At 32.9% G+C, this 144179-nt stretch overlaps 12 protein-coding genes, 3 long non-coding RNA genes and 2 other non-coding genes across 46 annotated transcripts; 7 read left to right on the top strand and 10 right to left on the bottom strand.

The window, feature by feature from the left end:
* Positions 1-40228: 40228 nt before the first annotated feature.
* LOC112283807 (rRNA 2'-O-methyltransferase fibrillarin 2) lies at positions 40229-42249 on the bottom strand. 2 transcript variants are annotated; one of them, XM_073534939.2, is made up of 2 exons: positions 41141-42249; positions 40229-40515 (listed from the first exon to the last, which is right to left on the bottom strand). In XM_073534939.2, exon 1 carries the CDS (start codon positions 42090-42092, stop codon positions 41148-41150), a length of 945 nt encoding a protein of 314 aa, XP_073391040.1. In that variant the 5' UTR covers positions 42093-42249; the 3' UTR covers positions 40229-40515; positions 41141-41147. The 2 variants fall into 2 exon arrangements, with proteins under 2 accessions (XP_073391040.1, XP_024378775.1); XM_024523007.3 differs by having other exon boundaries at positions 40229-40605.
* A 1822-nt stretch (positions 42250-44071) lies between these two features.
* On the bottom strand, positions 44072-44154 carry LOC112284145 (small nucleolar RNA U31b). Its single transcript, XR_002970317.1, has one exon. It is a non-coding gene; the product is annotated as a small nucleolar RNA U31b (small nucleolar RNA).
* Positions 44155-44508: 354 nt separating this feature from the next.
* Positions 44509-44586, bottom strand: LOC112284147 (small nucleolar RNA SNORD36). The gene has a single exon (XR_002970321.1). It is a non-coding gene; the product is annotated as a small nucleolar RNA SNORD36 (small nucleolar RNA).
* A 1186-nt stretch (positions 44587-45772) lies between these two features.
* On the bottom strand, positions 45773-46288 carry LOC149989145 (uncharacterized). Its single transcript, XR_016503310.1, has 2 exons — positions 46138-46288; positions 45773-45844 (listed from the first exon to the last, which is right to left on the bottom strand). It is a non-coding gene; the product is annotated as an uncharacterized LOC149989145 (long non-coding RNA).
* Positions 46289-46292: 4 nt separating this feature from the next.
* LOC112283305 (cilia- and flagella-associated protein 20) lies at positions 46293-49788 on the top strand. 6 transcript variants are annotated; one of them, XR_002970068.2, is made up of 6 exons: positions 46293-46768; positions 47048-47079; positions 47396-47691; positions 47905-48144; positions 48282-48492; positions 48625-49788. XR_002970068.2 is itself a non-coding variant. In XM_073534985.1 (6 exons), the coding sequence occupies exons 1-5, from the start codon at positions 46713-46715 to the stop codon at positions 48482-48484; spliced, it is 810 nt and encodes a 269-aa protein (XP_073391086.1). In that variant the 5' UTR covers positions 46293-46712; the 3' UTR covers positions 48485-48492; positions 48625-49788. The 6 variants fall into 6 exon arrangements, 5 of the variants coding, with proteins under 5 accessions (XP_073391086.1, XP_073391087.1, XP_090107309.1 ...); XM_073534985.1 differs by having other exon boundaries at positions 48299-48492; XM_073534986.1 differs by having other exon boundaries at positions 48282-49788.
* A 7857-nt stretch (positions 49789-57645) lies between these two features.
* Positions 57646-64261, bottom strand: LOC112283689 (V-type proton ATPase subunit B 2-like). The gene is given in 7 exon segments (XM_073534821.2): positions 57646-62912; positions 63029-63082; positions 63341-63388; positions 63534-63616; positions 63826-63904; positions 63906-63977; positions 64136-64261. Coding segments are annotated over 7 exon segments (543 nt in total). The 3' UTR covers positions 57646-62831.
* Positions 64262-64425: 164 nt separating this feature from the next.
* Positions 64426-68375, top strand: LOC112283092 (casein kinase II subunit beta-1). 5 transcript variants are annotated; one of them, XM_024521398.3, is made up of 6 exons: positions 64426-64815; positions 65605-65931; positions 66476-66703; positions 67054-67163; positions 67303-67468; positions 67730-68375. In XM_024521398.3, the coding sequence occupies exons 2-6, from the start codon at positions 65670-65672 to the stop codon at positions 67864-67866; spliced, it is 903 nt and encodes a 300-aa protein (XP_024377166.1). In that variant the 5' UTR covers positions 64426-64815; positions 65605-65669; the 3' UTR covers positions 67867-68375. The 5 variants fall into 5 exon arrangements, with proteins under 5 accessions (XP_024377166.1, XP_024377165.1, XP_024377167.1 ...); XM_024521397.3 differs by having other exon boundaries at positions 64428-64815; positions 65613-65931; XM_024521399.3 differs by having other exon boundaries at positions 64429-64815; positions 65616-65931.
* Positions 68376-69411: 1036 nt separating this feature from the next.
* On the top strand, positions 69412-70598 carry LOC112283093 (chlorophyll a-b binding protein, chloroplastic). The gene is made up of 2 exons (XM_024521402.3): positions 69412-69622; positions 69845-70598. The coding sequence occupies exons 1-2, from the start codon at positions 69468-69470 to the stop codon at positions 70494-70496; spliced, it is 807 nt and encodes a 268-aa protein (XP_024377170.1). The 5' UTR covers positions 69412-69467; the 3' UTR covers positions 70497-70598.
* Positions 70599-71556: 958 nt separating this feature from the next.
* LOC112283094 (uncharacterized) lies at positions 71557-73595 on the bottom strand. The gene is made up of 6 exons (XM_024521403.3): positions 73149-73595; positions 72735-72762; positions 72275-72502; positions 72105-72168; positions 71942-72001; positions 71557-71803 (listed from the first exon to the last, which is right to left on the bottom strand). The coding sequence occupies exons 1-6, from the start codon at positions 73265-73267 to the stop codon at positions 71748-71750; spliced, it is 555 nt and encodes a 184-aa protein (XP_024377171.1). The 5' UTR covers positions 73268-73595; the 3' UTR covers positions 71557-71747.
* A 14956-nt stretch (positions 73596-88551) lies between these two features.
* LOC112284105 (uncharacterized) lies at positions 88552-92626 on the top strand. 6 transcript variants are annotated; one of them, XM_024523667.3, is made up of 9 exons: positions 88644-88812; positions 89036-89081; positions 89836-89970; positions 90125-90372; positions 90488-90610; positions 90769-90922; positions 91224-91360; positions 91637-91672; positions 91804-92626. In XM_024523667.3, exons 3-9 carry the CDS (start codon positions 89880-89882, stop codon positions 92527-92529), a joined length of 1515 nt encoding a protein of 504 aa, XP_024379435.1. In that variant the 5' UTR covers positions 88644-88812; positions 89036-89081; positions 89836-89879; the 3' UTR covers positions 92530-92626. The 6 variants fall into 6 exon arrangements, with proteins under 6 accessions (XP_024379439.1, XP_024379437.1, XP_024379436.1 ...); XM_024523671.3 differs by lacking the exon at positions 89036-89081 and having other exon boundaries at positions 88552-88647; XM_024523669.3 differs by lacking the exon at positions 89036-89081 and having other exon boundaries at positions 88557-88651.
* A 2815-nt stretch (positions 92627-95441) lies between these two features.
* Positions 95442-97526, bottom strand: LOC112283616 (peroxynitrite isomerase Rv2717c). Its single transcript, XM_024522550.3, has 4 exons — positions 97332-97526; positions 96495-96635; positions 96154-96222; positions 95442-95912 (listed from the first exon to the last, which is right to left on the bottom strand). The coding sequence occupies exons 1-4, from the start codon at positions 97479-97481 to the stop codon at positions 95784-95786; spliced, it is 489 nt and encodes a 162-aa protein (XP_024378318.1). The 5' UTR covers positions 97482-97526; the 3' UTR covers positions 95442-95783.
* Positions 97527-97972: 446 nt separating this feature from the next.
* LOC112283614 (phosphatidylinositol transfer protein PDR16) lies at positions 97973-101296 on the top strand. 11 transcript variants are annotated; one of them, XM_090251188.1, is made up of 7 exons: positions 97973-98097; positions 98320-98753; positions 98881-99292; positions 99471-99647; positions 99823-99921; positions 100098-100343; positions 100865-101296. In XM_090251188.1, exons 4-7 carry the CDS (start codon positions 99591-99593, stop codon positions 101093-101095), a joined length of 633 nt encoding a protein of 210 aa, XP_090107314.1. In that variant the 5' UTR covers positions 97973-98097; positions 98320-98753; positions 98881-99292; positions 99471-99590; the 3' UTR covers positions 101096-101296. The 11 variants fall into 11 exon arrangements, with proteins under 11 accessions (XP_090107314.1, XP_024378311.1, XP_024378317.1 ...); XM_024522543.3 differs by having other exon boundaries at positions 98091-98753; positions 98881-99058; XM_024522549.3 differs by lacking the exon at positions 97973-98097 and having other exon boundaries at positions 98111-98654.
* Positions 101297-117535: 16239 nt separating this feature from the next.
* LOC112283601 (acid beta-fructofuranosidase) lies at positions 117536-120421 on the bottom strand. Of its 3 annotated transcripts, none has more exons than XM_024522519.3 (3): positions 120290-120421; positions 119797-119924; positions 117536-119539 (listed from the first exon to the last, which is right to left on the bottom strand). In XM_024522519.3, the coding sequence occupies exon 3, from the start codon at positions 119535-119537 to the stop codon at positions 117711-117713; it is 1827 nt and encodes a 608-aa protein (XP_024378287.1). In that variant the 5' UTR covers positions 119538-119539; positions 119797-119924; positions 120290-120421; the 3' UTR covers positions 117536-117710. The 3 variants fall into 3 exon arrangements, with proteins under 3 accessions (XP_024378287.1, XP_024378286.1, XP_024378285.1); XM_024522518.3 differs by having other exon boundaries at positions 120243-120369; XM_024522517.2 differs by lacking the exon at positions 120290-120421 and adding an exon at positions 120082-120240.
* Positions 120422-121694: 1273 nt separating this feature from the next.
* On the bottom strand, positions 121695-131493 carry LOC112283600 (phospholipid-transporting ATPase 2). Of its 3 annotated transcripts, none has more exons than XM_024522513.3 (24): positions 130687-131493; positions 130188-130401; positions 129766-129882; positions 129320-129412; positions 129033-129207; positions 128664-128830; positions 128320-128424; positions 128073-128170; positions 127503-127645; positions 127184-127283; positions 126915-127024; positions 126479-126643; positions 126186-126340; positions 125825-125905; positions 125465-125585; positions 125240-125346; positions 124953-125084; positions 124537-124690; positions 124067-124184; positions 123631-123807; positions 123340-123391; positions 122815-122942; positions 122452-122602; positions 121695-122280 (listed from the first exon to the last, which is right to left on the bottom strand). In XM_024522513.3, exons 1-24 carry the CDS (start codon positions 130815-130817, stop codon positions 121960-121962), a joined length of 3315 nt encoding a protein of 1104 aa, XP_024378281.1. In that variant the 5' UTR covers positions 130818-131493; the 3' UTR covers positions 121695-121959. The 3 variants fall into 3 exon arrangements, with proteins under 3 accessions (XP_024378281.1, XP_024378282.1, XP_024378284.1); XM_024522514.3 differs by having other exon boundaries at positions 130065-130401; positions 130687-131437; XM_024522516.3 differs by lacking the exon at positions 122815-122942 and having other exon boundaries at positions 130687-131370.
* A 278-nt stretch (positions 131494-131771) lies between these two features.
* LOC149989146 (uncharacterized) lies at positions 131772-132127 on the top strand. The gene is made up of 2 exons (XR_016503312.1): positions 131772-131930; positions 132042-132127. It is a non-coding gene; the product is annotated as an uncharacterized LOC149989146 (long non-coding RNA).
* Positions 132128-132304: 177 nt separating this feature from the next.
* On the top strand, positions 132305-133262 carry LOC112283604 (uncharacterized). Its single transcript, XR_016503311.1, has 2 exons — positions 132305-132444; positions 132679-133262. It is a non-coding gene; the product is annotated as an uncharacterized LOC112283604 (long non-coding RNA).
* Positions 132565-135734, bottom strand: LOC112283603 (diphosphomevalonate decarboxylase MVD2, peroxisomal). Its single transcript, XM_024522521.2, has 10 exons — positions 135193-135734; positions 134842-135040; positions 134619-134685; positions 134424-134487; positions 134242-134322; positions 133961-134047; positions 133583-133740; positions 133396-133444; positions 133086-133210; positions 132565-132972 (listed from the first exon to the last, which is right to left on the bottom strand). Exons 1-10 carry the CDS (start codon positions 135409-135411, stop codon positions 132741-132743), a joined length of 1281 nt encoding a protein of 426 aa, XP_024378289.1. The 5' UTR covers positions 135412-135734; the 3' UTR covers positions 132565-132740.
* Positions 135735-144179: the final 8445 nt, after the last annotated feature.

The following is a 144179-nucleotide window of genomic DNA, read 5'->3' on the forward strand; positions in this document are numbered from 1 at the left end:
AGATAATAATCATAATTATTATAAAAATTAATTATTAAATTAATAAATATACTCTATTATTATAAGAAAAAAAAATTAATGGCAAAAAAAATTATTAAAATATCTTAATTATAATTAATGATATATCTTAGATATAATTTAAATATTTTATTTAATAATTTTATTTATCCATTAATTTAATGATGGAAAGCCAAAGATAGTTTTATATCCATCTTTAATATCTTAAAACGTATTTTCTTAAACCTTGCTATAATTTTAATTTTTCTAATATAATATTCTTTCATAATATATGATAGCAATAAATATTTTTAAAATAAAGTTTGATAATTTCTTCACTTATAATAGTTTTTTTATATGATGTAAAATATGCCATCTCAATAAAAAAAATATTATTAAAAATATTAAGTCATAAGTACTTGAAATTAAAAAATTGTAATAAAAACCATAGAAACAAAAGATCATAGTTGTTTTAATATATGTAGTGGTTGGAGAAGTATATAAAGTTGATGATAAGATGTTTTTTGTTTTTGAAAATATATTATATGACTTTGTACAAAGTCTTTAATTTCTTTCTATATTTGAAATCATTAAAAATATTTTAAGTTTAATTTTAAGATCTTTTTGAATTCAAAATATCTTGCAGTTAAAAAATTATGATGAGCTTATGGAATATGCAATCATACTTTACCTTTTAAAATTTATTAATACCCCTTGAAATAGAATAGATTGTTCTTCAATTCAAACTTAAAAGTATCATAAGATTTAAAAGAATTATTCTTAATATCGTAAACAAAAGGATTTGAGGATATACTTGATTGGACTTGATTAAAAAAGGTTGAATCAATAATCAACATTGATTTCATTGCTTGAAGATGAAATTTTTTTGGCTTTAAAAGAATTTTTTTTTTTTAAGAAAAAAATTATATGTACTTATTTTTATATAAAATGAAAAAAATTTAGAAAGGACATATAAAAAACCTTGTTGTTTTTTTATTCAATATATGATATTAAATTCAGATTTTAACAAAAAAAATGGTTTAACTAGCTTATCAATGATTTTAAATGTATGCTAATATAAATTATGTAAGATTCTTATAATCTATATAAAAAATTACCAGACTATAAGTGTCTTTTATATAATAACTTTATTCTTAAAAGAAATTCATAATTGTAAGAAGCTATATGTTATAGATCTTTTGATTGATCTTGGCTATTGAATATATTTTTGAATGAAAATCTATGATATAAAATTTGTCATTTGCTTCTATTTGTAAAAATACTACACTAAAGATATAATTAGATGTATTTATTTCTATAAAAAATATCTTTAAAAAATAGACACTATATAAGTTTGGTACAAAAGTAAAAGCTCTTTATAAAGCTTCAAAAGCTTCTTTAGCTTGTATATTTCAGTCAAGTTTTAATTTATTAGTTAAATGTATCAATAGAGCTTTAATTTGAGAGAAGTTCGTGACAAAAACCTAATAGTAATTAGCAAATTTGAAAAAAAATTAGATATTTTTTTTATTGTTCTTAGAATTATTTAATCTATGATAGTTTGAATTTTTTAGGATCTATTATAAAGCCACCATTTGAAATGAAATATGTTAAAAAATCAACTTAAATTGTATGAAATATATACTTTTTTCATCTTGGCATATAATCTTATATCTCTAATTTTTTATAACAAATAATAATCATGAAGTTTATGCTCTTATGTATTTATTCAAGTTGTGTTTTTGAAAGAAAATGTAACGTACAAATTCACCAACAAGAAATGGATGTATCAAAGTATTTTTGTGACCATTGCTAAGGTTGCTGGCAAAAATGCTTTAGACAAGTTTCTATATGACTAAAAAATTAGACCGTTATGGTAGAAAGAAGTTGTAGGAGTTTAAAAGACATAGCAGATATTAGTTGTTGGGGACAAATTCATACCAAGGCCAAGTGTATAGATGCTAAAAGATTCATATTGTAATTGAATATTGTCATATTTAGAGGCGCTAAGTGCCCAATGGAGAAATATATGTATGTATTGGTGGGTGGGATATTTGAAGGTCTAGCATTTAAGCTTGCACTAAGAACTCATAGAATGAAATAGAGCTTTCTCTTCACAATGCAATATAATTTGTATGTAGTTGAAGTTGGAGCGCAAAGTCTGGTTGTATGAAAGTAGTTGAAAAAAATAAATTTGGCAGTTAATAAGAACGTAGTGTAATGCCTTAAGAACACTTACATATGATATGTAGAAGCAAGACTAACTACTTCCTTTAGTGTGTGGTAATTCTCAAGTATATGATAGAGTTAAATAATTGCAGACTATAGTACCAAACTAGGAAATTATGGTAGCATAAGTCAAGACTGATGGTCCTTAAATAAGCTATATTAGGAGATGATGCAGCACAATTTTTCATAATTTTTTTTTGGAGTATTGTAGAGTTGGCAATGTACCCAATTCAATGTTTGCGATAGAAAAGCTTTGATCAATTGTTGGATGTCACTATAAAAAAAATTGACAATCTATTACAAATTCAACAAAGAAAGGTAGTTCAAGGCACAATGCATGATCCTATAACTTGTTTATAAAGTTTTGTTTAGCATTTGTTTATTGGAATAACACCTTTCAAAGATTGAATATTCTGAAAATTAAAATTGATTGTTATTTTTTAAGAATTGATGGTTTATAATTTTGTATGTTTGTAAAAAAAACAACAATGCTTTTTGTTAGGTTATTACTATAGTTTTGAGAATTATAAATCAATAAGATATGTCATTTGATATAAAGTTATAACAACTTAAAATAAAATAAAGAGCTTTTCTACATGTCTTAGTATTAGAAAGTATAGATATGGTAATAGATCAATAGTGTTAGCCCTATATTTGTTAACAATCCTTAAAAGAAGATTAACTATTTATGTTAGCACATTTCTTTTCTTAACAACCTAATCACATATATTGACAAATAAAACAAGATTTGTCATTGTTATAGAAAGACTTGTAGCTACTTTACAACTTTTATCACAAGTTATTTTCTTAAAATTTGGTTCATAATTCACTGGTTCAATTGTTATTTAAACTTATATTCATTTTTTTATAGTTGTAAGACTTATCTTTTAATTAGTTTTTAACTATAAAATTTGACATCAAAAATTATTAAAGGTAATTATAAAAAGGATGTAAATTGTATCTAATTTATGATTTTTTTAGTTACTTCTATAGTAAATTATCTTGACTTGTTTAAAGCCATAATTTTAACTTAGATGTATATAATTATTGGAATAGCTACAATTGCATTTGGATTCAATTATCAATATTTTTGTAGTACTAATTTCTAATAGAAACACCATTAATAATTAGAAAAGATATTTGATAATGTATTTGTAGTACATTTTTGTGTTGTCTTAGTTTTACACTTAATTGGTGGAGATTTATGATTCATTATACATGATGGTTTTTTATACAATAGCTACCACATAACATAGCAGTAAGTTTTCTAATATTTAGATAAATATAGCTTTAAATTTAATAAAGAAGTTGTAACTATTTTTTTATTTATATGTATATTTTTTTAAAATTTCATTTATATATATATATATATATATAAGAATTTTCTTATTTAGAAATTTTTCCTTGCTTTCTTTGAATCTTTTTTCTGAGAATGTTATTAAAAATATTGTAAATAAATAATCTTGTATTTTTAATTTTAAAAAAAATAAAATAAAATAAATAAAACTTCTTTAAAACTTCTTTATTTATTGGTGATTTCTTTAGATGTTGGAATCTTTTCAACTTTCACCTTATGGTTTTATCTCTTCATTTCTCAAGTTGCATAAGAAGGTGCAATATTCTTTTGTCGATTGCTTTAATAACTTACACATTTATAGCAACTTTCTAGTAATACAATGCATTATTGTTGTTTGAATTTGGTCAAAACATTATTATATTTGACTTTTTGTTTTTTTTGTATGGCCAAATATTCTTGCTTTTAAAACGTTTTTATTTACTTCATTACCTGTTAATATTATTTTTTTGAAAGTTCAATTCTTTTTGAAAATATTAAATACATAAATAGTAGAGTGTCGTGTATTGATTAAAAAGAAAACAAGTATTATTTATTTTATCACTGATTAGAATCATTACAAAAATTTGTTTGGCCATACATTTGCTTGAAGTACACAAGCATCAACATATATGAGCATGTAAATGTTTTCCAACAAAACTTACACACATTTATTCAATATAATGTTTTCTTTCAATGTAAAAATAAGAAGTCAAGATTCCAGTACAACTTAATTAAATTGTATTTTTGGCATTTTTCTTCATCAAAACCTTGCATTGTATGTTTGTCTGCACTGTAAACTTGAGTTTGTATTCTGCATCCACACAAGCAAATTGAACCTTGTTGCTGATTTTGGGTTAGCATCTTACAACTAATAATTTAACGACCAATGTAATTTATTCTAAATACTAATGATCCAAAAAGACATATGATACTAAATATCTTTTACAGTGGTAATTAATTTCAATGAAGTAAGGCTCTCTGTTACTTATTTCTTTGTTTTTCTGTCTTTCTAAAGACATTGATTACAAACATAAACTATTATTACAATATTGAAAATAATAAATTCAGTAAGTTTCGTGGGTAGAACAGGAGAGACTTCTCCAACGCGCCCCTGCAGTCAAATGCTGGTCGTTGTGCTTGCATTAGAAGCACAGCACCAGGAAAAAGTAACTGTAAGATTACGTTGAAGATGGAATGAGACCTATTGACGTTGTAGCATCCATAATTGCTTCTCCATACTTTGAGATCCACTAATTGCATGCTACTCAGGAGTTCACTTTCAACTGCATTAGTTGTGTGAAGGCATTGCTGCCCACATTGAACGATAATGAAGAACCTACAGAAGACTGAGAAGTGGGACACTGCATGTTATTGCAAACACTTGACTCAATGGGTTGTCATGTTAGTTGCTGGACGACTCTCGATGTGCACCTCTGTGACCTATGGCCTTCTCCAGGGAATTCACCCTTTCATAGCAAGTGTGTGAAATCCAGCAGTAGTTATGGATGGAATTTGTGTGGAAGTGATCTGCTGTCCTGACGACACATGGAGTGCTGATCCTGAAGAAATTGTGTACTTGGCCAAATGGCTGAATCCCAAGTCAGCATCTTATGATGAAATATCTGTGGGCACTCGGCTGTGATTTCGAACAAGCATCCCTGCAATGTTTTGTTATCCCATGATCTTTGATCCCGCTTATAGAACTGTATGAATTCCTCCTCATAAGAAGCGTTCCATACAGGTAATAGTTTATCGAAGTATCTTTTATCATGCCACTTATCACAATTCCGATGATAATTTTTTATTATCACAATTATTGTGATAATTGTGATAATTTTCAATTTATCACAATTTGACATAATTTAAACTTCGTGACACCACGTCATCGGGTTTCAAGCATCACCGTTGTATTCCTCCTCAAAGCGCTAACAAGTTCTGACTGCGTCTAGTGGCACAATTGCAAAGCGGGGGAAACAGTCCGAGTTGTCTGAGTGGATCAGAAGATCCGGTTGTCTGAGTGGCTCGGGTCGGAGAGAACTGTGCCGCGGATGTCGTGGAGCGAAGGAGTTGAAGCGGGAGTGCGAGTGTAGGAGGATAGCATCGTGCAGACCGAGGTAGCTCGTCGTGAAAGCTGATACCAGTTGTGCCTAGATGACACGGATCCACAATAGCTCTGCTCAAGTGTTTCTATCGGTAAGGGTTTGCGTCCTCTGGTAGAATTCATTTGTAGATGGACATCGTCGGGTGAGTTTTAGGGCAGTTTCTGTCCTTGGCTTTACAGTTATTGCTGCTCTGGTTTTTCTGGTGTTGCTTGCAACGTGGTTAAAGATGGCCTTCTGTGTCGGGTTGGTTGATCCGTTTTTGGTTGCTGTCTAGTTGAGATCGCATGCGGTAGGGAATTTGGAGTTTTACTTGATTTTATATTCGTGTGGTGGTCGCGAAGAGCTTCGGGTCGGCATTATTTGATGATGCGGTTGTTAACATACCATCGTTCAATTTCTCGCAAGGAAAACCTGGCATGTATTTGGATAATACCTGAAATATCGTTACGGGGTTGAGAGTTGGAAGAACGTGACCTGAGGCGGCCATTGCCAGAGCAGCAGTGAGACTGAAAGTTAAACTCATGGAATGCAATTCATGCATGTGATTAATTGACCTAGGACGTTGTGATGCTGAGAATAGCAATTTAAGCAGCGTGACCTCATACTTCAGTATGACTTCATCATCTCATTGAATTCCATGTTCGTGGAGCATTACCCTGGCAATCACATTCCGCTTGATAACAGGATGTGCCTGAATGGTTCATGGCTGTTTGTAAAGTGGGTGAAGTGAGATCAACTTTGCTGGTGCATGGTCGACAACCAGACATCCGGAAGAAACTCAACATCTGGGAATCAGGTGAACATCTCATGACGTCATGATGACCTCAACATTTATAGAGGGTGGGGATGTCCATGTGCAGTCTAATTTTTGTATGGTGCAAGCTTATCTTTTATACGTGTAGTTAGTGGTTTTGTGAAATGAGGGAAGTAGGTAGAAATATTGAATGTTGTGTTTGCATGTGTTTCAAAGCATTCACATGATTGAATAGTAGATAGGGAGAAAATACATGTCATGGAAATATTTTTACATAGGAAAATTTGTAGGACAATGTTTCTTGAAGAGGTTGTGGAGTTTGATTGTTGTGTAATAAATTATGTCATAGTACATAAGTTATGAATTATGTAATAAATTATGTCATAGTGTTGAGAAAAATGTAGAATTTGGACATAGTCATGCTGAATGTATGAAATATAGAATAGATTAAGTACAATGTTGTAGTTGTGATTGATTGTGCAAATTGAAGAATGTTTTGAAATACATAAGCTTATTGGCATTAAGAAAAAAGTTTTGGTGTAATAATGTAGAAGCATTGTGAGAAGTTGTAAAAAATAATAGTGTATTAGATGGATTGCAATGTGAGGACAAGTATTTGAGAATAACATTATCAAGGTTGAGTTGGCTTGATGGTTGAAATCACTACAAGATTTTGTGGATATTGTAGAATAATAAGAAGTTGGTTTGTAGACATTTGTTGGTAAGGCTTTGCACCTTCGCTTAGGTTGTAGAATCATATAGTTTGTTGAGTTGTTGGATAGTTGTGGAATCAGATTATTTGTATTGTTGTTAGAAGAAATGGCATTGTTAAAGTAGTTGATGAAGATTACCTTGCTTTGTTTGTTTTCTTTAAAAAATTAAGTAATTGCATGAAATTTCTTAGATGAGGGATTGGTCCAATGAAGTTGTGGTTAATTAGATAGATTGTAGCACGAGTGCAAGTACATAAAAAAAAAAATTGTCAAGAAAAGTAATTTTTTGAAGACATTTATTTGTTAGTAGAAGTAAAAAAATGGTATTTGATTGTATTGATTATTTAATCAAAGCATATTCTTTTAGAAGATAAAAAATTTATTTTTTAATTATAATTTGGTAGAGATTAGAATAAATTTAAGATTTTTTTTAATTATTTTGAAATTTTTTAATTAAAAAATTAATTATTTATATCTTTTAGTTTTTCTTGAATTATACTATATTTTACTATATTTAATAAGTTCTAAACTTATTGACTATTATTTAATAATTAATAAGTAGAGTATGTTATTAGATTACATGAAGTCTTGCTTAAGAATGCATCAAATATCTGGTTGTGGAAGGTAGAATGGAAATTGCAACAAAAAAAATTAATGTTAATAAAATGTTAAATAATACTAATTAAATCTCAATAATACTAGGTGAGCTTTAATCAAATTTAAAAGAAACCTTAAAGAAATTACAAAAGAAACAATAAGAAATCTTAAACAAATTCAAAAAAAATCTAAAATAAACATCAAAAGAATCTTTAAGAAATCTTTAAAAAATATTAGAATAATTACAAATAATTTTAAATAAATCTCAATCAAGTTTTAATTTAATCATAGTTAAAATCTTAATATATTTTAATCAAATCCTAAGCCAAATCCTAAATCCTAAATAAAGCCTAAATCCTAAATCTTAAACCAAATCCTAAATCCTAAACAAATCCTAAATCTTAAGTAAATTCTAAATTCTAAACCTTAAACAAATCCTAAAAAAATTATGAATCTTAAATACTAAATCAAACTCTAAATTCTAAATCTTAAACCAAATTCTAAATCCTAGTCCAATTCTAAATCCTAACCAAATTCTAAATTCTAATCCAATCTTAATCCTAAACAAAATCCTAACCAAACCTAACCAATTCAACCTAACCCTAGTATAATTTCGAACCTCAATATCTATTGTTTAAACTATTGATCTTAGTTAAAATTTTACAAACTTCTCAACAACTAAGTTGGCAATAAGCATACAAAATTTGAAGATAATAACACTTACTAAATAGAAGAAAAATATCAAAATCTACTTAGGTTTCAGCCAACCTCTTTCTTCAACCTTGATGTTAGTCTTCAAGTGCCAATATCTCATTTTTATACTATTCAATTGTTCTAAAAATTCACATATGCGTAGCAAATCCAATCTATTATCTTCATATATAAATTTTACTTCAATTTAACTAGTAGATTATTGAAGATCTTACAAACCGTGACTACTCCTCAAAGTCTTATTTTTGAGACTTCAACCTACTTGAAATTCAATAACCTCTATTTCAACCATTTAATCAAGCTCAAACTTACAACATATACTTTAGAAAATCATTCTCATAAGTCCTAAAAATTTGAATTATACATCTACTACCAAATTCATGAAATTTTTCAAAACATAATATCTTTTTAATATCACAAATTTCAGAGTCATCCAAAACAATTGATACTTTGCAAAACTCTTAAAAAGTTATTATGCACTCAAATCACTCAAAATTAACATTAAAAAAAATTCTATCAAGTCTCCCTTCAAATTCCACTCTTCAATTTACAAAAGAATCGTGGAGTTACTATAGGTGCCCAATTTTGTCTCTTAGAGTCTGATTTTGATTGAGGTTGATAATTGGTTCTCTTAGAGTATCAAATTTTGCCTTTTTGAATTAATTTTTGTTGAAATCAATTCCTAAATTCTTCTTACATATGCTCATATTTTTTATTTTTCTAATCTATCTTATTTTATTTTATTTATAGTCTTACAAAATAAATAGAAGCCTACTTTGTAAAAAGGTAGCATTTACACTTTTAGTTTTACTTTCTTTTGGACTATTGTCTATTTTCTAAGATAATTTTTACAATATTTGAAGTAAGATCTTTTATAATATAATAATATCTTCATTTTTTCTACTTATTAGTCATGTTACATTACAACAACATTAAATTTTTTAGTTAAATTTGAGATAAAAGAATTTTTTAGGATTATATTTGATAATAAATAAAATTGGAAAAAAATCTAATCTATGATATAGATGGTAGAATAGAAGAGGTAGAAAGAAAATATAATGGTTGAAAGTTATTCTTTTCATTGTAAGGACTTTTAAAGATCAATATATTTAAGGAATCTCATATTTTGATGTTATATTGTCATTGTAACTTTTATTGAATCATATTTTCATCTTATTGAATGATTATTTGTATTAAGCATCTAGGTTCTTAAGATAGATCTTCATATGTTAAAGTTATGTCAAGATTAGGATTTTGATTTAGAATAATAAATTTTTACATTTAAATTTTAGATTAAAATTAAAATAATAAAATATGTAAAGAAATTAAGTATTGATTATAGAATTATTCAATATTGGTAATATATTTAAAGAATTATAGATTTCTTATGTAGGATAATGTGGATAAAATAGTATATAAAAAATATTCTTATTTTACAAGTAGTGAGAAATAAATAATATAAAATATTAGACTTATTTTACAAGTAGTGAAAAAGAATTATTGAAATATTATTTTTATTAATTCATTATGAAATAGATTTTAAAATTATTTAAAATATATATATATATATATATACATAGTTAGAAGTTATTTATATATTTTTTTTAAGTCTAGATCTTCAAGCACCATGGAACAATATGACATTATATCAAATATTCAAGGTATTTATGGAGATACTTAGGAAGGATTTGAAGTCTATATTGGAGCATTTGAGATTTTATTGAAGAAAAAGACTTATTGAATAGAAACCATTGTTCCAATTTATGTAAGAATATTGAATATATTATAAAGGTTTTTGACAACCTAATAACTTATACTAATGGTGGATTGGAGCTTGGCTTTTTATTAAGTGAGTCATTTTTATAATAAATAAATCTTATTTTCTAATAGAAAATTATGGAAAAACAAATTGGAGTGAAGAAGCTATCTTTAAATTGATTAACAAAGAGACTTTTAGAGAAATACTTTTTAATTTGAAATCTTATTGTAATATAGCAAATAATATATTTTTAAAGTATTATTCCAATAAAATTGAAGACAATACCTTTGTCACTTTTAATGTTGCAATATATGATAAATTGAAGAGAATGTTCAATTTCTATGGAAGAAGTTGATTCATGTAAATGAAAAAAAAAGACTTTGAATATTTTAGAATAGCAAAGCATCTACGACAAAAGTTGGAAGACTTGCTTCATATAGAAGATGGAAAGTTAGATGATTTGAAATTATCTTCAAATTTGAAGAGTCTTAAAATCACAAAATGTATAAGTGAAGGAAGTTATGGTGAAGTTTATAAATCAAATTGATTGGGATTTATGTATGCAACTAAAAAGATGGATGTTGAATTTGATATAATATTCATCAAAGAAGTGAACATTCAAGTAAGTTTGAATTATTGCAACTTAGTTTTGCAATAAAAAGTAGTGCCAATAGAAGTATTAAATCTTTTGTAATAAAAGACCAAATAGAATATTTATATATTGGAATAGAATTGATGCAAAAAAATTTGAGCATTATGTTGGAAGAATAGAGGTATTTTTTATTTTATTTATTGACATTATGTATCAAATTGCAAAAAAGATGTGTTACTTGCATAACATGCACATTGAGATCTAAAGTCCAAGGATGTTTTGGTTAATATTGTAGAGTCAAAGATTATGAATAAGATTATTTAACATGCTATTGTGAAAGTGGTTGACTTTGGAATGTCCAAGTTTGATGTTGGAAGAAATCCAAAAGCTACAAAGAATAATTATGTTTATAGTAGTCTTGAATATATTGCTCCAATGGCATTGAAAAATAAATTTCAAATAATAGCAATGTATTCTTTTGAGGTTGATGTTTATTCATTTGCAAAGAGTGCCATTGATAAGTCTTGCATTATAAACTAAAGAGAATATGTATTGAACTAATTTTATTGATTGTATTCTGAACTTATATACTCTTCTATGCTAAAAATGATGTTTTGATGTCTTACTATGAATTCAAGTTAGTCAAATTAGGTTAAAATATAGTATATGCATTATTTTGATTTTTTTGTTAATTTATGGATGAATTTTCTAATTGCAGGTTGATTTACTTCAGGAAGAAGTATTTGATAGAGTAAAAAATTTATTACATATAAGACAACAACGTGCAAATAAAAAGAAGGTATTGTATCTTGCTAGTATAGATAGAATAGATAAGACCACAATAACAAAAGTTTTATTAATTGGTACAAAAAATATATACAATATTTCATGCTTTATTAAATACATAGAAAGTGGTGGTGATTGCTACATAACTTCTTGGAATATTTTAGAGCAATTAAAAGTGAAATCAAAACCAAAAGACATAAAAGAAGCTAAAGAATTGTTAAAATTATTTTTGATGGATAACAAAACCATCTTGGTCTTTGATAATGTGAAGAATCAAAGTCAAATTAAAGATGTTGTATCCATGGATGGCATATTTGCTAGTAATAGTAGTACATTGATTGCAGTAATTTGATATTCAAAAATAATAGAGCATTATAGTGAAAGAGTTTGTATAATAAATATTAAAGAACTTGATAAAGAAAAAAGTATGAAGTTATTTATTACTCATTCTTGTAGCCAAGAAAATATGCCTAATAAACTTGCTGATATTGGCAAAACATTGTAAGAGCTTGTAATGGCCTACCATTGAATCTAGAAGTCATGGGAGCATTTTTTAGAGAAAATAAGAGATTGAGATGTTAGGAGTAAGCTTTATAATAGTTGAAAGAGAAGAGAGATTTGGATAATGATGAAAACATTAATAACTACAAGATTTAGAATATATTAAGATGAACCTTTAATAATTTAAAAGTTGAAGAAAATAGTATGTTTTTGGATATATGTTGTTTCTTTTGTAGTGATATATATCCATAAGGCTTATAAAAAAAAATGCAAATATGGACCAATTGCCAAAAAATATATTTAAACAAGATGTAGAATTTATATTAGATACATTAATTTATCAATTATTGGTAAAAGTAGACAAAGATGGAATTATAAGAGTAAATGATCAATTATAAGACATGGATAGAAACATTATTGAAAAATAAATGGAATATAAATATATCAAAATATAGAATCTAAATGTAGATCTATTTCATGAATTATACTTGGCTATTATCTAAATGGCATGTGAAAAACTAATAATAATAATAAAAAACTAAAATTTAAAGTTTGAGTGTTTTATTTGATTAGATATATATATATATATAATTTATTATATTTTTGAGATGTATGTTAATATAAAGTTATTATATAAGATAAATTGATCTTATATTCTATTTAGATTTGTATGTATATTATGAGCATCATTAATGTAAAAAATTTAACATAATTATATATTTATTTATATTGATTTAAAATTAGAGGAATTTTTTGCAATAACATATACAACAAAAATATTAGTAAAATAAATACTCCTTTTTCATTACTTCAATTTTTGAGTTTTAATGTTCATATTTTTTAATTATTCATATCAAAGGTAGCAAAATTGTAGTAAAGATACTAAACATATTTTTTGTCTTGATAAAGCATTCTTTTAGCTTGAAATGTTTTCTACTAAATATGTCACAAGGATATGAATTAAAAGAAGAATTAGCAGGAAAAACATTGCAGATATTATATGCCAAAGATATTTGAGTTTAAATGTCTTGAAATTTTTTTTTAAAAAAAATCTTTTATAGAGAAATTTCTAAGTTAATTCTTTAAAATTCCTACATAATTGAAACTTAACTTAAAAAGATGCTCAAACTTAACTATGCTACCAAATGAAATGAAGTATATAAATTCTTTAAAGATATTTAATTCAAAACATTACAAAAATTTAAAATCATTATCAACATCAATGAGAAGTCTTTTTTCTTTGAAAAACCTTAATATAAGTTAATGCATAAGATTGACATTATTGCCAAATGGATTGGACATCCTCACATCTTTGACTACCTTTGATATAAATTGGTACTTAAGCTTGATATTATTGCGAAAGAAATTAGACAACTTCATATCTTAAATTACATTTAATATAAGAAGGTGCTTAAACTTGACATCATTGTTAAATAAATTGGGCAACTTTACATCTTTGATTATGTTTGATATAGGTTGGTACAAAAGCCTAGCATCATTGCCAAATGAATTAGGCAACCTTACATCTTTAACTATCTTAAATATAAGAGGCTGCACAAACTTGACATAATTGCCAAATGAATTCAACAACCTCACATCTTTAACTACTATTGATATAAATTGGTGCAAAAGTTTGACTTCATTGCCAAATGAATTAAAAAACTTTAAAAATTTTACTACCTTTAATATGAAGGGGTGTTCAAGATTGACATCACTACCAAATAAATTAGGTAACTTTACATCTTTAACTACCTTAAGAATATATGATTACTCAAGCTTGATATCATTGCCAAATGGATTGAGCAACCTTACATCTTTGACTACCTTTGGTATTGAAAGGTCTTTAAATCTAACACCATTGTTAAAAGATGTTATCAATTGTTTCTTAAAAAATACTATTATATGTGTAAAATTAACAAGCTAATGTGTATAGGTGGTATAGCTTGTATAATACTTTGATGTATTATGTACTTCTATCTTAGGATTTTTTGTAATTCTAATTTCAAGTTTTCCTTCAAGATGGAAGGTCAATCTACTTGATCAACATTCAAAGTCCTTTGCATTTATTTAATTAATAATCTAAGAGTATCTATAGTCCTTCTTTAGAAATATATAGTAAGATATAAAAAAAGAAGTATATTCATAGCATGTGGAATTTTTATGTTTGTTTAATTTAGTTGTTGTTTGTTGATATACATCATACTACCCAAAATGATCATATTCATCCTTCTTCATCATTGGCCACCACAAAAAAGTTGTTAAAATCGTGTGTAGAGTTATTATAGCTGAAAAATCCCACATGCCTTTTATGAGCTTCAACTATAATTATTTTTGTAATACGACCTATAAAATAAATATGTTCTATTCCATTGAAGTAAGTCTTTATTAATATATTTGTTTTATCTTAGTAATAAGATTATCTTCAAATAGTAATTTATATTATAATATAAATCTTTAATAAGTCTACTATTTTTAGAAAGTTAATAAAGAATGCTTATAAGACTAAAGGTGGCATTGGTTCTTTAACAAATTTTAAATTAACTTGTACCATAAATAAATTTGTATTTGAAAAATGATCCATTATTCTAATTGGATCTTCTCTTGTACTTATCTTTTAGAAGTAATTTATTATTATATGATATTTTTCTAATTTTTATATAATTTAATGATTATATTATTAAAAAAATAACATCTATTATATAATCCTTCAAAAAATAATTGGCTTGTTGATTAAATATAATAATTCTTAGTGATTCACATAAAAAATGAAATGATTTTCTAGAAAATAATAATAAAAATTTTGTATTAAGTAAATTATTTCTAATATTTTTTTTTGTGGTAATGTAATTGTTCTCAACTTGAATAAAAAACCAACTTGCATAGTAGATTGGTGAATTTAAATTGCTTGTAATATATTCGACTAATATACTTCATATTGCTTCATTTGAAGCATCACAATGCATATAAAAAGACTTATCTCTATAAAGTGTAATAAATATTGATGTAGTCATTAAATTTTTCTATAAAAACTTGAATCTTTGTTGGTAATTATTAATCCAAGTATATTTTACATTGAATTTTTTTAAATTTCTTAATTTTTGTAAAATATTTGTAAAGTTATATATAAATCTTCTATGATAATTAATAGACTTCATAATTTTATACATTTGTTTGAAGTTCTTTGGAGGTGGTAAGGCAACTATAGCTTAAATTTTTGTTGAATTGATCAATAATCCTTCTTTGCAAGCAATATGTCATAATAATGTTCTTGAGGTAATTACAAAGGTATATTTTTTTTAAATTAAGACTAATTCTATATTTTCTATACCTTAAAAGATATTTTCTTAAGTATTCCAAATATTAAACTTTAGTACCATGCACAATAAAATTATTAAAGAAAACATGTATGAAATCATTTAGATACCAAAATAAAAATATGTATCTTTTGTGTTTTGTGTATATATAAATATATAGATGGATATATATAGAAGATAATTCAAAAGAAAAAAAATATGAGGGTTAAATAAGAAGAGATAAAAACCTTCTTCCATTAGCTGAATGCTTTATTCTTTACGTTAAAAAACTAAACCAAAACTAAACCAAAATTGAGATTAAGTAAGATGTTAACTAACACAATAATTACAATGTTAATTAAAATTAACATGAAATAAATTTGATGTTTTCAATAAAAAAAAGAATGCAAAGAAAATAGATGTAGAAAGCATAAGAAGAAAGTATGTATAATTCCTATCTTTGACTAAGCTAATGATTACATAGTATGTAATGAAACAAGCTACTAGTGCAAAAACCCAAGTGCATATTTATTTCTCTTCACAGCCCATATTTGTGCTTATTTTCCTTGCATATTTACATATATATTTTTCTTCACATTTCATATTTTTGTTGTACATATGATATTCAAGTGCAAATTTATTTTTCTATGCAATTAGATGATTGAGGGTTCAATATGAATCCTTACTTTTCAATTGATCATAGTATTGATTACAACAATAATATATATGAATATATATATCTTAATTATAATCAAGAAATATGAGCATGTTCACTGGTTTAAATCTAGAAGTTAATAATAGAAAGAAAGAATTATAAATATACATATTTATTTTAATAATTATATACATGATTAATTAGAAATAAATAAAAGTAGATTAATTTCATAATATCTTCTAGAAAAGCTTTCTAAAAACTTCACAGATGCTATTTTAACTTTACAAGAGTTTGTAATTAATTGGTAGGCTAAAAATTTAATCAACAAGTTAACCACATGATACATGTGTTAGTAACTTGTGGAACAAGTTAGCTATATGGTCCACATATAGATAACTTGCTTTGGAAGTTAAATCATGTACCTAACAAAGTCAACATCTATTGGAGATCCTATAGAATATCATTATGTAGCTTCTAGTAAGAGAATATATATATGGAAGCAAGAGCAAAGCATTCTTCACTCTTGTCAATGCCTTTCTAATTTTTAGTCTTGTTTCAAGACTTTTTATTCTTATTTTCTTTGGCAATAGCCATTCTATTTTAATATATTACCATCTTTGAATGATTTTTTAATCTTTTTAAGTAATACAAGAATATATTGAGATTTTTTTTCTTTGAGATTCATTCTGATGACAAAAAAACCATGAATGTGGTAGTGGTAGTAGTAGTGGTGAATATGGTGGTAGTAAAAAAAAAGAAGTTGTGACTAAGATTGCTATGTGGGAGTGGATACAATTTAAGATACAACTCAACATACAATTTAAAAGATCATATAATTACTTAGTTTAAGGGATAAAGCACAAAGAAAAAATCAGCTATAAGTTCCACCATTTAATGCATAATATAATTAACTGTCAAGGACAAGAATTAAATAAAAGCAAATAAATAAGTAAAACTCTCTCAAAAAAATATGAAAAAATAAAAATAAAAAACTATATATATATATTAGTAAAAAATTAAAATGACTATTGCCAAAAGATAAAGAAACTAAAGACTCTTGAAACTAGATTAGAAGCAAGAAAAGAATTGAAAATAGTCAAGAAGACTTCATCCTTGCCTTTATATATACTATCTACCTAGGACCTATGTGGTGACGCTCTATAGGACCTCTAAAAATGTGTTGACTTTGTATGACATATAACTTAACTTGCAAGGTAAGTTTTCTATATAGATACTATATAGTTAGCTTATTTTACAAGCTACCAATACTCATTGCACGTGATTAGCTTATTGACCAAGTTTTTAACTTATCAATCAACTACAAACATATGTAAAATCAAAATAGTGTCTAAGAAACTTCTAAGAAGTTTTTTTAGAAGGTATTATGAAATTTAACTTTTACTTACTTCTATCTATACATATTAATTAAATAATAATTACAATAGCTATATATCTATGACATTATTTCCCATTCTAGGGATAAGTTCCATGAAAAGTGGTAATTATATATTGAAGAAGTCTAAGATGTAGCAAATTATATTAGCCACGTACTCTGATATTTGTTTTCTTTAAATGTAGTTGATAGATCCTCTTAGCTATCGATAATGTCTGATTCTAGGATAGAAAGACCATCCTATTATTTAATCATTATTGAATCTTTTATAACTTCCTTCAAACAAAATATTTGTAATACCATCAAGAATTGTTCCTACTTCTAATAAAATCACCAAACATCAAGAATCTTCTCCCAAGTTGTGATATAAAACAAGTTATATCTCGCCATCTATTCAAAAAAAAATAAGTTATTTTTGAAGATCTTAATCTCTATTATCTTATCTTGAAGGCTATGATAATTACAATATTTTGTCTAATAAGTCAAAAAATTATGGTTCTTAAGTTGAATCCATTGGCTGTCAATTTTCTATCTTTTTAATGCCACAATTATACAAAAACTACAAAAAAGGATAGAAGATAGAATGTAATCTTTCTTTAATTGTATTTCTTTTATAGCAAAGATTTTTTATCCTTTATCTTAATTTTAATAGATATTATTAATAAAAAGCTTTGACTTTCTTCACTACATTTGTAAGATTTTTTATTGGCTCCCATGTATGTTTGCTAATATCATATTTATGCCAATAAATAAGATATTCCAACCTATATTGGCATTGCCTTGAGTTTAAAACTTCTTCAATCTTGAATTCTTTATTTTTATCTACTTCTATAAGAGGTAGTGGTATTAGTCATCTTCACATGATATTCACTATCTTATATGGCTCTAAAAGAGATACATGAAATACAGAATGGATTTTCATAGACTCTAATAGATGTAATAAATAAGCAACTAAATTAACTTGTTCACAAATAAGAAATAGTTCAAATCTATGATAATCTAATTTGTCATAAAAGCAAATAGTTTTAATATTATGACAAAGTAATCATATCTTATCACTAACTTTGAAATGAGGTTATTCTTTGTAATAAGCATATGTATTACTTTTTTGTTATTCTTGAGCCTCTTTTAGTCATACCTTTATTATTATATGTAACTTAGATAAATGATTTGTCAAATCTTCTACCATATAATTTTTAACTTTTAAAAAATCAAAGGTATTAAATTATAGATGATAACCATAATTAATAAAGAAAGATATTTATTACATAGAAGAATATACTATATTATTTTAAAGAAATTCTGCCAATGGTAAAAGAATTGCTCAATCATCTTATTAGTAATTGATGGAACACCTCATATACTACTTCAAAACTTGATATACATGCTTTATTTGTCCATCAATTTGAGAGCAAAAAATAAAAGATAATTTTATATCTATTTTTAGAATATTAAAAAAGTATTTTTTAAAATTTTGATACAAATTGAGTTTTTTTCACAATAAAATCTATAGAAATAGAAGACCATGGTTGTTTTAGAATAGATAATGGTTGAAAAAGTCTATAGAATCAATAACAAGGAGTTTTTGACCTTGAACAAACATCACATGATTGGACAAAGTCTTTCACTTCTTTCCACAATTGTGACTACTAAAAATCTTTGTATACAAGTTCTAAAATATTGTTGTATCCAAAATGTCTAGCAGCTAGAAAATCATGACATATTTAAAGAACATGTAAATGTACTTCTCCTTTTGGAATGTATAGACGTCCTTCAAAATAGTGTAGGTTGTTTTTGAAATTGAACTTGGAAGCATCATGAGACTTAAAAGAAAAGTTCTTGATATCATGAACAAAGGATTAGAAGACATACTTGATTAAATTTATTTGACAAGAATTAAATCAATAGTAAATATTGATTTTATTGCTCAAAGATGAAAATGCTCCAGCTTCAAGAAAATCATTCTTTGTTAATCATAAGATGTATCTTCTTTTTTTGGTATAAGTTAAGAATATCTAGAAAGAGCATCTGACAAACCTTGTTGATTTTTGAATTGATAGGTGATCTTAAAAACAAATCTTGATAAAGACATGGTCTAGCGGCCTTGGCAAAAATTTAAAATACATGTTGACATAAAGTATTTAGGATTCTTGTAGTTAATATAAATAGTGACTAGATTAGAAGTACCTTCTAGATAATGGTACCATTCTTAAAATAAATCTACAATTACTAGAAGTTATTTTTCATGAATCTCATAGTTGATCTTAGCTATTGAAAATTTTCTTGACTGAAAAGCTTTAGAATGAAGTTTATCAAATATTCTTATTTATAATAATATGGCACCTAAAGCAAAGTTCAATGTATCTATTTTCATAAAAAATGGCTTAGAAAAGTCGATTCAATATAAAGTTGTTGTAAAAATATAAGTTCTCTTTAAAGCTTCAAATATTGCTTTCGCTTCTTGATTCCATTGAATTTTGTCTTTACAAGTCAAATGAATAAGTAGAACTGCAACTTCAAAGAAGTTCTTGATAAAGATCTGGAAGTAGTTGATAAATTTCAAAAAATATTAGACATCTCCTACCATTTTTGAAATCTCCTAATCTATAATAGTTTCAACTTTTTTAGAATCCATCATAAGTCTATATTTTGAAATAATGAATCCTAAGAAGTTGACCTGAATAGTGTAGAATATACACTTTTCTATCTTGACATAGAGTCTTGCATCTTCTAATTTTTGTAATCTACAACTAACATAAAGTTCATAATTTTTATATTCTTAAAATAGATTAAGATGTTGTCGAGGTAATAGACCACCAAATCATTTAAAAACTTTGAAAAATATCATTTATTAGATGTTAGAAAGTTATTGGTGAATATATAAGTCCAAAAGACATGACATTGTATTCAAAATATCCATACCTTATTTAAAACGTATTCTTCCATTGATCTCATTTTTTGATGCATACTAGAATGTATCCTCTTCATAGATCTATTTTTACATAGATTTTAACTTGATTCAATTGATCAAAAAGTTCAAATATCAAATTTAGCCAGTACCAATTTTTAATGGTGATTTTATTGAGTCTTTGATAATTGATACAAATCTACAATGATCCATTCTTTTTCTTTACAAATAAAATTGGAGCTCCTATTGGAAATTTGGAATAGCATATAAAGTTTTTGGTCAGATTTTTTTTTAAATAGTCTTTGAGTTTAGCCAACTCATTTTATAATAAATTATAAATTGATCCAAACAATGATTGAGCTCCTTCTTAAAGATTAATTGAACAATCATAGAGACAATATTTTGATAGAAAATCTATATTTTTCTTCTCAAATACATCTTATAAATCTTAATATTGGCTTGGAATACCACTTGAAGTCTTTCCACTATTATAAACATGTGTAGCATAAATGACATAATGTAATCATTCTTTTGCAGCATGCAAGAAAGATCTTGTACCTACAAATATAAGTTTAATTGTACTAAACTTATGACTTTTTGCTTCATCAACTATACTCTTAGTTTTATTTTTAAAATATTAAAGACTACAAGAAATCTAATCTATTTTGAATTATATTTTTTTAACAATGATCAATATAAAATAATTAGATTAAAAAAAGATCTAATGATATTAAATATTACAAAGCTACTATGATCATTAGTTGTTACTTCTATAGAAAGGGTTTCATAACATCTCCTAAAGACAATGGACAACCATCTATGACTTCTATGTGAACAGCTTAGTTTTCTTCACTAAAAGTATGCTATGTCTTTTAGTAAATCCTTCATTTAAGAAGCACATTGAGGCTCTTGAATCTAACAACACAAAGATTTTGAAATGTTTAGATCATAAAATAACATCTATTGTAAAATAAGAAAATAATTCTAAAGAGAGAATATGACCTTCACCAAATGTTGTATAAGATTAGAGTCACATAGTCCCTATTATAGCTGGATAAATTCAATTTCCAACATATTATCTTCTTTAATAGCCGTATTCCTCATTTTATAATTGCGCTATTTCTTTGAATAATGTTGAGCAATGTATATAAGTTCTCCACAATACAAGCATAATCCTTTTTGATGACTATAAGTCTTATTTTTAATCAATAAGAGATTTGAAATGTTTCATATCAATTTGCATATCCTCTACTTTTAAATATTTACATTGAAAAGATATTGGTATTGTCATTGAATTAGAATAATATTCAAGTGCACTTGTGGAATTTTTAGATCAAAATTTAAAAAGTCAATTATTACACCACACAATAAAGTCAATTGTTTGACTCAATGTTTGAGGATCACATAAGTTGAGCATCAAGTTTTTTTATCTCATATTGTAATCCATAGAAAAATTGGCTTATAAGTGCAATATCATCTCACTTAATATCAATAACAAGTTATCAAAACTATAAAGCAAATAACGTTATTAATGGATTATCTTATTGCAAAATAAAGATCTTATTAATTGCAATACAAATTACATCATGTTTTCCATACAAAGATCAACAAAAAAAACCTCTAGATTATCCAATATTGGATCTTATTATTTAAAAAAAGATAAAAAATTATGATAATATTGAACTGAAAAGAAATATATCAATAAATCTAATTTAAAATCATTGAATTGGATAGCTTTAGAATTGAAGTTTAATCACAAGTTATACTTGATTGATAAATCCTTGAAACTAAGATCTTATGCCATTAAACTTCTTAGGCAAAGCAATTCTTGGTTTTCTAATATCAAAAGAATATTCTAACATAGAAATGTCACAGATGTACATAAGTACTCTAATTAATATCTATATGATTAATTAGAAGTAAGTAAAAATAGATAAAAATAAGTTAATTTCATAATATCTTGTAGAAAAGCTTTTTAGAAGCTTCATAGATGCTACTTTGACTTTACATATATTTATAGTTGATTGGTGGATTAGAAACTAGGTCAAAAAATCAACCATGTATTGGTAGCTCGCAGGACAAGTTAATTATGTAGTACACATATAAAAAACTTGCCTTTTAAGTTAAGATACGTATCTTGTAAAGTCAACATATTTTGGAGGTCCTATAGGATATCGTCACATAATTCTTAATTAAGAGTATATATAGAGGTAAGAGTGAAGCCTTCTTCACTCTTCTTAATACTTTTTTATTCTTTAGTCTTATTTCTAGATTTTTTAGTCTTCTTGTTTTTTGCAATAGCCATTTTAGTTTAATAATATATCATCTTTGAATAACTTTTTGATTCTTTTCAATTTCATAAGAGTGTATTGAAGATTTCTTTTTTCAAAATTTATGTCCTTGATAGTTTGAAAAGAGTTCTAATTTATTGTTTCTATCTTGTTTTACAAGTAAGTGGATTATTCCACTGCTATTGTTGTATTTTGAAGGCTACGGACTATCCACTTTTAAACAAAAAAATCTTATTTTTTAATGCCATTTTTTTTCTTAAAAAGAGTGGATTATCTTTCTTTGTGGGAATTTTTATTTGATATTAGAGGTTGCACATTACCCTCTTCTAATTTAATTTTTTAAACTTGTTTGAGTTATTTATGGAAGAAAGATAGTGGATGTTATTTTCAACAAAAGTGATAATAGATTAGCAACTGTTTTAGATCTTCATGAATTTTTCAGTACTTGAAGAGTAGAAATCTCACATATTTTCAATATGAATCATAGAAGTACTATTTATATATCTATGGAAGAAGTTCAAAGTCTACAATAAGAAGTTGTATAATTAAAAGAAGTACGTAGATTGACCTCATAACCAGATCCAAGAATTTTTACTTCTATAAATATGATAAAGACAAGGATTAATATGCTTGAAAAGTTTAATGGAACAAGATCAAAATTTTTAAAATTTTTGTAATCTTCCAATCAGAATGTTCAAAAATACTCAAATTTTATATAAATTACTGATATAATTTTAACAACTACCACAACAAATTTCAATTACAAATTTGTTGCGGATCTTAAGATATCACCAAAATCCTAACAGTAGCTTCAAATCCTAGTTTTTATACACCCACATGTAATTTTCTTCATATCTCACAAATTAAACACTCAAATACCACAAATTTTTTATATTTAGCTTTTTAACACAATAATCTATCTTTTTTAAAAGGTTTAAGCTAGAAATTCGTCTAGAAACTTAAGATATGTCTCCAACCATTACTATGAACAAAATCACTTACTTTTTGCCTTTGATTTGGATGAATTGACTTCAACTCTCTATAATTTCTTCATTTGACCTCCAAAGTCATTAAACAATATATGAAAAGTGTAATCAAAAAAATACTCTTTCCAATTCTAGTTTTCGATCCTTTATTGCTCTTTGTAAATATATGTTATGCCCTAAAGAGTGACAGTAGATATGAAATTTATACATTAACTTTGAGCGCCAATAACTCCTTCATAAAAACTCCAAATCATACAAAATTTATATCCAATCTGTATCTAAAAACCTAAACTTGCTGATCTTAGCTTCCAAAGGTCAAATGACCTCTAAAAAGAAATCCTAATTCCTAATAAGGCCTTGGGCAGCCTCCTTGAAGCCCATTGGGCATGGCCTTTGACCAATAGGAATGAAGATCTCCATTCCGTGCCTTCATCCAACCATGCCTTGCTTTCATTCCTCCCATTAAGCCTCCTACTAGTTTAGATTTTTATTTTTAGGCTCTAACCTCCTCTCAAGGCTTCATATTAAATATTTAGGTCCTATAATTTTTTAAATGCCATAATCAAAATAGATAAAACTCAAAATAAAGTTTCTTAAATCCACTCTCTTTAATTTAATCTATTAATCATTCTAACACACACTAAGACTTATGAACATGTTATATGTTCTAATTAATTTTTACATACTATAAGAAATTACAATACAACATTGTGTATTGTAAAAACTTAAAAATGTATAATTATATGCCAAGTAAAAAAAATATATATTCCATACTATTCAAGTTGACTTTTTAGGATATACCATTTCCAACAAAGGCTTAATGATGGATTTGAAGAAGGACCAAATTATCATGGATTAGAAGATTTCAAGAACAATCAAAAAAGTCCAATGCTTTTTAGGCTTTGTCAACCACTATTGAATCTTCATGAAGAATGTTTCTCAAGTTGCAGCTCCACTTGCACATTTGACTTGTAAAGACAAATTTGAGTGGAATAAAGAAACTAAAGCATTATTTGATGCTTTAAAAAGGAATTTACTTCTACACCAATGTTATATTGTGTTGACTTCTCTAAGATATTTTTCATGGAAACAGATGCATTAGACATTGCCTTGGATGTAATATTATCAGAAATGGGAGCAAATGATAAATTCCATCTAATAGCTTTTCATTCTAGAAAATTATCAGCAATCAAGATTAATTATGAGATCCACAACAAAGAGCTTCTTGCAATTATAGATTCATTTTAAGAATGTCATCATTATTTAGAAGGCACCTCAAGTCCAATCACAAAATAAATAAATCATAAGAATCTCAAGTATTTCATGTCAACATATGTTTTAAATCGTCGCCAAGCTTGTTGGAAAATTTTTTTATTAAGATTTGATTTCAAGATTACTTATCGACTCAAAAAACAATAAAGTTTATTTGATGGTCTTTCTAGGCATTCTTATTTTGCATCAAAAAAAAAAGATGCATCTTATTATCAACAAAGAATGATTTTCATAAAATCAAAGTATTTTCACCTTCGAGCAATAAAATCAACATTGACTATTGATTCAACTTTTGTTGAGAAAATTCAATGAAGTATATCCTTTGATCCTCTTGTCTATGATATCAAGTATAATTCTTCTAAGTCTTATGATACTTCCAAGTTTGAGTTTAAGAACAACCTACTCTATTTCAAGGGATGATTATACATTTTAAAAGATAAAGCATGATTACATATTCTTTAAACTTGCCATGACTTTCCACTAATCAAATATTTTGGATACAACAAGACTTTGGAATTAATATCAAGAGATTTTTGATGGCCTCAAATGTAGAAGATAGTTTAAGACTTTGTACAATCATGTGATATTTTTTTAAGATCCAAAATTCCTTGCCATCAATTTTATAGACTTCTTCAATCATTACCTATTCTAGAATAATCATGGTCTTTTATTTCTATGATAGCAGAGTTTAGATACAATAATTTGGTACATTCTTCCATATAATAAACACCTATTTTTGCCAATTATGGTTATCATCTATAACTTGGTACTTTTGACTTTTTAAAAGTTGATAATCTTCTGGGAGAAGATTTAGTAAATTTTTTCTAAAAGCTACATGACATAATGAAGGCACACTTAAAAGAAGCTCAAGAACAACAAAAAATTAATGCAGATGCTTATTGCAAGGAACAACTACAATTCAACATGGGTAACAAGGAATAGTTACTTTCTTGCTATATCAAGACTATTTGTACTTGTAATAAGTTAGATTATTATAGGCTTGGATCTTTTTCTATTAATAAATAATTCAATCTTATTGCTTATCAATTATATCTACCAATTTCTATAAAGATCTACCTTGTATTTCACATGTCTCTTCTTGAGCCATATAAAACAATGAATATTTCAAGAAGAAGACAAATGCCACTTCCTCCTATAGAAGTGAATAATAATCAAGAAATTAAGGTGAAAGAAGTCTTAGATTCAAGGCAACACCGGTATAAGTTGGAATATCTTATCCATTGGTATGAATATGATATTAATGAATGCACATGAGAGTCAACAAAGAATCTTAGAAATATAATAAAGAAAGTTGAAGCTTTTTATCAATAACATCCATTCAAACGAAGATGAAGAATAGCAAATCTTTGTTATAAAAGAAATAAGATCAAGGAAGAATAACACTCTATTTTTTATTTTTCTTTGTAACTTCTATGTATTTGTGATGCTAAAGAGATAGAGAATCAACAACTAGTAGATACAACTTAAGAGCTTTCATTTGCTGACTTATTAAATGAGACATTGTCATTGTGAACAACCTTCAAGGCAATGTAATTGAGATGAGATCCTCAAGAATGATATGTCTTTTCTCAAATATATGGTGAGATACAATATGTTCAATATCACAACCTTAAAAAAGAATCTTAATATTTAGTAATTTTATTAGAGATGGAAACAACTCTTGATAGTATTTCAAATATTTTAATTGAACGGAATTACAAAGGCCTCAAAAATAATTAAATAACAAGGTGGTTTATTTATCCTAGTATATAATATTATTGATAGTTAAAACAACCTATCAACCATCTTCAAAGAAAATAAAGATTAGAATATGTGACAAATATAATTTGCCGCATTTTAGATTTCATCAATACATGATCACCACTCTTCATGGAACTTGTCTCTAGAAAGGAAGGTAATGTCACAAATATATATAGATATTTTAAAAAATCCCTATATAAATAGATAGAAGTAGATAAAAATAAATAAAAATATGTTAATTTTATAATATCTTATTGAGAAGCTTCTTAGAAGATCCATAAATATTACTTTGACTTTACATGTGTTTGTAGTTGATTAGTAGGTTAGAAACTTAGTCAATAAGTTAACCACATATAGATAGCTTGCAGAACAAGCTAACTATGCAGCGCACATATAAAAAACTTACCTTCCAAATTAAGATATGTATCTTATGAAGTCAACATGTTTTGGAGGTCCTATAAGATATCGCCACATATTTTTTAATTAAGAGTATATATGGACACAAGAGTGAAGCCTTCTTCACTCTTATCAATGTTTTTGTAGTCTTTAGTCTTATTTTTGGACTTTTTAGTCTTCTTGTTTATAGCAATAGCCATTCTAGTTCAATAGTATATCATCTTTGAATGACTTTTTGATTCTTCTCAATATCATAAGCATATATTGAGGATTTCTTTCTTCAAGATTCATGTCCTTGACAAGGAAAAAGAATACAATTTAGTACACATGTTGTAGCAATTCCAATCATCGCTCCTTGCTATTCTTGTTGTTTCTTATGGCAATAAATTGAGTTGATGCATCGCAAGCATTAACTTCCTCAATTATTCTTATATTTATGCCATTGCACTCTTTATTTTAAGAAGCTCTTCCATGATAATACTTAAAGAAAGAAAGTTGTCTAATATTGCTTAAGATAAATAGAAGAGAAGACTTGAAAACAAAGAAAAAATACCAATAAAAATATTAGTTTAAAAGAGGGTAATTGGCAACTCCTAATATACTTTAGTCTTATTAAGAGAAAGAAATAATCCATTCTTAATGGAAAAAAGACAAAGCTCTAATATTATAAGTGTATTCTTCTCAATTTGTCAATGACAAGAATTTAATGAAAGCAAATAAAGAAGTGAGACTCTATTCAAAAAATATTAAAAGAATAGAAATAGAAAATTATGTATATTAAAAAGAAAAATTGAATGACTATTGCCAAAAGATAAAGAAACTAGAAACTCTTGAAACTAGACTAAAAGCAAGAAAAGAATTGAGAAGAGTGAAGAAGACTTTACTATTGCCTCTATATATATTATCTATCTAAGATCTACATGATGATGTTCTATAAGACCTCTAAAAACATATTAACTTTGCACGACATGTATCTTAACTTGTAAGGCAAGTTTTCTATATAGACACCATATACTTAACTTGTTTCATAAGCTAACAATACATGTTACATGTGGTTACCTTATTGACTAAGTTTCTAATCAATCAATCACCTTCAAACATATGTAAAGTCAAAATAGTGTCTAAGAAGCTTCTAAGAAGTTTTTTTAGAAGATATTATGAAATTTATCTTTTTTTACCTACTTCTATCTATATATTATACCTAAATATAATTATAGTAGATATTATATCCGTGATACTTATATGAATAATTCTATTGTTATATTTTTTTATTTTATTTCATTTTTTCTTCTTCTTGTACAATATTTTTTTAAGGGTTGTCAATTTTTGACATAAAAACCACAAAGTAACTATTAAGTTTTTTTTGTGCCTAACAACACAGTGTTGTATTATGTGAAGCCTTCCTTGAAAATGCACTGAGCACATGGTTGTGGAAGATAGAAGGAATATTATAGCAATAAGATTCTAATTCTAATAGAATACTAAATAAATCCAATTAAATCTTTAAAATACTAATCAAGATTTAATTAAATCCAAAAAAATCTCAAAGAAATTACGAAAGAAGCATGAAAAAATCCTAAAGAAATTTAAAAAAAGTATTAAAATAAAATCCAAAATATATCTTAAATAAATTTTATTCAAATCTTAATTTAACCTTAGTTAAAATCTTAGTAGTCTTTACTTAAATGCTAAATCGAATCCTAATTAGACTCTAAAAAAATCCTAAATCCTAACTAATTTCTAAATCCTAAATTAAATCCAAATCAAATTAATCTAATCCTAAGGCAATTTAGAATCTCAATATCTATCAATTATATCATTGATCTTGCTTAAGATTTCATATACCTTTCAAAAAATAATTTTAAAAAAAGCATACGAAATTTAAAGAAAATAGAACTTACAAAATAGAAGATCAAATCTAAATTCTACATAGGTGTTTGCTAGCCTTCTACTCTATTCTAAATGTTGAACTTCTAGTGCCAATATCTCCTTCTTCAACTATTGAACTACCCCCAAAATATCCTTAAATTATGAAAAACCAAGTCTAGTTTTTATACAAAAAAATTCACTTCAATCCAATCAACAAATTGCTAAAGATCTCAAAAATACTTATTGACCTTCAATTCCAATTTATGAAACCTCAACCTGCAAAAATCTTCATACACTTTGATCTAAATATTTGATTGACCTCAAAAATTTTACACACACTAATAATTAGAATTTGAACACACTATCCAAAATTCACTTATATACATACTACAAAACTCAAGAAACTCTCAATTTTGTAAACATAGTTTTATTTTTCAAAACCTAATCCAACCAAGAATATCACTAATTTTAAAAATCTTCCAAAAACTGAATATTAACTCAATTGATATAAAATCAATGCTTAAAAACTCCTTTACAAGTCTGCCTTGAGATTCCATTCTTTGATCTACTAAAGAACCCCAAAGTCACCGTACATATGTGGTTTTGTGCCTTGGAGTCTGATTTTGACCTCTAGTCCTCTCAGGGTATCAATATTTAATAACTTGAGGTTATTTTTGCTTGAATCTATTGGTAACTCCCTTCTAAACATTTCTATATCAACTATTTGTCTTATTTAATTTGATTTGAGGCATTTATGTTTCTACAAAGCAAATATAAGCACTTCTCTAAAAAGCAGCATTAAGACTAAACTTTTTATTATCTTCCTATCATTTATCCTTGTTTTTCTACCACATCTTAAGAGGCTCTTCTATAACAACATCCATGTTTTTATTTTTTACCATATAATTGCATTACTAAATAATAAAAAGTTTCAACTAATATATATATATATATATATATATATATATATAGTTGTTTTATTTTATTTTCTAACTTCATTATATATACCATCAATTAAATGTTTTAAAAAAATAAAATATTTTGATAGCAAAGTGGCATTTGAATGGCATATTTATATTTAATTTTTAAAAAATTATTAGAATGATCATTTTTTATATAATCTTTAATTTTTTTTTGAATTAAAAAAAATATAAATAATTTTTTTATTTTTATGAATAGAATTACTCACAATTTAATATTTAATGGCTTTCAAAGTTATTCTTTTGGATTTAGTAGCATTTATAAAAACTTAATTTTTGAATTTCAAAGAAATATTACATTACAAGTCATATAACTTCTAAATAAATAATTATAATGGGATTGGAATTGGTGGAGTATGCATCTTAGTTCTTCCTTCAATTAAATACTTCATTCAAACTGTTGGCTCTTTCATACACAACTAGATTTTTTGAACCACCCTTAATAGAAGCTCCATAGGTATTTTCAACCTCTATATGCCTAATTTATATCAGTAAATCAACCATATGTAACTAAACCTAGTAAAATCACTTTTTTCTAATATTTCTTGTATATTTAGAAGTCATTGGGATATAGTTGAATATGCTTGATACTAAAATATAGTTAATAATATTTTAGACCTCTAATAAGAGATTAAATAAATAAATAAATAAATAAATAAATAAAAATCTAATCTCACTTTCTTCTTATAAATTATTTTAAGCATAGAAATATATTAAATTATTTTTAAATAAATAAATAAATAAAAGATGATGCACACGTACTTTTTAACTTAAATAGATTTTATATTAATTCTTCTTTATTACAAAACAATCAAATTCAAGACTATTTAATAAGACAAGGTGGTATTCTATCTAATCACTTTTTAAAACATTACTTATTGAACTTAGTATCATAGACATATATTTACTATAATTATTACGTATGTAATATGAATAGGTAGGAGTAAATAAAAGTAGATTAATTTCATAATATCTTCTAGAGAAACTTTCTAGAAGCTTCATAGATGTTGCTTTGACTTTATATGTGTTTATACTTGATTGATAGGTTAGAAACTTAGTCAATAAGTTAACCATGTACTACACATGTTGATGGCTTACGAAACAAGCTAACTATATGGTGCCTACATAGAAAACTTGCCTTGCAAGTTAATATACGTGTTGTGGAAAGTAAACACGTTTTTGGAGGTCCTATAGAACGTCTCCATGTAATCCCTAGGTAGATAACATATATAGAGACAAGAATGAAGCCTTCTTCAGTCTTGTCAACTCCTTCTTGCTTCTAGTCTAGTTTCAAGGGTCTTTAGTTTTCTTGTCTTTTGGCAATAGCCATTCCAATTTCTTTCTTAATATACATATTCAGTTATTTCTATTTTATTATCTTTATTTGAGAAAAGTCTCACTTGTTTATTTATTTTTATGAAATTCTTGTCCTTGACAGATTGAAAAGAGTGCACTTACAATATCAGAGCTTTTTCTAATCTTGATTAAGAATGGATTATCCCTTTCTCTTGATAAGACATAAGCATATTAGAAGTTGTCGACTACCCTCTTCTAAACTGATATTATTCTTAGTATTTTCTTTGTTCTTAAGTCCTCTCTTCTATTTATCTTCAGCGATATTAGACATCTTCTCTTTTCTAAGTATTATCATGGCAAAACTTGTTGAAATGAAGAGTACAATGGCACAAATGTAAGAGCAATTGAGAGAATTAATGCTTGCGATGCATCAACTAAATTTACCACCAGAAGGAGCAATAAGATTAATAGGAAGTGAAGATATAGAAATTTTTGGAACTACTTCAACATCTACACCAAATCATTTCACTTCTCCTATGGTGGAATATCCTTTCAGTATTACAGAACAAAGAATTGCCCTACTCGAGAAGTTAGATGGCATTATATCAAAGTTTAGAAGATTTATCAATCAAGTACTACTTATGATTGAACTTCAATCCCAAAGCTATCCAACTCTAGGATTGTAAGTTAGATTCATTGGTACGCTTTTTTCAACTTCAACATTATCATAGTTTTCATCTTTTTTTGAATGACAAGATCCAATATTGGATAATCTAGAGGCTTTTTTGGCAGAGTTTCAATCAATGTATGGAGAACATGATGCAATTCGTATTACAACCAACAAGATGTCACGGACATACTCATGTAAACTAGTAATTATATATACAAATAGGTAGAAGTAAAAGTAGGTAAAAGTAAGTTAATTCTATAGTATTTAATATGAAAGCTTCTTAGAAGCTTCATAGATGCTGCTTTGACTTCATAGGTATCTTTAATTGAATTTTTGGATTAGAAACGTTGTCAACAAGTTGGCCATGTGCCACATATGTTGTTAGCTTGAAGATCAAGCTAACTATGTAGTCCACACGTAGAAAAACTTGTCTTATAAGTCAAGGCATGTGTCCTACAAAGTCAACACATATTGGAGGTCTTATAGAATGTCGCCACGTAGCCCCTAGTTAGATAGTATATATAGAGACAAGAGTAAAGCCTTCTTCACTCTTGTCAACTCCTTTCTAGCTTCTAGTCTAGTTTCAAGGGTCTCTAGTTTTCTTGTCTTTTGGCAATGGCCATTCTAGTTTCTCTTTCAATATACATACTTATTTATTTATATTTTGTTACCTTTCTTTGAGTGAAGGCTCACTTGTCTGGATTATTTTTTCATCGAGTTCTTGTCCTTGACACAAGATCCGTATTTTGTAACAAGGCAATCAATCAATAACATTGTATACTTCATAATTTTGAAAACTTGCAATTGATATCAAGTGGGATGATGCTGCACTTGTTAGCCAATTTCTCTATGGATTACATTATGAGGTAAAAAAAATTAATGTTCAACTTATCTGATCCTAAAACATTGAGTCAAGCAATTGACTTTGCTATAAAGTGCATTAATCATCTTTTTGAATTTCGACCAAAGAACCATACAAGTGGACCTCAACGTTACTATAATTCAATGGCAATACCAACAGCTCTTCAACACATACATTCGGAAGTAAAGGATATGCAAATTGATGCACTACATTTTAAACTTCTTACTGAGCAAGAAAAGACTCGTCGTTGTCAAGAAGGATTGTGCTTATATTGTGGAGAACCTAAGCACATTATTCAACATTTTCCAAAGAAGCGATGCAACCATAAAATGAAGAGTACTGCAATCAAAGAAGATAGCATGTCGAAAAATAAATTTGTCCAGCTATAATAATGATCGTTGTCGTATTACATGCTATCTAGCTTGAGAATGCGCTGGGCATCTAGTTATAGAAGATAAAATAATGTTTTGCAAGTATCTAAATAGTTTAGTGGGTTTCAACTATTTAAACACAAACTATTTTGGATTTCAATATAAAAGCTTAATCCCAATACAAAGTACTTAGAACACTATTTTAAATAGCTTCTAGATATTATAAGCATAGATTCTTTTGTTATTTTTTATTTTTATTTCTATTTCATTTTTTTTATTTTTTTATTTTTTATTTTTTTATTTTTTTTTAAATCCTAACCCTAGATAGCGAGCCTCGGCAAGCTGTAATTCTCAATCTGACTGTCTGATTGTTGTAAGACTTCTATCACTAGTGTCTTTACAAGTCTTCTAAATACTTAAGAAATTCAATTCAATCCAACTTACAGATTGCAAGAACATCGTAAATCCACGCTGAAGTTCCTTGACCGTCGCCTAGAAGGTTGATGAAGAACTTTAACTTGCAATTTCTCCTTCTTTGATCGTTAATTCTCATTCAAACTTTGTGTGCAGCTCCGCCTTTAAGTCCTCGACTTACCGTGTCAAAATTTACCTTATTTCAGCCGGTAGATCTCAGATATTACAAAAATCCTAAACAACTCCAATATGCCAACTTTTGATACCTCTTTATATTAATGATCAAATATCCTCTATCCATACCATAAGATTAACACAAATTTTTGCATGCACTTAGTATACTCAACCATCTAGTCACTTCTAAAATTTCAATCATAGATGTCTCTCTAATTTCGCAAAACAGTCAAGAGTACTAGCCTTTACTTTATTGCAAAAACCCAATTCACCAATACAAACACTGACTTTGAGCAATGATTGCAAAGTCTTCCCAAATCCTATGAAACCCAATTCTACACCTTTGGAAGGAGCTTGAAGCTAGCTCTTCGATCCCAAAATCTCAATCTCCGAATGCCCCCTTCCTTTTCCTCTCCTCTCTTTTAACTCCATGAGGTCCCCTATTCTTCTGCCCTAGACTCCGAATTAGAACAATAGACCTACCTCTATGGAATTCTCGCCTTATAGGATCTTTCCACAGAAAGGACGTTTCTCTAAAACGGCATAGAGAATGGAACAGCTTGAAATGGAACTAAAGCCTCCATATTCGGGACCTCATTGGATTGTCCAACCGAGTCACGTCTCATACTAGGTAAGAGGCCCATACCAGGACCTGGATTGGATGTCCCCGTAATTGGGTCAAATTGGCCCTTCACATCAGACTCACCCGAATATTGAATTGATCCTTTTCCCTTTTGTCGACTCTTGGTAAAAATAGCTTGGACTCATTCCACCCAATTTACTAGAGAATCTTGAGGACCTCGATTTATCTCCTCAATTTTTTCCTAGCTTTGGATCTGTTAATCCCGATTATTGAAATTGAATAGAACATTACATTGCTAATAAATATGCCCCGACTGCTTGCTATTTCCACACTTTTGTACATAATTATAATTGGCTCTGGGATTGGGACATTCACTAGCATAATGACCAATCTGTCTGCAATGGAAATAATGAAGTAGTCTTTTTGTACCCCCATCAGGCATATTGGGTGTCTCTACTAATATATACCTACTAGGCTTGTTCCATGTAGGATTAGAAAATGATCATGGTCATCCCGTTGGTACGGAGGGTACTTAGTTCGATGACATCGGTGGAGCATACGTTGTTATCACATTTGGTGGTATAGCTTGCAATGGGGTGACATTAATTAGTCCTTGAATATTGGCACTAGAATTGGCCACTGTTTTTAACATCCAAGATGACTAAATATTAATAAAACTTTTCTATTTATATTTTCACCATATAATCGTGTTGCAACACGACACCGTGCGGCTAAAACCTTGTACAACATCTAGTGAAGGTCCTATTCTCTCCTCAGAACCTTCTCCATGTTTTACGATAAATGTTATTTTAGGACCTAAACATCACAAAGCCTCTACCTTGCTAGATTCAGAAGCTTCAACATGTTTCTTAGATGAAAAAAATGCTAAAAGACATAGCATACTTTTAGTGAAAAAAACTAAACTTGTTCATGTAGAAGTCATAGATGGTCATCCATTGTCTTCGGAAGATGTTATTCATGAAACCTTTCTTATAGAAGTAATAACTAATAATCATAGTAGCTTTATAATATTTAATATCATTGGATCTCCCTCTAATCCAGTCATTTTAAGTTTATCATGGCTAAAAAAATATAACCCTAAAATAGATTGGACTTCTCATAGTCTTGATTTTTCTAAAAATATAACTAAAAAGGTAGTTAATCAAGTAGAAAGTCATAAGTCTAGTATAATTAAATCTATATTTGTAAGTACAAGAGCTTTCTTACATGCTACAAAAGAAAGATCACCTTGTGTCATTTATGCGGCACTTGTTTTTACTCGTGGAAAGACTTCAAGTGGCATTCCAAGCCAATATCAAGATTTTTAAGATATATTTGAGAAGAAAAATACAGATGCTCTTCCAGAGTATCGTTCTTATGACTACTCAATTGACCTTCAAGAAGGAGTACAACCGCCATTTGGACGAATCTATAATTTATCACAAAATGAGTTGGTTGAACTCAAGGAGTGTATTGAAGAGAATCTGGCCAAGAACTTCATACGCTATTCCAAATCTCCAATAGGAGCTCCAATTTTATTTGTGAAGAAAAAAGAAAGATCATTGCAGATGTGTGTCAATTATCGAGGACTCAACAAAATCACTATAAAAAATAAGTATCCACTATCTTTGATATTTGGACTCCTTGATGAGTTAAATCAAGCTTAGATCTATACAAAAATAGATCTACGAAGAACATACAATCTAGTGTGCATTAAAGAAGGAGATGAATAGAAGATTGCATTTTGAACAAGATATGGACATTTCGAATACAACGTCATGCCTTTTGGACTTACAAATGCACCAACAACATTCCAATATTTAATGAATGATGTGTTTTGGGAGTTTTTAGATGATTTTGTTGTCTGTTACTTAGATAATATCTTAATCTATTCTAAGAACATAAAAGAACATGAACTTCATGTTTGCCGTATATTATAAAATTAAGAGAAGTGAGGCTCTATACTAAGATAGAAAAGTGTGTAATTCATACTACTCAAGTTGACTTCTTAGGATGCATCATTTCAAATGATGGACTTATGATGGATCCTAAGAAAGTTCAAGCTATTATGGATTGGAAGATCTCAAGAATGGTAAGAGATGTTCAATACTTTTTGGGATTTGTCAACTACTATTGGATCTTCATCAAAGAATTCTATCAAGTTGCAGCTCTACTTACACATTTAACTTGTAAAGACAAACTTCAACAGAATCAAGACGTGGAAGTAGCATTTGAAGCTTTGAAGACAGCCTTTCTTTCTGTACCAAACTTATATCGCATCAATTTTTCTAAGCCATTTTTCATGGAAACAGACACATCAAACTTTGCTTATGGTACCGTATTGTCATAAATGGGAACAGATGATAAACTTCACCCAATAGCTTTTCATTCCAAAAAAATTTTAGCAGCTGAGATCAACTACAAGATCCACGACAAAAAACTTCTTGCTATCATAGATTCGTTTCAAGAATGGCGCCATTATCTAGAAGGTGCTCCTAATCTAGACACCGTATATACGGATCATAAGAACCTTGAATATTTAATATCAGCACGTATTTTGAATCATTGCCAAGTTCATTGGAGTATGTCTTTGCCAAGTTTCAAATTCAAGATCACTTATTAACCAGGAAAACAACAAGGTTTATCAGATGCACTCTCTAGATGATTGTATCTTGTACCAAAGGAAGGAGATGCTCCTTTTGATCAACATCGAACAATTTTCTTGAAGCCAAAGCATCTTCATCTTCGAGTAATGAAATCAATACTAACTATTGATTCAACTTTTATTAAGCAAGTTTAGTCAAGTATGTCTTCTAATCCTCTTATTTGTGATATTAAGGGAAATCCTTCAAAGTCTCATGATACTTCCAAGTTTGAATTCAAGAACAATCTACTATATTTTGAAGGACGCCTATATGTTCTAGAAGATGAAGCTCGATTACGTATTCTTCAAGCTCGTCATGACTTTCCAGTACCATGATATTTTGGGTACAATAAAACTTTGGAACTAATATCCAGGGATTTTTGGTGGCCTCAAATGTAAAAGGCATTCAAAGATTTTGTACAATCTTGTGATATTTGCTCAAGATCAAAAACTCCTCATCATCAACTTTATGGACTTCTTCAGCCATTATCCATTCCAAAACAACCATGGTCTTCTGTTTCTATGGATTTCATCATGGATCTTCCAATCTCAGGTTCTTATGACTCTGTATTCATGATAGTAGATCATTTTACCAAGATGGCAGATCTTGTACCATGTATCAAATCTATCACACGTCAAGAAACATCTAAGCTCTTTTTTGATAATATTTATCGCTATTATCGATTATCCAAGGATATTATAGCATATAAGAGAACTCAGTTTGTATTAAGATTTTGGTTGACTCTTTTGAAGCTTCTAAAAGTAGATATAAAACTATCTTCAGCATTACATCCTCAAACTGATGGACAAATGGAGCATGTTACTCAAGTTTTGGAGCAATATTTAAAATGTACGATCAACTACCAACAAGATGATTGGACAACTCTATTACCATTGGTAAAATTTGCTTATAATAATATGGTACATTCTTCTACAAAACAAACATCTTTCTTTGCCAATTATGGTTATCATCTACAACTTGATACTTTTGACTTTTCAAAAGCTAATAATCCTACAGCGGAAGATTTGTCAAATCATTTGTCAGAGCTACATGCAACAATGAAGGCGTAGTTAAAAGAAGCTCAAGAACAACTAAAGTTCAATGCGGATGTCTATTGAAAGGAACAACCACCATTCCACATGGGTGACAAGGTATGGTTACTTTGTCGCAATATCAAGACCACTCATCCTTGTGACAACTTGGACTATCGAAGGCTTGGACTATTTTCTATTTCTATACAAATTAATCCAGCTGCATATCATTTTCCGAAATCAATGAAAATCCATCGAATATTTTAGGTGTCTCTTCTTGAATCATACAAGACAATGGACATACCAAGAAGAAGACAAGCTCCACCTCCTCCTATAGAAGTAGATAATAATGAAGAGTTCAAAGTAGAAGAAATCCTAAATTCAAGGCGGCGCCAAAATAAATTAGAATATCTTCTCCATTGGCGCGGATATGATATTAGTGAATGCACATAGGAGCTAGTAAAGAATCTTACAAATGCAACAAAGGCGATGGAGGCTTTTCATCGACAACATCCATCAAAATCAAGACGAAAACCTTCTTTATAAAAGAAACAAGATCTAGGTAAGATAACATTCTACTTTCAATTCTTGTTTATAGCTTCTTTTTGGTTGTGACGTTGAGGAGATGGAGAACAAATAACGAGCGGATTTGACTCAAGAGCATTCGTTTGTTGACTTGTCGAACAAGACATTATGATTGTTACAATCTTCAAGATGACGTAATTGAGATGAAGATCCTCAAGAATGACATATTCTCCCTCAAATAGATGGTAAGATACAACGCGTTTGGTATCACGATGTTGGAAGGGACTCCCAATATTTGGTGATTTTACTAGAGGTAGGAACAACACATAACGGTGTTTTAAAAGTTTTATTTGAAGGAAGTTATGAAGGCCTCAACAACAATCAAATAATTGGGTGGTCTTCCCGCCTTGGTATGGGACACTATCGATGGTTGAGAGGCCCTATCAATCATCTTCAAAGAGAACAAAGATCAGAGTATGTAGCAAATATAATTTTCCGCATCTTAGAATTTCTTGACATGTGATTATCGATCCTCGTTGAACTCCTCTCTAAAAAAGGGGGGTAATGTCACAAACATATATTTACTATAATTGTTACCTAGGTGATATGAATAGGTAGAAGTAAACAAAAGTAGATTAATTTCATAATATCTTCTAGAGAATCTTCCTAGAAACTTCATAGATGTTGCTTTGACTTTACATGTATTTACACTTGATTGATAGCTTAAAAACTTAGTCAACAAGTTAACCATGTGCTACACATGTTAGTAGCTTGCGAAACAAGCTAATTATGTGGCGCCTACATAGAAAACTTGCCTTGCAAGTTAATATACGTGTTGTGGAAAATCAATATGTTTTTGGAGGTCCTATGGAATGTCGCCACGTAGCTCCTAGGTAGATAGTATATATAGAGGCAAGAGTGAAGCCTTCTTCAGTCTTGTCAATTCTTTCTTACTTCTAGTCTAGTTTCAAGTATCTGTGGTTTTCTTGTCTTTTGGCAATAGCCATTCCATTCTTTCTTAATATACATATTTAATTATTTCTATTTTGTCATCTTTCTTTGAAAAAGGTCTCACTTGTTTATTTTTTTTTATCAAGTTCTTGTCCTTGACACTTAGATACAAGATTCAATTTGGTCAATTACTCCAAATCACAAATAAAATATTGGATCTAAAATCTAAAATTAAATTAAAAAAAATGTGGATACAAAGAAATAAATTTCTTTGACTTTTCTCCTCAAATTCTTTTTATATAGAATTGCTTCTTATGGTGGAATTTTTTATTTCTATTAATTGACATCCATTTGTAATCCAAGCAAGCTGCAATCTTACATTCAAATAGTCTTTATTGTATCAAAGTTTATTTAAAGAGGCAATAACTACTTGGACTATATATCCATACATACAATCAATATCAATAGTAGTATGCATATAGCATATTTTATTCTATTGCAGTTCTATTTTGAACTTCTATATTTATTTTTATAATTCATATAAACACATATTATACTATTATCATATCTGCCTTGCGAATACTGTTAATTGCAGTGATTACTGAGAGAAAGCCTTTCTAAGCGGCAAAGAACAGGCCAATGAACGAGTTGAAACACTGAGAGTACGGCTTCAACTGAAGGAGAATTTGATTGCGAACTACCGAAAGTGAACGAGTTTAAACACTGAGGGTACGGCTTCAACTGACAGCATTTAAATTAATATAAAGTAGGACATGTGAGGGTGAGGGAAAACATTGTTATTCACTAACATAGGCTCCTGCAGTGTACATGAAATGGAATGACTTGCATATTTCTTTAATGCAGAGTACAAATCAACTACAAAACTTCTGGATGATGCAGTTTTTCCTCGTAAACCTTGTATTCTTCAAATCTAACATAGGTATTCCAGGAGATATCCACATCCCATGTATCTCTCACTACCCTACTGTCAAAAGATACTGATTTCTAGATAAAAGCTGGTCATCAGTTGCTGCACGGTCTAGCTCATCGTAGGCCAGGATCCTTGCGAGTTATCGAGCTTTGATTATGCAGCGCAGCATTCATTTACTAACCTAATGATGAGAAAACATAAACGCAACTATCATAACAATAACAACGTGCACATCCAGAGCACAAGTCAGCTCTGACGGCATCAGTACTATCTGGATTCCAACTTCGACAGTATTAGAAAATAACAATCGTTGCAATTAATCAAAATTCAGCACGCTGACATACTATTGATTAGGGCTAAAAAATGTCTCAACTCTCCTTAGAACACCAAGACATCTTACACCAATCTCTTGAACAGACTAACTACAGCATGAATGACGTCCACATTCCAAACAAATACATCCAGGAGGCATCAATCTATAAATCTCATTCAGATAGGCCTATACATCGTCATCATTCATCAGCCTCCTCCGACGTGGACTTACGGTTAGAACTATAACTAACACAGGCAACCCAGCCGAAAATCTGCAGTTCTCCCTTCGCTAAACAAGATCTGACGTTCTAGTAAAAACTATAGGTTCCAAAATATAGAACAAAAGTGGACCCGCAACTACGAGCAATGGTTTCAGCATCGAATGGACATGTATTCCACATTTGGAAGAAGTACTCCATTCTAGCATTCATCAACCACATACAACCTAGCATTCGGAGGGGAATAAAAAGAAAAGAGACTGAGATTGACGATACCTAACGACTATGAACCGGCAGCAGGCTTGGCCTTCTTCGGTGCACGGTAAGTACCAACCACACAGGCATGATCACGCTCGAATGGTTCGAGTGTGACTTGTTCAGCGGGCTTGAATTGTTCCTTTTGCAATTTCTTCACCTCCGCGGCAAACACAGCCTCAGCAGGTACCGTTGAGTCGATACAGTTTGCCTTGATTGAGATAACAAAATGCCCACCATTCTTCAAAAAGTTGTGAGCATTGATTGCCACGATACGGGCCTGATCAGGCTGCGCTACATCAGCAAAAATAACATCCACCATACCGACCAACATGCGGTACTTCATCGGATGCCTAGCATCTTCGATAATGGGGATAACATTAGTACGCTTCTTAGCCATGTTAACAAGATCACGCCCACTGCGGTGAGAGAATTCCACGGCGTACACAATACCGGACGGCCCAACAACATCAGATACATGAGACACAGTCGTTCCAGAGGCAGCCCCAAGGTAAAGCACGTGAGCTCCAGGCTTAATCCAGATGTTGTCCACACCACCCAATATCGCCGCAGCGAGCTTCGACCGGAAAGGATTCCACACTCGGTACTCCGTCTTGGTTCCATCCTCATTGTCGACGGATATTCTCTTCTCTCCATAAACACTCTCTCCGGGGACGAGGTTCTTCGTCACGAGCGCATCCTCCTTGGCTTTTGCAACGAACACACCCGCGTGTCTATGAGGTTCGATGATAACCTTGGCTCCTCCCTTCATGCCACCACCACGACCTCCTCCACGGCCTCCTCCACGACCTCCTCGAGGAGCACCGCGGCCACCTCCGCGCATCCCTCGTCCGCCTCTGTCACCACCTCGTCCCCCACGGCCTCCTCCGAAGCCACGGCCTCCACCACGACCTCCGCCATCGCCCCGACCACCTCTGAAGCCCCCGCCTCCTCTAGTCAATGGCGGCCTCATAGTTGCCGCAACTTGGTGGACACCGCTACGGCAAGCAATGGAGGGAGGGAAATAAGGAAGGGTGGAACGATGGCTGCGAAAACGGAATGAGAGAGCCACAGAGGGGATGTCGAGAAGGCCTAAAGCTCAGTTAAGGAGGAGGGAGCAATGCAGGGGACACGATTAGGGCTTAGGGGGGTTTAGGGTTTTACGAGCACCAAGCCGCCTGTTGTTCCCTTTGGCATCCCCTTCTGTTCCCTTCGGCATGGCGAACGCGGGCAGCCATATAGACGCTGACCACAGAGTTCTCGAGTTTACGGGCAGTACAAGAATAAAAACAATATTTGTTCGTGTAAATACGTAATTATATAATATTGTGTGTCTGTATCTGCATGTATGTACATGGAGATTTTGAATGGAGTTGCAATAACATGCCATTTTCAAGTTAATTTCTATAAAAAAAATTGAAGAATTAATTTCGATTCTAATGATAAGATGTGAATAAACCCAAAATATGTTTTTATTGAAAAATAATTACAAACTTGAGCTGCACTTCTTTATGTAGATGTATCTACAGGCATTGCCAAAAACTAAAAAAATAGATTATAATATTAGATCATCTCGTGATGATTGTAGTGATTAAACTAAAGAAAAATAAATTATAGTATTCACCGAAACGTTTTTCATCAAATCAAATTATAATAAATATTCCTCAAAAATAAATGATATTGTGCTTTTCTCCTAAACACATAGGTTTGAATCTTTTATCTCAAATTAAATCATGAGAATATGTTGGTTCGATTCACATTCCTTTCCTACATCATTTTGATAGTTACATGCACATTTTCAATAAACGTCTGTAATTTCCAAATTATGATCAATTTTTTGTGCTTATTAATCTATTTTTAGTCTTGGTGAAATATGTTGTTACATTGTACTGATGAAATTAGTTAATTTCTTTTCATTTCTTCAATTTACGGAGTGTTATTATTTGATGTGCTGCATAATACAAAACAGTGGTGGATTTCTCTGAAATATTATTTTTGAACCCAAGCAACAATCTGCATTGTAAGATATTTATACTTATTCATAGAATTGGACAGGTTTTGATCAGTTCGAAAAGTTTTCCCTGTATACATGTGAAAAGAAAATTTGCATATTCATAATATGACTAAAATAGCATAACAATGAATTATGTAGTTTATAGTAAGTGTAATTGAATTGAAAATAACGAGATTGTGCAAGTAAATATAATTCATTGACTATCATAAAAAGGATTATAGTATGTTTGAGGTCATTATAAAATTGTACACATATATATTTGACAAAATAATGTACCACAAAGTACAAATTAACAGTAAATATGTAAATTTTAATACATACATACATATGTATGTATGTAAACTAGCATACAAGATCAGTGACTTACTTTAGAATTAACATGTTAATGAAAGTGAAAAGGGTGCAATAGAAAGAAAAATAATCTGGATGAATACATAGGTTCTACCCAAGTGGGACACTACGATTGAAATACATTATCTATTATCGTAACGAAACTGTTCGTTAAGATTGAAATACATTGTCGTGAATGGATGGCAATTGTACCTCTTCCAAAACTAACTTAGTGCAAATTTCTCTGGAGAAAGTTGTTTTTTTAGTGGAATATTCTTCTTAACAAACGGTAGAAAAATTCACAAATTCTTCAGTCAATAGTTGTTTCGGTTTCAATTCTACGAGTAGTGGTGCACTTCAAAAAAGTAAACGTGTTCTGAACAAAGATTCATCTCCAGGGTTGGTCCTTCAAACGAAGGCGGATGATGGAACTGATTAACCAAGAAAGTGTTACACAGAATCCTCCTGTAGCCTGCAGGAAGTTTTATAATCAAGCTTCACAAAAACAAAGAAAACCTTTGGTATTAGTTTGAACATCACAACATCCAGAAGTTTCCGGATACAGTTGTACCCACGGGCCCTCAGGGTGAATGGTATCATACAATAACGAATCAGATTATTGAAAAGTCAATCCTCACGGAGCTTGTAAACTCACATAGGACTGGGGCGACAATTCTTCCTCATCACATTCAAAACTCAACTTACGACTAGGACAGTACATTCTCGATGGGCGACTGAATTTCTGAACTTCAGACCATCAGACTACAGAACTCGATACAAGTCGGAAAACCCAGACCGAATAAAGACACGACACAGTTCAAATATGGACAGGACAAAAGTAATGGTAAAGGGACAGCCCAGCCCACGTCGCGCCTGACCGAATAAATATCGGCAACCTTTACGAGGCGTTGCATCATTACAGGCTCGAGGCTTGCTCATGCAACACCAGATACCAGAGGCCTTTCGAACTATTACCGAATGCTTCCATGCAAAGAGAGTATTGCGGAACACTACCAATCACATAACAGACCTAGAAAGTAGGGCGGATGCATCAGATTTAAAAAGCTCGTTTGTTTAATCCTCACTGTGCATAGGATACATAGTTGGTTCGCATCATGTACACTCGCCCTGATCACATGTAAGACGCTACATACCTCAACGACGCAAGCATACCAAGTACAAAGTTTAAGAAACAAAGCCGAGATAAGAAAGCTAAACTATTTCCTAGCAACGGGAGTGGTGCAACGGTAAACCCTGCGGGCGATACATAGCCGAAGCGAGAAGAGGGAAGGTCCTCAAAAACAAAAAGAGAATCCATGAAGCATGCTCACAACTGAGAAGCTGGTTACGATAAACTTCGGGATGCAACGGGGCAGGATCTTGGTTTCGTTTCATAGCACAAAGTAGTAAGCCGTAAACTAAACGCAACACTCAAACGGATACATTGATCACCCCCACGAAATCCTAGAATCGCACACACTACTTAAAGAGCAGACGAGTCTAGGATTATATGGCGACGCAGCAGGCAGGTGGGTCGACCTAGAAAACCTCACACGGCGATTAGGGCACTCGTGGACAATGAAGCCCAGTGAATGTGCGCTGTGGATGAACGGGTTCCTTCATATACGACACAGGCGTTGGAGACATTAAGAACTTTTAATGTTTCTGGACTATAATTAGATTGTTGGGCCATGCATCGCTATGAACAACACACACACACACACACACATATATATATATATATATATATGCGTAAGTGTGTACATTAATGTGAAAAAAAAATTAAACATTCAACTACACAAAAATCATAAATAAATTCCACGTAAGATGATTAGCTCTGAATTCATTAAAGAGCTTGAATGGTATATATATATATATATATATATGATTGTTGATGTTTTTTCGAAACCTGTGTTGTACAGATACATTTAAAATTTCAAGTTCCAGTTTTTCTTTTTAATTTATAAAACGTCCTAAATAACAAGTACTTTACAGTTAATATGTACATAGGGTTATCGATTAAGGTTGAGATTTTGAAAATCAATTCAAATACAAGTTGGTTCACTTCAGATGAATGCATGTTTGTGAGTATGTAGAATACACATGCAATTCAAATATTATTTTAATAATTTAGTACTGCATTATCAAAAAAGATACCATAAAACTTGAAAATAAATATGAAACATATTATTAAAAACAATTATGAATATAATGAAGTACTACTGTAATAGAAAAGGAAGCCTGAAATGGTGTAGATTAGATTTGTAGATGATAGTATATAGAATTCATTGGAGATATTGAGCTCTAACTGTTGCTATTGTAATTTATTCAATGGAAGTATGATGTCATTTACATTGCAAATCAATAAACATATAAATCTTCTGCAAATATCAAAATACATGTCAATATATCAAATCATAAGAGGTTGAGAAATGACTTGATGAATATTTAGATGTTTGCATGAAATTAGACCACTGATAAATCATCATATATATATATAGAGAGAGAGATAATGTTATAAGTACGTTTAATTTAAAATATCAAAATTATTGTTGATAGACAAAAATATTGCATACATGTATTCATAATTGAAAATTTAGAAATAAAGTGTTATATGTGCGGATGAATATATATATATATATATATATATATATGGACACATACACCCACTTACACATTCATAGAAACAATTTTTATATCTACATAATAATATTTTGATATTTGCACAGCTTTAGAATTTTTATTTGATAAAACTTGGATGACAATGATGCCTCTATGACAAGAATTCAAGTTGAAGAGGCAATTCTACTATAATTTTTTTTTAAATAAATAAAAATCACAAAGAGACACAACTATTGACATACACCTTGGCTATTAAATCAATTTAGTTCAAATGTTAATCTTGAAATAATTACACAGACTCAACATTTTTGATGTTGAATGTACAAAGTGCAATAGAAGATTATTTTTTAAAAGTGTTTTATTCTTTTGAGGTTCTATATTTCATTTTATTGAATTCTAAATATTATGATTTATAACAAAATGCACAACCAGTATGGTAATGATTATTATTTCCAAAACTGTTTACACATTGAACCTGAATTTGAACCTTCATGAATTATAAGAAAGTTAACAATCATGTGCACCTGATATAAACAAGCAAACAAATTGAAAAAGTAACAATTGGAAATTTTGGTAGTGCATGTTGAAAGTTTATGCATGATTGGTGCTATATATTGAATTCTCAATATGTTCCAAAACGAGTTTCAAACGGATTTTATTTCAATATTGTATGCTCTTCCAAGGTGATCTCTCTCTCTCTCATTATATATATATATATATATATACATATAACAATTACTTTAATACCATAGACATGTCTATATTTAAGCAATAATTCCATTTTGAAGCCTAATGTTTGCATAGTAAGAATTTTCAACAATCATGTGTTGATAATAGTAGAGTGTCCATGTCAAAATACAAACACTGGTAATTAATAACACTTTGAAAGCTCGATATGAATTTTTCACTAGAATACTCAGAACTGGTGTGCAATGAATCCTAAGTTGCAACACATGTGACAGGACCAAGCCTCTACAGATATGGGACGCTAAAGGTATTATTATTACTATTATTATTATTTTGTATTATTATCTTCCTTGGAATCATCATCTACCAGCTCGTCCAACTCACACACAATAAATAATCAGCATCCTCAACTCTATAAACAACAACAACTTGCATGGTTATATCACATGCTCACTCAAAGAGAGTTACACGAAAGGGTGTAGATGATGGATGGATGGAACTACACATAGATGAATGGAACCATGGATGGATGAAACCATTGCAAATGGATGTATTGTTGATGGATGGACTAATGGATGAATGCATTGGGGGGGGGGTGTGTGTGTTTTTTGGTTTTGTTGCAGTGAAACAGAAGAAGAGGCAGAGCGAGGAGGAGGAGGAGAAGAAGGGGGAATGGGGGAGTGTGCAAATGGTGCACGACGACGATCTGCAGGCAGCGGTGGTGGAGGTGCGGGGCGATGGCAGGACCACCTCCATCACCTGCCCTGCTCCATCATCTCGCACCGCCCACCTCCATCTCGCCATCACCTTGCCCGTCTTCGTCCTCGTCGTCAAGCACCTTCGCTTTTTCTACTCGTACCAAGTGGAGGTGCTGGATGATTCCGGTGTCAAGCGCGTTTTTCGATTCACCAACACCCAGGTTCATCCTCCCTACTTCCTCTCTCCGCAACTCGATTGCTTGAGAATGTTCTCCTGCTTGGATCGCGACCCAGGGTTGCAGGAGCCCTAAAATTTGCTTATTCATGTACTAAATTTGTGGGTAGTATTCATTTAGTTAGTTATCCATTTTTTGCTTTGCTTTGCTTTGCTTTGCTCTCTCTCTCTCCCTCTCTCTCATTTGATTGGGTTGTAGAACACAATACGAAGTTATGGAATGACATCAACTATAATTCCATTGCAATTAGCTGAGGGTTGGAATATGATCCAAGTCGACCTTGCTGAGTTAGTCCGAAGTCAATACGGCACAAAATACATTGAAACGATACGTGTGACAATCAATGCGAATTGCCGCATCCGGCAAATCTACTTCTCCGACCAGTTGTACGAGGAGGAGGAGCTGAAAGACGAGCACAAATTTTTCTTGCCAATTCAAGTAAGAAATTTTGTTCTATTTTCCTTGCGCAAAATGTATCATGAGTCGTTGTAATGAACTCTGTGAACAAGCGAAGGAAGTATACAATCTTTTTCACCGTGCAAGCTCGAGCACTAGCTTATCTGACTTGTTCCTAGCTCTATGCCTGGTCCAGGACTGGCTCTGCCGCATGGTGTCACAACATGGGAGGAGTACCATCTTGGAATTGCACAAAGGGAAGGGGAGTATCATAAACGCCCCGAAATACGGTATGTGCAGGAAACTGGAAGGTGTTCGTGTGGACGGATATGCTCCAATACGCCGCAGACGCCCCAAAGTTTGTGAAGGCTGTCCATCGTAGTTCACGAGGTGAGGTGAAGTGATAGGGAACTCTACCATGAGACGACGTTCACTTTTCTGGCAGTTGGAAGCATGATCTGTTGGAAGCCTGCATCTGCGGCCTTACAACTGTGGTGCCGCCTCTTGTCTCCGATCGAACAGGTTGGCTATTTCCCTTGTCAAATCCACATAGTTCCAGCAGCAAACGATTCGGAACTGGAGATGGAAATTCTCGAAAGGTGGACGAAAGCTACACAACAACTGAGCCAGAATGTGAGGAAATCAACAAAAATAACACAAAAAACGGATCATATGATTCACTCCCCAAGAAAAGTGTCCATGAGTCCATTAGTTATCCATGCCTAAGCATTCGCACAAATTTCACTTTTTTCTAAGTTGTAGAGAATGCACAGATCCCATGACTATCGACCACATGCGAGTTAAAGCCAGCACCAAAACAATTCGAACACACTTCGACAAATTCTGGTCACTTATGCCTCTTGAACTTTGAAATGAAGGGATTGAATTCTGCCTCGATTTACAGGGATACTTCACAATTCATGGAAAGTGGAGATGCCGAGAATTTTCGAAAACGTTTGTTGTGGGTTCGGTGAAAAGTTAGACAAGTGCTTCAAATAATCACAGCAAAGACATCTCCAGTTTTAAAGTCTCGAGACTTCATCAATATTTCTAAATTGTTAACTTTTGAAGTATTTTATTATTTCTAAAGATTGTTCTAAAATTGTAACTCTATTAACAAGGTTGATTGAAAAAAAAGAAAACGAAGAAAAGTACACTCACACACAAATGCAATAAGAAGTTTAATGAGGTTATGAGGAAATTGGACGATAAATTAAAATTGGCTCCAATTTTACTTTATGCAAATCTTACCAAAATACTTTTTTTAGAAGAAATAAACTATATTTTGGAATTTAATCGAATATGGCAAGAATAGAAAAGTAACCCTGTTGCATTTAGATTTGAAAGGCTTTTTGGAAAAATAAGTTATCACAAATCTTATTGTAGATGTTTTTGACAATAAATGATGTTACTAAAGAATGATGTCATTTACCCAATAAGCATCAACACACAACAAAAATACACATGAGACATATGAATTTAGAATGGTTCAATACTGTGTAGATTTGGAATCAGTGTCAAGCCAAATACAGTATAAAACTGTTACGTTTAACTTCGTAATTACATGTTGTACTATCAACTTCTTCAAAAAATCAAATAGTATTTCTTACAACCTGCATTTGATGCCAAACGAAAAAGTAAAAAAAAAAAGATCAAACTCCAAAAGATGAACTTGCAACTATAAAAGTTGAATAACACATTTTGAATTTATTTATTTTCTTTTTGAAGTTTGGTCAATACTGCATAAGATATCAAAATAAAAAAGTAAGATAAGCATAATAGTATCAATAAATCACTTTACAAACATACATAGTAAATTCTTTCAACCTTAAAATAAATGAATATAATACATTCTTCTTCATACATTAGTAAGATTGACTGTAGAGTTGTAAGTTCACAATGACATCTCTAACATTATTTTTGAAAACAGCTGATCTATAAATTTCAGTTTTAAGTCAAATTAATCAGTTCATTTAGCATTCAAATTTTTAATTTATGTTAAAATTTATTATAAATCCATCAAGCACAAAAAACCTGGAAATAATAAAAGAGTTACAAAAAAATTGGCATCACCTAGTGGGAAGAAATATTCCCATGAATCTAACAAAACTCATAATACTAAGAATTGAAAAAATATTTGAGATATAGGTTTGATTTAGGGCCGTTATCAATAGGTTTGCCAGAACCATTGAAACTACGTCCCAGCATGACAAAAGAAGAAGAAAATAAAAGAAAATAAAAGAAAAAAGAAAAAAATATAATTACAACGAAATTCTAATGAGTTTCTTTTTGAATTTCTTTACCTTCATTGATTGTAAGTATTTCTGTCTAATCATATTATTATGTGTACAAATACAAAATTGATGTTGGATACAACAATTTTTAATACATATATACATATAATTGAAGTATAAAGATAAGATTATAGAATCTAATCAAATGTGTTTCTTCATAGATGTTTAGCATTGGATTGTTTTACATTTAAAACTGGATTAAGATCTTGAAAAATATCATACTTGGAGTTATTTTATTGAAAAAAATTAAAATGAAGTGTCAAAAATACATCTTAAAAAATATAAATTTTAAAACAAAATTATATATTATTGATAGTGTTTTACATAATATACCTTGATAAATGTTTTTGAGCGATGATTAAAACTATGATCTATACTATTAATTAATTAATTATTATTATTATTATTATGATTATTATTTTAATATTTTCTTTATATAACTGATTATGAATTCATTGTATTATAAACAAACTGTAAATTGACTTGTATCTATACCTGCATCCATATTTATTCAAAAGCTCAGACTCCATAATATTTATGATGCAATAACTAGTAGTATTATTTTCTTTTTATTAAAATTTAAACATGAAGATAAATGATTATTTATTTTTTTCACCTATTTATATGTTACTACTATCAAAAATACATAAAGAGTTATTAAAATTATAAAACCATCATCAAAAAATTGAACTACTATGTTTATTTTTGTGATCAAATTAAAATATCACTCAAACTTGAGATAATCTATGTTGTAAATAGGTAATAGTAGCCAATATGATGTGATTCCTAAATTTTTATTTATTGTAAATATATATATATTTTTTTACAAAAGACTATCAATATTTGATTATGAGTGATTGGTGTATTTGTAATATTTTCAATTGTGATTTATTTATCTAAAGAAATGGGCTTAAAAGAAAATCAAATAAAAAATAATCAATGTAAATTATTTTTAATGTATTTGTAAGAAAAAAAAGAAAAAAAAGAAAAAAAAAACTAGAAAACCTAAAAATTGTTAAAAAATATATTATCTTTAGTAATATAAATCCTTAAAATACATTCTTTAATTCATTGTTATGCATTAATTTTTATTTCAGCTTTTGCCATCAATTTTATAGCTTAGACTTCAAGATAATTATGTAGAATTTGGATTGCATAGTTGTGACATTCTCAATCTTGATGTGGTATGTGCATGTCAACTTCTTTAAGTTTTTAATTATTTAGTCTTTTGAGATTTTCTTGTCATGCTTCAAATTGTCTTACTAAGATTTATCATAAAAGTCCAATTGAAGTAATCTTATATGGTAACAAATTATACATCTAGATAATGTTTATTACTTCTATGATTTGATTAAATAATTTGCATATTAGGGTTACAAAGAGGATAAATCATTATTTGGCTTAAATACAATTTTTTCCAAAGCAATGGATTTGTATAAGCATATTCACTTCTCATTTGTTATTTTGGTGACATGAAATTGTCTCGCCAATTATCATCATCCAATATACAAAATTATCATCTTGAGTGTCAATAAAACAAATTATGTGGTTTGTAAGAAGATAACAATTTTTCTTTTGATGGCTTGGATTTAATGACTTTTGTTTCTTCTCTGCTACATGTATCTCATCTTGCTTCACATGCAGTTTTGCCAACCTTTGGTGCTCTTTCAATCGATTCATTTGCATGACAAGGAAGACATATTAATTTACTTATATACACATTTAAAATTAATAAACCTAATAGGATGTTAATTATTAATATCTTGGTACAATAATCAATGTATGCTTGAAGAAGCAATAGATTAGATGAAGCTAAAGTTGAAAATTATGTGTAATGCATCTTGTGGGAGAAAAACTAACATAATTATACATTCTACACTATAGGAGTTAAGGTTAATTTTCATATCATTATTGTCTCATTATGACATTCTTTGCTCTTTAGATGCTCTTAATTTTATCATGGATTGTAGACTGCAAAATAATATTGAGTTTATAAAGAATTGGCAATGTGGAGTATTCATCAGTTTGTATATACCTTGATAGTCTTATCAGCTTTCTTACAATTATGTCATTGTTTGCTTATAGATTGTGATAGTCAGAGACACATCATAGAATCATACCAATGATATATTGATGTATCTAAGATGTAAATGCTTTCTTTGGTACAATACTTCTATTCAATATTATTAAATTTTCAAATATCTTAGACCTAATGAATCAATTATCTCTCTTTTATTCATTTGAGTATAAAATAATACATAGTTTTTTCTAGCTAAAATGCTTGAAAAACTTGACAAACTAGCTATTAATGTTTACAACACTAACTGCTAAATATCCAAATTCCAAAAACTAGAGAAAGAGAAAGAAAGAAAGAAAAAGAGAGAAAAAGAAGAGAGCTCCTCTAAGAGTATTTATAACACTTATAGTTTCTTAATTATTACTTCTATTCAAAACTTTTGACAATTCTACAATTAATTACAAGTAGTTTCTACTATTACATCTTTATTTGATCTTTTTTTTTATATTGGCATCTTTCATTGCTGCAACTTTTGTTAAAAATTACTGACACTATCCATGGCTCTGATATTTTATCCTTGTTACAAGCTTACATTCTATCCTTAAATGCATTAATATTTTATTCTTTCTTACTTTTGGAGGTGTTTTCTAGGTAAAGAATGAGGTTTTTAAAACTTATTAGAATGTTTTATTGGGCATTAAGGGAGTGGTTATTTTTTGTAAAATTTACTAATAGCTTTGGCAATGACGCAATGTATGCAATAATTTTTATCTTCAATTTTTAATGCATATTTGCATATATATATATTTTTAAAAAAATCCCAATAATTGATTGCATATTAGGCATTTTGTATATGTATCTGAATCTTCATATAAATAGGCACAATTTATATTATTTTGAAAATACACAATTGCATAGTTTGCCACTTCTTCATGTGCAGCCTCACTTTTGTTGTTGTTGTTGTTGTTGTCTCTTTGAAATTCCTTACCCAATATCTGCAACTCTTTTTTGTGATAGCTGTCCATCCAAATTCTAAAATCAAGAGATAAGATTATAGAGACGATGTCTATTATTGCATTACATGTATCCGTTCAAGTTTTTAATATTAAAATTTGTAAACAGTAAGTTGGAGCTGTGGACTTTGAGTTGTGTCTTAGATGTTCTAGAGTTTTTTGCTTGGATGTATTACATGCTTTGATTACTCCTTAGAATGCTGATAACTTTATTCCTCTATCTCTATGTTGTTTGGTTTCTATTCTTTATCTTTATCTAATAATCTCAATGTATGCATCACATTTGTGCTACATTGTTAAATGAGTGCCTCTTTTTCTTCTTGCTAAATATGAAAAATTATTTTGCCAAGAAAATTGTATTAATAGTAATGATGCATACTACCTCTTAAATCCAACTAATGCCATATGCTTAAATCAAGTTAATAAAAAAATATTAAGCCAATTAAACATTATTTATTTATAATTTAAAGATGAAAATCTTTTGATTTAAAAAAATCATAATATTTTATTTATTTATAAATTCCATTATATTTACATCTTTAATTTTTAATTTTTTCTTCTTTTGTAAGAATAAATTTTCAAAGATAAAAATCTAATAAATATTGGTGTTATCTAAAATATCAGATAATAATAAAAAAAAAACTTTCAAAAAAGAAATATGTCTTATTTAACTTATTAAAAATTATTTTTTTATTCTAAATAAACATCTAAGGTTGATATAACATCTATATTCATTTTATTTGAATTATAAAACCTTCTACTATATAAAGGTTTAAAATAATAAATATATTATTTTAAGGATTTTTTCCAAATAAATAATATAAAATTATAATTATTAAAATATTTCTTAAATAAAATTTTTTGAATAAAATTTACTATCAAATTGTATTTTAATACCATTTCTTTAATATATTACTAGATTTATCTTATCCATGTTAAAAATATTTTAAGAAGTATAGATGATATTAAAAAAAAAAATCTTGATAAAAAAAAATTTAGATTAAAAAAAGTTGTGTCTATATATTTATTCTAACAGTATCACATTTTAGGTCAAAAGTACTTTCGAACTTATTAAAAGAATTTTATAGTTGCTTTAAATGTAAAAGTGCTCAAAGAATGTATATAATTTTGAAATTTTTTTTATAAATAATTTTTTTAATATCCATCTTATAGACTTTTTAAATATGTTTGTGTATTTTAATAAACTATTTTTATTTTCATTTTTATTTTAGATTTTATCCTAATATAATCAAATAGTATTTTAAATTTGATTTTTTAATGGTTTAATTTATAGTTTTTTTTTTTCAATCAATCTCAAAGTAAACATGATATTATTTGATATTAGCTAATTTATGAGTACTAATTTATTTATTAAATAAATTTTGTCTTATTTCATCATAGTTTATAAAGTTAAAATTCTATCCTAGACTCATACAATTCAATCTTTATTTTAACTTGTATCTACTTCTACATTTTATTAGTCTTTTTTTATATTACAAGAGATTTTTCTATTCTTAATTCTAATGAAGAATTTTAAATATCATAGTATAATTCTCATATAAATGAATAAATAAATAAAAAATGATATATAATATATAAATGATTATTATCAAAATACTTTAATTATATTAAATTAATACTGATTAAAGGTCTATTATAACTAAAGTAAAAAACACTAATGTGGTAGCTAGGATTGTATAGTTGGTAGAATTATTGAACTTAAGAAATGAAAAAAAAAAAATTGTATATCTTGTTATAGAAGGTAAAATTGATGGTTTTTAGAAATTGATAATAGCAATCTAAAATCAACCAATTGTTGATAAACATCTTAAGAAGACCAATTGCATAAATATAAAATTATCAAGATACAATCTTATAAGCACCAATTACAAAGCATTCTACATTGTACCTATTACTTAAAAATAATGAATATGAAAGGTGAAAGATATCTTACTCCACATATTTTTTTACGTGTACATCTTTATATCTAGATCATATGTATATTACTTTCTATTGTATTCTTTTAATTATAATAAACTAAAAAATATATTTTTTCTTTTATATTAAAAAATAAAATTTTAAAGTTAAAATTGACATATTTTTTAATTAACACATTTAATCTTAAGTAATAGCCAACTTATTTTTTTGAAAGTTTTATAATATGATATTTTTTCATTATTTTTTCTTTAATGAGAAAATACACGTTAGTTATATTTTGGATTTATAGTATTAAACCACTCATAATGACTCTATTAAAGAAAAAAGCCAAAAAAAAAAATTTATACATGCATAAAAATATTTTGAAAAAGATTATTTTAATAAAATCTAAAATAATATATATATATAATTGTAGTTATATAGAGAAAAAAATTCAAAAATAATATCAAAGATGTGAAATTATCTAATTTATTTGGCAATGATGTCAAACTTAAACAATTATTAATCTCTAAATTTTAAAAAAAGATATAGAGTTTTCTAATTTATTTGGCAAAGGTAGTCAGTGATATTAAATTATTTAATTTCTTTGAAAATGATGTCAAGCTTAAGCACCACTTCATATAAAAGTAGTCAAAGATATGAGGTTGCTTATTTCATTTGGCAATGATATCAAGCTTGAACACTCACTTTTATCAAAGATAGTTTAAGGTATGAGGTTGTCTATTTTATTTAGTAATGATGTGAAGCTTGAACACTCACTTATATCAAAGGTAGTTAAAGATGTGAGATTCTTTAATTTCTTAGGCAATGATATTAAGCTTGAACATAAATTCATATTTAAGGTAGTCAAATATGTGAGCTTGCTTAATTCTTTTAGAAATGATGTCAAGCTTAAACATTTATTAATACCAAAGGTAGTCAAAGATATGAAGTTGCGTAATTCATTTGGCAATGATATCAACCTTGAGCACCTACTTATATCAAAGTTAGTTAAAGATGTGAAATTGCCTAATTCATCTAGCAATGATGTCAAACTTGAGTACCAAATGATATTTAAGATAGTGAAAGATGTAAGATTTCTAAATTCATTTGGCAATGATATTAAGCTTAAATACCTACTTATATCAAAGGTAGTCAAAGATGTAAGTTTACTTAATTTATTTGATAATGATACTGATCTTAAGTAGTTATTTATACCAAAGGTAGTCAAAGAGGTAAAGTTGTCTAATTCTTTTGGTAACGATGTCAAGCTTGAGTATTTACTTATATCAAATGTAGTCAAAGATATGAAGTTACCCAATTCATTTAGCAATGATGTTAAGCTTGAGCATCTACTAATATCAAAGGTAGTTAAAGATGTGAAATTACCCAATTCATTTGATAATGATATTAAACTTAAGCATCCACTTATACTAAAAGTAGTCAAAGATATAAAGTTATCCAATTTATTTGGCAATAATGTCAAGCTTAAGCATCAACTTATATCAAAGATAGTCAAAGATGTGATGTTGCTCAATTCATTCAGCAATAATGTTAACTTATAGGAATTATGTACACTAAGATCTTGCAAAGAAATAAAACTCTTTATAGATCTTGGCAATTTGAATAAATTATCAACAATCATTCAAATTAATTTTTTTAATGACATCAAATATTTCAATTTATTTGATAATATAATCAATTCCAAACATCTTTTTAAATTAAGTTCTAATAATCTATCCATTCTAAAGAATGATTATAAAAATTCTTGTATAGAAATATAATTCTTCAACTGTAAGATATTTAAGGTCTTGAATTTCTTCTAACCATCATTTTTCATTTAGGATGTCTCATGCTTTGTCTAATATTTCTTTTTTCAAATTATACCTATAAGATAAGTTTAATTTAAAATATCTTAAGTTGATTGAATGTCTTGTTAACTTCAAAAATGTACCTAATCTTCTCAAGTTATCATTTGATGTAAAATCACCATCATTATAGATTAATAATTGAAGTAATGAAAAACATGTACTTCTCATTTCACTTAATTTCTTATCTTTTATATTGTTGCAATAATTTTTTTTTAACTATGATATCATATGATTCAAATATGCTACAAAATTAGATTCTTTGTATTATAAGTTAATTATATACATACAAAAATTTCATGATAATATAAATTTAAAAAAATCAACAAACAACTTTGCATCAATATGCACTTTTAATATACAATAATATCTAAATGATATAATGATATCACATCTTTAATCTTTAAATATTCATTCTTTTTTATTATTAATAGTTCTATATATGCCATTTAGATGATGGTCAAGTCCATTATCTTCTCACTAATTCCATCCTATGCCTCTTCATTCATATTCGACATTTGTATGTGTTTATATTCTATTTTTGTTTCAACAATCTTTCTACCCATATTTCGTAGTTGATCATACATTCTTATGATTCCATCTTTGTCTATTTTTATTAATGATTGGTTAACTAATATATTTTATATATATTCCATATCATCTTCTATTATCTTTTCTTCAATGTTGGACAATATTTGCAATGCTCTTTCTTTCAATATGCCTTGTTGATACAAATCATAGCTAAAAAAAAAAACATATGTTTTAAAACATTTTCTTCTCTTCAACTCTCAAGTTATCAAAACTTACTCTCAATATATTCCAAATCTTACAATCACCATTCTTTTCATCTCTATTGCTCCCAACCTCTCAACCTTTGTTTTTTCTCTAAAATATGCACTTGTAACTTTCAAACTCAATGATAGGCTATTGCATGCTTTCACAATCTTTTTTCCAACTTCAATAAGTTCATCTAACAATTTATCTTCATATCTACAATAATGAGTGATAACCAATCTCAAACTTGTTTCTTCATCAAGTTCTTTAACACTTATTTTACAAATTTCAATACTACAATACTCCATAACTTCTTAATGTCAAGTTTTTACAATTAATGTATTTTCACTTATAGCAAATAAATCATCAATGGACACATCTTCAATTTGACTTTGATTTATGACATTGTCAAAGTTTATCATGACTTTTTTTTGGTCAAAAATGATTTCAACTTTCTTTGTGCTTCTTTCAAATTCTTTGGTTTTTCTTTGATTTAAAATTTTTCTAAGATATGGCAAGACCTTTTGTAACAATCACTACTACTTTTATCACACTCAATAAAGCATGAAGCATTATATACGTTCTTTATATTATTCAATGTCATCTTTGCTATTGTGGTCTTACATATTCTACTCATTCCAACAAGACACAATGCCATGACTTTGGTTGCACATAATTTTGATATTTGGAATAAACATTGCTTTCTACCATGCACTTCCTCTTCAACTATGTCAACTTACAATAAGAAATTAATCTAAGCATCAACACAAAGAATAAAATTATAACACATAAAGTACATACTATATTCTAATCTAAATCTTCAAACTAACATTCATATTAAGATGTCTAACCATGATCACATCATGTAAGTTTGTGAAAAAATAAAAATTCTAATTAATCAAATCTCTTCAATACATTCTTACATTATTTAATAGAAATGGTTCTAGAATTGGCACTCTATTGAATTTGTATTGTGATTCTATATTCTCATGACATTTATCCTTTGATGCACCATAGTATGGTATTTTTGCCACAATAATTCCACTCATAATCTTCTTCTTCAAGTCTCTCAATCTTTCACAAACTTTTACAAACTTGGATCAATGCAGTGGATTTAAGTTCTAATACTCTTTGATAAGTTCCATCAATTCATTGCAATTTGAAGGTAATTTTGATCTCTCACCTTTTCTTATTCTTTTCAATATATCATCCTTCCTACAATCATCAAATGGATTACTTTTAGAAAAAATCTTATAATATACCATTGCAAATAAAAATACATCTACATCAAAAGGACATAATGTCATTATTTTATATTTATTCTTCAATACCTCAAGGGCCGTGTAAGCTTAATTGCCATAAATATAATTATTCTCTATTGCTTTTGGATTGCTATCAATTTCAATCTTAAATATCCCAAAATCAATCACTTTTATAATAGCATGTCAAATAATTTTATTTATCTCTTTTTTTTTTCCACAACATTCACCAAAATGTTGTCATGCTTCAAATCACAATTTGGAATATACATGTTATGCAAGCAACACATCCCTTTTGCAATGTGATACATGATATTAATAATAATAATAAAAAAATACTTCTCTATTTGTTTCTAACATATTCTTTAGATTTGTTTGCATAAATTCCATCCCTAAATATACATGATTATTCTTCATTTTAGATGAAGAATATCTACTATTTTCATTTAAAATACTTTTTATTACAAAATAATATGATATTAAATCGAGATGGCTTAGACTTGCTAACATGATTGCTTCTTTTATAAAAAAATTTATATGCACATTTTTCATCTTTTTGGTTGCATACAAAAGTTCAAACCACTTTGATTTATGCATTTCTCTATAGGATCCTTCACCTATGAGTTTTATGAAATCAACACTTTTAATATGTGAAGATAGTTTCAAATCATCCAATTCTCCATCTTCTATGTAATGCAAGTCTATCAATCTTTGCAATAGATGCTTTGCCAATTCATATTTTTCAAATTTTATTTCTTCATTTGAAAAAATCAATCTTTTATATAAATGTCTTTCATCACCTTCTATTTCATCATTGATTGCAATACCAAAATTATCAAATATTTTTTCTATAATTATTTTATCAAAGTGCTTCAAAACGAAAGTAGTTGATACTTCATAACAACACTTCAAATCCAAAAGTAGTTCTCTAAATCTCTCTTTGTTCTTCAATTGAATCATTGTTGCTTTACACCATTTTTTTTTTCTACAATTCTTTATCAATAAATAAGTCTTATTTAATATAATTAATAACTCCTTCAATAATTCTTCATACTCCAATCCATCTTTGCTACAAGTCATCAAATAGTCATACACCTTCTTAACGTGTTTGATATTCTTGTATAAGATTGTACATAATTTTTGTTCAATATGTCTTCTTTCCTCAATAAAACCATCAATGCTATAATATAGGCTTGATATTCTCTCCAAATATTTCCACTAATATCTTCTATATTTGATATTTTATCAATATCTTGTAAATAATTATTAGATTATTTTATACTAATTAGATATCTTTCTTCTTATACACATAATACGGATCTTAATACCAAAAAATATTTCTTGTTCAATTCCAAAAGATATGCCATGTTGACTTGCCTACAAATTTTTCAATATTCAACTTGTTGACACACATTCAAAATTGTACATAAGATTTGTTTTTCTCATTAATATATTTTATATTCTCCTATCTAAATTGCTACACCAAGCATATCATCTTCTGTCCTATGCAATACATGTATCACTCTAACAATACATCTTTAGCCTTAAAAAATCTTAAACCTAATATTCAATCATTACATATATATCAAAATAGCTACTCTAATCTATAACAATAATATAAACCTTATTAATATTACAATTCTACTCTCAATTCTAACTTAAGTTTAACAAATATTTTAATCTACATCTTTAATAGCCACTATCTAAAAAATTCAATATATAAATATATACTTTCAAACATAAGTAAAGAAATAAATTAATAAGTCATAAACATGCTCAATATACTAAACTAATGCCATGCAATCCTAATATTACATGAAATTATTACATCATTATTAAATCCACATCCTAATCTATTCTTCCAATTATTATATCTCCACTCAATACTATCCTCTCTCTATTTCATTCAACCTTCACAATCTTAAAGTAATAAATCCTATTTTCAAACAAATCCTAAATAATCTCTAGTAACCATTAAACCATATACAAATGATACGCAAATCCTACAATAGCAAAGCTTATGTCAAAATAAACCCTAACCAATCTTAAAACAAACAAACATCCTAAATCCACATCCAAATCCTAACAAACATCCCTAACAAACATTAACGAATTTTACAAATACTAAAAATATTTGCCCTTAAACAAAAATCTGATAATCGTTTCTGATAATCTTAATAACTTCTTCACAAAAATCATAATAATTTCTTAAATATTCAAAAAAAAAAAAAAAAAAATCACAAATTAGATCATTGTATCAACTCATTCCTACAAACTCATAAATCTACTTTGTCTCTCTTTTTTTGACTTTGATGCTCCACTTATTTAACGCTTACAATCTACATACCACATCCTATTTGCTTGAGGGCCTCCTTTCACTCCGGCAGCCGCTCCAAACACCTCAATGCTTGCATTTCCACGACCTTTAGCTTGTTGGAACCACTACTCATGCGGCTTCAGTGAAACAAAACATTGACGACAATCTGACAATTGAGCTCTCACAACCGCTCCTCCTAAGTTATGTGATCCAAACTCCCCAGGCCTTATCATGCTCGTTACTTAATTTGTTGCCACAAATTCCTCTTAGTTCCTACTTTGATGATTATAATCTTTCCTTTCCTAGAAGCTAACATCAATTAGCTCCTACCTTCAGAAATTCCACTCCCAAATTCCTAGATCCAATAGACTGATTGAAAATATCCAACGCCCTCCAACAATGAACCTATTCACAATGGATGGCTAATCTGTATTTGACACTCATACATTGTTCTATCTAGGCTCTTGACAACAACTAATGACGTTCACATTAGCACAAAGCACTAAGCTTGTAGAAGAATTCTCGACATTTGAATTACAATATTCAACTTGTGTAGTGTATGCATTCAATGCCAATCTAACCAGAATGCTCGTACTACCACTAGAATCATGTATGTTGGAGCTTCTAAATGACTCAAAATCCATGGCTCTAGAATTCAATGGCTCCTACTTGCACCTCCAAAAAATTGCCCACCACAACACTAGTTCCCAATTTGTCCGGATTCAAACACGACAATGTGAGACTGCACTCTAAGCTACCGTTCGCAGTAATAAACCTCTAATCATGTCCTTAGGGTCACAGATTTTGGCCGAGGACGTCCATTGCAGCAACGATACCAGGAGAAAATCTAAACTTCGGCATCCGCTTCAATTAGAAGCCACCAAAACCTCGAACCTACATGATAAAAATCAAATGCCTGCACGTTAACTTCACACAACCGCACTGAAGAGCGCGACGCACTCACCTCAAAGCGAGGAGTCAAAACCCTACGCTTCCGAAATTGCTTGCGTTCCTCGACCTCCCCTCCCAGCGCAATCCACCTCACACCTCCCCGCCCCACTCTAACAAAATCCTAGAAATGCTCCCATTCCACTGCCGCGACGAGAAGTCACACAACGGCATCGGTAGTACCAGTGCCCTCGAATCGTCGTCTCCGTGGCGATGAACTCTTGTTCCGTTCCCTTGTTTCCTTCCTGGAGCCCTGGAATGTGCTCTACTCTCAGCCTTGATCGATCGAGGCCTGCCTGGGTTCCTTTGCTCCTCCCGGGCTCTAGATGCTGTGGGGCCTTCCAACATAAGCACCTTGGGCGACAAACTTCCGCTCGAACTTGTCAAGGAACTCCAGATACAACTGTCAAGTAACAATTTGAAGTCATAATCAAGCAGACAGATCTGACTCAGTAAACTAAGTTCTACAGGGTAATAGAGAGCATCAAATGATGAGGAGCTTGAGTATGTAGTATGCACCTGATTGGACACTTCGGAATGATCCTCTCGAGTCATCTCCTGTCCTATAGCACTCTGCAAGAGCAAACTAACTTCATCAGCATAAGCAATGCGATAGCTGAATTCTCGGCTGGAACGTGCTATTGTCTATGTTGACACAAATCCAACAACGAGTAGATAAAAAAGTAGGTCGTACAAAAACACAAAGACGCCATTGTGTATAGCATAAGGTTCACTCTGTAACTTGAAACATGTACTGGGCACGAATAATTATACTGAAGAAAAAGAAAACGTTGGTAATAACAAACGCAAGGATATAATATAAGATCGCACCTTCATCAATCGCGACAGAGATGGCAGCAAATTGATAGGTGGGTAGATCTGCATCATGATCATTACATTAGATCAACTACAGGTTTACAATCTTCCATCACTAACGATTAAATGGGAAGAATTATCTCCTATGATGAAACTGGATGCAAAAATATGAGCACTTATAAGCCTGGTTCGAAGTTAGAACCAATACCTGTCTATTTTGTAACTGCCGATCCACGGAAATTTGACCTTCTGTAATGTAATCTATGAGATCAGGAATAGGATGGGTAATATCTGCAGAACGTACGACAGAGACGAAACTCAGTAACCTAAAGAGAAAAAAAAAAAAAAAAAAAAAAAAAAAAAAATCATAATTCAAAGTAACAAATTAAGGCCTGTAGAAGGTCAAGCAAGGACAGAAACAAAGCATCAAATTAGCGTAGTTCTCCATCACTAAGTCCACTAATATGAGAAATCAGTGAGAAATTGAGGATTCAACTAACCATCGTTAGGCATAGTTAGAATGGGAATCTGAGTGATAGACCCTTTGCGGCCCTCAATTCGCCCGGCACGTTCGTAAATAAGTGGCAAGACCTGTGTACATGTAACCAGGATATCCACGACGCCCAGGTACTTCTTCACGAGCTGCAGAAACCTGTTTGCATTACTAAACCTTATCTTTATCAAAAATTTATATTCTCATAGTTGAGTCTTGTTTAATAAACATATCCATTTAGTATCTACTAAACCACACTCGCACAATGCCAACCCACTCAACACCCTGAATCACCTTGCAACACCAAAATTGAGCACAATACCGTCGGTAGGACCCAGCGAACGAACAAACTTCATTCCAACCGAAAAAAGGAATTCCGTCGCCGACACGACGGCGGCGACGAAGTACCGACGGGGAACGACGACTCGTTCCCTTGATCCCATATGCCAGCTCGGACCTCGACCTCTGTTAGATCAGTGGTCCTCACAGACGGCCGGGATTACTCCCCGTGGCACAATCGAACACAGCGGGCAGAGAGCAGTGCCATGCCAGGCCGGGTGAGGGGTATCTATGCTGGGCCCTGGCCAGCCCTGCCTGGGCTCTGTGCGCTCCACATCTCTCTCGCTCTCTCTGTCTCTCTGCTCTCGCTCTCTCTCACTCACTCACTCACTCACTCACTCACTCTTTCTCTGTTTCTCTCTTTTTTTCTACTTCCCTCTCTACTTCCCTCCCCTTCATTCCATTTTCCTTTCCTTCCCTTTCCTTTTGCAAGCGGCTCTGCTGGGTGCCGCTGCAACTCCTCTTCTCTTCCTCCTCTCTCTCTCTCTCTCTCTCACAGCCTCATATTGGCACAAGGGCCATTTTCTTCCTTGAGCTCATTTCCTAAAGAATCTCTCTCACTCTCACATTAACACTTACCTCTCGTGGGGAAGGAAGGAAGGAAGGAAGGACGAAGGAAGGAAGGCTTCGGGACCTGGCCATCCATCTCGATCTCGAGGTGGGAATGCTTTTTAGGGTTTTGGTTTTGACTTGGTTGTTGAGGGTGGGTAGTTTTTTGGGTGGGGTTTAGTGTGTAGGGTATGTAATTAGACGGGGAGCTTATTTTTTCTAAAACTCAAAAGTAGAGGAGAGAACTAATTGGATTTTTTTTGTTTTTTGTTTTTATTTTTATTTTATTTTAGTGTTCATCTTCTCTTTGTTGCGCTACGGAAAATTGGGTGGACACTGTTTTGAATTGATAATTTTTTTGAGTTGGTTTTGTGAGGGGGTGGTTGATAGGTGCATTTTAGGGTTGTTGTTGTTGTTGTTAGTTCTTGAGGTTAAGAAGGATTGAATCGGATGTGGTGAGACATTTGTAGGGTAGGTTTGAGGAGCGTTGAGAAGCTTTGAGTTAGGGTTGAGGGAAGGTGAGAATGCTGAAGGGTGGGGTGTAAACGATTTTGGGATACTGCGAGGGGGGAATAGCAGCAGGTTGGTGTAGTGGGCTTTTGCAGGTCTAAGCGGTAAGGGAAGGGAGGTGTAGCGGAGTTGAGATCCATACTGAGGAGCAATTTACTAGGGACGAAGTGAATTGAACGGGTTTTTTTGCTTGTTTTTGTCTGGACGGAGTTCTGCAATTCCGTCACAGTTCGATGTTGATGAATCTGCAGTTGTGTTCCCTTCTATGTCTCTGACATTGATCGATAGATGCTGTTTTTGCCTTAATGGCAATGATCTGCTGCACCTGTGCGCACAAGTAAGTGGAGCGAGTAAAGCTGCAGTTGTCTGACATCTTTTTGGCTTCTAGAGGTGCAGCAGTCTTCTTGTGGAGGTTTAAGAAGCATTTTCTTACACCTTCTGCGAGAAGTGAATATGTACAAAGAACGGAGCTCATCTCTACCATCAGAGGCTAGAGGTGGGAATGTGAGAAACGAACAGCAATTATATCGAGACGTGACTGACAACAAGAAGCGATTAGAGGATGGTATTGATAAATCCTCTCCTTCCACCTCAAGAGGAGGAATCGGCAGGGAAAAGGATCGAATAGCTGCTCCCGCCGCTACGACTCAATCTCGTCGGAACGCTGGACATGAGACGAGACCCACCATGGAGAAGGCGAAGTATCCAGAGGATGGTGAGTTTCTCTTATGCAGACTACCACTAGAACAATTACCAGTCTTGGCTGCTCGTATGTATTAGAATGATCCATCTGCAATTCTCTCCCTTGTTTTATTCTTTGGAATTTGCACTTTTGGTCTCCGCGTCGTTCCGCTGATAAGTTCGGACTGAAGACCCTGCAGATGACACAGGTCTTCCTTTCTTTCACTTCATGACCCATTGAACATTCTTAAAAATGTCCGCCCTATGGTTTGGGTTTTAGTAATGGGTTAAGAAACCTAAAGGTTATTGCTCTCACTCACTCCCTCTCTCTCTTAAAGAGAAGCAGAGGAGTGTATTCCATTTATAGCGCTCTGTGTCCCTTCTGCGTTGAGAGATATGGTTGGCCAATACTTCCTGGCAGATTGTATTTGGCCTCATCAGGCTGTATGCCTTAACTATATATTCTGACATTTCTCTTGCCCACTTTATTGGTCCACAACGTTATGCTTCTCTCAACATCGTAAATGTGCAGTCGTCTCGTTTGTCCACTTCTGATTGGATGCGAATTGTTGTTGTAGTCGCAGCAGAAGACTCAGAATCAGAAAGCGAGGATTCTGATGTGAGTGCGTCAGACGGGGAGGATACTTCTTGGATCTCCTGGTTCTGCAGCTTGAGGGGCAATGAGTTTTTCTGCGAGGTTGATGATGAGTACATACAGGATGATTTTAACCTAAGTGGCCTGAGCAGCCAAGTTCCCTACTACGATTATGCACTTGACTTGATCTTGGATGTGGAATCCCCTAGTGGTAAGTTTTGCACTGCCATCCAACATGCGTATGGATTTTTACTTAAGGAGTCACGAGTTCTGCATATGTTTATTCTTTTGAGTGCGAGGTCGTCCGCTGTGCTGTAAATCCATCTTCGGTTAATATCATAACGGGACCAGCATACATCTTCCATACATTGTATTTCCAGATTCTACCGGCGCAACCCTTACTGCATGTATATTAGCATATTAAAGTCTGCAGCTATCGTTCAGGTGGAATAGTCAGGATTGTTCGATGCAGCTTACTCGCAGTGATAAAGTTGTTGATGTGTGAGTCTCTACGTACCTTTCCTGAACAGAAATTCATATTTTCTGTTTTTACACATGCAGATGACATGTTAACTGAGGAGCAGAATGAATTGGTAGAATCAGCTGCCGAGATGTTGTATGGGTTGATTCACGTACGCTATATTTTAACCGGCAAAGGGATGAATGCAATGGTAAGTGAGCTATGTTGATTTATTTTTTGGCATTCTGCATCCCTGCATTTTGATAAATTGTAGTAGTTATGTGTGTTACCCTAGACAAATTAATCACTCTTTCGTGTGTGATCTGCTTTAATCCTACATTGGCGCGCAGCTTGAAAAATTCAAGAATGTGGACTTTGGTCGCTGTCCTCGTGTTTACTGCTCCGGACAACCTTGCTTGCCAATGGGTCAGTCCGACGTTTCCCGAACAAGTACTGTGAAGATATATTGTCCAAAGTGTGAAGACATATATTACCCTCGATCTAAATATCAGGGCAGTATCCTTTTCAATTAAAACATTTGTTTTTGGTTGACTGTCGTTCTGTGCCTTATTGTGATCAGTCATGTAATTCATCTGGTCACGATCTTTTTGTTAAGAAATGTTTCAGATTGCTTAAAAAATATTAAAAATTTAAAACATTACTTTCTAGGCGTGGGTATCTAAATTGAAAGGGGGGGGAGGGGGGGGGCACTAGTTTAAGTCGTGTAGAATTATTTATCTGGATTTGTTGAGATGGTTATCTTAACATTAAGTACAGACATTGACGGTGCTTATTTTGGCACAACATTCCCTCATCTTTTCCTCATGACTTACCCCTACATCAAGCCTTCGAAGCCCACTCAGAATTATACACCCAGAATATTTGGTTTTAAACTACATAAGAGTGCAAGGTAGACCTTCGGCGTTTACGCTTTGTTGCATTTGCGGCGACGGATCGATCAGTGAACCGCACTGTATGTGCCTAAGAGAAATTTGGTTCCAATCCGGAGTTTGTGGAAGAGATATTCACTGCGTAATACATTGCAGAGATTTTGCAATAGCGGGCTGGAATATACTTGTGATGCATTTTGGATGAGGTGTTCCACGTCTGCTTGATTTGGCTGAAGTCGCTTTGTTTTGATTGTTTTAGATAGGAGAATTTAGTGTTTTCTGGGGATGTCAAATTGACTGTAGTGTCTTTTCTTTTTGTGGCGTGTTAGGAATCAATTCCTTGTAGAGAGCACCTTGGGATTCGCGTCACTGTAAACGATACCTTAAAGATTACTGTGCATCATTAGTGCTAATATTGAGGTAATTATGATTAGATTGAGATTATCTTACGAACCAGGCAATGTAAATGAAGTGAGACACATTGTACTATTTGATATGTCTAATCATGGGTTAAAATTTTTGATGGGGTAGAAGTTGATCATCGTCCTACTGTGATGTCTGAGATAATGTTCAGTACCTTCAAGAGAAGCAAAGTCTTACCGTAGACAGTATGTCCTGAATCAGAACGTAACTCAGGATTGTGGACCTCTGTAATTCCCATTACCCAAATCCATAACACCCTGGACCCACTCTACTTATTCCTCCTAGGAACATGAGTGCCTGTCTGGGATTTTCCATCAACTTTGGCCAGGACAGAATGAAGTCAGTACATCTTCACTGGCAATTTATCCTAGAACAGGTTGACTACTATCAATGAATGGTGCTGTATTGTTAGCTTTTACTGTGAAGTTTCACAACTATGCGTATTTACAAGAGTGATGTGCACAACTGTGAGTAGGAAAGGTAGATATCCAAAAGAACCTACATTATGTAGAACTTTTATCATCCATGTTGGATAAGTGTGCTTTGGAGCATTGGATCACGTCGTTGTAAAACCTAATGTGTGTCAGTGTAGAACCTGCATTTCCATCACAATTGTCAAATTTCAAGTGGATGGCAACCAAAAACATCTTTCAGAAGTATCCTAATTGTAGTACCATATTCATTTTAAAGACCTTAACCAATACATTTAGTGAGCTTAGTTGTTGATGAGTCGTATTTGAGTTAATGCACTCGACACGAATGAAGAGGAATCCACATCAGAATGCTACACCCACCTGATAATTTACCCTCTGAAAGCGAACGATTGGATCAGATTTTCATCGTTTCTCAAACGTTCCAAGAGAGGAACTAGCCGAAGAGCATCCACGAAGCCCTGAAAGTGTAGTTACCCCACCAGTAAACCATCTCTGTGGAAGTAAAACGAGAGTGGATCGAGGCCGTAAACGATTGACTTTCTTTAAAATAGACGTTTTCTAGATGGGCCAATCCACTCAAAATCCAAACGTTCAGTCGCAGCCAATGGTCGACGTCTCAATGCTTGTGATTGCGTTTCGATGTTCGTGAATCCAGCACAGCACCCCTTGTATAAAAAACTGGTGTCATACCTCTCTTACCATTAAGCTGTGTTAGCGTCCTGTCAACTAATTGCGAGTCGGTTAGTCTGCTAATCGCTATCTGCAGCCATGGCCACCGCCGCCACCGCCATGAACTCCACCGTGTTGGCTGGGCAGGCCCTGCTCAAGCCAGTGAGCGAGCTCTCCAGGAAGGTGAACGCTGGCGAAGCCCGCGTCACCATGCGCAAGACCGTCAGCAAGTCCTCTGGCAGCGACAGCATCTGGTGAGTTCCGTTTCTGCCTTTGCAGTCATCTGACACATACTCCCTCTGCATTACAATCGTAACTGATTTCGGAAAAACTTTGTACACAAGTTAATTGGTGACTACTACTCCACTCTCTTAGGATCAGCACAGTGTAGATTGGGTTTCAGTTTCACTCCTTACGCTCATTGTCAGAAAAACAGAAAAAAGGAAACGCTCATGTTGACGCCATTGGATGTCTAGGTATGGTGCTGACCGACCCAAATTCTTGGGCCCCTTCTCTGGCGAGACTCCCTCCTACCTCAACGGTGAGTTCGCTGGTGATTACGGCTGGGACACTGCTGGACTCTCATCCGACCCCGAGACCTTCGCCCGCAACCGCGAGCTCGAGGTGATCCACGCTCGATGGGCCATGCTTGGAGCTCTGGGATGTCTGACCCCAGAGTTGTTGGCCAAGAGCGGTGTTAAGTTCGGTGAGGCCGTTTGGTTCAAGGCCGGAGCTCAGATCTTCAGCGAGGGAGGTTTGGACTACTTGGGCAACCCCAGCCTTGTGCACGCTCAGAGCATCTTGGCTATCTGGGCTTGCCAAGTTATCCTGATGGGAGCCGTCGAGGGTTACCGTGTTGCTGGTGGACCCCTCGGTGACGTTACTGACCCCATCTACCCGGGAGGCTCCTTCGACCCCTTGGGTTTGGCTGACGACCCCGACACCTTCGCTGAGTTGAAGGTGAAGGAGATCAAGAACGGCCGATTGGCCATGTTCTCAATGTTCGGGTTCTTCGTCCAGGCCATCGTGACTGGAAAGGGACCCCTGGAGAACTTGAACGACCACTTGGCCGACCCCGTTGCCAACAACGCCTGGGCCTACGCCACCAACTTCGTTCCCGGAAACTAACTTCTCAATTTGACGAAATGAAGTCGAAATGTGTACTATAATGTGCAGTTCACTATCCTCTTGCTCCTACTTCGGCTGATAATAAAAATCGATTTCTGACAATTCTTTACTCGTTCTTGCACACTTTGTTGGTCTTCCATTTGATGAGAAACAGCACTATTCTTTGGCCTGTAACAAATCACTTACAAAATTCTTAAGTACCTTCAATCCCCATTCTATGATGCATGTTTTACTCATAACTACTCTTATCAATCTACCGTGCAAACTACTAACCGCACCGCTACAGTCATCAATATCAATCAAACCCATAATCCTCATCAGGGAAACATATTCTTCAATTCTATACATAAACTCTGTCCAAAGAAACGGATATGAAATCCTCTACAATACTAATTCTAGGATACTTACATTCTGGAAGAAGAAAAATGTATAAAAGGCATAAACAACATACCACATCTCATCCAAGCAGCTGGCACCTTCTACTCCATGTAGAAAGATGGTACAGATCATTGCTGCACATTGTCAGTTCTAATTGAGAATAGGTGTCCATTTTTCTTTTCTACCATTATGAAAAGTAACCACTCATCATTATACTGGATAAAACTCTGTGCAAATCGACATAACTGGGTACAATCAGAATACAAGTTGTAAGCTATCTACATTCTACATGATAAATAAAGTGTAGAAAAAAGCTTCTCCCTGTACCTCATCTGATCAATTGAATCATCTGCAACTTAATGAAGAAAGATAGTGAACATAAATTCTGCACATTGTCAATTGTAATGAGGAATACGTATATGACTTTCTTCCATTATCAAAATTATATCATAGCGTTCCTGGTTTTCGCACTACCTCCTCCCATCTTTCCTCCCACCGATTGCGTAAGAATTATTCAACAATTTGGTTGTTTTGAGTAATGCACCTTCCTATTACAGCAAAGATAGAAAAGAGGATAGGTAGGTACGATGCTGGACGGTATATTTGATGACGGCTTTTCACATAATGCATTTGATGTTAATGCTGTGTACACAAATTTAGATATGGATTGTACAAGTACATATCTTGCAAAACGGATTAGGTTATATTAAAAATTCTAAAGTCATATTGCCATATAACAATTTGTATAAATGGCAAAGGGCAACTTAATGGGGACTGTACGGCCTACATACACCTGATACTAGTCTATTCATCTACGAGAATGCAATTCTCCGCTTGTAGCATGGCTTAAGTCTGTCCCGTCCTTCGACACGTTTACTTCGCCAATGCAGCTGCATCTCTGTATTGCTTCCGCATTACCTTCTTGTACTCTGCATTTAAATGTCCCCAAACAATACACAAGAAGTTGTGGGTCTACTGAGATACAAGCTCACTCTTGTACAACCTCAATAAAAAAATATCAAGAACAACTCCGATGGTTTTCAAATAGCCCACAGCTTACTACTCACCTTCTTGGTCGCTCCATAGTGCTGCCGCATAACTATTGAGTGGACTATCATTGTTCGGCTCTGTAAATGTCATCAAATTTCTCAGTGAGCGCCGGATAAAGCTACATCCTTGACAACAACTGTAAGCAGTTTGACCTAAGACAGTCTTGGGAGCAGCACGTACCGCCTAGCAAGCTCTGTATAGAGAGAAGCACTGTTCGCACGTCATAGGCCGAGGACCACTTATCCTGAGAAACAAGCGGAGATGTATCAGAAACCAACCGCAGATAGGCCCAACCAGTCAGCTAAACCAAGATTGAGGGCATTTTACAGTGAGGGAAGGTGTATACATACCTGTAGGATGTCGAGACAGATATTACCGAATTGGTCCACATTCGGATGGAAGCACAGCGTATCGAATTTAACTACAGGTGGCTTGAAAGGGTAATCCGTAGGGAATTTAAGAGTTAATTTGTAAGATAAACCTTCATAGACAGTGCCGTTGCTCCCCTTGATTGTGCCAATCCACGAGAATATGTTATCACCCTCCGGGAAAGCTGAAATCCCAGGATCACCGCTCATCTGCACAATCACAGCGATACATACTCAGATGTCGGAGACAAACAATCCTCATACAATGACTATTGTGTCATTAGAGACTGAAAGCTCCACTGAGCTGCTACAAGTAGGCGTCCAAGATGACTATTAGATTCGAATCTGACGAGAGGAGTTTCCAGCTTAGTTCGAACAGCAGCTCATACACACAAAATCAAAGTTGAAAATTTGTAGAATCGCGTTCTCAGAACTCACTCACCATAAGAGACATCAACTCAGATTGCAACCTGCACAAGGTAGCAGAGGCAGGGTTCGCTAAATCAGAATCAAGAGGTGCATCAACGAAGTCATTCGACAGACGTCAACTGTACGTCAACTAAGACTCTGCTGTACGTGAGCTTGGGGAAGTGCTTGACTGAACACCGCGTTGGATGGCACATAAAGGTCATATCAACAGCATGAACAGCGACATCGTGTCGGAACGAAACAGATTTTTGAGTAAGACTAACACCTGGTTTTCCTACGAGCGGTGCTGCGGAAGGGAAAACCATCTAGTCGATCGATATCTACCAAACATGGAACCCAGGGAGCTACAACGTTAAACATCCAAGGTTAAGCAAGCACATAGAGACTCAGGGTGATAATGGAGGCTAACTGCGCAGGCAAAAGTCACCTGCGGGAGACAGAGTGACTGTCCACGAGCTGCGACGCGGGCTTCGGCAACTTCCCCGCAGCGGGCTGGACAATGCTGCTGCTATGCTGTTGCACGTCCTGAGGCAAATTACCAGCCATGATTTCCACAGTCCTCACAAACAGGAAGAGCCCCCCCGAATATCGGTCGTCTTCTATTAGTCCCTACCTCCGGCAACACGCCAACAGCACCAACCACAGACCAATCGAAATCCGCGTTCACACTCCACACTCACTCGCTGGCAAGGTCTGGGGCACAACAATGGCGGATGAGTCAAGAAGTGGAGCATGAGCACAAGGGCAAGACAGATTGAATGGTTGCGAAGCGCAGATCGTGAAGATCTCGATTCGAAGCGCAAAAAAAGCGAGTAGCCCTGCGAACAAACAAAAGCCGGTGTGGATTGAAGTAGAGATCAGCGCAGAGATCTCGAGTAAGCTGCTTCCATCGGTCGAGGGGGAGGGGGGATTTAGAGCAGCGAGCGGGAGGTGAAGGGGCGGAGACCGAGACGGAGGCGCCAGGAGCTCGCAAAGAGCGCATTCCAAAGCTCGACAAGAAGCGGCGGGTCCTCCCATTGTTCGGACCCCAAAACATCTGATCTGGCATGTATTCTGCCGACGTGGAGACCGACGTGGCCGGTTTCTCCAGGTCTGCTTGCCCCCTGGGAGCGTGGTGGGAACGGCTGGAAATTCTTTCAAATCCGCAGGGGAGCACCGTAAGAAACTCGAGAACAGGCTGGCCGTTTATATGACTGTTGTAGCGCGGAAAGCATTTGAATTTCAAATGCCGTTTTCTGATAATGTAGGCGCCACAAGTGACCTGCAGTTTCTGAACACCTTGATATGCCTTTCAGTGCCACGAATCAACGGCGACGATACACCGTTCAGTGTTTAACGCATCCGATGCCCATGTTAAGTAAAATCGAACATTTGTACTCCTTGTAAACACAACACTGCGAGGAATGCATTGCTACATTGCAACAGTTAAGTTCCTTAGAAACACATATAAACCCATCATTCAATTATTAGAGATTCACAATTTTCTTGTATTGAGACTTGACTTTGACTTGTTCCAAGTAAGCTCATCATTTAATGACAGCGAATTTTGGAATCCATTAGATTGATGATTGACTCAATCCATCGTGTGTTTTTTATGACGTGTGGTTTACTATTACCGTTATTATTGTATCTTGATCACAATAAAATATCACTTCAAATTATGTGTCGACCACTGACCTAAACGTAACAAAATGTAAAGATCGCTTTCGTAAATTATGACATGATACTTGAGATAAATTAAGTATGTTCTACGATGTTCAAACTTGCATTTCGAGATATAATATGTTTCCTTAGTTTGGTTTCATCACTATGCAATAAAATCTATAACTCAACCCATAAGTCAAACCTACAAGTGACATTTTCACAGTTGTATCATTGTATTTTGATATTCAGGTCCTTCATGTATTTGTTCAAGCTTTAAAATATGTTTAAATTTATTTCAATGTTTTTTGTTGTTAGTGAATTTTGAAAGTTGCTTGTTTAAAACATCTGAAACTTTGACTATCATTGACCATAAATATTTTGTTAGAAATGTGTGTGTATGTATGTGTGTGTATATATATATATATATATATATTCTCTTATGATTTTTTTACAATGATGATCAAAGTTTTTTTTTTTTTTTTTTTTTTTTTTTCTTCTGAGGTTTGAAATTTATATATACAACTTTTTGCTACAGTTTTAAATGTTGGCTGTATATTATTTTAGCATCATTATTTTTTTAAATTAAAACCATTTGGACGTTTTATTACTTATTCTTGCTTCAAAGAATCAATATCAATAAATAGGAAAATGCATTTTTAAATTAATGTAGTAACAATAACAACCATCGTTTCTCAATTCAACATCAAATTCGATGTTTTTTTTTTTTTTTTTTTTTATCAAACATAGAGTGTCATAATTCCTATGTATTAGAATGCTTTAATTTGTCAATTGCATATTTAAAATTCATATACTGTGTGTTCACAACACTAACTCGTGGGTCAACTTATTTGTCAAATTGCTAAGTTCAATCCACTTTAAAGATCGTTTGTATTATATATTAATTCAAATAAATCTATTTTTGTCAAATAATATGCATTAAGCGTCATTTCCAAGTGCATTGCCGTGCTGGAGTTACAAGCTTAATACAAAGTTGACTCCAGAACCAGCTCTGTTGATCACGATGGATGAATGAAACTCGGAACGGGCTTATGAAAAACTGTGGGTGTGGTAAGTCACCAATTTATGGAAGTTTTCATCCAACAGTTCCGGGATTTCATTCTTTAGGTCAATTGGCTGGGACGGAAGGGTGTCTTCTGTGTGCGGTGAGGGTGTGCGCGAGATCTCGATTGCCGCTATCGTCTCTCAGCACATCGAAAGCCGGAAATGCAAATTCGGCCTCGAAAGGTGACACGGGCACAGCAAAGGAAGTCAGTCATTACGGCAGGAACACCAGTTGTTGATGATGCAACGTCTGTCTGTAATTGCCGATGGTATTTGTGACAGGGTCGACGCTAGTTGACTCTTGCGAACAATGCCGTTGCCGATGTTGTCGTTATGGTTGTTGCTGTTGGAGCTGACCTTTGTGGTGGTGTTGCCAACGAAAGAGGACGTCGAAGTGGCATGGGTCTTCGTGGTGGCGACCTGTGATAACCTCGACAATACTTCGGCATCACCAGAACCGTCCTTCGTTGACATCAATTGGGCGAGAGCTTCAACAGACACAATAGAAAACTTGCGACAAGACTGGGCATTGAGCAAGATTTTTTAAAATAAACATTCATCTAATTCTAAGACTATGATCAAATCTTAATATTTTAGAGTTTGTCTGCTCGTTTTGGTTGCGATCGTGATGTAATTCAAGGATAGAAGAGATACTTGACAAAATTGTGAGAAGGGAGTGAACAAAGGATTTTTCATTGCCTTGCACAAATTACATACAATTGATTAAGTACAATCTGGAGACCTACATAATTATATGGTAATGTACTTGCCATGCAAAGCCCTTGCAATGCAAGAATTAACAGTTAGGTAGAATTCTAATATGAGGTCTCAATCAAAAGAACATTTGAAGAAGAACCAAAACTTTAACTTGAGGTGAAAATTATGATTTAAAGTAACATCACAATTTGTAGAAAGCAATTGGCAATATGAAATATGTTGTAAGATAGTGATTCAAGCATAATAACATATTCAAATTTAGAATAGCATTAATCTTCTATTAATAATTAACTTTAATTGTTACAAACATATTTACTTATCTAAATAAGAAGTATTAGGTAGAAGATATATGAAGGTAGATTTGATAATAACTTATGGAGAAGCTTTACAGAAGCTTATAGATTCAAAATTGATTTTAAATGTGTTTGTATTTGATTGGTAGGTTAAAAACTTGATAAGTTGGACATGTCTCACACATGTTGGTAACTTGTAATATAAGTTGGCCATGTGGTGTATATGGAAGAAACTTGCATTACAAGTTAGTTATATGTTACACATCTTATAGAATGTTGCCGTGTAGCTCCTAGTTAGATAGTATACATGGAAGTAAGACTGAAGCATTTTTTACTCTTATCAATGCCTTTCTTGTTCTTAGTATTGTTTCAAGAATTGTGTCTCGTTGTCTTTGATAATAGCCATTTTAGTTCTAATATATTACTATCTTTAAGTAAATATCTATTTTTTTTGCGTGACCCAAAAGTGTATTTAGGATTTTATTGGATGTGATTCATATCTTTGACAATAGTTGACTTTAACATATTTATTTTTTACTATAGTAAAATTATTTATACTAATTATATTTAATATTTTTTAAAACATAGAATTAACTTTGAATTTAGATTCTTATAAATTTTATAAGTTTATATTTTGATTTATTAGAAAATTGGTTTCACCAAAAAATAAAATTAACATATTTTGAAGATTTTTGAGACAAAAAATTTGGTGAAAAATAATATATTACCAATATCATTTAAAAAAAAAACGTTCTAATAGTTCTATAAAAGCTTGGAAGAAATAATTTAGTACAAGGTGCAAGTTGCAAAATGTTAAACATATAAATCTCAAAATAAATAAATATATATATATATATATATATATATATATATCCCATTTATTATGGAAATCCAATTGGAATAAATAATCTTCATAGAAAATATTTTTAAAATATCAACTTAAAAATATAATAATAAACTGAATTGGCATTTATGAAATTATAACAATAAGAATGTTAAAAGTGTATTTATATCAAATTAATAGGAAAGAAACTTGAGTAGTAGTTTGTAGACATGTTTTTAAAAGAAAATTTCTATATTATATATATATATATATATATCCAAAATCTAATTCAAATAACAAAACATTGTTTTAGTGACAAATATTGTATTTGAATTGATTCTAATATATTAGAATAATAAAAAAGTGATATAGAGACATAAATAACTTCATAAAATTTATCAAATATACATCAATATTATTATAACAAAAAAGGATTAAATAATATATATATATATATATATATATATATATATATAAAAGAAATAATTTAATATAAAAATATATATATTACTTAAGTAATCATAAATAAATAGAAATTTATTAAGAAGATAATATTTTCTTGAAGAATCATCAAGATTATTTTAAAAATATAAATTAGATCAAAATTATCTTTTAAATATGATATGTAGACATGATCTAATTTAGACATCACGTATATTAATAAGTCCAGGGATGGTTTAAATTTGGCCTTTTAACATACTAGAAAGCTAAACTACTATACTAACTAATAAGAAAGCTGTATTCAACCTTTTTGTTTTTGACATCATATATGTTTATTTTTATTTACTGATTATCTCTGAATAGAAATGCTTACGTTAGTTTATTAAATATGTGTTATGAATGAATAATATCATAACATGAGTATAAGAAAAACAATTAACTATATTTATTTTTTTAAAAAATTATATTTACTATTTCAATCACAATGACTAATGCAAGAAGCTCAAGCATTGCATAGATATCTTCAACAATTTCATTACTTTAAGTGATTTATAAAAAATTAATTCTATTTATAAAGCATCAAGAATTTATCTTCCAAAAGTTCTTTGATTGTTGCAGATGTACATTTCAAAGTTTTAGAAATCAAATAAAAGAAGTAATTTAAGTATAATTTTTTAGTTATTTAATAAAAATAGTTTCAAAATATTTATTAAAATATTTATTGAATTATTTATTTAAAAATAAAAATAAAAAATAAATTTTTTATAAGATAAATTTGATATATTATTAATAAAAAAATATAATGCACTTTGTATTATAATAATAATAAATAAGTTTTAAATCAAGAAAATGATACATATTAATATAAATTTAACAAATAACAATAAATTAATTATTTTACTATAATCCATTAATTAATTAATTAATATTTTACATATTACTATATGATGTTAAAAGTTATCCTTGGCTAACTAAATCTTCAAATATTAAGTAAAATAAATGATTTTGCTATCAATTGTGACAATCTGCTATTTTGATTTTATTCAAAGATTTTCATGGTTGAGTATCAATAATTTGGTTTTTCTTAACAAATAATTTCAAGTAATCAAAACACATACTCAAATGTGGAAGATTTAGATATTATTAATATGCTATTTCAAACTTTCTAATTGTAAGATGAAAACTAATGTCATTAATATAAATTATTCTTGTATTATAAAAAATAAAATTATAACATTGAATATTATCATTATAAAAAATATAATACAGAAAGTAAATTTCTAAAAAAAGATAATGTATCAAAAATCCAAATTTTCCACCAATAAAACAAATCATGAGGATGAATTCTTCTATAACATCATCTTGTCAAGGATTTCTATTATCTTCTCAACCATCTTCTTTATTTTACTAAAAAACTTGTGTAAGAACTACAACTTATACAATTTATATTAGTCTGTAATTACTATAATTAATTTAAAAGAGGTTTTTGTTCAAAGTAAAGAAATATTATTGCAAAAACTTAAGAAATACATTAAAAAATCATAGACATCTAATCATTGGCTTTTGAAATGATACTTATGAAAAATTTCTTATGAAAGTATTTATGTGTGTTTATAATGTTTGATATTATCAAGTCTCTATGTACTTATATTACTCTAAGTTTATTTTGGATAGAATAGTATGATTATTATATGGATTAGATATCTTTTTGATTATATATATTTTTTTAAATAATCAAATTTAAAGTCTGTAAAAGTCAAATTATAATTTTTAGAAAAAAAATCATCGATTTAACTATGAAAAAAAAAATTTGCAATGTATACATCATTCAACCTTTATTCAAATATATGTAGAAAAATTCAATAAAAATGTAAAGAATATTAAAATTTACTAAAAAAGTGATATTATATTCAATAATTGTTTTAATAATTGTGCAATTAATCTTTAAGAGTGAGTTTGATTATTACTTTAATTTATTTCTAACTCAATAAAATATGCACATTGACAAAAGTCTTTAAAATATTTTTATTTGATATTTAAAATTTGCTACATATGCACAATTTTTCTTTGTAAAAGCATTACATAAATCTGCTTGATTGTGAGTTGATTTTTATAGGCTCAACAAGTTGACGATTAAGAATTATTATCTTTTACTTGTAACAGCAAAAGTTTTTGAGAAATGTAATAAAATAAAGATATCTACTCAAATAAACTTATAAAAATATTATAATCTAACATGCATATGTATTTATTTATGTATATATGTAATAATGAATACAATCAATATTTTGAACATGTACAATTGTAATGAGTACAATGTTAATCATTTTAAATTTATAATGGTTCTAGCTAATTTTTTATATTTTATGAATACTGCAGATTTTTATAAATTTTAGGTAATTATTTTAATTTAAAATTAAATAATAATATTTCTAAAAAATAATGATAACGATGACATATATGTTTCGTATAACAAAAATTTAAAGACACTAGAGTATAAGCATAGCTTAAAAATATATATTTTAGAAACTTTTAAGCATATGATTAAAAATATACCATCTTAAATCATGGTGAATAGATGGATTTTGAGAATATTAAAATATCATAGGTCCAAAAAATTAAAAAAATACGTATGATATTTATAAATAATATATATATATATATATATATATTTAAATTTTTAATATTTTAATTTCTTAAGAATATTCATAATTTTCAAAGAAGCATCAATTGTAGTAAGTAAATGAAAAGCCTCTACAATCATCTTTAAATATTTAGACTTTTCTAACTATTAATTAGTATAAATAAATAAAAAATATTTATTTAAATAAATTTTATCATAAGTCTTTAAGCCTAAAATTATATAATTATTGATATCAACATTCAACAAGAAGATTTTAAGAATAATCTTAAAATATTCCATTAGATTTTGAAAGGTTTTTAAAGTTTTTAAAATTATTCCAATGAAAGATTTAAAATGATTTTTAGAAAGTTTTAGAAGATTCTTAAAATATTTTATCACATTTTAGAAAGTTCTAAGAGAATTAAAGAAGTTATTTGAGAAGCTTCCTAGAGTTGCATCATTTTCAAGCAACATAAGAACTTATTAAGAAACTTCTTAATACCTAGTATATATTGGAGTCAAAGTTGAAGAGATCCTCAATCTCAAAATCAAATCTCTTGGATCTTTAGCTTATTCTTTTTAGTATTGATTTTATACTCATGTGGTCTAATTAAGTTCTTGTTAGCTTTTTTATTGAAATTTTTTTGTTTAATTTCTTGTTTGGTCTTCTATATAGTGTATCTATGAAAATTTTTCAAGACTACCATCTTATAAATACTAGAGCTTGATCCTTTATAATAGAAAGTGGATTATCCCTCTTTTTAAAGGCATAAAAGTACTTTAGAGATTGCAGAGTAGCTTCTTCTAAATTGATATTATTTAAAAAATTCTTTTTTCATGATGACTAGAAGTAAAGATGTCAATATGTTTGAGTCTCTCAAGTCTAAGTTAAATGTTGTTTGGAATACATTGAATGCTTTATCTTATAAATTTTTTGAAATTAAGGGATTATTTGTAAGATTTTATGGTAGTATAAGACATGGAGTAATTTAGTCTATAATGCAACTACTTTCTCAAACTTCTATATTCAAAGAGACAATGGCACCTACACCTTAATAAGAAAATTCACCTATTTGATAACATAAAGAACCTTGGATTAGTCCTTCAAAAACATTTAATAGTATATATTTTAAGTTTTAAATTTTTGTTAATTAAATTTAATTAATAACTTTTTTACAACTTGAGCACTATTTAACAAAGGAGTCGCAAGTTGATTTATTTAGAACTTTGATTATAAGATAAGCATTATTTTGATCTGTTCCTTTATTTGAAAGAAATTTCTATTTTTGAATAAGTTTGATATTTTTTTAAAAGCATTTGTAGAAGTATTTGGAGAACATGAAAAGGCTTGATGGACAACAAGCAAGATTTACTCATTACGTCAGAGGTCACATTTTGTATCAATTTATGTATCTAATTTTAAGCAATTGACTTATCACATCAATTGGAATAAAGAAGTTGTTATGAACTAATTCTATTGAAGATTAAAAGATGATATAAAAGATCTATTAATATCATTATCTAATCCTCAAACATTTAGTGAAGCTATTAAAAAAATTATAAAGTATGATAATTAATTAGTTTAATGCTATTAAGATCAATGCTTGTAGATTTTGACAAAGAAATGCATTAAAAATTTGTACTTTGCTACTTCAATAAATATATTACTTCCACATTTGAAAGTTGAAGATATACAAATTGATGCAAGCCAATTCAAAACTCTTACAATAGGGAAAAAGAAGCCTCAGTTTGAGTAAGATCTATGCTTATAATATGGTAAAGAAGGCCACAAATTTGAAAATTATTTAAAAAAATAATATACAACTAAGACAAAGATGCAATCATTTAGCAAGATAAAGAGGCCTAGTAAAATGGAACTAAACTCTCTCTAAGTTCTAAAACCCTTTTAATTTAAAGCAACATAAATTCTATCACAACATAGAATAGATTATACCAAAAAAAAATAAAAATAAAAGAGAATAGAAAAAATAGAATTAAAAAAAATTCAAATCAAAATTAATTAAAAGAAAGAAATCAAAATATACTTGATCAAACATCCGAATGGCCTTGGCTAGTCCTACTTATATTTTGTCCAAGTATCTTGGAACTTTTTAGAATATCCTTAATAATGGACTCTACTAAAATAACCATCCTAAGTCCTTTTATAATGCTCCATGGTAGATCCTTTATAGACCACCAACCTAGCTCAAATTCTAGAAAATTTTAGAAACTTTTTAAAAACAACTCTAACTATCTATCTATATGCATCAATAATATGAATGTTCTATTACATCCAACCAAAATAGGAACCATGTAGTTGAACATTTCAATACCTCAAATTCATTAAGGTCTCTCTTTCTATTAAATGTGCTTATTTTTTTATTATATCTTTATTTTTTGGCCCACAAAAACTTCAAACAAATATTTTATTAGATTCAAGAACGTGTATTTTCTTTTTAGATGATTTGTTTTTCAAATTTCATAAAATTCTTTGAGTACAAAAGTCAAAACCTATACATGTAGAAATAATAGATGGTTGATCTTTATCTTTAAGCAATATTATTGACTAAACTATACTACTAGAAATATTATTTGAGGGCTATAGTAGTAAAATAGTATTTAATATTATTAAAAATCCATTTTATCCTATTATTCTGAGACTTTTGTGGTAAAAAAGATATAATATATTTATAAATTAGAAATTTTATAAGGTTGAATTTTCTATAGAATTTGTTTGAGCAAAATCTATGAAGAAGTCATCAAAAATAAAGCTTTTATTTCTTGGAGCAAAGTCTTTTATGAAGATGGCTAAAAAAGAAATGTCATTTATTATTTATGCAACTCTAGCTCATGAACAAGCAAACTTATTAGTAGCTATCTTAGAGCAATATAAGGATTTTTAAGATATCTTTTAAAAGAGGAATAAGGATATATTGTTGGAGCATTGATTATATGATTGTACTATGAAGCTTTAAGAAAGGACTCAATCTACAACCTATTATAGAATGAGTTTTTGGTATTGAAAAATTACATTGATAAAAATATTGCAAAGAATTTTATTTGGCATTCCAAATCTCCGAAAGATGCATCAACAAAATAATAGTGAAGAATCATTATCCATTATTGTTGATATCAAGGCTTTTGGAATAACTCATTTTGGTCAAGATCTATATCAAAATAAACCTCTATAGTACATACAATTTAGTACAGATTAAAAAAAGAGATGAATGAAAGAAAATATTTTCGATAAGGAACAAATATTTTAAATATAATATCATGCCTTTTGAATTGAAAAATTTCTAGATACATTCCAATATTTGATAAATGATATTTTTTGAGAATTCAAAGATAAGCTTATTATCTATTATCTTGATGATATCTTTATCTACTTCAAGACTCTTGAAGAATATGAAGAAGATGTGAGATTAATCTTGCAAAAATTACAAGATATAGGATTATATACCAAATTGGAGAAATATATATTCTATTAAGTAGAAGTGAAGTTTTTTGGATATATTATATCTAATGAAGGCTTATTAATGGACCCAAAGAAAGTTTAAGCCATAAAAGAGTGAGAAATTCCAAAGACAATACAAGATGTAGAATATTTTTCTAAATTTGTTAATTTCTATCAAATATTTATCAAGAATTACTCCCAAGTTGCTTCTCCTTTCATTCAATTGACATCCAAAGACAAATTGGAGTTAAAATCTCATACTCAAAAGACTTTTCAAGATTTGAAAATAACTTTTATTATAGTTCTAATCTTAATGCATTCAGATTTCATGAAGGCCTTCTTTTTGGAGATTGATGCTTCTAACTTTATACCAAAATTTGTACTGTCATTGATAGAAAAAGATAAAAAATTCCATTCAATTGCATTCTATTTTAAAAAGTTTTCAACTATGGAGATCAATTATGAAATTTGTGATAAAGAGCTTCTTTGAATTGTAGATTCTTTCCAAGAATGAAATCACTTATTGAAAAATGCTACACATCTTGTGGTTGTATATATAGATAAAAAAAACTTGGAGTATTCTATATCGGCTCAAGTTTTGAATTATTATCAAGTTCATTGAAATATACTATTATTTCATTTTGATTTTATGATTATATATTGACTAAAAAAGTAGCAAATACTATCAAATACTTTATCAAGAAAATAATAATTTGCTTCAAAGGCCTAAAAAGCAGCATTTAATCAATAATATACCATTTTCTTGAAGCTAAAATAATTGTCTTTATGCTATATCTATAGTTACACGTGTTGAATCAAATTTCTTAAACAAATTTGTATAGTGTTAGCTAAGGACTTATTAGTTTGTAATATCAACCAATGCCTTAATAACAACAAGTTTAAATTTGTGGAAGATCTTTTGTATTATAAAGATCCTTAATGTATTCTAAAAAAATTGATGCAACTTCATATTCTTCAATCTCGTCATGATTTCCTAGTTGCAAGATATTTTGGATTTAATAAAATATTGGAACTCATTTCTCAAGGTTTTTGGTGGCCTCAAATGTAGAAGACCATGAAGAACTTTGTTCTCTCATGTAACATTTGTTTAAGCTCCAAGAATTCTTATCATCATCTTTATGGACTTCTACAACTACTATCAATTTCAAAGCAACCATGGTCTTTAGTATCAATTGATTTCATCATTGGTCTACCACCATCAACTACATTTGATGCGATCTATGTTATTATGGATCAAATTACAAAGATGGCACATTTTTTTCCATGCAAAAACGTAATTTTCAGAGAAAAAATGAGAAGGCTCTTCTTGATAATACATATTGATATTATAGCTTATTTGATGACATCATTTTTTTTTATTAAGAACCTCAATTTATATCAAAGTTTTAGAATTTTTTATTTGAAATATTAAAGATGGATATCAATCTTTCTTCTGCCTTCCATCTTCCAAACCAATGGTCAGATAAAATAAGTTAATCAAGTTTTAGAATAGTATTTATAATGTATAATCAACTATCAACAAGATAATTTGATCTTATATTTATCTTAATCAAAGTTTGCTTATAATAATATTCTTTATGTTTTGATTTAATAAATATTATTTTATGCCAATTATGGTTATCATCCAAAGCTTGATTTATTACATATACTAAAAGATGAAAATTTAGCCGTTGAAGATCTTGCAAAATAATTGTCATAGCTCTAGACAACTTTAAAGTTCCATTGAGAAGCAACTCAAGATTCTTATAAAGCATCTTCAAAAAAAAATTAAAAAAAATCTCCTACTTTTTAAATTAGAAATAAAATATGGCTTCTTTGACAAAATATTAAGACCAATCAACATTGTGATAAGTTGGACTATCAAAGATTAAGGCGATTTTGTATTCAAAAGTAAATCAATTCAATGGCTTATTGATTGGAATTATCTACATCCATGAAGGCACATCCAATCTTTTATCTTTTTCTTTAAGAAGCTTATTCAAAATTAACTATTTTAAAAAGAATACAACTATCACTGCCTTGCATTTAAATTTATAATCATGTGGAATATGAGATAGAAAAGGTCCTTAATTTTTAGCAATGAAGATGTAAGTTGGAATATTTTATTTATTGGCATGGCTACAATATCAATGAACGTATATAAGAACTAGTAGAAAAACTAATTAATGTGCCACAAAAGATATAGGAGTTTCATTGATGTTATTTTCAAAAATTTAATCTATTTTAGAATTACTTTTCTATGAAGCTACTGCTAGAATATTATATATCTTTAAAAAAAAAAAAATATTACTCATAGCAATCTTAGAATTTAATTTATCTAATTTATGATCCAATATATTGAATTGAATAGTATTTAGAGAGTCTTTGTGTCATAAATCTTAAAGTATAGCTCACTGCTACCATATCAATCATTCCAACTCTTGCAATCTTTGTAAGATCATCTTTAAGATAAAGTTGGATCTTTCCAAGGGAGAAAATGCCATGCTACAATCAAGTCAAACATGAAAACCTTAAAGATGATGCTTAAGCTTTGATTATTTTATTGCAAATATGAAACTAATGTTCTTTATAGAAGTCAAAGTTAAAAGGAGAAGTGATATTAAAGACATCCAATAAAAATATTTTAAGAATATTTTAAAAATATGTTATTAGGTTGTATAAGGTTCTAAAAGTTTCTTAAAATATTTCAATAGAAGATTTTAAAAAGATTCATATAAAATTTTAAAAGGTTCTTAAAATATTCTAGCAAATTCTAAAAAATTCTTGGAAGATTAAAGAAGTTGCTCAAGAAGCTTCTTAGAGATGCTTCATCTTCAAGCAACATCAAAACTTCTTGAGAAGTTTTTTAGGATTACTTCATCTTTAAATAACATGAAAACTTCTTAAGAAGCTTCTTAGGACTACTTTGTTTTCAAGCAACATGAAAACTTTTTGAGAAATTTTTTAATACCTAGTATATATTAGAGTTGAAGTTGAAGGGATCCTCAATCTCGACAATATATCTCTTGGAGCTCTAATACATCCTTCTTCGTGTTGATCTTGTATACATTTGGTTTAATCAAATTCTTACTAATCTTTTTGTTGGAACTCTTTTGTTCAATTTCTTATACAATCTTCTATATAATGTATTTGTGATAGTTATATTTTTATAATAGTGTTTTACTTAATTAAAATATTATATTTTGAACTTTTTTATAAAAAAATTAATAATAAAAATATCAATATAATTCTTAAATAATAATCTTCATACATATGATGAATTTCCTATTGTTATTATATATTTTTAAAGTCCATCGTTGATACTAAAATAATAGAGAGATTTATTTAAGTATTAAAAATGGATATATATATATGTATATATATATATATAATTTAGATTTATGAATCATATATTAAAAAATAGTTGTATTGAACTATTAATTATTATTAAAATGATTAGATAATTTTTTTAATAAATATATTTTTATTTATTTATTTAATGGTAATCATCTACATTCTTCTATTCAAAATCACCATTTTTTTATTATTTATATCATTATATCTCCTAATTTTATATTTTATACTTTTTAAAAGTAAATAATTAAATTTTTATATAATAAAGAAGATAGAGCTAAAAAAATGCTTATGGATTATAATTATTCAATGCAATGTTTTTTTTTTTTAATAATAATTTTTTTATTTAAACTTAGTAATGAGACATAGTTATCTTGTTATTATATTAGTGCTAATCAATCTTATAAAAAGTTGATTTATCAAAGGCTCAGACCATCTTTTATCTAAATATATATTAAAAAAATAAAAAATAAAAAAATTGTATATTAGTTGCAATCACATGAGCCAATTCAAATCTATTATACCTTATATGCTTCTTTCATTAAACTATATTAAAGAACAAATATGTTAAGAATGAAACAATTACTACTACTTCTTATGAAAAAGGATAATATTCAAGAATTTGATGTAAAAGAAGTCAGGGATTTTGGACAATACAAAAATAAACTATAATACTTGATGGATTGATGCAAATATAATATTTATGATTACACACAAAAACAAAATGATAATGTTGCAAATAATAAATAAATAATTATTATATTCATTATTGCAGTTAATATGGTAACAATGATATTTAATTAAATTAAAGATAATATATTTTTATTAACAATACAATGGTATGTAGCAGAGAAAAACAAGACCAACAGTCACTCTTTTCAACAACTTTTTTCCAAATATTTTCTTTACAAAACAAATTTACCCACAATATTCAATAATTTGTACTATAGTTTTACTTTATTTTTTTTGTGTTTAGAAATCATTATTTATAAAAAATACATTTTTTTTTATGAATATATATGTACTTATAATAAATATATACTATACTACTATATAACACACACACACACACACACACACATATACTATAATAATCTATATATATAGAGAAATTAATGTTTTTTTTTTTTTTTTTTTTTTTTGTTTGTTTGTGTGTTGGCCTCAGCATCTCATGTTCCAAATACTGCTGCCTAATCACTCAAAGAATAATACATTCCCCAAGAATACCTGATTGCCATTATTGGGATGCGGTCTCGCAATTTCCTTGGTGTTTCTATATCCCTTAATTATTTATTATATCATCGAGTTAAAGGCCTGGGAACGGTCTCCCCTTCGCAGGAACGGGCAGTTGCCGGTAGACCAGCTACGAAGGGCACGCGTTCCCGAAGGAATGGATCAAAACCCTAGACAGAGAGGCAGGTGGGGAGCGTGGAGGGAGCTGCCCAGCGCAGGAATCTATGTGCTCCCTGGTTGCCGCCCCCGTTTCGAGCTCTCCCGCCATAGCCACTCTCGGTGTGTGAGTGCTCCCCCTCGCTGCCCCACAACCTCGATTCCTCTTTTCCCACGTTTTCTTCAAGTTCTTCAAGCTCTGCAACGACTTGGGTTGCGAGGAGGTTTTTGGGGACTCTCTTTTTTTACTGAGGACCCGCATGGTTGCATTCTTCGTAACTGCTCAAGGTTTTTGATTCTTAAGGACTTCTTTTTTCTAGTTCTGAAGGTGGTAGGAGAAAGCGATGTCGACGCAGCTGAGAGTGTTGTCAAATTCGTAATTGAATGTAGGGTTTTTGGTTTTGTGATTTTATGTGGGTGTTGTCTTTGGGAGATAGTGCTATGAATCTTTGGGGTTTTTTTTCTTTATTTTTTTCTCTCCTGAATAAGTGGCGATGTCTGGATGCTACAGTTAGGTTATGCGAGTTGCGTAGTGAGGTCTTTGTATCCATAAGCAGGTTAGCTGCCGCACTCCCAGCACCTGCTCGACTTGGTCTGCTGGATTTGCAAGCTTTCGTTGCAATGTTCCTGTGTGACTATGCATTTGTGAAATTCACTGTTGGCCAGTGTAGCTGCTAGCGTTGTCTTTGGAAAAATACTTTATTTTTTAGGGCATATGAAGTGAAGAAGGAAATATTTGGCAGCTCTGAAGTAGTTCTACCTGCAGGCCAGTAGAGTTTTTCGCGTTTACTTCAATTGGAAACCGAAACGGTAGGAAAATTCTCCATTGTTGCTTTTTCACTCGGTCTCACGTACGCAATTGTCAGTGGTCATCGCTGTGGCATTTGTGCTGCTTTGAGCCCTTGTTGAGCATCTATGGTGATGACTTAATCCTTCGAGGACCAAGGGACCGGAAATAGTTCCGCCTTCTCTAAAAGAGTGTCACCTTAAACGGTTACACCTTAGGGATGCTGCGTATATTCCTATTATGATACGCAGAAGCCAGCTGTCTGATAGTTGTTCATGCAGCTCTCTTTAGAGCACAAAGAAATTAAGTGCATCGCTGTAGGCATCCTGCATGGTTGTACTCGAAATGTTAATAACTGCATGTACATATCCGTTCATATCTGTACATGGGGTTATTTGCTACAAGCCACATCCGCGACCATTTGAATGTGATCGAGAAATGCGTGCATGCGTTAAATAGCAAGACTTAAATGTCTAGGCTTGTTTATCCTTTGTTCACAGGGGTGCCACTGGGGTTAATTTCAGGTTTATGAAAGCACAGACGCTCGGGAAAGCATCTGGAATCGGCGATGGACGGACCACCATCTAGTGGGGCTTTTACGGGAGCAACATTAGCGGAGAAACTCAACAAGCTCAATGCTTCGCAACAAAGCATTGAAAGTATCCCTGCACGTTCATTAAAGTCGCATAGTCTTTACTTTGAATTCCGTTTTTACTGTGGATTCTCCCCCTAATATTGTACTTCTAGGTTTAGAAAATGGTTGCTCATTTCCTTGTGAAGTGCATTACGCTTGGAAACCTTCACTCGCTTCAGCTCTCTCCCATTGGTGCATATTTCACCGGAAAAAAGCAAAGGAAATTGTGGATACATGGGCTTCAAAATTTCACGAGGCCCCCAAGGAGCAGCGTGTACCTTTCTTATATCTGGCAAACGACATTCTGCAGAATAGCCGGCGGAAAGGTCCCGAGTTTGTGAATGCATTTTGGACTGTACTGCCTGCAGTTCTCCGTGACGTACTCGACTCTGGAGATGAATCAGTTCGTAATCCAGCGTACCGCCTGGTATGCAGAACAGCTGGAATGTTGACATTTAAGTTCCTTAGAAGTTCCAAGTTCCTTACATTGTTCTATTTTTGGAGGATATGCTTGCTCAACTCTGTTGTGTTCTGGGTTGAAGGTGAGCATTTGGGAGGACAGGCGGGTATTTGGTTCGCGTGGTCAGAGTCTTCGTGAAGAATTGCTCGGGAAGAGGCTCCAGTCACCGAAGCAGCAGCCTAAGCAGTCCTCACCAAATTATCAGGTGCGAGTTTTGCTTGTGACGTACGCCTGCCTGCTTTTTATCGCTTTCAGCGAATATAAATCCTAGTATACTTCTTCCATCAGCATATTTGTTCTGTTATTCTGGAATTCCCTCCAAATTGACGATTGCTTTGAACTAACTGTGTTGCGAGGCTGTAGAGTTTTGAAGGGACCTTACTCGAGAGGGTGGCAAGATCATATCAAGCCGCCCATGAAAAGTCTGTGGACGAGTATGGGGCTGTCTCGAAGTGCAATGAAGCTTTGTCGATGGTTGTGAACTTGGAGAAAGAAGCTGAAGCTGCTGGCGGCAATGGTATTTGGTTAACATCATACTGTTGAGTTCTTCTTTTCGGGTTGTTGTATGTGCGTGAAAGAGAAATGATTACTTTTTTCCGGACAATCCGTTTGTTAGTGAGGTGACACTGATTATGAGTATCTTACACTCTTGTGATGTTACGTTTGTAGCTCACATGGTATCAACTTGTCTGTAAGGTTTGGTGGTCCACTTGATAACTACATTTATATTTATGAGGATGGGCTTCGACTGAAATTTGAGAAGTTATTTCTTCTTCTCTTGTTTATTGGTTTAGCTATATGTTTATACCATTTGGCAGGCGATATGCAAGCCTCAGTGTCTGAAGAGTTGCTGGAACAAGAGCTGGTTATGCGGCAGTGTGTAGAACAGCTCGAATCGTGTGAGAGGAGCCATGCCATGCTATGTTCTGATTTGAAAGATGCTCTGCATGTACAGGTACTACATTACTTCTGCCAAAGAGGGTGTGGGTGGTCAGATTTCCAGTTGCAGTTCTTTTCATTTTCACTCATGAATGTTAATCGTTTATGTGCCAAGGATCTCATGTGAAGGTATCTGATGATGGCTAATACTGGCTGCTGGCTTGGATTCGATCAGTATAGCTATGTTTTCAGGGGTGAAAGTGGTAGTTGACATTAAACGAGTGTCTATTTGTATCTACTAGTGTTTAGTCAGTTCATTTTATTAACTATGCACAGTACATGTATGTTACAGGAGAATAAGTTGGAGCAGATTCGGGCACAACTTCAGGTATTTTTATTCAATTCTTTCCTATATGATGTTTGAACCCATGTAGTGCTTTGTAACTGAGTGATTTCAGCATGCAATGTGACGTCGAGAATGTCGATCTAAATTTTTGGAATTATTGGACTTGTTTACAGACAGCACAGTCTCAGCTGCAACAGACCAAAAATGTGCAGCAACGTTTGGCTTCTGGGATCACAAGTGATATCGACTTTCCTGTCGGAGGAGCACCAACCGTTGGATCTGTTGAAGAGGGATCTGCAAGTCAAGAACATGACAATCTAGCATCGAGGGACATGGACACGGAAACCCATATTTCAATGTCAAGTGGATCAGGAACCACTAACAATCCCACAGTTAACGAACTTTCTGCAGAGCCGACGGAGACGAGCCAAGCTCCAACCTCAGCTTTAAGCACTGCTGCCGAGATTGCGGCCAAGTTAGCAGCCAGCTCATCATCAGCCGCCATGCTAACATCAGTATTATCATCATTGGCAGCAGAAGAAGCAGGCAATGGATTGCATTCACCAAATTTCAACATGGATGGGGCGCAGAAGAGGCCAAGGTTGGAAAATCATGTTGACCAGCTACCAGCTCCTGCACCTGTTCCCTACCAGCTGCCCCCGCAATTGTCTCAATTTCTTCAAGCCAACCCCATGATGCCTCCAGGTTACACCTTTCAAACAGCGATGCCCCCGCCTCCCATGCAGAACCACATGATGCTGACTCAGCATTCAATGGGACCACCTCCACCCCCTATGCCCCCAAGTTGCAATCCCATTTATCAATTCCAGCAGCAGCCCTCCCCGTACTACAGCCCCCCTCCACTTCCTGCTCCACCGGCTCCTGCTCCTAGACAGTGAGTTTGTTTTTGGGTAGTAGTCACACTGATTTCGCATTGTACTTGTGTCTGAATGTAATGTAACTTGGATCAATAGCGTGTGCTTTGTTTTTCCCTCACCTTTTATTTCGAGGCTTGGCAGATTTGTATAGCTTTTTTGTACTTATGAAATCTATTCTTATGGAATTTTAAGTGATATTTCAGTTTAAGCAATCAAAATCTAGAATAAAAGGTGATAAATACATGTACACATGAAAGTATGTAAGGGAATGGATGGAGTCTTCGATTTTGCATCGATGTTAAGGCACCGTTATTATTGTTGACAAACAAATGTGGATGGCAGGGTTTTACTTATAAACCAACCATATTGTTATGACTTGATTAACTACTTGATGGTTTTGTATATCCATTATTATGTATTGTGTACATTCAAATTCCATCACCACAACTTTGAAATTGTTACGTGGTATGTTTACAGACACCTTCATGTTTCCATGCTAGTTCTTTTAATCGAACATTTAGAAAATTATCTTTGTGCATAGAGTAAAACAGTAACTCCTACATATTTGTGTTTGTTATTCTATTTTATATGTGAAGTCTTCATTTTACATTGAATCTTTATGCCATTTTGAAGGCTGATATATGCATTCAATTTTCAATATACTTCTATTTGAACAGTTTAATAGTTGTTTTAGACATACAAGTTTATGCTCAAATGGTTTAAGAACTTGCTTCAATCTTGAAAACTTATGTGTTCTACTTTATGCATCTTACTTAAATTTCTTTTGAAAATATATATATATATATATATATATATATACATATACATAATCTTCAAAAACTTTAACAAAAACATATTGAGGCACTTGTAATTAAATGTTTTGGTGTGCAACAATTGTTTTTGAAAACAAATATTGCTATTTTAAAAAAACTTTCTTATCTTATATAAATCTGTCTACTAATTTTATTTTTTTTGCTTGATGACAAAATAGTTATGTTCTAATCTATCCTACTTTATTTTTGTACTTATCATTTGTTTATGGCCCTTATTGACTATCAAATGATTCTTATAACTTACTTAAATATCAACAAACTTTATAACAACATTGATTTGGCTTAGGCTACAAGCATACTTTAAGTTGCTATATATACATCCCAAACTGCTATATATATATATATATATATATATCCAAGCAAAATGGAGGCCTTTAATTGGGTAGTTGTTTGTTATGTGGAGTATGACATCTAGAGACGGGGTTAATGAGCAGCAACCTTATGAGGGTTTTTGGAAGCAAAGCTCTTGGAAGAAAAAATTTGAACTTGAACTTTGTATGGACTAAGTGATTTTATAACCTCAATGATCTTCTTTGGAACCCTACCCTTGCAAATTATGTATCTCTCATTGTGTCATTTTCACTTCTTTGCCCCAACTCCCTTCTTCTCTCTCTTCTTTTGTCTCTTTTTTACTCTTTGCACTTTTTATCTCTTTTATAATGAACCTTCTCCCCCAAGTCTTAAAAAACATGTACAATTCATGAAAAGAGTTGCTCAAAGACATCCATGTGCACCGAGTAGATTGTGGCTATGCTATTATGATTAAGCACTCAAAGAAAGGTTGGCATGTGTGGTATTGTTGTGACCACAACAATGGCTACAAAAGCACCATTTCTAAACCTTGGCAAAAGCAAGAGAGGTCAATTCAAAAAAACAATTGCTTATTTAAGATTATTGCTTATACATCCTTGAGTGGCTCTTTTAGTAAATTGTACATTTTTTTGAATTTGGTGTGAGAAGACTTATTATTAAAGAGAGGGAGAGAGCAAGAGAAAAAAAAAAAAAAAAAAAAAAAAAAAAGACTTAAAAAAAAGAGCAAAGAAGAAAGAGAGCAATAGGGAGTCAAGGCAAAGAAAAAGCGAAAGATGCAAAGAGAGACATAATTTGCAAGTCTAGGGTTCTAAAAAAGAAATATCAAGATTATAGAATTACTTGGTCCAAACAAAGTTTAAATTCAAATTTTTCTTTTGGGGTTCTACTCCCCAAAAGCCTTATACATGAGCTTGCCCCTTGACCTTGCTAGGTGGCATCAAGCTCCATACAACAAACAAGCCATACATCAAATTCAAATCAAGCCTTTGATTTATTTTATTTTATTTTAAAAAAAAAAATAGCCTTAAACAATAGCCTTAAGCTAGGTTGCATGCATTGTGTAAGTTTATATAAAAACAATAGATAACAAAATTCCTTTGCTGTATTGCAAAAGATATGGAACTCCCCTAAAAATAACCAATAATAGAACTTAAGAACTAAATTGCAAGTAACTAATTTTCTGTAATATGGAACCCCACAATTTTATTCCATGCAAGAATCAGTACACCTTTAATGACAAATATATCATTTTCTATTTGCAAGACCAGTTCATGAGCCTGAAAACATGGGCAAGAAGAAACATAATTGGTAGGAAGTAGTAACTGTTTGGGAGAGGTTGCTAAGTGTCACAACTTGCAGATTTGTTTTACTAAATGATTCCTACGAGGCTACCATCAGCTATCGAATTTATTTTTGTTTTTGTTTTTGGAATTCTCCATTTTTTTTTTTTTTCTGTTTATTGATAACACTTAGTGCCATTAAATGTCTGTACAATCATGTACATGTCAATTTGCTAAGTGTCATCAATAAACAGAAAAAAAAATCGATTGTTTTCTTCAGTGAAGAAATACTAAGGGAGTGTGATGTTTATCAACTGGTTTAAACTTAAGAAGGTTGCTGTTAAATATCTGACGTGTTTAGGCTACAACTACTGTTTAATGAGAAGAAATTATTGAAGAGGAAATTCATCACACCCACCTTGTTGAGTTCTTGAATCAACTGACGCCAACCTTAAATACTATTCCTGTAGAACGGATGCATTACAAACCATCCATTCTGATACATCAGTGCAGTTGGCACTTCCAATATTAACTTTATGTCAAACAGAAGTGGCATCATGCAGATACTTTCAAATGAAAGTTGCGCTAATACATACTTACTCTTCCAAATGACATATCAGCACTAAATCCCAGCTATTCGTGTAGAGTGGAAAACACTTAGTTACAAAAGTGGACCAGTTTCACAAAGGTTGTGGCGACCGTTGCGATCTACTTTGCTTCCAATATTCTTAATTAGTGGAAATTGCAGCAAAAGCTCAAATTAGGACGGCGACAAAAACTACAGATGGTAGGTTCAACCTTCACATCTGCTTCTGTACATCCTAAAATGGTTTACTCTCCCAGAAAAAGCTTAGATGCCAGTGACTTTTTTCAAAACTGCTCGAAGATGGGGTTGCTGGTCATGACCATGAATGCCCATCTCCACTGTGTACATCAACTCGTCTCCTTTCACTTCGAACACACGCCCAATACTCAAAACCTGCATGCCAACTAAAAATGAGTTGACCAGAAGAATGTTCAAAGTCTAATTAATACTCTCCAGAGTTGTAAAAATATTACGACGAATTCAATTACATGAACGACATCTGCAGTTGTGTGCCTAGTTCAATAGTTATGATAGGGCAGCTCTCTGTGAACTAAGCGGCAGTCCAAAAGATCAACTGACAATCTCGGTGGGGAAATGCACATATCCCGTCGTAAGGACACTTATAGGAACTAACCTTCGAAGCATTACACACTGCATCACTCTGTAGTTGCACCATCTTCCTCTCCGCATCGTAGATTCCTTTCTGGATAAAGAAACGACCATGAAAAAGGCATACAAGATCAGCAGTATTTAAAAATAGATATTGATGTAGTCAACCCCTTATCCCAAAATCGTCTAGGTAGACACATTTAGAACGTTAAGAGTTAAAAGATTCTGTCTATAAACACGGCACCAAGCACCTCCCAGCACTTCATGAAAGTGAGAATTCGGTTAAAAACTATATGGAAGAAAATGAACCATGAAGCGCATTAATGTTTCTAATAACAAACTTTAAACTGGAGTATGGTTTCATGCCTGAACTTCAGCCAACCCGGTGCTTTGTGCGATGATGACTTCTATGGAGCCATCAGGCTTGGGACGCCAGTATCCACTCTCTGCGTGCATAGGCTCTCCTGATGCTGCTTTCCACGTTTTCTGCGAGTATGCAATCACCGGCTGCACCAAAACACGTCTCAGCATAACGAGAAATCAGAATAAGCAGAGAGTCCAAAAACCCAATTCACCAACGCCGTTGAATGCTTAGAACGTTACCGCTCTCACTTAGCTAACCACCATGAGACAAGCAACGACGCTGTGCTGTAAACACGTATTTCTATAGTAACAAGCATTTCATTTAAATAAATGCAGCGTCGACAATGCCTCTGAACTCTACATAATTAACAGGATGATCTGAACGGTGAGCTTAACAAATCGCTCTGACTCACTCTCGTATCAACTGAAACATTCAACAACACAACTCAATTTAAGTGGGGCATTACATTCTCTCTTGTGTAAAATGTACTTGGTAACAGCAACCATTCCAATCACAGGCACGTTCATAAAATTTGCTCTTACGTATGGAAAAAGAAACACAAAACCTACGCCGCCCATGACTTAGAACTAATTTCTGCTCGTCGATTAACTTCATTGTTTTCAAAACCAAAATCCAAACATCGTTTCCACTCAATATGTTCTCTAACCTAGGAACTTTTGTCCACACACAACCCACGTCACATTCGAAATATATAGGCACCTGCTTCAATTGTCTTCCTTCGCTAGAAGAGTCTCGAGAAGGACCACAACATACTTCACGTCTCAATCCTACAATCCATCTGATTACGAGAGAAAAAGGGTCTAGTTAAGACGATTCACCTTGCCGGAATGCCATAGCTTGATCTCCTCACCATACTTAAACGACTGGATTGTAGGGAAACCACCTTCGCCCTGACCCCGCCAGGTGCCGAGAAGAAACGACAACGGCTGCAGCACCGGGTGCAAAGGGGGAGGATTACCTTCCGCCATGGCTGCTGGGATATCAGCTTGTTATCCTCGGCTTTCCACAACGGGGCTCCTCGTCAATGGCGCGACGAGCAGACAAACAATTTTCTATTCAGCGACAGTCGATGCACTATCCGCCGAGCTTACCATCCAACCACGTCCTCTTGGGTGGCTAAAAAAAACCCAACTTAAAAGAGAACTGGTTTAAATTCCACCACATTGGACTGCGGCTTCAGTATGCCACGAGCCCTTGCAATTTGCAGCAGCAGAACGGCACTTGTCCATCACTGCAAGTCTGTTCCAGTCAATGAATGTAGCTAAATCAGCAGCATAATTCGGACTCCAGGTCTCATGCGGCTCCGATGGAAAGATGCTGTGAAAATTGAGCGGGAGCAGCGGAAAGTGATCGCAGTCCAGAAAAAGGAGGCCCCCCGTGCGATTTGGCAGGACATCCGCTTCACCTCTTGAATGGATGATGGTGGATGAGAGAAACCCTCCCCTATTTTAGTGATCTTTGCGCATTTCGAGATGCCGAAGAAGCATGTGGGAAATGGGAAATCGAACTGGGTTTTTTTTAGTTTTCTTAATATAATCTACTGTTTCCATGGGGCTTGTGGAGCTTGTGGACTACTTTCATCAGGTTTGAGTCCATGGGTTTCTCCCCGAGAGCTCCGTGTGGGGAATTGTGTTGTTCTAGAATTATGTTGTTCGAGAAATGCACGTAGCACGCACGCAGACGTACATGGCGATGGAAAGACGATTTTCTGGCTTCCGTCTGTTATTATTTTTCTTTATTGGTGTTATTTGTTTCTTATGAATTGAAGTTCACTGCTGCAATCAAAGCTTGAGCTCACTTTTGCAGGCGCTCAGATGCCTCCACGTTCGTAGCCAAAAGCTCGGACAGAGCCCGCCTTCCACACAGAAGAGCCACCTGGAAAAGGAAACCCAGTGTGCTGCTTCTGCACGTCTCGCAAGCCTCTTCCGTCCCTCGCATCTCCTTATTCCAGTGCCCCCGAAAGCCTCCTCTCGCTCTGGCCCTATGCCATCAATCTCATCAAAGCCTTAGCCTAATCTTAATGCCCTGGTTTCTTGTCCACCACATTTACCTTGCCTTGCCTCACCCGTCATCTCGTTGACATTCTCTTTACTGATTCTTTTTGTTGCCCTGGGGTTCATTTCTTACTGGATCCTGTCACTGTAAGTATTGGAAGGTATTTTTGATACAATTTTGACGCTCTTGGCGAGGTGTTGTCGAGGTTTTGTGGAGTTCGTCTCGGAGAGTGCTCGGATCAAAAAGTTCGTGATTTCTTCTTCGTTGTGCCTGATGTTGCGAACTGGGTGTTGCGCGTATCTTCTTGATGGAAATCACCATTGATTTGGCATCGCAGGCTAATGTGTTTTCCTTTGGCGCGAATGGAATTAGGAAGGTGGATTTTGGGCGTTGCTGCTGCTGCTGCTGACGCTGCCGCTCCTGGGCAAATCTTAAAAAGTCTTTGGGCGCGTACGAGACGTAGTGTGTTTTAATTTGCTCAGCTCACATGAAGAGATTAATATCACACAAGGACCATGAGCCTACCTCATACACCGAGGAGGAAGCCAGGGTACTCGTCAACGGCTTGTGCTCACACTCTTCTGCTGTTGTGTCTTCGCATTCACCTCTGTTGAATTTTTGGAACGTTTTTCTTGGATCGTGTGGGTAGCTTTTGATAATCTATCAGGGCGGGCGTCCATCAGCTTCATACCAACATATAAGCTCACTGTCTCAAGAAACATAAGGCTTTGGACCCGTGTATCTGGTGCCTACTGATATGATTTAATAGGACGTAGAACTACTGGTAATTGAGAAATTTAGTCCCAGCATTGTAATTTCTAATGCTCAATTTACATGCCCTCTTAGAAGAAGGAACACACATCAACAAGATTTTGGCGTTCTCTTTGGATTTACGTGGGTTGTTAGTTTTAAGGTCAATTCTGTCTCAGTTTTGGATGAGGACATGCCAACTGGGTTTTCAGGTCAATGATTTGAGGACAGCGTTGGGACCACTTACTGGACGCGCATTACAATATGCTACAGATGATTGCCTCAGGCGGTATCTTCGCGCCCGTAATTGGAACGTCAAGAAAGCAGAGAAGATGCTGCAAGAATCATTAGCATGGCGAGCATCGTTTAAGCCAGACGAAATCCGTTGGGTATGTCCACGCTGAAGTTGCTCTGTTCTCAACATCTTAACCGTTGGGTAGAGGGTTTGCTGTAGTTGATCTTTTCAAGATAATGTTTCCAAATGAACAAACAATCTGGTTGGAGATGCGCGTGTCAGAACCAGCGCTATCGAAGTGAATGGCGTCTCGAATGTTTCATGTGCAGGAGGATGTTGCCGGCGAAACGGAGACGGGTAAAGTATATAGAGCGGTTTGTAAAGACAAACAGGGACATTCCGTCTTAATTTTGCGCCCGGCAAAACAGGTGAGCATGTGCAGAAGCTTGGAGGTTTAACTGTAGATTCTTTACATTGTTGAAAAAAGTGGTGTTTAGGTCGCAAAATCGAGGATGGGTGCGTAAATCGGATGTTATTGCTGGTGACTTGCTACTACTTGGGAAGCCTAGCAATCGTGTTGATTGGAAGTACATGTTTGGTTTAGAATACAACATCACGGGAGGGCCAAATTAAGCAGCTCGTTTACATGATGGAGAATGCGATATTGAACCTACCATCGGGTCAAGAGGAGATGGTTTGGTTGATTGACTTCCATGAGTGGAGTTTGAGTAAATCAATTCCTGTCAAAACGGCTCAAGAAACTGCTAAAGTTTTGCAAAACCACTACCCGGAACGATTGGGCATTGCAATTTTGTACAACCCTCCTCACTATTTTGAAGCTTTCTGGCAGGTGCGTTTCACTTCGATTGTATGATAACGCATGCTAAGTTTCTTAGACCACACCTCTGTCTTTTTATCTACCCAATGGGATAGTACAGCCCTGAGGTCTTCACATCTTGAAGAGGATTTTGAGCTCACGCTTTAAGTACTACTGATCCATGACGGTATCGGTGAAACATTTATTGGTGTAGCTTTTTTCTGCATTGCATTTCAATTCCTATGTACATATTATTCAAAATAGCATTTAATGAGTTCTCTGCATTTACTTTTATTGTAAACCCTAGCGGCTCTATTGTAATAGCTTGGCATCTCACCTCCTCTGCCGCCGCACCACTTAAAGTTGCCAATATCACAGTACACTATGCCATCATAGATTATCTTAATGCTCTCTCAGAAATTACACACCGATGAATCAGCATCCTTAGTCACACTCCTATGCAGAGTAACCAATATCTGACCTTAACAATCGAGAGTAGTTAAAACATCGAGGTTTGACTTTACATTGGTAAAAATACGGCTATCTGACAACAGATCGTGAAGCCATTCTTGGATCCAAGGACAGTTAAGAAGGTGAAGTTTGTGTACAGCACGGATGCTGCATCTATGAAACTTGTGAACAGCCTCTTTGATAACAGCCAGCTGGAGGAACTACTTAGAGAGGAAAACTTCAACTTGGAGGAGTACTCAAGACAGATGCGGCAAGATGACGCCAAGTTTGGATTAAGGAGAAAGCTAGCAGATGAACGTCCAGAAGCAGCCTGAGCCATGCTATTGAAGCCTTCTATGTGGGTCCAATGACAACTGCTGCTGCTGCTGCTTCTCCGAGCGAAGTTTTCGTGTTAAAGATGCCAAGCATTGTGAGAAGCTATCCCCTACTGATGGTACATCATATCAACCTAGCACTTCCATTGAACTTTGCAATTGTCCTCCGAAATCTAAATGATCTATTCTTATTTGGTAAAATTGCCGACTTCACACTGAATGTGGCATTCAGTGTTGCATACATGTTAATTTAATCCCTGTCAGAAGAGAATTGTCGCTTCAATATGTTCAATGTTGTCTGTCATGTTGCAAGTACTCTGTCAAATACAAGTATTAATTTCAAAAGACCTAATCCCTTGAAAATATGAATATAACAAAGAGTATATGTTAAAGTATGTGGTGAATATTGTTTTACATACCTGTAAAATGATATAATCATGAACTACATGTTTCTGCTGTACAATTGGTCAAGGATGCATAAAACATGTAATAATAAATGCAAATTTTTATTAAATAAGTGATGAAATTTCAGAGTTTGGTCATTAAGTTTTTTTTTGTTTTGTTTTGTTTTGTTTGTTTGTTTGTTTTTTTCATTGCAAGAAGAAAAAAGTAAAAAAGAGATATTAGATTAATCTGTTGCCTTTTTTTAAAATTACAATTTAAAAATTCAAGTAAATAAAACGCTTCAAGAATCGGTGTTTTATTTATTTTATTATTATTATTATTATTATTATTATTTTGATAATTAAATTTATACTTGATAACTGTACACTTAATTGTCCTTTCATATTTTTATAATATAGTTAATTTTAAAACACATAAAAATAAATCATAATGAAAATAGAGTATTTATATTTCTATTTGAATTTTCTGAACATGAATCGTAGAATTGAAACATTTATACTTTTCACACGTTCTTGTAAAGCACTTAACTCTATGATTATTTTTTTTAATAGGAAGAAATTGAAGTTTGCTGGGCTTGGATTACAAAACATTATTTAGTTGTTTGTTCGAAAAGATATGGAATTATATTTTAGCACAATAAAGAAACAGAACTAATCTAAGAACACTGAGTCCAGCTTATATGGATCAAACATTTTTGAATAAACAGTTTTTTATGAACCTATAAACACTCTTAATGTAACTTATAATTATGTCTAAATTACCCATACAGCACAAATATTATGCTAATCAGAAGATCCAAGTTGTTCTTTGAATAATTTAGCATACATCATCACTACAAATGTATTATACTCTTTATGGTGAAGAATAATGATAGTGAAATAATGATAAAAACTGAATAGCAATCAAAATATTTACACTATTTTTTGGAAATCATGTTTTCATTTTAGCTTGTTTAGTATACTAGTCTTATTATTTTAAAATTGCAACATCAGAATCAAAACTTATTGTGCATTTTTTTACTACTTTCAAAAAACAATTGTTCAAAAGCTATATACTCAATGTTTGTAAAACTTACTGCACACTTCATCAATAAAAGCTAAAAATAAATGTAAAGCAAAGTTGTTAAAGACAAAACATATTGTTTCATAAATGTTTATATTTATGTACAAGAAAACGCACAGATGTGCAAGCATTACTTAAACTGTATCAAAACAACTTAAAAATACTAGAATATTTATTGTGCAATAGAAAAAAAACTAAATGTCATTCCTTACTGAGAATTTGAACAAAACTTTGTGACTTAATTTAAGAAATCTAATTGAAACTATGTCAAAATAAAAATCCTTCAGTGTGATAGGTGATAGTTGATAGAAATTAGATTATATTAACCAATTACTTTACAAGGAAAAATATAAAACAGTTCCTAAATTATTTTAGGTACATCAATGAATTATTTAAATTTTAAATTCCAATTTTTTCCATTATTAAATACCAAATGTGGATATCGAAATAGAATATAACTTAAAAATCATATACCAAAGAAATTTATTAAATGTTCTTTGATAGAAAAATCTCAGGTTTAAATTAAAGACTTCTAATAATTATAAATTTGTACTTTGATGTGAGAAAAATTGATTAGAAGAATAATATTTTGATATATTATGACTATTTTGTTTTTATACTTTGATAATATATGTATGTAGAATATTTGATTTATAAAGTATTTGTATAGTTTACACCATATAGGAAAAATATCATACATATCCCTTAAATATGCTGAAATATCAATAATACCATTGTATTCTTGATTATAGTAAATCTTCTCTTCATTTTGTGATAATAGAAAATCTATCATAAAATGTGATAAAGTATCACTATTCTTTTTTTAGGTGCATCTAAGATTTAAACCTTGTGCCTTGCAAATTTTGGTGCTGCACTTTTTGGTTCTTTTTTAGTACTCTATTTCTTTTGTCGATGTCTGCATGCCACACAAATTTTGCCATAATGGATGGAAAATTAAAATTAATGATTGAAGGTAGGTTATAGTAAGATGATTTGCGTATTGTGAGAGTTTGTTAAAAGTAATTACCAATAATAAGGATCCATGATTTCAATTCTATAAACATCCTTTATTGATTTATCATGGCAAGCTTAGATGTATTGAAGGTTAAATTTCATGACTTGTATTGACCCCATAGTAGCAGTGACGGCTTGGTTGCCCAATACTAATCCTATAACATCACCTTCATTGAGAGATGGTTCCTTTTGGAATCATTCCAATGTTTAGATCCCTTAGAAATGTTGAGAGAAGTGGCCCAAGGCAAAGCACTTGCATTCACAAAAGAACAACTTGTATTGTGATTACATTTCAACATATGCTTGTTGTTGTTATGAATATAAAAAATCTACTACTATAATTTCTATAAATTGCTCGTGAAGTGATGAAATATTTGATTAACTTGTCAAACAATGCTTTAGATAAAGGACATTAGTTAGAGTGCTCATTGATTGTCTTAACCATATTGTGACTTCTTAACTATCTTTGTACAACATGAACTAATCCGAAATTGCAAATTGGGTATATCATCTTCACTTTATTTGAAACACAACCAAAAATGGTTTCACCAATGAACTTGGCTCCTTAAAATTATATTAGAGCCAAAAATTAGTGCAACAAAATCTGCACAATACATGATTTGGACTCCAAATGCACCTAAAAAAGAAAGACTAGTAATACCTTAAATTTAATAAAAAATACTCAAATTTAACTGTAGATTTGCTATTATCAAGAATACATAGATATTATTGATATTTCAGCATACTTGAGGGATATATATGATATTTTTCTAAAATTAAATATATATAATTTTTTAATATTTATATTCTAATTCTTGTACTAAAAGATCAAATAATATTTTTGTAATAAAATAATTATGACCTCTATCTTATATGTAAGTTAGAGCATAATGAGGTTTTTTTTTTAAAAAAAAAACCAATGACTAATAATTTATTTATGTGCTTATTAAATAAATATTTAGATTAAATTTTTTAATAATTTAAAATTTTAATAAAATTTACGTTTAAAAATTTTAAACATAAAATAAAATGACATTAAACATCTATTTTATTTTATTTTATTTATTTTTTTAACTTTTTAATTTCATTTTGTATAACACTTTCTTGTAAAAATCAGGAGAAATCATTAAACCAACTTTTGAAGTCAATACAACAAAATTTTGACAAAGTTTGTAATTTTGCAACTGGTGAAAATCTCAAGATTCATTGATATTAATTTTTATTATATTTTCATTCATTCCTTTGTAATATAAGAACACTACTATCAAATAACCATTTATATATATATATATATATATATATATATAACCCACTTTTATTATACTTCATAAGTTTTGAAGACATCTTCACAAGTTTCTATGTGTGACTTGGCCCTTGACAACCACATCCAGCGCCATTTTAGCTGGCCGCCGTTTTTCCACCGTTGAGAAACAGCTTCAAAGATTACGAAGGACGGCGACGTCCGCCGTTTTAAATGAAACCCCGTCACCTTTGCAATTCACAGGCCTGGGACATGTTCGTTACGTTTTCTACAGGAATTCGTTAAGACCTGCACAAGTTCGATGCGTTTTTGATTCCTCACCTTCACTGATTCAGCGAGCTATCGAATCAATGTTCAGTGAGCATCTAAATTGCATTCACGATCCACTGCAGGTCGAATCTTCACATGAAATCAGGTTTTTGATGTGTGTTTGCTGGGCTGGACATGAAACCATCTCATGGATTTTGAGAGAAGGGATGGCAGTGAAGACCGTGTTTTGCTATGCGAGAAGAGTTGGCCGTTCTCGTGGTCATCACTATGGATTCTGCCACTTGGTTTGAATGGTTTGAGTTGTGCAGAAATATGACATTTCGTGACCTTTCGGTGTGTACATTGCAAGTGGGTTTGGATTCTATGAACGACGGAGGAATGGTCAAACTCATTCTTTGTAGGGTTGAGGGGAACATACTGGTGGTGGTGATCGTCACGCCGTGTGGAAAATGGAGCGGGAGCACAATTTCGATGTTGGCAATGTTGTCAGACCCCGTTGTGGTCTATTCCATGCTCTCTCATTTTCCGATGGCTTCTGTGCTGAAGGATTTAGCAGGTCCAGGTGATGGGCACAACCCACCTCACAACCAATGCCGAAGTCCAGTGACGAATCACCCTTTGCCATGGCCTTGTGTCAGAATCGTGTTGATTCAGCTGGATAAACGAGGTTCAGAATTTGTGGAAACACTTCTAAGACTGATGCATTGAGGAGTTAACAAACGGTTTTTCTAGACAAGAGCTTGCTCCCAATATCTTTGGTATAACGCCTTCAGAGAACAGTGCTGTTTGGGCCCTCGAAGTCAATCCAGTGTCGGAAACACGTGCGATCTGTACTGTTTTGGGGGATAAGTTTGGGGGAATGTGAGTGGTTGTGAAGTGTTCAAGAGCGTGTTGTGAGGCTACGTTGTGGTGCTGGTGCTCTTGGGCACTGTCTTGTCCGGCCCTACGATCCCAGTCAATCTATTTGCAGTCAAGTGCAGGGTCTGGTCCAGACGCAATGGGGGGTACTCAATTGTTGCCGATTTCTCTGAAGTTGTCTGCAAAGCTTCAGGCACAACACACGATGCAGAGCATCTTCCACCTGACATTCTTCCATCAAAGGATTCTCAGGGGATTCGACGAGCCGTGTGATGACAATCACTAGAGTTACTGCACCATGGGATCGACATGGCTTCACTGCTCATCGGTTCAGGCTTTTCATCACTGGTAGCGTTGGTTGTAATACTCGGGGGTACACATATTCATCACGTGGTTTCCACATCATACCTGATATCAGCTTCTTCTTACTGTAAAAGACATGTTGGAATCAACCAAATTAAGAATTCATCAAATTCATACACATTAGTTTTTATCTGAAAAGAAAGAAAGAAAGAACATGTTTAAATCGCACGGAATGGAGCGAGCTAGAAAGCTGGTTTCATGTCAGAGTTTTGGCGTTTGTTCCATTCTTCAGTGTGTACTCAAACTGGCCGCAGAGGTTTGAGGGTATGACTATACCTGCAGTTGTGCTGCTGGTGGTTTGCTTCAAGGTGGTGACGTGCATTGGGAAGTCTCAGATGATGTCCAGCAGCAGTATTCACATCCTCTCTCTCTCTCCCTCTCTCTTTCTCGAGAGAGAGAAAACTAACTAGGGATTGAAACGTCAGGATGAAGTCAAGCTGCGACATCCTGATGCGATTCCGAAGCCGCTGCACGGCAAATCTCTTGGACGTGGTAACGAGCCTGATCTGCGGAGCTTTTTCTAACATATATCCCTCTCCGGACTCATTAACTTGCATCCGATTAAAAATCAGCTTCCAGATAAGTATATAACCAGTACTACTGCTACTATTACTACAACCTCGAAACTCACAGCCCCTGCATACTATGCTTCGTTATCTGCAACTCTGGTGAGCTGTGTAGTTGCCCTGGTCACTCTCTACAGTTGGTTCCATTGCTCGCCCTTTGCAGCTTCCACGGAGCACCTTGAGCGAGAGCAACAACCTGGTCAAAATCAGTGCAGCACAGATCTGAATTCCGTGCGCGTGGGAAACTCCGCCCAAATTCGGAACCTGGCTCCGGCACAAGCAGCTCTGCCATTGCCTTGTACAAGCTTGACTCAACTAGCTTTTAATTCATTGCTAATCTCCCACTGGAACCCAATTAGTATTGATTTTTTTTAATACTGGAGGTCATCCTTTATTACATACTTGTTGAAATATATTTATACTCGTCTCTTGATTTTACTCATGCAGTAATTTATATTTATATCATACACTTCTTGCAGCAGCGATCTCTTTTCATGCCCTTCTGTATCTGAGCTCTTTTTCTATTTTAAAATAAATGTTGTAACTTACGGTAAAACTATCGTTTTCTAAACTAGGGTTGCTTTTATAACATCGACACTCTCCCTCAATTCTTATGATTTAAATTGTTTGTGCTATCTTACACGTACAATTATGTTTTCTTTTGGCTTGGTTGAGCTCCACTGTGGCATTAAGATTCTTTCATTGTGTAGCAGATTTTCTCCATCAAATCTTGTTGTTAACTTTTGGTAGACATTAAGATATCATTGGTTCTGGTAATTTTGTAGATATTTATAGTATTTTGAAATCATCAAAATTTTATGCAAATTAACATAGTTAGCATCCAATGTGTACAAGTCTTAGTTAGTATGTGAAGCCAAAGTGAAGCACTTTCCTCATGCTAAGTTTAAAGGTTTCAATACTTTGGTTGAACCACAACATTATCTCAAAACTTCTTCATCTTTCATTCTCTCTTAGTTTTAGTTCCACAACATTTTGTTTTTATTTTTTGTGAGATTTATAATAATTCTTTCAGTTCTAGATTTTACTAATGATAGTATTTGTTACATGGTTTTGTTAACATGTTAACTAGTGGATATTTAATTAGAATAAATTTTACTTTAATACTTCACTCTTATATCTTACATAATGATGTCATAATTCTATATATTTTGTGAATGCATGCATCACTAGATTGTTTGCTATTTTTATACAATTCATATAATTACTAAAAACATTGTTGGGTCTTTTTTTTGGATCTGCAATTCTTTAAGTAGTTTCTTGAGATAACTCACTTCTCTTGCAGCATCAAACAAGACCATATATTTTACTATGGTTGTAGATAACTCTACAATTTTGTGCAAATTATTTATCTAATGAGTTGGAGACAATCCAAAGTTTATGTAAAATACCTGTCACTTATTTTTGAGAGTCTAGATCTCAAGCAAAATCTGTATCAGTGAAAGTATGTAGTTTTTGTTTGTCATCAGCTCAAAATAATATCTTATAATTTATTCTACCTTTAAGATTGCTCAAAATATACTTTGTTGCTATGAGATACGCTTCCTACAATTGATTCATATATTGTGAACAGTAGTATACATTGAAAACAATATTTTATTGTATTATTCTTAAATGAATCAAACTTCCAACCAAAGATCTGTATAAAGTAGTCTCACATAGTGGAGACTTTATATCTTATTCAACCTTGGATTATGTGTTCATTGATACAAATATAAAATCTGATCTTTCCATTCTGAATTTTTGCAACAGTTTTTTAATATACTATGTTTTATGCATCCAAATTTCTTGATCAATATTTACAAATTTAGCTCTTAGATACGTGTGTACATCTACTAAATTAGTCATTTTGTATTTATTTTGCAAATGTTTTTGAATCCTGTCAATATTGTTATAATCATCTCTTGTTAATAATAAATTGTTAACATATAAAAGCAATGTTTTTTTTTAATCTTAAATACAATAGTACAAATTATAGTCCTTATTACTTTTGTAACCAACTATTCTTAAATACTAAGCTCTAAGAGATTCTTTAAGTCTATACAAAGTCTTTTTCATTTTGCATATTTTTCTTTCTATGCTTGCATTTCTCCAACCATTGGACACTTCCATAAATACTTCTACTTCAAAAATGCCATTAAAAAAATGTGATTTTTATTTTTAAATGTCTAATTCTTCATTTCCTATTAGCAGCAAGTGCCCACTTCACCACAAGAGCGAATGTTTCAAAATAATTAATTCCAGGTATTTGAAAATCTTCTCTTGCCACCAATCTGCCTTTGTATTTTTGAACATTTCCAACTCCATCTGTCTTTGCTTTAAATATCCATTTAAAATCAAGTGGCTTAATCCCTTTTGGTTGATCTATCAATTTCCATGTATTATTTCTTTCAATATTATCCATTTCTTGTTAAATTGTGTCATTCTATTTATTTGTATTGACTGCTTCATTAAAATAAAAAAAATAGCTCCCATACTTCACTCTTTTCAACTGTCCAGATATATTCTCGTAATGTAATATTTGTTTGTTTGTTTTTTGTTTTGTTTTGTTTTTTTTTTTTTTTTAATTCTCTGTGATCTTTGTAAGTTTGTTTCACTTATGCCATGTTTATATTTCTTCTTTCTTTGAAAAGTAACGTTTAGTGTATTACCTTCTGTAGTTAAGGACATATTTTCTTCGGCTTCCTTGTTGATCACTTCTTCTCGTAGAAAGTCAAGATGCTCTACTTATATAGCAGCTTTATCAATTTTATCATCAATTCCTTTTTCTTGTGAAACATGAATTTGCTCTCCTTGTACAATAACTTGGTTGGTATTATCATCATGTTTCTGCTCTTTCTGCACATCAACTTGGTCGGTATTATAATTAGTCATTTCTTGAATCTGATTGTATTCATTACCTAAATTTGTCAATCTTACAAATAGTTATGTATGCTCATTGATTTTCTCATTTATTTTTGCAAATTCAAACCCAACTTTGGATTCATCAAACACTACATTCCTACGAAATATATATATATATATATATATATATATTTTCCGGTAGATAATTAAGCTTGTATACATTACTAATATCATCAAACTCCAACATAATACATTACAAAGTTTTTGACTGAAACTTGGATCTCTCTTCTTTAGGCATATGTACATACGACAAACTTCTAATAATTCTCAAATGGTGGATTGCTGATTTTTTCTAGCCTTTGTTAGTTCTTATAGGTCCTCTTTATAAGATAATTTGTTGTATTCAAAATTTCTGACCAAAGATAATTTTGCTTTGTATTGTAAACTTCTTGCCTTTTCAGTATTTGCTCTATTTCTTCTTTATGCTACTCCATTCTAAGTAGGAGTTATTGCTTGTGTCAATTGTCTTTTGATTCCATTTGCTTTGCAATAGTTTGTGAATGCCATAGATGAGCATTCTCCTTGTCTATCTGTCTCCAGTACCAAAGTAGATGCTAAAAAGATATTCTTCAAATTTTAGAGGTTTGTAGTTAAGTAAATAAGTTAGATAAAAAATTGATAAAAAATTAATTCTTTGTCCTAAAAAATATGATAATCGATGGTTTCATAAAGCAATTAACTCTTGATCAAGTTTTGAACAACAGTTCTTTTAGCTGTAGATAGAAGTAGGATGTGTTGTGACAATGAACGTAAGAAGAAAATAACGAATATTTGTCCTTATTATCAAAAAAAGTCTATCTAAGATAGCAACAACAATTTGACTACTATACCAAAAGATTTTTTTAATAAGAATATAAAAAATACAAGAATAAGTAGTGAATTTGAATTTAAATTGAAACTTGTTAATGCAACCTCAAGTAAAAATACTACCTCAACTCATAATGAAGAATATGAATGATTAATCTTAAAAAATCTACAAAGTTGTTTTAAAAACATAGAAGAATATTTTCAAAAACAATAAAAATATCATGGAATTTTTCATATTTTATTTGTAAATATTTAGTATCTTTTTTCTTTCTTTCTTTATTTATACTATAATTTAAAAATTTTAAAGATGATTAATATGATTTTTTTTTTAAATTATAAAATATTCTGAAAATTTAAGGAAAATTCAATAGGGACTTCTTCAAGACTGTTGGTTTGAAGAGATTCAAAAAGTTTCTAAATGTCTATTAATGAACAATAACAAACAACCAAGAGGTTCTAAATTATAATATCATTCACATTGTTATAGGTACTAATATTAATTTAATAGATTAAAGTAGGTAGAACTATGAGCAAAGAAAAAAATAATAATAAAAGGATAATAATGTTTTCCTTGTGAGACATTGAAGAAGCTTTTTAGGTAAAATCTGATTTGCAAGTTTCTTTGGATGTATCAAGTTTTTTAAATTCAAAATTAATTTTTAAAAAAATATTTTATTATTATGAATTACATAATTATTAATATTTTTACTAAAAAAATTTATAAAAAAATAAAAAACATTGTCTTTACCGACTTATGCATTCAAAATAAAACAAAAAAAGATCCATGAAGTTTTTTAAGATTTGTGATAAGTTTTCTAAAAGATGTTATTTATAAAACAAAATTGACATTTTAAAGAATCTTTTGAAGAGAATTTTTTGACGGATGTATTAATACAATCCATGCTGGGTCACACACATTGCATATATTTCAATTGTCAATTATGGAGAAACATCTAAACAAGAAGAATTAATGCTCTTCTTGGAGACCTGGCTTAAAATTCTTGCATGTACATATATATTCATTTATTTTCTCCACAGCTAAAAAAACTTAATATTACTTGTTTATAAATTTATTATAATTATAATTTAAAAAGGATACATTATTGTAAAAAAACCAATGCAGACTATGTATATAATACACTCATCACATTCAATACGCCTCTGTAATTGAGTATAAATTTAAAATATCTTTTTATTATATATTAGTTTAGATTATTGAAACTACCATAGTTTAAAAAATAAAGTTGGATGTAGGATAAATGAACTACATGAAATCCAATTTATACTTATAGGCTTATCTTTGGTTATTAAATTTTTTAAATATTAGGTCTATCTTTATTTTGAAAATCACTGCTCAGTAAGATTTAACTTCAAAAAACAAGAAATTAAAAATATGGCATTAATTTATATGTCATGAATATAATGCTTTAAAATGATATTTTTGAACTTGTAAATATTTTTAATTTATTTTATTTGATTTCTGAGTGGTAAATAAAAAACTAATGCTAAAATCATTACAAAAAAAAATTTATCTAATAAAATTATAATATTTTTAGAGCCAAATTTAGCATTCAATTTAATGTTGATGAGGACACTACTAAGTCATTTTAAACCTTTTGAACTTTTAAAGATGTAGATTCTTGATATTGAAAAACAAAAGATGGATCAATTTAAGTAATTCTTAATCTATCCTAAACTATCTAGTATGGCTATATATATATATATATATACACACACACATCTTGGAACAGATGTATTAAAGGCCAATAGTTTTATTCTTCATAAAGTTTTAACAAGATATATTAAAAAAAAATTAACAAAAATAATTCGATTTTTTTTGAAGTAAAATAAATTTTAAAAGAAGACTGTAATTTTTTAATTATATGAAAACAAAATATAAAATATAATTCTATAATTATATGAAAAAAATTAAAACCAAAATATTTTCTATTTCACATAATAGTATCAAATTCAAAAAGACAAAACAAAGATATTTTTATTCTAGTAAAAATAAAGCATTAACAAAAAAAAAAAAAAAAAAAAAAAAAACATGCATATTAGAAAAAAAATATCTGACTAAAAATTTATTAATTTCCTATAATGCATATTAACAAGGAGTTTTAATATCGACAATTGTATCTTTGATTGTGAAATAATCAAGTGGTAAGATTTATGAATAACCACATTTTTCTATTTAATTATTAGCTCCAATCCAAGTACTTAATATTTGGTCCATTAACTACTTTTGGATAAAACTTTTGATTTAATATGTAACAATGCCAATATATGAAGGATTCTATTCTAAATACAACACATTGGTATGGTTTTTACATAAGAAATGGACCAAATGTAAAATAAAAAAAAAAAAAAAAAAAAAAAACAAAACCAAGAAAACTATATGCATATGACTTAAAGAACATAAAGAAGTATATTAAACTCAAACTATAGAACTGATAAATAGAAAAGAAAAAAAAAAGAAGAAGAAAAGAACTAAGATACAATAAATAAAGCACAATCATAGATTAAAACTTATATTCCTCCTTTGAAATTTTAAACAAAATTATATATTTTACATTTGTTACAATAATATGGAGTTGAACCAAAACCTCCAACCACCTAGTAAAAAGGCATTCTTACACAAAAGTAACAATAAATAAGTCTACCCCATGATGCTTCAAAAAAATTGGAAACGAAATGTGCATGTAACAAACTTAATGCATGTATAGTTGAACAACTCTGATTATTCCGAATAAATCCTGATGTGCTCGAATTCATTTCCAATCTGATGTTGTTTTCAACACACATCCAAAACTTGTCGAAACTGTGCAAATCTGACATCGTTGATCTGAACTGAGAAAAACATCACTGAACTTGTGAAAACCCACTTCGAAATGGACGCTACGGTCTCTCGCAACATGAGGCCCCTATTGTGGTTTTGCAACACAAAAGTGATCGCCAAGTGCAGCCCAGTTGCGGAAGAAGTCCCGAGCTTAACAACAACAACTGCTTCTTCGCAGTGGACAGAAGCTCGAAAACAGCAGCACTAGATTCGCCTGCATTTCAGGATTAGCGATGGATCTGAGTTGCTTCTAACACATGCGATGTCCCATTTCCATGACGCTTCTGTTAGACCTGTTGTTGTTGTTGTTGTTGTTGTTGCTGTAATAGTATATGCAGGACTCACTTTTTCTCTTTCCGCTCGCAATGGTTGCGAGGACTGGACTGTGAACATCGACGAGACTTTCTGATCAGTTCGCCTGCAGCTGCCCACCAGGATCCTGGTTTCACTGTCGATGGCTTCGATCCGGACACCACCCAAAATTGTACTATTCTGTGACCCTGCACCGTTCTTGTCAGGTACTACTCCCCTCCTACTGTGTCACAGTAGCATAGTATAGCATAGCCCGGGCAGGTATTCGTGCTCGATCATTCTCAGCATGACTACTTGACCCATCGACGTGTTTGATTCAGATTTTTTGTGCATGAAGCCCAACTTGAGGGTTCTACCCACTTCGGTGACTTCGTGAAGCTGAAGCTGAGTCTGCAGTGTCGAGTGGGAAACTGGTTCGAATCTCCAACGGTGTAGTTATTGGCAGCCGAGAAAAATGGTGGACGTGGTACGCGTCGTGAAACGTGCAGTACCGGCTTCCGAAGTCAGGCATTCGCCCTTAGTGCAAAGGCCGTTTGGGGTGTAGCTTGTGCAACTAATTTCTCTCCGCTGGTTTTCCACCACGTCTTGTGCCTCTATCCCTTCGTCCTGATCACAGTAATTCCCTCTCGTACAATCCCCCCCACCCCACCTCTCCATAGGGCCAGATATACCTGCAATTCCCAAGTGTGTTTTCATGCTTTGAAGCTGCGTGCTGTGGAACTTCCTCGATGATGAACGGAAATCTGTTCGTGTCTCCACAAAGTTGACGACGGAGTTGCTGCGAATGACTCCGATCGTGAGCTAGTGCTCGCAGTGCCCAGGTCGAAGCTTTTGTTAATATAATCTTACAATTCAACAGTGTGAGATTAGATTAACAAAAGCTTCGACCTGGGCACTGTAGCAACATTGCGACGGCGTCGGAGCAAATCTTAATTTGCATCGGCACCACAGCTGCTGCTGCTGCACTAGCCTTTGAATTCCCTTAAGTACATTATGTAGTATACAAAAGTATTGATAGAAACACAATATGTTTATATGAAGAAAATAAAACTTAACTAGAATGCAGTTGGTTTGATCATAACATTTTAAAAAGCATTAATATATTATCCATAACTTCTGCTCCATGAAAATATGTTTTGGAAACACACACACACACACACACACACACATATATATATATATATATATATATATGTATTGATGGAAGTATCTAAAGTTCCACAGGAAAAACATACATATAACTTAGCAATTTATATTCTTGTGAAAACAAAATTCATGTAAAATTTAAGTTCAAAACAAATATGTTTTAGGTGCATCATAATTGGAATCGAATTTTAAGACGTGAATATTGAAACAAACATGTGATTGACTTCCTTTCTCTTACAAAAATGATTTAATCAGTAACTGAACAGTGTATTTATCCATTGCTTAGAATTTGACCTTTAAATTCCATGGGATAGTCGAATGCAACAATTGTCTCAACCAAGTGTATATTTGAAAGATATAAGTATCGTAAGATGAATTCATTTTATTTTGTGCCTGATTCGTTTAATGTATTTCTTTTCTTATTTTTCATTAAATAACCATGTCCATTTCTATCAACATGATTATTGATATTATCGTTTTCATAACCATTCCCATTTGATGTAGCATTTTGTAACATAATAGAGTATTTGTTTTATGTGCAAATTAGGGGAGTATTTAATAAATTGCACCTACACATACTCAATTTTTTTTAATTCAATGATTGAGTTTTTACAACCAAGTTCATTGACCTACTCTTTTTCTATTAATTTTATTCTATAATTTTATAGAGTCATCTGATTCGAGATATTTCATCTTTAGAAGGTTATTTCAAATTCACTTTCAAATGAAAACTCATTCCTCTTTGCATAAAGTTCAAAAGAAACATGGACTATTCCAACAAATAGACCATCTCTCAGTTGAAACAGTCTTTGATTGAACAGTGCCAACAAATATTGGACAGTTTGTTTTGCTACTATTTCAAAAATACAACACAGGATATTAAAACATTGAAACAAGTTACTTCTGGAGTGATAATAATTATAAATATTCATCTAATATCCGGAAAAACGTTGCAAAAAGAAAAAGAAAACAGAATAATTTGACTTTCAGAATGTGTAACAATTGACGTCAGGTGCTCGAGAAGAAGAAAGAATTCTTCTTCATCTTCTTCTTTTTGTTCTTTTTTCAATTAATTAATTTGAGTTTTCTGTTAGGATTTGCCTTTACAAGCATGGAATGTGCTGCATCATGCGAGGAGGGGCTTTATGGGCCCTCCTCGCATGATGCAGCACATTCCATGTCGTGTACTTCAAAAGCTCACGCGTGGATTGAAGACATTGATTTGTGAGCCCCTAGAATAGATAAAAATAGATTGGGGGAAAATTTTCCACGAAATACATGCATTCTAATATACCCAGCTGTGTAGGTCATTCAACTGTGGATGAAAATGGCAAAGATGTAACATTACTCACCTCAGAAAGTAACGAAAGATCAGAGGCAAGAAAAAAAACTCAATGGAATCCATTAAAACATGAATGTCCTCGTTACTGACATAAAAAATAATACAGTTTCTCTCCCAAAAACGTGTCACGTGGAAAACTCTCCCTCAATAGAAAAACTCTGGAAAAAACTTTTTTTTCCCCAATGCATTCTCCTCCGCCTCTTCTGACACACCTGCGAGTGATGCACAAAAGACAGGACCACAACACAACAAACAAACAAACAAACAACCAACCCCCTCCCTCCCTTTGATGAAGTGGGCACGGGCACTCAGTGGGAAGCAACAACAGCAACAGCAACAACAGCAGCAAGATGAAGAAGTAGAACTACTACTGCGACAGCAGCAACAACAACAACCAACAACAACAACCAACAACAAAAGTAAAAAAGAGGAAAGAAAAAAGGGGAAAAGGGGGGGGGTAGTAGTAGTAGTGTTAGGTAGGACCCTGATTGCGTGGGTGCGGAGAAACAGGGCCAGTGTTTCCATGTGGGGGTCCCTCAACTTGCTCTCTTTTCTCTCTCACTCACTCTCACTCACTCACTCACTCACGGATATACCCCATTCCAGTGTCTCTCTTTCACCGCGGGACACGCGACGGCTGCAGCTAGTCGTGACAGAGCCCGCGGCGCAGCTGCAACAGCAGCAGCAGCAGGAAGTCCCCACACCCGCAGACCAGGATGCAGAGTTTAGAGTGTGAGGAATGAGTTGACGATCACTCACTCATCACACGGCTGCTGCCTGTTGCCATGTCCCTGACAACATGCCTTCCTCTCCCCTACTCCCTTACTTACTTACTTACTTACTGCTTTCTCTCACGCAATCTCTCCCCACTTTTCCATCACTGCTTTGGTGGCTCTCGTACAACCCGTCCTGCGCGCACGGTGCAGGCAGGAGCAGGCAGGAGGAGCAGCATCGCGGCCACGCCATGGCCGAGAGTCACCCACGATTCTGCAGCAAATGGGTGACGGTGTCCCCTTTAGCTCACCGCATCTAATGGTACTGTTTGTGCGTGTGGGTACACTGTGATGGTACTTGCTGGTGGGAGCTAGCTGAAGAATCTTTCTCCAGCGAGAACGAAAGCGCATCTTTCGTCGGTACGACGAGTGGGTACACTTGTCCACTCATGCTTCATCCTTACGATGTGATTTCCAAGCACGCGGGTTCTGCCTTATCTGGTTTGGGTATTTTTGGATGGTTTGTGAGGTTTTATTCAACGACAGGGTGATGCGGAATGTGCCAAAACAGAGTGGTTTATTATGTTTTATTACAAGTGGAGATGTGTACATGATTTTGAATATCTCTGTATGCATGCAGCAGCTTGAGCTTCGAGGATGTCCAAACAATTCTAAATTGGGAAAGCAACATTTCGGCTAGTTATCAACCGGAGTTAAGCGGAAAGAGCGTGCAAATCAAGGTTTGTAAAACTTGATGTTGACACTCTTCATCTCCCAGGTGGATACCGATTTCACTGTCACGGGCTCAGTACCGTTGTTGAACAAAAACACGTGAGCGGCGTCTTTCACCGCCAGCTCCGGGTATACTCTGGATGTCATTACCGTGCGGCCGCCTTGGGCGAAGCTCTCCACGATGGAGTGGTCGACGAGAATGCGCACGGACAGCACCTTGTCGCTGTCATCCACGCGCACGTAGGACCCATACACCGTCTTGTCGACGTCCTGCTGCAAGGAGGATTGGCTCTGGTCGCCGCAGAAGAGCGTCTTCCAGTTCTGGTGCTTGCCATCGTGTATCAAATGGAAGAAGATGGACGTCCGCTCCTGGAGATCACCGGTCGCAAGCACGTGAACACCAAACGGGCCGAAGCTATGTGGTCCAGCTGCATTCGACCCCTTGGTTACCAAATCGCTGCATGTCAAATGTCCCATCTCCGCCAGCAGGTTTGGGTTTTGTTCCAATCCCTCGCTCTTCTCAGGCAGGGCGAAATCTACCACAATGTCAAGCTGCGCGCCCTTCGCCGCCTTGACGGGCACAACCTTACCCACCCCAACCTCCACATTCTTCTCCGTCATTTCATTCCGCCGAAGCTTATCGACTTCCTCAATCGGCCACTGCACCAAATTCGCACTCGATTCTTCATCCAACCAGATATGCCTCGGCAAGCACTGCACCGAAGACCACCCCTTCTCTATATCATCCTGCACACTGCTAGACTCATTTGCCCAACCCCACAATACCCGCCGGTTCTTATTCTGATCGAAGAAAGTCTTCGACGCGTAAAACTTCCCGTAGTCGTACCGTAGTCCCAATCCCGTGTCCAACTTGGTATCATCCGGGGTGTATAAGTCCGTCTTCTCGTCGTAAGTACCCACGGAGTAATAATCGTGCTTGTTCCTATCCAAGCTCACCTTAAGGACATGCTTCACATGTGGCCCCCTCGCGGACAGCCTCAACCCCGTCTTCTCCTTAACATGGACAGGGTAAATGTCGGGACACTCCCACATTCCCGTGCCGGCCACCGACTGGATCTCCCCAGTGAAATTCCACTTGTTGAAATCCGTACTCTTGTACAGAAGCGCAGTTCCGATTGACTGATCGGTCCCTTTGACTGCCCCCACCAACATACGCCACACCCCATCGTATCCCTTCCACGCCTCGGTCGGGTCACGGAACATGCTGTCGTTGAATCCGGGTGGTGCCAAGGCAATCGGGTTGTGTGGCGACTTGTCCCACTCACGCAGCAGGGGATCCGACGGATCTTCCGGCACCGCCATTGCTTGCGTCTGACCACGAATGGACGACTGGTCTGTGCCATTGATCGCCCAGCCCGTGTAGAGCAGCACGGGGACTCCATTGTCCAGGAAAGTGGCGGATCCGGACCACACACCCTTCATGTCATACCACTTGTCGCCCTTGAGCGCGGTGTGAAGTGTCCGCCAGTGCACCATGTCCCTCGACACGGCGTGCCCCCATGTGATGTTTCCCCACACGGCTGCGTCGCGGTTGTACTGGTAGAAGAAGTGATACCATCCCTTGTAGTAGAGCGGCCCGTTGGGGTCGTTCATCCAATTCTTGCGCGGCTGGAAGTGGTACGCCGTGCGGTAAGGCTGATAGACGTGGGTCGCAGAAGAGGAGCTCTTGATGCTCTCGACGCCGAGCTGGTGCCAATCCTTGTGGGAGGCTTCGACGGGGGAAAACAACGCCGCCAGAAGAATCATGGCGCTCGCGAGCAGCATGACTCTGTGCTTCGCAGCCATTGTGGGGTGAAAGGATTGTTCCATTCCTGTGTCAATGTTCCTATGGTGAGAATCCATTCTCTCGAATTCGAACCAGCAATCAATACGTGCGGGAAATACATGTGTTTCTGTCGACTTCAACTGTGCCAGAATGGAATTGGACAAGAGTAATCACTTTACCATATATCAAAGGTTATTACGGCTATGATTCTGATCATAAACTGCCCACTGCAATGAATTTGACAGGAAAAAGTGACTTCACGAATTCTGCGATGTGAAGACAGCGAGTGGGTGAAAGTCTTACCAGAAAGAAAGATAAAACAGAAAAACTCGGCAGTCGACAAAAACCCCGAATGAGCTCCTGCACACCAATCCTATAAAATCCTGAGCTTCCTCTGGACTCTATAGATCGGTCTCCGCTTCCCCTATCACCTGTGGAAGCGAAGAAAAGTTTTTATACTAGCAACCTTACAAAACAAACATCGACGCATCGAATGGGCCCCGGAAGGGACATTTATTCTAGACATAGGCAACGAACGCACTGTGTCAGGTCATAGCAAAAATTAGTTTAATCTGAAACAGTACACACCACCAACATACTGGAACACCCATGACGAACTTATATGGGCGACGCAGAGAATCGTAAAGGCAACGAAAATCTCCCAAGCGCCGAGAAATTCCTAGCAGCAACAACCAGGCACAATTACAAAAGTCGGCACAAGCGAGCAGCAATGAAATGATCCACCCTACTTTCTTTCGGTTGACTGGAGGCTAACTGAGTCCAGAGACACGACAACCTCACGGGGGGCCGACTACAAATCCACGCCACTGGTGCATCCATCCTACATGTGGCAGTTCTACTGGATTTATATATTTTCAGAACTTTAATGTCACCCGTGGACGCGGCGAATTTAGAGCTACCAGTCTCGGTAGCACCCCACCCCACCCCCCTCGCCGGATAGTATTACTGCTGAAAGTGGAGTACATTCACACTTGAACTCTCGCTTGTCGGACTGGACTTTGAGGTAAACTGGCACTTGAGGGATAATATTTCTGCGCAGCAACTGTCACATGTGGGAAGTGACCGGCAAGCAGCTGTCAGGTGACTCAGATCTATTAGTTGGTTCCTTGGGCCCACTGCTGTTTCTGAGTCCAAATTCCGCTGGCTTCGTCAACGTTGGCTTCTCACTTTCATTCTGGCGTATAACTGTAGGCCTTGCCTTCCGGGGAGCGCGCGCGCGCGCGCCTGGCAAGGACTTCGATCGCAACTCATCACCTTTGCTTTTTTTATTTTTGCGGGACTGTGTTGCTAAAAGCGATTCAACAACCATAGGAAGTGTTCCATGATTGTTGATGGCGCTATCGGTGAGCGCCAGCTGCTCGAAGCGCCGCATGTTGTGTCCCAAAGGTTACGAACTATTTTGAAGCGATGGTATTGGGATTGAGTTTGTCGGGTTTTCGAGATGCGTCATGAAAGAGCTGCCGAGGTGTAGATACCGTCCGACGTGTTTTTGTTTTCCACTGTGAGGAACTAACTCTGATCTCATACGAAATTGGACTTAGGTGAAGTGTCCATGATTGTAGTTGGACGGTTATATAATATTTTAGTCAAGGGAGTACAGTTGAATCAAGTTGAATCAAGTTGAATCAAGAGCCTTTTTTTCACAACGTGATCATGAAGCAATGGAAACCACCGGTGCTGGGGCCAGTGATGTCAGCTGGCCAACAGGACTTGGCCATTTTTTCTTTTCATAATTACATCACTGTGCCATGAGAATGACGGTCTTGACACAGGCGGCGTCCCTAAAACACGCTTAAATCGTCTTAAAGAATGATCCCAAATTGCGACGTTGTCGGTCCACTTCATGGACAGAATCAGCTTTTCTTCTTTTGCTGGAGCTTTGAGCATTCATGATGTTCGTATCTTTATTCTCGAGCTTTCGGTCTTCAGTTAGTGAAATTGATAAACTGAAACTGAAAGGGGCAATCACATTTTATTCCTAAATCATTGAGCAACTCGTGACAGGAACAGATTTCCAACACAATGCCTCATGCGGTCTTTGACAACAAGTAATTCTGTTATTACGGTTCCATTGGAGAGTTAGCTTCACCTGAAATGCTTTGACGCAGATACTGACATAATTTTATATAATCTGAAAAGGGCCGTAGAAGGACCTATATGAATTCACGACCAAGAAATGGTTGAAAGATGGCAAATTCTGATACTAAGCATTTGATTTCATTAGCAGCTCCGTAAAAGCGTAGACTGATAATTATTGCAGTGCCCTCATCCTCCTTGGAGGGTTCACATCAAAGAAGGTCGTAATACAGGAAAATAATCTGCATAACATCTCTATCTTCTAAATTCATAAGATCAACTACATGTGAATTACACAGATTTTGGCACAACTAATTAATTTAAATTTAATCCAACACAACCTAATTACTTGAAATTCATAGAGAAGTTTTAAGGAAGAGTCCGTGAATTCGGACTGGAGAGCAAAACAGCAGATGTGACAGGCCTGGTTTTATCTTTGCTGATATATCTATCAGGCGGTGTCTTCGGGTTGGAGGTCTCAGCTAGAAGCGGTTCGAACACCGATCCATGACTCGAACTTGATCTGCTGGCTGATTTGAAAGAGCTTGAGCTGCTTCCAATTGCTTCAACAGAAACAGGCATTGGATGCTGACGCTCCATTAGCTGTAACGTGTTAATAGCATTTGGTCTGTACGTTGCTCGATAGAATTTGATTGCCGACAAAGGACCCACTCCCGCAACAACCATGAGCTACAGTCAGAGAACATTTAGATCGTCAAAGAAAAGCATGGCTGGAGCGATGACCTCAAGAAGAAACTACCTTGAAGTGGATAAACTAGAAATTGAGCCCAACAAAACTATCGAAGAAAACATTGGCTAAATGATATGAAAGAAATCGTTGCTGATTAGTGACGCGCATACCAGGAGGGAGAACCAGTAGCATGGATCAGCGCAGACCCGAAACATAATCCTATACATGCCACTGTGCTTCCCAAAGCTCAGGATTAGATTCAGTATGTAGAAGATAACGACGTTGCCTGACACCGCCAAATGCTGGTACACCGTAAAAGAGCTGCAAAACAAAAATGGAGATATAAACGGATTCTATTAATCTGAACAACGCCTAGAAACAGAGTTCATCAATTGACGCAACTTGCACCTAAGTCTCATATTGCTGCAAGGAAATCCTCTATTATGTTCAACGAGGTAAACTATTTACTAACAATGGCTATGACTGAAACGGGAGTACATACAAACCAAAAGCCAAGACCTAAGGAATCATACTTAGTTTCAATCAACACTAGGAAGGCCTGAATCCAGATGCACCCAGACAAGGCCACCATAGACATCTCCACCAACTCGCATTTCTCGTGGGCATAAACGCGAATGGTCACCACAAAGATGACTATAGCCTGAAGGCAGAAAACTCATTAATTTAAGTTAACCTGCATCGGTTTGACTGAATTGATTGCAGTGTACAAAAGATGCAGTTATTGCAAAAAACATGCTTCAATTCCCATGCTCTATGCCAGGTTGCATTGTTGAAATTCTACACGAAATCTCAGACAACAAGCGATAAATACTGGTCTGTAAAATTTCTAACCTCCAACGGTAACAAAAATAAATACTATGGTTAGGGAAGGTAGAAAAACACACGACTATCACAGAGGTAGAAGACAGGAAACGTCGATTGAACTTTCAGACTGAAACTTGACCAGCAAGGATGTTAATTGAGGTTAGAATCGAAGAGATCGCACGGAAAAAATTGGAAAGGAATTAGCAGTTTCCGAAGCTTTCTGAGAAGCTTACATGAAAAATTGAGCGTAAAAACCAGCCAGCAAATGTACTCGGGTTGATCAACCTGTGGTAACAAACGTAGTTTCACAAACCACAATTTCAAACAGTCCTTTCAAAAAGCCCTTTCATTCAGACAAAATATCCTCTAAACTTGTCAAGGGAAATAAATCCAATTCAAGAAAATTATATCCTTATTGTGCACATGCTACATCCATGAATCTAGCAACGAGTCCCACAAGAATCCACCGCTGCATTGTATATCTAAGACCTTGATAGAATTATCATGAATCATCGAAAGAGTACCTCCCAGCCTGTGCGAAATAGAGAATCTCTGGATGTTGCATAACTGTCCTTTCAGAGAGATCTTTGTCGAGAAGCGACGTCACCATGACTGGAATACTGGTGTATGCTACATTGTACGCCATCAGACTAAATGAATTGAAGAGACTAGTCCCAGAGACACCAGATATGAATGAGAATCTGAAAGAACCAATCGGAAATGTCAGCTTGCATTCGAGCAAGCCCCAGAAACCACTGAGGCTTCTTAATATTATTATCTGATACATGAACAATCTCACCACAATCATGTAGTCCCAGTTTCAAGTCATCCACCAAGTACTGTACAATGTAGGCACTAACTCCATAATTTCACTCGTGGGTTTCAGGTCTCAATGGAAGTATAGTATTTGAAAACCAAAGGACTAAAAAATTTAGAAATAGAAGCAGGAGAGGCTCTTACAATATTTGAACAAAACAAATGACAAGTGATTTGTAGATTGAATACTGTGCTAGAAAAGCACTTCGATTATACGAATATCTTCCATGCACCAATATCAGCCGTTTTAAGAACTTGAATTCTGCAATAGATACCACAATCTCAATTGAACTAATTCATTTATTCCACCAATTTCGCAACCTTTGAGAAACTGTTGGCTCGCCTTATGGACCTTGTTCTCAGAAAATCATGAGACATAACTCAGGCATATGTCAGAGCAGTTGTTTGGAATATATCCTTCAAAACATCGTGTTATTTAAGTAACAAAACTCCAAGTTCATCCACGAAAGCTCTTGGTAAAATAAACAACGTAATTACCTGACGCTGTTGACAACCTTATTCAATCAGGTGATGGTTAAAACAGCGTGCAAGCAAGATCGACATCAGTGTTACCTAACGTATAACATTGTGGAGCTGAAGGTGAAGAAACTCACTTCCAAAACTGTAATCTGCAGCTCGGGATGCCTGTAGACCTTCCCGTCCACTGATACCTACACCAACATGTGCCTCCTGAATCATCTTTACATCATTGCCTCCATCTCCGATTGCTAATGTCCTGTAATCGCAACTTTTGACCAGCCCAACCAGCTGCAATACAAGATCTACTCGTATGAGCCACAAATCCTTTGATTAAGCGTAAGTAAGACAAAATCATGCTTAGGCACATAGAAGGGTGCAACCTGTTCCTTCAATAACTTCCAGCCCATTAAAAACAAGCGACTGTATGTGCGAAGTCTACTACCGACACATTGAACAGACGAGCCTGACGTCTTCAACACAGAATTTACAAAGAAACATCAAATCAAATAAAGGTTCACATGGGTAGAAAAAAGAGTAGAGAAGAACCCACTTCAGCTTTCTGTGATGGAGTAACACGACAACACAGTGCCGTTCTGATCAACAGCGCCAGTTTTGCAAATGCCTCCTTGTGATACTTCAATGCAATCTCCAATGATAATCCATCAATCACAAATGCGATATTCTGAACAATAGACCATTAATATCTTTAGATCGTGTAACATAACGTTCCTGATTGATGTCAGTAATAGACAAGAAAGCAAGAAAGTAAAAAATATGACAAAAATAAAAATACACTGACTGCCAATTTAATAACAATTTTCACGTTAGTCGCTTTACCTTGTTTTCTGAGTTGTTTATGCAAAACGTTTGCAGCACCCCCTCTATACTATCAGCCACATCACTGGGAGTGGAACCTTCAATTTTCAATAACTGACCTTCTGGCTCTGCAATCAAGTGAATATCATGTAGGATTTGAGTGGTGATTCTTTGAAAGCAGAACTTATTATAGTGTACAAAAACTCTAGATTCCATATGCGTTTGCCAAAATCCAGAGAAATATACCTGCCATAATAAAGTTGCAAGCACGCGCAACTTGTATGGCAGTAGTTTGCTTGTCGCCTGTAAGCAGCCAGAAATTAATTCCCGCTTTTCTCAGAGAAGCAATAGTTTCAGGCACTCCATCCTGTCAGCAAAATTTCCCACGTCCTGATGGTAAGATGGAAAACCCACACAATCAAGTGATACACCTGATGAGGTGAAGTTTGTGCCTAGGGCAAAACATGGTTCTCAGACGATAACGGATGCTTCCAGGCTGACCATGAAGAAAACCTTGAGATGCTGAAGAACCAATCATCTTACGAAGTTATTAACCTCTATCACATTCACGATTCCTAGAGATAAAAATAGGATACTCATCCCAACCTGCAGCTTGTCTTCGATGGCAGATGCACCCAGTAATTCCAAGTCCTTCTCCAGAAGTTCAGAGACTTCTGCAATCTTCAACTGTGCTCACACGAAGAGTAAGAATTCTTACGCGTACATCATATATTTTTCAGGACAACAATTGTGTTCGACTCTGAGCTACAAAAACGCAAGCTGAAGTTAATTTTCAGGTGTTCCTACGAGTTTCAAAGTTGAAGATTACAAGTAGGGGATTACAAGTTGAAGATTACAAGTACTGACTTTTCCACTCCACCAAAATGCCATTTTTGAATCCCTAACTCAAAAAAATCGTGTGCATAAGAAGCCATATCAAGAGAACGTAGAAAAGAGGTTGTCTAACCTCACGATCTGTTAAAGCAGCACTTGCTTCATTGAATTTAGCGGTCCATGCCACATACTCTTGCTCATCAAGGTCCCGCCAGGCAAAACAGAGTGTCCTGAGTCCAAGCTGAGAATACTGGTCGATGGCATCTGCGACTTGTTGCACTGGCTCACCTGCAAAGGAATAGCTTGTGAGTGTTCAACACATAAACATACATAATTAGATATTCATGGCATAATTCGACTTTGAGCACTGCCAATGAAGCTAAAGAATTCCAACAATAAGCAAGATGTTATCCAAATTCAGCATACCAGCTCGGACTCTGCGGAAAACAGTTTCATCAGCGCCTTTGGTGAGCAAATACAATCCCCCCGTGGAATGATCTCGAACGACTACAGACATACGCTTGCGGTCGGAGGTGAACTCCAATACTTGGAGAATTTCAAACTCCATAGTGTGCCCTAGAAAATTCACTTCTGCATAATACAAACCACACAACTTTAAATATATGAATATTTAAAGCACAGACTCTGCAATAAAAATATCAATTACTTTATGTACGTATGCTACACAATTACTAACATAAATAGAGAGCCAAAAGCTACAACACACGATCGATAAATAGGATTACACTGAAGTCAAATACCGAAGAGCCACACACGTACTGAGAAACGAGTATGATTGGCAGATAATAGAGGTAGCAAACCATGAAACATCTAAATGCGTACATAAAATGTCAGCGCTTACCAACTACTGATCCCTTCTTGGAAAAAAGTACCATCCCCAACTGAGCAGCTGCTTGAACAAGAGCCTCTTCATCTTGTGATTGTGCCTTGTACGTAAGGCGCCCATTTTCCCTGCCCGAAAAATGTTTGTTAAATACTTGATTTCAACATCGTATCACATTGTTGATGTGATGCGGAATCGACAACTACACTTTTTGGTGCGTGGAAGTATGATTTGAAATAACTGGAAATCACACGTGAAAAATCAGCAAGGGCATCTGCAGTCCATACCTAGACATGTTAGGCACAACGGTGTTGTTGATAGTCATTACCATCACAAATTTAACGACTGCAGAAACCTTCTCCGTCACAGAATGCATTAAATGTTGGTCTACACAACCAGACAGGAGCAAGTTGATGAATACTTCAGCTGATCAGTGAAGATCAGCTCACCATAAGTTGAACATCTACTAATTAATCAACTCTCAAGGCTGCATAAGTTTAAGAAAACCCAACACAAATGAATGTGAGACTAACCTTACTAAATCCTTAGATAGTGATAAGCACCTCAGAAAGAGAATAAGAAAAACCGGAGGTAAAGTCGACAGACCTGTAAGAGCATCACCATTGAAATTTCCATAATATACACCATTTATACAGCAGCGCTTGAAAATCATCATATTTTCAGTGAGGGTTCCAGTTTTGTCCGTAAGGATGTACTCTATCTGTCCCAAATCTTCACTAATAGCTGTACTGCAGTCAGCAGATAACGATATCACAAGTCTTTCCTTTAAATCAGAAGCAGAATAGAATGTCAGAATTACTTTCCAGTACATGTTGAGGATACTGACTACCATAAGAATTGACATGCCACTGTAGACTAATACTTTAAAACTTCTGAAATCCCCGCATAACGATTTCTTCCAGAAACCATTTAATAAAAGACTCCAAATAGAAAATAGATCTTCTTAGACAGAAGTGTTACAAATCCAACCAAGATCCTCTAGTTTTTATGAATACTAGTATCTCAGAAGAGAATGGTAATCACGCTTTTGCACTCTACTCACCGCCGCTGATGTTATTACTACATTCAACAAAGCATGTGCCTAAATAGAGTGGCTATTACAATCATGACCAACACTGACAAACAGCATTCAGAATAGTGGAAACAACTACTTACTTAGCTGCCTTTGCTGGAGTGTCTGTCACTGCATCATACATCTGAATATCCCAATCTATATACTTCGAGTAGACGCTTTTTGCCAGATCCAAAGAAACCTGCTCCATTAAAAAGATCATGAGAACATCTATCAACTTCCTCCCAGAAAATAATCCACACTAAGAAATTTAATCGATAACAAGCTTACATAGACCTGAGAAAAGAAGGTCAATATAAAATCAATTTGAAAGAGATGCCTTTGTTATACCTTGACTGAGATAGGGATCATGATAGAGCACAGAAGCTCAAAGCGCAACGGGATGACGATGAAGTCATACCATTCTGATTTTTTAGGGAATCGCAAATACCATGTCTGCAGCGTGAACAAGCAAATAATTAAGAACCAGGCGGTCAGTCACCATACCAAATCCACGCTTCTGGCATAAGTAACTCATGCATGGAAAGGACATGCACTGAATTCAATATTTGTGCGAGACTATCAGAGGAATCCCTAGGTCAATGACATATTATAACTAACGGTGAACCGAAAACCTTAGTTACATACAACCACGGATAGGCTTGTAAGATATCAGAACATTATTATGTACACACCTTGTCCTTCTCATAATTGTTCCAAACATTGCCGGCCAAACCCAAGATCATGACCACCACTATTTGACAAATAAAGAGGGCAGTTGTAAGCTTGTCTAACATGGCATCTGCAGCCGTCAATTTGGGTTCAGCAATACCCTTGCTCATGCCGATTTTTGTTTCGTTGCCTGAAAATTTACGACAAAATATGTCCAGCAGATTCATCACATACGCCCACAAAATACAGATTTGAAATACAGCGAGGTCCTCAAGCAGAAGAGAACACTAAGCCCCGAAATACAAGAAAATATGGAGAAAAACTACTAGGTCGTAATCATAGACACCTCGTTTACTCGCTGCTTAGCTGTCTTACACCCAGAAAACACTTACCAGTGTAAACAGCTACTCCACAAGCCCATTCTGTATTCCGAAGATAACAACATTGTAACAGAGTGTTCTTGACACCCAAGGGAGAGAGCTCATCGCCGGGGAATGGTGGAAAAAGCCTCACTCTTGCATCAAACCTGAGAATGTCTTTATCCGGCTCTGGACATTCTATCATCCCCTGCAACCGGAGCAAACATTAATGAGCATTTCACAAATTTCTTTTCAAATAAAGCAAAGATTAACTTGAAATCATATGGGCTATGGGTGTGCAGCAGGGTGAAGTTACACACCTTAATGTTGAGTAGTTGCGCACTTGTCAATCCATGGCAAGGTCCAGGTATTACTCTTGTCTTTAAATCTGTCTCCCCATCCATAGCGGCTGTCTGAATGGTGAAAAAAGGAGCCATCAACAGTGAATCAGCCCTCTATATCATTGTTAGCCATATGCATGAAACTTAAGTGAAATTAAAATCTACTAATGTCAATAGCTAGATTTTGAGACAGAAGACAGTGTTTCATTACAGAAGGTTGAGATGATCGGTGGACATTCAAGCAGAAAGTACACTTTACGACGCAAGTATGCGATTATAAATACTCAATGTTACACAAACTCGACCAAATTAATGGACTGTGTTCTCAATGTATAGTTACTGACTGCACAGTATTACTTCCCGAATTGCGTCACATTTGGAGGATTGAATGGCACACACAACACTTGTCGTAAACTAGAGCTTACTTCAATGTAGCATAGCCCCAAAGGCTCCGCCGTGCCCAATAGTACCATATCGCATGGAATCTCGTCGTTTTCAAGTAACCAAACTAAATCTCCAACCTCGATTTCCTGAGCTTGAATCTGCAAATAAACATTCATTTTTCTTATCCAACATCCATGTTGATAACACGAAACATTATCACATGTGCTGCTAGTCAGAAATCTAAAAATAACGGCTTATCCTTTTAAAACCCTATCCCCAAACTTCAGCAATGTGTTGCTTCAAACTTGACTTCCAAAGAACAACATTGAGGAGGCCATACACGAGAGGCTTAGCAACAAAGACTCTTTGACGAGGATCCCATTCGAATCAGCTTCACACGATATTAGTTGGCAAATCTTTAAAAATTGGACGAGCTTCGTCAGAAAGGGAGGCGATGACATACACGAGTCTTGACACCGTTCTTCACAACCCAAACCAATTTCTCATTGAACTCCTTGTCTGAGCAGTATCGACCATAGTCGTCCCAGGCTTCCTTGGTTGCAGATACCGCGAAAATTGCAAGCAGAGGACCCCATGTGCTTACAGGGCTTACAGGGGTAATAAGTGGCCACAATTGCAGGGTTGCGATCAGCAAGAAGTACTTGTTCATAAACCGGCTGTAGTAAATCATTTCACCACAAAAGAGCCAATTAGGCATACTAATAAACTTATTTTTGATCTAAACGACAAGGCTCCCAGACTGGCTGGTTAATAAGGCAACTCCAGGTAACTTGGAAGTATCTCCGTTTTATTTTCCGTCACGACATGGCAATGCTCGGAACAAATGAATCATGCTAAGCAATTACAGCTGCGATCCTCCACCAACATTTCAATGACTGAACACACATCAAGTCGATTAGTTCAGAAAATCAAACAAGTTGATGAGCGGATTGAAAACGTACCTGAATTGCTCCCACAAATTCTTGGGAATGAAATTGAAAATGTTATATTTCGTGTTTGAAATCTTATTGCTGCAGTGGTTTTGGCTATCCCTATGGCCACCCCGATCGTTTATGTGTACAAGTCTCTTCATTGTGCTCCACTTCCTTCGTTTCGATCACTTGAACTTCCCTTCCCGACAAATGTACACTACCAGCATATTGCCTTCCAACCTCTTCACTATAGCTCAACTATGCAACATCGAGTCCCCCTTGTCTGGAATCACCACCCAACCTCGAAATTCACCGCAAACTTAGCTGTACCCTAAAATACAAAATTTCAACCCTCTACTCCCTGTTTCCGCCATCCCCTCAATTTCCCAACAAGAAGCCCAATACACGCCTAATTCCGAACCCCAAATCTCTCTGCCAATGTGTGAACCCGCCCACCTACAGTCGCCAATCTAAGATACAAACAACCAATTTCTTGCTACCTAAAAGCACATCATCCACAACACACCCCAACATTAATGTGCCAAGTGAATCAACATCCACAAGGTCGAGAGAACCCAAGAACGTAATCCAAGGACAATTCATAGAGGTGATCTTTCCAATCCTTATCCAGCGAAAGGACCCTCACATGTCTCGTACATTGACAAAGTATTGCTACCCTGCTTAACAAAATCAATTCCCCAATGCAGGCAAACTGGCATACTTCTCATCAGGTCCACCGGACAAGTTGCTCCTGACAAAAATCAGGCAAGGAGCACGCGGGGACTGTCCTGTTTTCGCGACCACCAAGTCCACGCCTGTCCGTTTCAACCCACGAAATCCCCCAGAATATGCTCGAGTCCAAGGTTGCTTCCAATTTCCATGTCCCTGCCAGATCACTCCATCCAATACTGGCCCAAGATCTGTTTTCTGATAAATCCCATATCCTGAGGTGATTATTAATGCTCATCCTTTTGTATTAGGACCTGGAAAGTTGTAGGCTTCCGGTGGGCCCTTTCTTTTTGGGGGAAAGTAGGTGTGCTGTTTGAGGAGGGCAATTCCGTGTCCAGTCCAAAACTGTGGCTTCGGCAAGTTGACGCCCTTGACGCCCAAGTTTCTGCGAAGCGGAATTTTGCCGGAGGCATGTGAAGTAGATGCTGTGCATGCTGTGCGTGGAAGCGTGGACACTAAGTTACGTTTAAGACCATTTTAAAATTGGTTGCTGGGAGAGTGGGTGAGCGAGCTAGTCTCCGGAGGTTCTGTGAAGTCTACGAGTGGTGTGTATTCCCACCATTCTGCAATTAGAGAAAGGATTGCGACAACGTCGTAATGTTGCAGAAATCATATGATGTATTTGACCTGCGGTCTATTGTGCTTTTTGGACATAGGTGGCTTTCTTGGATCATGCGTTTGATATCAACCAAGGCAGCTTCAAAACACTCACATCGATTGTATTTCTGGCGAAGGGTTTATGGCAAGCATTGGGTTTCTTCGATCTTGTTGTCTTCGATCTGATTTTTCTATCTTACGTTCACAGTTTTTAGCGGCTGTAAGTTCTGGAGAGTGGTAGCAGTTTCATGTTTTTAAAGTTAGAGAGTGTTTAGTATAGCAGCACAAATCCTGCAATGGTGCTGCAGGAGGCATATCCTTAGACTTGGCCGCTGTCAAAGAGATGCTTGATTAGCAACCCTTTGGTGCAGATAAAAAATAAGTGTGTAGTCTACACCAGCCGGAACATCAGATGCTCAATGCAGCGAACCGTTCTCTCCCACAGACATGCGCGCATATGAGGTCAGTTGCTGAGGCAAATCAGATTCATGCAGACGATTGAGGCCGGGTGATGCGATTGTGAGGGATGCAATAATCTCAGCTCTTGCTCTATGTAGGTATAATGAAGAAGATTCTGAGGAGTACTATCAAATGCTGTGAGGAGTGCATTTAAACAATACCTCTTACTTTGAGTATCTGAATAGATGTTGTACCTCGAAAATTGATGACTCCAGCAAACTCTAATTTTGATGGCAGGAGTCAGTGAATTGACATAATGGCGGCTAGATCTAGAACTGCTCTGCGCTTGATACTAATTTCTACTCATTTTTCACCAGAAGACCAGTGGCAGGGTCTAGAAGGCTAGCAATCTGTCCATCCAAAACAGACGCACCCTTTCCAGCACTAGTACATATAAGATAATCAATTTCACCAGGTATTCTAGGCAAATTGATGACTCCAGCAAACTCTGCTGGCGCAGAAAGAGAGTCGATGTCCTCTAAGGAAGTAACTCCAGCAGATTTTAGAACACTTTGATCGCCGAGAACATATCTGCATATCCACAACACAACTATGAACGTGGTGCGTAAGAACTCTTAGGTGCAGAGAATCTTTCTGGGATTCTAGAGGATCCTGGATTCTAACTATGTCCCAAATAGTCGTACCTCGAAAGATCAGCCTCGGCAGATGGAGGGAACTGGTAAAGAAGGCGCTTGAGCAGCTGTACTGCAACTTCTTTGTTCTTAGCAAACATTACTGCATTAGGGCCAGCATCAAATGTATAGGCAACCTGGAAAAGCAATAATAAAACGTCAAACGTAAGGACCAAAACTTTAGATGCATTTACTGCAAACATTACATGGATAAGAGAAGTTCAATACACCAAGAACTGTTCGCGAACTCCTATTTTACGCATGCCCGTCAATGTACGCAACAGAAATGCTCATGGTAACATGACCAGAATTGATGTATCACCTGGGGTTCTCCTGCATGGCGATTCCACCGCTCTACCAACCCTATAAGTCTGTATATCCACCAAGACAAATAATTCGTTTCATAAGCAAACTAGACTTGAAATTCCCAAATCTCGTGAAATGATATCAAAAACAGACAATTTCACAGCCTGCAGATTGTGTTTCTTGAAGAAAGGACTAAAGATAACCTGCGGGAAGAGTCATTTAAATAAAAAATTGGAGGGGAGGTGTCCAGGCAGGTTGCATGGAACTGGTTACTGTCTGCACAAGTTATCCTTGCAAACTCTGCAAAGTCCATGGATTTAATGGCTTTTTCCATCTGCCCAATGCGTTTTGGCACCATCTCCTATCCATCACAACCATCAAAGAAATGTGAGAAGCCGCAGAAACCACATTTGAATCAAGTACTTGTATGTGTGAGACTGCAATACACCCCCATGAGAACTAGCCCTTCTTCAAAATCCGAGTGCATAAGTGCTTCTCTCTAACACGAAGATTGCTCATATCAAAAATTACACTTACCTTGAAGAAAAAAGATAAACATAGCAAAAAGACGTTATTCTTACCTCAGCTCGGTACTTGAGAAGCGGACTGGTCTTAACACTTTCCTGCATTCCAGAGGTGCTGCTAGTCTCCTTTTGACGAGAACTCACCTGGATCATCAGCTTATGAATGTCACCAAAGGCCCCGCTGACTCTACAGACGTTCCACATTGTAATACTACTTAGTAAGAGTAACCTTTTTATTTCCTACCGAGCTGACATCCACCAAGCTCTCTATTTCCATTTGATTTCATGTGAACTATGTAATATTGAGGGAAAGCAGCATACAATTGAGAGAAACTTACCACAGCAATGATTATGACAAGGTCTTCCCAATGTGATTGCTCCGCAAGCTGAGTAGCAATGCTGTCCTTCCCATCAGCCTCCTTCCCTTGCAGTAAAAGAAAGTCACCCGTCAACGACTAGTTGACAAATGAGAACCAAAAGGCAGAAATAAATAGATGCATCGGATGATGTTGTCAACTACCTGACCCATGTTCCATTTCACAAATCCACCGTAAAGACTGCGACAAGCACTTCCAGATCCAAGTCTGCACCCATACCTCATACTGAGTACCCTTGAAGAACCAAAATCCAACATAAGAAGATGATATCGAACCGGCAACTTTGTTTTGCCTGTACCCTAAACCCAGAACCTGGCGACAGGTACTGACTAACTCACCGTGCAATTGCCGTGAGCTCTCCTTCGTACTTTTCCTTCACATTCATCAACTGGGCGAGAGAATAGACTGGAAGAACCACGCTTTCAAATCAGAACCATCGCAATTTATAATAGCATCATCACATACATACATGTCCAGAAGTACTTCACGTTGATGCTGCCACTCGCGTAGAGATACACTAAGATCCTTGGAAGCGACTCTGAATGGATAAATAGGTCTCACCTAAGCAAGCAAACCCGGCCGCTGACGAGGCCAAACCTGCTGCGGTAGGGAAGTTGTTCTCAGAGGCAATGTGAATGTGGAGAGTACTCCAAACCTCCTTGGTGATGACCTTGCCACTAGATTCAATCACCACATCTGTGGCTCGCGCCCGCATCTCTCTCAAACAGTTTCTGTACCTCTCCCCTTCCACTGACACTTCCTTCGATACGATCCCACGTTACGATCAAGTGCATTTCAGCAAAAAATTCCCACCTTAAAAAATCCCGTTCTTCGACCCCACGACCACCTAATCAAGCAATTCAACATCTCTGTTCCTCTAGAAAAAACACAGAACGTCGAAAGGAAACTCACCTTGCCATTGAGCCAAAGACGGTCCCTCTCAAATGCAGGGCTGGCAGCAACGGTGGTAGTGGCAGACAAATGCTCTGGATCCAGCGTCACACTGATACTGGAATTAATGGGCAAGATGAGCTTCTCATCACGCTTGCCCCAGTACTTGATCACCGCAATGTTGCTGGGTGCTCTGGCCGTCTTCATCACAACCCATGCATCCTCCTCCTCTTTACCCATCTCTCACCCCTCTCCCTCCTTCACTCCACTCTCGACTTATCAGCAACGAACCCCACAAATCGGCCACAAACACGCTGAAAGCTCACGCACGCACGCACACGGCACGGAAAAATAACACACAGCGTGTGTGAGAGAGACAGACAGAAACAGAGAGAGTGCTGGAGGTTTCAGGTGGACAGGGCAGTTAGTTGAGATATTAATTAATTATTCCACAGATTCGAAGCATGGGTATCATTTTATTGTACATAGATAGAGCTCTCAAGGGTCGTTACAATTGAGAAGTGTTCACCGAGAAAAGCTCTCTCATCTCGAAAGATGTATGCAATCGTGTCCCCGTGAAGAAGACGAATCTACCTAACTACCTGATGCTGCTCCCAGCAACGTCGACGGACGGACGAGCGCCGCATTCCATTTGGTTAACTGGACACAGTGCAGTTTTGACGAACAGAGATGGATGGATGAACGGATGGTCTACGTCGTTGCCTACTTCGTCCGACGATTCGCACTTTTCGCTGGACGAATTGAGCAGAGGAAGCATCCTCATGTGAGGAGCGTCAACTTTATTATATGTTTAATACAATGTGTTTAAACTAAATAAACATATAAATAATTGGTGTTGTGTATTATTTCATATTTGATGTTGCGTGAATGGACATCTATTTTTGACAACTTGGGCAATGGCAAGGACATCACTTTAATTGGATTCAGATGAGAGGAAGACAATTAGACTTATGCAATTGAACTTTAACCATTGATGTTGTTTGTTGTTGTTTTCAATAAAGGGTGTTCTTGCTACTAATTTCAATAGATAGAATTTAAGGATATTGATGCTACTTATTTCAAATGTTAGTACTAGAGGGGATTATTGTTATCACTTCAAGTAGGAGGTTTTGAAGAGTATAGTTGCTTTTATTTGCAAATGGTAGTACAAATGTTGTTGGTGCTACTAAAAAATATTGTTATAATTTCCAAAAAATGGTATGGTACTATTACACAATGTTTTTGTTGATGTTATCATTTAATATTGTTTATATCATTGAAAGGTAGTGTTGTTGTTGTTAAGGGATGTTGGTGGTAGTAGTAAAGTGTTGTATTGATAAAAAATTGTTGTTGTTATCAAATAGAATTGTTAGATTTTTTTAAAGTAAATATTGGTATTAGATTATAGTATTAATATTACTACTACTAACATTGTTATAAGATATAATTGTAGTTGGATGCATTAAAAGATGGTTAAAAAGGATATTATTATTATTAATATCAAAAGTGGTAATATTTTTATTAAAAAATATTAATATTATTGTCAAAAGGCACTGTTTGTATGATTCAAGATTGATTTTATTATTTCTAGAGTATGCTATCAAAGGATGTTAGTAGTGCTATTATTTTTAAAAGATATTATTATTGGTACCAAATAAAAAATAGTGGTAGTAGTATAGTCAAATAATAGCCATAGGAACTTATTGCTATCATTAAAATATGATATAGATGCTGTTCAAAGATGTTGGTATTATTAAAATATATATATATATATATATATATATATATATATATATATATATATATATTATTAATAGTGTAAAATAATCCAATTGTTTTGCCAAATAATAATATTGTAAGATTTTGTTATTGCTTCTATAGAGTTGCAAATATTACCAAAGACTATTGATTCCAAAGCATGTTGTTGTTATTATTGTTGCAAAACAAATATTATTATTGTTACTAAAAAGTATTACTATTACTAATACTATTTAAAAGTAGTAGTATTAAAATTAAAATATATTATTGTTATTCATGGCTAACACTTTATGACTTAAAATTTATTTATTTTTAGATTTTAAAAATTTTATGCATATATTTAAAAATAAATATATTTTTTCCTTTAAAGTATTTATTATATTATAATATAACATCAAACAAAAAAAACTCTATTTGTGGTACCATAGAGTAAATGTTTTATATATTTTATTTTCTACTTATAGATTCTTAAATATTTGAAAATCATAAAATAGATATCATATTTATTGGTTTTTAGAAATATATTGTCTTTTTGTATTTTAATGCCATTTTTTATTTCGAATTTAAATTTTTTAGTGAATTGATAAGTTTTTATTGTTTTGTGATAAGTCTCATTTTAAAGATATATTAAAATAATTAAGACATAATTTTATTCTTTATTATTTATAATCATATTTTTATAGGATTTTTTTCTTTTTTTTTCTTTTTTTTTCTTTTGCAAAGCATAGACAATAATAAAAATCTTTTTGGTATTTTAAAAAGTTCTCTTTTTTCTATTGGAGTAATTTAAAGTTTTCAAAAATATTTATGATGAAGTAAAGATTCATTTGTTACTATATTAATTATAATAGCTTATATTTTATAAAAGATGATAAAATATTTGATTATCATTTACTTGCTATCTTTATAAAAATCATGCTTATTTAAAAAGTCAAAATAAATAAAAACTTTACTAGATTTTTAATTTAAAAATTGATAATTTATATTTAGTAAATATAATACTTATTATATAATTTTATAATAAAAAATATTTAGCATTATATAAAAATAAATTAAGTTATATTAAAAGAATAGATAAATTTTAAAGTTGATTGTGACATTAATTATAGGGCTGATGTTTACAAGTTAAAAATATATTTCATTAAAATCTCATAACCTTTCTTTAAATCCCATACTTTGTGCGAAATCAGTATAATTCTAGGGCCTTAATGTTAAAGCTCTAGAATCAATATACCAAGAAACCAAAAAAAAAAAAAAAAATGTATATATATACTTATATATATTTAATTATACATATACATACAAAAATATTTATTTTATTACAATTATTTAAATTTCCATCAAAATTCACAATTATATAATTTTAAAGATTCAAAATCAAGGTCCTAAAATCATTATTTACTTATTTATATTCTTAAATAATTAACTTTTATATTAGATACAACTTTGCAACTTGTTGTTTCAAATCAAATTTATTGCCGACTCATCAGCTACTCATGGCCTTACCTTTATTCTTTAGTTGTACAAACTAAATAAGAAATTCATAGATTTTACATTACAATAAAGCAATTTAAGACAAATTCTTCTCTTTTTTTTATAAGATTACAAGGTGATATACCTACATTGAATAAACCTTATAACAGAAAAACATTCAAAGCTAAAAAAAAAAAAAAAAAAAAAAAAAAAAATCATCTTATGTATGTTAGAAGAATATATCATGCACATGAAAAAATTAAACAACAATCTATATAGAGTAATATATTTGGATTGGCAAAACTTTCATAAATGACTAAGTTTTAGAATGAATAAATATTCAATATTCGTATTATATATGTAATTACGAATTTATAAGTTTAATTTTATATAAGACTAATAATCAATAAATTTATATCTAATCAAAAATAATAATTCATTCAAAAATTAAATGATAAAAAATTAAAATTCATAAATATCAAATCAAATATATATATATATATATATATATATATATATAACACAAAATTAAATAAAAGTACTACAATCTATTATATATTGATATCAAAAATCATGATTTTTAAATTAATTTAAAATAAAAAATCATATAAAATAAATTAAAATTTTAAAAAATCACCTATAATAATAATCATTAATTTTTAAGGACATGAATTTTAGAAAATTAAAAGATCAATACACTCTTGTATCACTTAAAAAGATTAGCGAATCACTCAAAGATGGTATAATATTAAACTAGAATAGCTATTGCCAAAGATAAGAAGACTAAAAAGTTTTGAAATAAGATTAAAGACTAAAAAAGAGTTGACAAGCAAGAAGAAGGTTTCACTCTTACCACCATATATACTATCAAACTAAGAGCTGTGTAGTGATGTTCTATAAGACAATTAATATGAATATAATTTGTAAGACACCTGCTTTAACTTGTAAGGCAAGTTTTTTATATGCATGCCAGATTATTAGCTTGTACCACAAGCTACCTATATGTACAATACATGATTAATTTGTTGGCTAATTTTTTAACCTATCAATCAACTATAAATATATATAAATCAAATACGCATTTATAAAACTTCTAAGAAGCTATACTACAAGATAATATCAAATCTATATACAGTCTCAACAATACATTTCTTAAAGCTTTAATTGACCTCTATTGATGTTGATCTTGTAATCATCTGGTTTAATCAATTTTTTTCTAACTTCTTTATTAAAACTCTTCTGTTCAACTACTTGTTTGGTATTTTGTATAGTATACTTGTAACAATTTATCTAAATAGCCTTCTTATTAATATTAAAGCTTGATCTTTCTTAATAAAGAGTGCATTATCTGTCTTTTTGAAGGCATCTAAGTATTTTATAAATTGTAAAGTATTTTGTTCTAAATTAGTATTGTTTAGATTTTTTTTTTTATTATTATTATTTTTTTTTTTACTTAGATGGTTAGAGATGGAGATGTTAGTATAGTTGAATCTTTCAAGTTTAAATTATATGTTATTATGAACATATTGTTATATTATAATTATTTATAATATATAAAAATTAACTAAAATATGTTATATATTTATAATTATTGATATATATATAAGAATAGTTAGTAGATTAATTTAAAAAGAATTGATGTAAAAAAAATATTTTGAGGTTTATCTCTTTCAATTATAGTATTTAAATTATATAGGATTAAGATATTTAGTATAAAATTTAAAGAGAAGCTTAGAGCTCAAAGATAAAGATTCAAACCTCTAACAAATTTATTTGGAGGTATGAATGGATGAAAGTAAGAAGTGAAGATCTTCATTTTTATTGGTCGAAAACCATGCCTAATAGGCTCTTAGGAGGCTGACTGCGACCATAACAAGGATTTTAGCAACTTAAAAAGAAGCATTTAGAATCATAAGCAATGGTTGTAAGATTTAGGATTTGGGCTACAATTTGTATATAAATTTTAGAATATTTGGAATTAAGGTAATGAAGTTATAGCCATTTGAAGTTAAAGTATTTTTTTGAGATATACTATTGTTCTTTTGAAGATATAAGGAGTTTTACAATAGATTTTGGAGATCAAGAAGTGAAATTACAAAGATAATTTCAAAACCTCCATCTTTTGTGAAATAATTTCTATATTTTGAGTTTATATGAAGGAATTATATAGTATTAAAGACATCAAATGTAATTCAAAGGCAATAAGTGAGTTTTTTTGTTGATAGTAATAGTTGGAGTTATATCTTGAGTTTTTGGAGGAATTTTTAGCTCAAAATTTCTATAGATGTAAGTTCTTAGATTAAAAAGGTGTATATCAAAATTTTATGGTATTTGAGTATTTAATTTGTGAGATATAAAGAAAATTACACATGAGTATATATAAGTAAGGATTTAAAGCTAATGTTAGGATTTTAGCAATATTTTAAGATCCGTGACAAGCTTGGAAATGAAATTTTTTGTAGTAGTTGTTAAAAGTACATCAATACTTCATGTAAAATTTTGGTTTGTTTGAATGGTCCAATCATGAGATATGAGTTATTGAAGTTTGGAAAAAAATATCACCTTAAGGATATATAAGATTTTATAATATTTTTATGATATTTTGGATGATCTTTGGTACTTAAGGCTTATGTATTGATGTAATTTATGCTTTAGAGATAATTTTATATATAAACTTGATGATTTATATTTTAAAACTTATTTGAATAATTAGTGATAGTAAGAAGTCCAATACTTTCTTAAGGTAAATTTTTTCTACCTTGACACCAATTTGTAATTAGGTTTGGAGCAAAGATTTTTACTTAAAAGCAAAGATCTTATCTACAAGTGAAAAGAAAGCTTTGGAATACACTTACCACATTAAAGACTAAAAAAAATTACTTAATAAGAGCTCATGTGGTATTAGAGACTCATTGTTTGTCTATGCTTGAAATGGTTTTTAACTATACTATATTGTATATTAGTATACTTAAATGAATTGCTTCCATTAAGTTTCTAAACCCTATTTTGGTACAAGTTAAGGGCAAAAAGAACTTGATGGCAAATATACTATTTATGGCTAGCTCTTCAAGGAAGAAAAAAAATACTTGCACTAGAGGAAGATGGAGACTTGGTATAAGGCTTTGCATTTGCCACAAGTAAAAGAGACTAAGGTGATGAGGTTCTACCATTCAAAATTTATTTGTATGAAGGAAGGTTGAGAAACATTGGCTTATATTTGAATACAATGAAGAAACAAGAAAATTGATTGGATAAGATCTTTAAGAATATTAGGCAATAACCATCTTTTACATGATAGATTTTTATGAGAGAAACCAAAGAAGAAGATAATATAAAATTGAGAGTAGTAAATGATTTGGAGACCAAATATAATATATTAGGTGAGTTTTATGATACATTGTAGGTTAGACATAGAAGAATTTAAACTATCTAAACTAAGATCAATGAGTTCTATTGATAAAAGGGCTTATACAAAAATGTAGAAGATTTTATAAGCCTTATAAAGAGTACAAATTATAATCCAAGTTAAGATATAGAGATGTTTTATATCCTATCTATCAATTTGCTATTCTTTTTCAATATGAGATTGATTTGATTGCCATACCAAACAAACTTTACATCATAAAGTATTTAATTTTGGCAAGAAATGAAGGTCATACCTGACTAGATGCCCAAAAGGCCCTAATTAGTCCTATTTGTATTTTTTTTACCACCTTAGACTTTCTAGAATATTTTTAGATGATGGATCTTACTTAAATAACCACCTTAAATTTCTTTTAGAAGGTTCTATGGTGGATCTTATCTAAAAAACTATCCTAAATCTTTTTAGAATATTTTAAGGTAGATCCTATTTGGTCCACTAATCTAGCCTCAATTCTAAAAACTTCTATAACTTCTCAAACATGGTTCCAATTAATTATCTTTATTTTTTAATTATACAAATATCTTATTTTTATCTTGTTATAATTAATCCCTTTCCATTAATATAGAACATCATTGTTTTACTTTTGATGGAATCTCCAAATTGTCTCTTAGCAATATGTGAAGTTTTGTGCAAGTTTTCATGTTGCATCATGGATGGAATAACCTTTCCAAAGAAATTTGTACTGAAGTCGTGGATATCTATTACCATGACAAAGGTAGCAATACTCCAAAATGATGTCTATTTCATATTCTTGTTGGTCATCAATTACAAATAATAGTGGTGGTGGTTAGAGTAGATCCAAAAAGTGCTTTGGCTCAATATGAAATACCTTCAATTGCGAAATATGGAAGACTGGATGGACTTGAATATGTGACAAAAGTTCAAGGGGGTATGTGATATCAAAAATTAGTGTAGAAATGCAAAAAGGTCTAAGCTACCAATGTCTCAGTTTACAGATTTTGGTTGATGAAGAAAGTGGCAAGTTGGCATTGGAAAGTAACAACAGTTCACGCTCCCAAAAGATCTTATGTTGCAAGTGGTTATTTGCATATTACTTCTAGCAATTCTAAGTAATAAGAAAGTGGTGCCATACCTCTTGTAAGGCCATTGTAAGTCATTATATAAAGTCTTCGATTGTTAGATTGTTGGTATCAATTGGACAATGAAAAATTACAAGCATAATTGGATACTGACCACTATTAGGGTAAAATAATTAATGACTAGTATTTACTTGAGTACTATTATTGTAAGCAAACTCCAAGGGCATCAAGTATTCATCCTAGTCATTATGATGAATTACTACAAATGCTCGTAACATAACTTCCAAGATCTTTGAGGATATTATCTTTTAAAATAGATATTTAATTTTATAGTGGTTTAAAGTAGATATAAGAAGAAGGTTAAGAAGAAGGATGAGATTTTAGCATTAAATAGGATTTTTACTGCGGTAGGTGTATATGAAAGAAGGGTTGTTGGATTTTTTGAACAAAGAGATTCAAGACGAGTTTGAGGTTTTCCATGCCATTTATTAGATTATTATTAATTTATATTGAAATTTGAAGAAAAGATAGATTTTATTATTAGCTTTTTGAAAAATCTTAGCATATAAAAAATAGATATGCAACAAAGGAAATCTAAGAAAATTTGTAAAAGAAGGTCACTAGAATTTTTAGACGACAAGTTTCAAGATTGATTCAGGATGGAAATGATGGCTCTTGAGTTGAGTCCGCCAATTATTAATTTTCCATCTCTTTAATGCCACAATTATATAAAAACTACAAACAAAGATAGAAGGTAGAATATAATCTTTTCTTAATTGTATTTTAATTATAGAAAAGGTTTTCTATCTTTTACCTTAATTTTGATAGATGTTGTTGATGAAAAGTTTCCATTATCTTTATTATATTTGCAAGATTCTTTGTTGGCTTCTATGTGCATTTATCAATATCATATCTGTGCCAATAGATAAGATATTCTAATTTATTTTGGCACCGCCTTGAGTCTAGAACTTCTTCTATTTCAAACTCTTCATTATTATCTACTACTATAGGAAGAAGTAGGATTTGTTTGTTTTTTTTAGTATATTCATAATTTGATATGATTCAAGAAGAGACATATCAAAGACATGATAAATCTTCATTGACTCTGATAGATGTGATCAATAAGCAATTGGATTGATTTGTCTACAAATAAAAAAAAAGTCCAAGCCTATAGTAGTCCAACTTATCACAAGGACAAGTAGTATTGATATTATAATGAAGTAACCATACCTTCTCACTTATATTGAATTGTGGTTGTTTCTTTTGATAGGCATCCACATTGATCTTTAGTCGTTCTTGAGTTTCTTTTAATT

Source organism: Physcomitrium patens, chromosome 6 (genome assembly GCF_059467195.1).
Source record: "Physcomitrium patens ecotype Gransden chromosome 6, ASM5946719v1, whole genome shotgun sequence".
NCBI lineage: Eukaryota > Viridiplantae > Streptophyta > Bryopsida > Funariales > Funariaceae > Physcomitrium > Physcomitrium patens.

Excerpts from the sequence above, each read along its gene's own strand:
- LOC112283807 (XM_073534939.2), bottom strand. The coding sequence starts at position 42,092 with ATGAGGCCGCCATTGACTAGAGGAGGCGGGGGCTTCAGAGGTGGTCGG.
- LOC112283305 (XM_090251183.1), top strand. The coding sequence starts at position 46,713 with ATGTTCCAAAACGAGTTTCAAACGGATTTTATTTCAATATTGTATGCT. Across the intron at positions 47,692-47,904 it reads TTCGATTCACCAACACCCAG|AACACAATACGAAGTTATGG; the intron begins GTTCATCCTCCC and ends ATTGGGTTGTAG. Across the intron at positions 48,145-48,298 it reads AATTTTTCTTGCCAATTCAA|GACTGGCTCTGCCGCATGGT; the intron begins GTAAGAAATTTT and ends TGCCTGGTCCAG.
- LOC112283092 (XM_024521398.3), top strand. The coding sequence starts at position 65,670 with ATGTACAAAGAACGGAGCTCATCTCTACCATCAGAGGCTAGAGGTGGG. Across the intron at positions 65,932-66,475 it reads GGCGAAGTATCCAGAGGATG|TCGCAGCAGAAGACTCAGAA; the intron begins GTGAGTTTCTCT and ends TTGTTGTTGTAG. Across the intron at positions 66,704-67,053 it reads GGATGTGGAATCCCCTAGTG|ATGACATGTTAACTGAGGAG; the intron begins GTAAGTTTTGCA and ends TTACACATGCAG.
- LOC112283093 (XM_024521402.3), top strand. The coding sequence starts at position 69,468 with ATGGCCACCGCCGCCACCGCCATGAACTCCACCGTGTTGGCTGGGCAG. Across the intron at positions 69,623-69,844 it reads TCTGGCAGCGACAGCATCTG|GTATGGTGCTGACCGACCCA; the intron begins GTGAGTTCCGTT and ends TTGGATGTCTAG.
- LOC112283094 (XM_024521403.3), bottom strand. The coding sequence starts at position 73,267 with ATGGCTGGTAATTTGCCTCAGGACGTGCAACAGCATAGCAGCAGCATT. Across the intron at positions 72,763-73,148 it reads AGTCACTCTGTCTCCCGCAG|GTTGCAATCTGAGTTGATGT; the intron begins GTGACTTTTGCC and ends TACCTTGTGCAG. Across the intron at positions 72,002-72,104 it reads TATACAGAGCTTGCTAGGCG|AGCCGAACAATGATAGTCCA; the intron begins GTACGTGCTGCT and ends TGACATTTACAG.
- LOC112284105 (XM_024523671.3), top strand. The coding sequence starts at position 89,880 with ATGGACGGACCACCATCTAGTGGGGCTTTTACGGGAGCAACATTAGCG. Across the intron at positions 90,373-90,487 it reads GTAATCCAGCGTACCGCCTG|GTGAGCATTTGGGAGGACAG; the intron begins GTATGCAGAACA and ends TCTGGGTTGAAG. Across the intron at positions 90,923-91,223 it reads TGAAGCTGCTGGCGGCAATG|GCGATATGCAAGCCTCAGTG; the intron begins GTATTTGGTTAA and ends ACCATTTGGCAG.
- LOC112283616 (XM_024522550.3), bottom strand. The coding sequence starts at position 97,481 with ATGGCGGAAGGTAATCCTCCCCCTTTGCACCCGGTGCTGCAGCCGTTG. Across the intron at positions 96,223-96,494 it reads CCGGGTTGGCTGAAGTTCAG|AAAGGAATCTACGATGCGGA; the intron begins GCATGAAACCAT and ends TTCTTTATCCAG. Across the intron at positions 95,913-96,153 it reads CAGTGTGTAATGCTTCGAAG|GTTTTGAGTATTGGGCGTGT; the intron begins GTTAGTTCCTAT and ends GTTGGCATGCAG.
- LOC112283614 (XM_024522543.3), top strand. The coding sequence starts at position 98,996 with ATGAAGAGATTAATATCACACAAGGACCATGAGCCTACCTCATACACC. Across the intron at positions 99,059-99,470 it reads ACACCGAGGAGGAAGCCAGG|GTCAATGATTTGAGGACAGC; the intron begins GTACTCGTCAAC and ends CTGGGTTTTCAG. Across the intron at positions 99,648-99,822 it reads AGCCAGACGAAATCCGTTGG|GAGGATGTTGCCGGCGAAAC; the intron begins GTATGTCCACGC and ends TTTCATGTGCAG.
- LOC112283601 (XM_024522519.3), bottom strand. The coding sequence starts at position 119,537 with ATGGAACAATCCTTTCACCCCACAATGGCTGCGAAGCACAGAGTCATG.
- LOC112283600 (XM_024522513.3), bottom strand. The coding sequence starts at position 130,817 with ATGAAGAGACTTGTACACATAAACGATCGGGGTGGCCATAGGGATAGC. Across the intron at positions 129,413-129,765 it reads TGGGGCTATGCTACATTGAA|ACAGCCGCTATGGATGGGGA; the intron begins GTAAGCTCTAGT and ends TTCACCATTCAG. Across the intron at positions 125,906-126,185 it reads CTGCTTTAACAGATCGTGAG|TTGAAGATTGCAGAAGTCTC; the intron begins GTTAGACAACCT and ends GTGTGAGCACAG.
- LOC112283603 (XM_024522521.2), bottom strand. The coding sequence starts at position 135,411 with ATGGGTAAAGAGGAGGAGGATGCATGGGTTGTGATGAAGACGGCCAGA. Across the intron at positions 134,488-134,618 it reads GAGCTCACGGCAATTGCACG|ACTTGGATCTGGAAGTGCTT; the intron begins GTGAGTTAGTCA and ends GTATGGGTGCAG. Across the intron at positions 134,048-134,241 it reads TTGTCATAATCATTGCTGTG|GTGAGTTCTCGTCAAAAGGA; the intron begins GTAAGTTTCTCT and ends CTGATGATCCAG.